Raw genomic sequence first — 142,551 nt, 5'->3', positions numbered from 1 at the left:
ACCTGAGAGCCGTATCCTTATTTCCCCTGAGGAGGCAGTCGGTGTAACCCAGACCGAGCCTTGGCGGCACTAAATGGAGAAGAGATAGGGGCGAGTTATCTGTAGAGACTGCTGAGCGCACACACACCGAGCTGAGCAGAGGTTCATATCCCTAATGTGACCTACTTTTCGTTATGCTACCCGGTGTTATGATAGCTTCTTATCGCCTATGTGTGCGACGATGGAACATATGAAGGAAACTATACATCCTGCAGGTGTCGCCCTGAATGCAGATCAATAGAGGCAGAACAAAGCGGCACGCAGGTTTCAAGACCGGCTGTGGGAGGGAAACGTGAAAAATTGTGCAGCGATATTCAAGGGTGGAGATTCGTTTTAGAGGTGACAAATTCAAAACAGATATCTGTAAAGTTCAATACTGGAGCTTGAAATGCTGGCCTTGCAGAGTGAAACAAATGCTCGACAGCATGAGGCTCCGCTACAGCGTAGGATACATACGCCATGTTGGTGAAACTATAAAGAAACACCAACCTGATGACTTATTGGTCGAAAATGGACAAAAACCTTTAGAATAACTCTGATTCTTACAGTGCTGTGTATTGTCAACGTAAAGAAAGTATATAGAGATTGAAAATATCATGTCACATTTTACCTCTGACCTCTTGTTCAAGGTCAAAGTATTCAAAATTTTACTCTTTTTTTACTGGTTAGGTTCCAGTATGGCTAACTGCTGTCTGTAGCCTAGTATGCAGACTTTGCAATGGCGCAATGTAAACCAGTTGATTAAGTTCCATATACATATCCATAAATATGTCTTTCACGTTTAAAACTGTATTTAAAATCTGACTGCCTTTGTTTGGATTGGCAACACTTATTAAATGATACTAAAATTATATTATAGTTGATAGTAAAAAACTATCAACTATAATATCATGTTATAGTTTTTTAAAGTTTTGACTTTTTTACGTACACCACATAAACAATTTATTAAATAACAGTTTGAATACATGTACATCAAATACTTTTTTTCACTTGATATTTAATACTAAACATTTAAATGAATTTTGCTAAACAATGAAATGACCGCTACACATGTACTACACGTAAAAAAGCTTGCACTTTGCACTTGTTAATACTGTGGTACGAACTTCTTTAGTATTTTTATGCAGGTTTTAAAAAGAGCTAAATCCAAATGAATAAATAAAAAATCCAATACTGCTTCCTCAAATGTAAACACCAGCCTGTGAGTGGGGTGCCTTCGCAGAGGTTAGTAGCTTTAATTGGCCGAGAAATGCCAATTATTGAATCAATAAAAAAATAATTGAACTGCTTAAAACACTAAATAACTATACATGGGCTGCTTTTTTAATTACATCCATTACCACCAACAGTGGATTTAATCACAAGAAAACAACAAGACATATTCAACCTTTGATGGTCAGCTTTGAATTGAACTTTGTAAATGACATTACAATGTGGTAGACCAGCGGTCCCCAACCCCCGGGCCACAGACCGGTCCGTGAGTCGTTTGGTACCGAGTTGAGGCTCAGGTGTGAAATGTATGGTCTTTTAGGGTTTTTATCGGTTTTTATCGTTAACTTGGTTTCCCTGGGTCTTTTCCCGTGTGCTATGAATAAATCTTCTTTTCTTTGGTAGCGGTACTGGTTTTATTCTGTTGTATTTATCTGCGGACATGAACCAGTCCGTGGCGCAAAAAAGGTTGGGGACTGCTGTGGTAGACATTCGTGCTCACCTGAAAAGAAACAATTAAAATACAACTGAAGCTTGAAGTAAAATCATAAAAACATTAAAAGTGAGAGTATGGAACGAATTAGATTGATGTTATAATGTGGAAATTTAAGAGAAATGCATCCATCACCCAGTACAACCCATTCTTTTTACTTTTTTTGAACATTTGCCACATATTTCACAAACTTGAGTTCTTGCTTTTGTGTGTGTGTGTGTGTGAGTGTGTGTGTGTGAGACCTGGCCACTGATATCATTTGCTATATTAATAATCTGAGAAAAATTATAAATGGATTTGTCAGCCTACCAAAACACAGGGAGAGATTCAGCCTTTGCCGTGTTCTCCACCAGCAAACATAAGAAAGAGCCGTCATACTGGCCCTCATATAATATACTAAACACATCCACGTCTGGATATGCTCAGCTTCTTTTGTAATGCTAGAGCTGTATAACATCACACAGTACCATATGGAACACATCACACATCCAAAGCCAGATTTTAAGTTTCTCTGAATTATGTCCCAACATAATTTCCGGTTAATCTCTCCCCTCATATTACATCCTGTAATGACTTTGATCACAGAACCATCTTCTAATTATTTCAGAATGATATATTAAAATTTCCTGGATCGTCGACCAGTTTCGAAGCATGAAATAAACCCTCAGCCTCGACCCCGATCACAAGGACACATGCCCATATATGACTTGCTGTAGACAGTCATAACTTGCACTTGCCAAACTATGATGGGGAAAAACACTGCATTAAGATATACATCAGAGCACAGACTAAACACAGCCTAACGATTTATCATGTAAATATTATGGCACAGCTGGAGCAAGGCTAATTCCTTTATGAGGAACTGGGAAGTTGTGGCACAGCGGTGCATAAATCAACACTGGACAATCATTCTGCTTCCCCTGCATAGCGTAAGTCTATATGAAAATCTAATACAGCTCGAAATTCTGATAGCCATCAAATAGACGGGAAATTAGATGTATGAGTTTGGTTCCAAACTAAGCAAAAGCTGCGAGGAAAAAAAGAAAGAAAGAAAGAAAACAAATGGGCCAAACAGGCCCGTTTGTTTGGTCATCTTAGAGTCATTTGAGCTCTGCTAGTGCGCCTGCAGTCCGTAGGACAGAAAAATGAAAACACGAGCGCAGAGATGCAGATATGCAGTAGACGTTCAGCACAGACGCAAACTAGCTCACAAACCAACACAGCGGCTGGAGTATGATGAATGATGTTTGAGCTCGGGAGGTTGCACTTCATTAGGGAGGAGGACAAATTTTGTGCCAAGCTCAGTGGACTGTTTATCCTTCCCGGTCTCAGACGAGCCCAGCGGAGACAGTGGGAAACAATGCCCAGTGTCAGTCACAGGGGTGCATAACACATCCAGAAGCTCGTCACTGTATTGTATGTCACCCACACGGGTCCGTGAAAGTTAGATGGTCAGCACGGTGATGATGGATTACCTATAAGGACTGGAAGTCAAGCTGGGTCTCGTGTTTCCTCCTGTGTCCCGTGTTTATTATTACACGCTGTGTGGAGTCATCTGTCAGCAGACCTGCCTCGGGCAGTGTTACAGATACAGGGAGCTAGCACCGGCAGTGTTTGACTAATCAGATGCATCGGGGATTATGGTGATTATTATTGCTGTGCATGGAGCAAATATAGCTGCTGCTTATGCAGCTCTGTGCCACAAGTTGGCATGGGACCAGCACAAATATAAAGTCTTGCTCATTCCCTTATCATACAGTACGTATCCCAGATTGTTTGGAAGGCACAAGGACGCCTGCATTTAGCATGTAGACTGATTATAAATGACTATATGTGTCCTTGCTCCTCTAGCATCCTCTAGTTTCTTTGAGGGTGCTGTGATGGATCAGAATGAAGGCTCACTCACACTTGCATTTAACACCAGGGAAATAGATGGATCCTACTTGAACTACTTGAACTGTCACGCTTAGTGAATTCAAATATGGGGCGCACTATAAATCCATGACTTTTTAAGTGGTGTAGGTGCCTTGACATGCAGGTGGGATGTGGTTAGTTAGGTTTAGGTTCTGTAATTTTCTGGATTTAAATATGAGCACATTCAAATCTAAACACATAAAACTTAACAAAGGTCAGAAGGTAAACAAACTGTCTAGCAGGAAAATACAGAGAGGCTCAAAGGTTTGTGTGACAGGGCCTGTTGTTTAAAATTTAAAATCTACCATCTTCCCTGGAAATGAGGTCCAATGACCTACCAATGATCTTTCTAGCTGAAATATCTCAATATAACTGGGTAGATTCATGTGGGCAAAAGAAAGTAAACTTCCCTTTCTGTGAGAAGTGTAACAGAGCCTTGTCTCCTTGGGCTTTGCTTGCTTGCTAGGTGGTTTGGCAGCACATTATACTTCTGTTCCCCCCGTAGCAGCCACAACACAAATTATGCGTATAGTGAAACAGGTTTTTTCCGAGCCAGTGTTGCTGTGGAGCACAGTATCATTGAGAGAACAACAATGGCATGCAAAGTGGAAGTGCTTGTTCCCCTGACAGTGAACTGAAAAATGAAACATTTGCTCCATTGTTTGGTTTTCTCCACACAAAGAAGGAGGAGGAGGGGGCAGTGAAATGAAATGTTGGGAAGCACAGCCAACACGGTGTCTCTTGTCGCTTTAATGTCAACTGGCGAAAAGCATCTCAGGCCACTGTGGTTGGTGGATGATTACCACCGACTCTCAGTAAACACTCTGTGTTACAGGGTGTTCTGGGATTGATGGCTGATGTTTTCAGTGACCTCTTGCTGACGTTCAGAGTTGCCAAATGTTGAAAATGTTGTTCAGGTTTGAACTTGTTATTTTTCTGCATGAACAAAGTAATTTATCAATGGCTACACGTCTATACAGATGCATGTTTTTACTCTAGGTACTCACGCACTCTTGTCTGTGTGTGCGTGTGCATGCTGTGTTTGTGTGCAGCTCTCAATTCAAATGATGACCGAAGACATATTGGCCTTGGAGGCAGAGCAGCGATCACGCCCCAGCAGCTTGTCCGAATGGGAGGTCACAGGAAGTGTGTGTTATATTTAAGGACCTGTCAGCTGCTTTCCTGGTGACACCTCCTGCGGCAATGGTGTCACCGCACCTAATGAGTCCTCTGGCCTCCTGGGACGTTTTCACAGGGTTTAGTCCAAATAGCGGAAATGACTTGGCTGAGACCCTCTTCCCCTGTACCTTGCGAGGGCAAACAGGAGGCTGCACAGACTCAGCAAATCTTTCAAACACTCACGACAGAAAATGTGAATTCCCCCATGTTAGAATAATGGTCTCTGTGAAAGTGAGGTGACTTTGTGAATGTCTCGAAAAGTTTTGCACTTCCTGCCAAGAGCTATCAGCAGATCTTGTAATAGGAGTTCTCAAACCTTCCGTTGTTTTAGATGTGAAGTATATAAGCTGCAACATTTGTAGAGCTGTAATGTTCACAAAATCTGTGAACACACAAACAGACAGTGTAAAGACCTGTGAAAATACATAAAACTACCTAAAAAGGCTTTAGTTATATTAGTTTCTTGCACATTTCCATGTTCCTGGCTGCACTCCAGAGAATCTATAGAGACTCTTCTGCTGTTTGAGATTCACACAGCAACTATCCTGCTCTTATTAACTGAAAGAAACTCTTGTAATTACATTTGTACATTTTATAATGACTGATAACTTTTTGTCTGTGGTTTTGCCTGTAGTGATGAGGCCTTAGAGAATTATCATTCAGCTCTGGTGTCCTCCTCAGAGTGTTTACAGCTTCACTTAGCAAACTGTTTTGATCTTACAGCCCCAGTAAACTTTTCTAAGTTCTGTGTCAAAGGTCTTGTAAGCCAGCCAGAAAATAGAAACGGATACTATCAGGTTATTGATGTTATCAAAACAGATCAACAACACCATGAAAGTGAATATGTGACTTGCATTTGGGAACTCGACAAATGCAGGGTAATGTTACAGCATGACTACTGGATGTTTAACTAGGCAACTGTGAACAAACAAGTTAGATTTCATATTTCATAATTACTTCCTGCAGTGCTATTTACAACAGGGTGGCTGCATAAAGGTTGGTGCTAACCACGATACATTTATCAAAAAACTAGAAGAAGTTGGACACAAACTTGAAACAAAGTTTTCAAGTCATGCCTGAAGACTACAGCGAACAACTTTCAAAGTCGCAGCTTTTACTTTGAAGGCGACGGTCTCCATTTCAGGTTTGTGTCTCACTTTTCACCGTTTCAGTTGTTATGTTTCATGCAAACTATGAATATGGCAATCTGCTAGTGACCAAAGCAATCGCAGGTTTTTGAATACAAATTTTCCCTAGTGACCAGTGGTTGCCAGATGGTCACAGACTGGTCTATAGGTCTCTGGAGTCTTATTTACTTGGCCCGTCACTTGGCCTGTGGTTAACATTTTTGTGACCCACACACTTTTTCACACCTTGACTCGTGTGATTAGGTAGAGGAGCCATAGGGAGTCCATGACCCGCTTGGGGGGACATTCCTATAGGGCTTAAAATCTGAGACTTTCCACGAGTTGCTCTTAGAACTGAAGAAGCTCCTCAGATGAGAAGTGAAACGTCTTCAAGAAACTTAAAGAAGTCCAAGCGCTTTACTATCCAAGCTCCTTAGACTATGATGACCTGGATGACTGAGAACCTTCACAGACATTTTGCCTCTTGAACTCTTTCAACGTCACGGTATCTGGTCTCTTCTTGCTTTTACGGCGGCTCCATAAATCGTGCATGCTGCACTGAAAGGACGCTTGACAGTGAGTCCAGTATGTCTGGCACAACAGGCTTTTTCTGCACAAAGTCTTTAAAATCTCATGTTCTGCCATAAGATGAACAGTAATCAAAGTGAATGCTCTGTAATTGTGCTCTGTATATAAACATGAATCACTGTCTGGATGAATAAGTCTGAATGTCTGGAAGTGTACGCTATTTTTACACGTAGAGGAGGAAATGGGTTTTTAAAAGAAATATCCTTCAGAATAAAGGTCACATTAGATTAGTTTACAATAAAGAAAAATGCACCAGCAAAAACAGACTCAGCTGCTGATTTTCTACACCAATGTCACCAGGACATATTCTTTCACAATTATCATCCATAGAAGAGATTCTCACTGAGATTAATTGCTTTTATTTGACAAGTCAGAGAAACGGCAGCTACAGCGGGGACGCGTATCTCAAAAAGCACAAGTTGCGGCAGCAACGCCACAGCTCCCCCGCTAATGTCGGCCTTTCATCTACCATCTTTGCTGACAGGAATATTTCACCACCTCGGCGGGTAGACTTAAACATAAAAGTAATGACTGGAGCAGTAATTACCTGATGCAATCTGAATCCAGAGCTGTTTTCATTGCATCCCGCATGGTGCATGTTCACCAATACCGCCATGATGTTTTTGTTTCGCTCGGACGAGATGAAAAAGGGGGAGCGTTCAGATACGATCAAAGGGAAAACAACGCAGGTCATTTAGTGTGATATTCTCATTGACTGGTCTTGTTTTAGAATCACTAAACCCAGACCGAGAGGTCGTTTCAGTTCAGGATGACCAGAACTGTTGTTTTTCAACCGGGACTGTGAGAAGATGCCAGATTGTTGAGGCGGGTCACTCGAGGTCTACAGATCCTCAGCAATATTAGTGTTCTTGAAGGTCTCTGTTTGTCTCCGCTGATGCTTGAAATATAGAGTTGTCCTTTAGTGACATTCTTATCTGGCCATTTGAAAAAGGAACGCAAATGATATCAAATGACATTTCATTTTCTCCTTTTGTCTTGTCTGTCACTTTGAAAAAGTAGCATGCGCTGACAGAGTGACCTTAATGGCTGCCCCGTCAAGTCGAAAAACAAATGAAATGAAACGGCAACAGAAGGCAGGAGGAATTACAGTTAATAATTCTTTAGATGAGCTGGTGTTGAAAGACACAAACAAGCTGAGATGTGACTAATGACTCGCTGGTGGTCTGTGCTCGGTCTAAAAAAGCTGAGCGCAGAAGTTTAGTTTCTCTGATGCCCAAGCGTCTCACAGGAGTGATGAATGGTTTCTGTCTGGATAATGTATGTTGAGGGGTTGTTGTCAGAAGTGGGATCTGCTAGAATGACGTCATCCAATAAACAGTAAATTAGGGTTTGGCGGGGAAAGGTCCAGTGTTTCTACAAACGTTGCAACATCTGGCTTCTTCTTGAATTAAAAGCAGCATGTGTGCGTATGTGCTGACATCTGTGTGCCCTGCAAGAGGTCCATGGCTTAAAATCAGCTTTGTATTTTGCTTTATGTCATAACAATAATGTGGTGATTTACTTGAAGTGCAGAAATGCAGAACCAATGGGATATTTAGACCCCAAAAGACAGTGCAGTGGGGAAGGAGGTGGCTTCTCCTATATTCATAAGATATCGATACATATTTAAAAAAAAAAACACACATGTTAGCTTAAATAAACCATATCCAGTAATAATTTTTATACCTCATTGTCTGCAACAGCCATACAGACATGATGTTTTCATATTGTAACTATGGCGATCCAACCATCCCATTGTAATGATGGAAATATCTCCCCGAGGAAATGCATTCATATTTGGCACAATCCTCCACTTGGGCTCAAGGATGAACTCATCAAACATCAAAGTCACAGTAACAAAAATGTTTTTTTCATTAATCGTGAATTCATTATTCTAATTATAACAGTATTTCACACAAATGTCCAATAGGTTAACACTCGAGACAAATTACCACAAAGAAGTGGGACATAGTGTACGGTATATTATACGTTGTTCTCGGTTAGTGTTTTACCCGAGACCATTATGAAAGATCATCAAGAAAGTGTTTGAATTAATACTCTTCTGTACCAAAAACGCCCTCCCTGAAGGGCAAATGTACTAACGTGTTGGTCTGGTGCAAAGTGAGTTTTGGCGTAAATAGAGAGGAATGACTGAGAAATCAGAAATAATTTTCTTGTTACTAAAAGCAATTCTGAAGTAAGATTTCACCAACTTGTTTGTTTAAGATACAGCAGCCGTGGCAGTTGTTTGACTCCACATTGCAACGTTTTCTCAAAATTTTATTCTCAAAATAGTATTTTTAGTTTAATATCAAGATTTTGACTTTATTCTCAAAATGAAACAATAAAGTTTGGGGTTTTTTATTAATTCACAAGCATTTTTGCCCTGTTTAGTAAATCTAGCCGTAAGAGTTCAAATTTACTCTACCAGGTTGTAAAAGGCTTAGTTCATGGTGAGACATTAGGACGGAAATAGAAAATAGAAACTTTTGCCAGCGTCTAGCAGTGCGGTGTTTGAGGTGCAGACCCAAAAGGAGACACGGGAGAGAAAACAAAGTATAATAAAAAGCAAGCCGTTTATTAAGGCTGGTATCAAAAACAGAAAACCAGCCAAGGCGAGCTGGGGGAAAACGAAAGTAAAACCTAAAGTGGGGTAAACTAAAACTAAACATAAAAACAATGACATGGAACATGAACATCAACCTGAACAGGAGCAATCCTGAGATTTCAAGTAGCATGGCATGATGAGATGAGCTCACACAAATGAACCAGACACCACAGGGGAAGCAAAACTAAACACACCAAACATGGAAACATCAGACCCTTCAAAATAAAACTGAAAAAAATAATGGAACATAAACATGACAACACAAGCTTGACAAAGTGGACACAGACATGAAACACATGACAGGCCTGGGATACACGGAACACAAGGAGAGACACATGGAAACAGATAAGGAAGAAGAAAGCACCGAACTAAAAGCAGAACACAGAGGACAGGAAAAGACTCATAAATAAGGAGACAGAAGAAACATAAACTAGACTAAAACCCAACTAAGACAAACTAATAATAATACTAGAACTTAACATTATGTCAATATATAAAAAGCAATCACAAAATAACTCAAAAATGCTGGGTCACAGAGCCAGCCCCTGACATGAGGTGAACATTCTTCCTCTTCTTACTTTGATTTTTTTTTTCAACTGGTTTAAGAATTTGGGGAACTCTTTACCAGAAAGTAAAACTGCACACCACTTTGAAGTGGGACTATGTTACTAAATCCATTCGACAAAATGAGGAGTACACATGTGTAATTACACTGCAATCTATTTTTGCTTTCTTTTACAATAATTACCTTTTTGATGATTTTTGCTTTGTGTTGTGTTAAACCACCACCGTCAACCACCACCCCTCACTGGGCCGACACACAAACAAGCACAAAGTGTTAAAGACTGTTGTGCTGCTTGTTTTTTTGTTAAGCATTAAAAACCAGTGTAGCCAACTGACGTAAAATAAAATGATGCTTCAGGTGTGTTCTCCTCTTCTTCTTCTTCTTCTTCGCATTTTCTGCAATCACCAAACGTCACTGTTAAGTACAACATTTATCTGTAAGTTCCTAAACATGCTTTTCAGTGATCAGCAGCTCACTTCCAGCTTAAACAATGGTCATTTAAAGCTTTACCACCAGCATCCACGCACAAAGATTTGTGATGTTTCTTCACTCACATGACTCTAGTTTTAACCAAAAATGGCTCATGCCCAGGTTATTTAGAATTGGGCTGCATTTCTGACAGAAATCGACTGCCGTTTGATATTAACTTTAAGCAGACCATCACTCCGAGCAATTACACGCCTGCCAGGCGATTATGGACCTCACACTAAACATTCACTGCCTAAGTTCAGTGCCAGCGTAGGTAATGTAGGACGGGGGGTGGGCGATTCCACCACTGACATCCAAGTAACATTAGCCTTTTTATCAACTGCATCATTACTCATTGTATTAAAGCTGCACATAGCCAAGTGCATTTTTACTTCTTGGTTTGCAAACTCAAAGGAGTACCCTTGTTATCTAGGGCGAGTTAGCAGCCATTTTCTGCGGTTCACATTCAGCATTGTTTACACTGATAAAATCTGCCCACAGACCGCCAAACTACTTCACACTGCCTTTGTGTTACTTCATGCTGGTGCCCCTTGGACCGCACATGCATACGTAGACTCACATGGTGTGGAAACAATACCAGCCGGGGTTAGTAATTATTGGATTTGACCTGTGAAATGACCAAAAATAATCAAACTGCTTCAGACCTGCTGTGCAGTTTATGCTCATACGTCGGAGTAATATCAGCTATTTTATCGGGCAGCAAGAAACCTACTAAATGTCATGTTTATGTTATTTTGATACAGCAAAACAAGATTAATGAAGCCATATAATGTCTGCTTAAATTAATAGGACTAATAGAGGAGCAACATAAGCAGGCTTTTAAGACCATTGTTTAATCTTAAAGAAGCTAAAGTGTGACTTTATGTACACACACACACATACTTCTTTTCATATCTTAGTCATGACATATATAGATATATATATATATATATATATATATATATATATATATATATATATATATATATATACAGTTAAGCCCAAAATTATTCATACCCCTGGCAAATTTTGACTTAAAGTTACTTTTATTCAACTAGCAAGTTATTTTTTGACTGGAAATGACACAGGCGTCTCACAAAAGATAATAAGATGATGTACAAGACGCATCATTGTGGAAAAAAATATTTCTCAGCTTTTATTTACATTTGAGCAAAAGTATCATGTCCAGAATTATTCATACCCTTTACAAACTGTCACAGTCTCTGGGAAAATCCAAAGTTCCATACCATTCCAAATAGTCAAAGCTGTTCTAAAGCATCCCAATTACCCTGATTAATTGGAAATAGCTGTTTTAATCAACTCAACAGGTGAAAAAAGCAGCAGCTCTCTGCAGGTGGTCTGTGGACATTCATGGCTAAGACAAAGGAACTCAGTGAGGACCTGCAGCTGTGCATTGTGGCTGCTCACAAGTGAGGAATGGGCTACAAGGCCATATCCAAATGTTTTCAAGTTCCAGTGGCCACAGTGCAAAGTATTATTAAAAATACAAGATGTTCCGCACTGTGGAAAATCTCAGAGGACGTTGTCGGAGGCCAAAAGTGACACCTGTGCTGGCCAGGAGAATAGTGAGAGAGGTGAAAAAGAATCCAAGGATCACCACCAAGGCCATTCTGGTGAATCTGGGCTCTGCTGGTGGCAATGTCTCAAGGCAGACAGTCCAACGGACACTGTTGGGTTCCACGGATGCAGACCAAGGAAAACGCCACTTCTCCAGTCACTTCTAAGGCATGCAAAAGCTCATTTGGCCTTTGCAAATGCTCATCTGGACAAAGAAGAAGGTTTCTGGTCTTCAGTGTTATGGTCAGATGAAACAAAAATTGAATTATTTGGTCACAATGATGTTGGCATCATTGTGATCATTTTAACATAAAATGGAGAAGCCTTCAACCCAAAGAACACCATCCCCACTGTCAAACATGGTGGTGGGAACCTAATGCTTTGGGGTGTTTTTAGCCAATGGACCAGGGAACCTAATCACAGTAAACAGCACCATGAAAAAGAGCAATACATGAAGATTCTCAACAACAACATCAGGCAGTCTGCAGAAAAACTTGGCCTTGGGAACCAGTGGACATTTTAGCATGACAATAACCCAAAACATACAGCAAACATGGTGAAGAAATGGTTAGCAGACAACACCAGTAACGTTTTGCAGTGGCCTAGCCAGAGTCCTGACTTGAATCCAATTGAGAATCTGTGGAGGGAGCTAAAGATCAGGGTGATGGCAAGAAGACCCTCCAACCTGAAAGATTTGGAGCTCATTGCTAAAGATGAATGGGCAAAAATGCCTGTGGAGACATGCAGAAAGCTGGTCTGCAATTATAGGAAGCGTTTGATTGCTGTAATAGCCAATAAAGGCTTTTTTCTATTGATTATTGAGAAGGGTATGAATAATTCTGGACATGATACTTTTTGCTAAAATATAAATAAAACCTGAGAAATATTTTTTTTCCACAATGATGCCTCTTGTACATCGTCTTATTATCTTTGGGGAGACACCTGTGTCATTTCTGCTCAAAAAGAACTTGCATATTGAACAAAAGTAACTTTAAGTCAATATTTGGCAGGGGTATGAATAATTATGGGCTTAACTGTATATATATATATATATATATATATATATATATATATATATATATATATATATATATACATATATATATATTTATGCAGGAGGAACAAAAACAACATAGTAAAAGGCAGACTCATTGTGTACAGCAAGATGGTGTATATACATCAATGCGGTGCTATAACTTCAACTGTCTCCCAAGCACATAACTTGGATTAAAATTATAGGAAACAAATAACCCATCTTGGAGTTTATTAGAGACAAGCAGACACCCCGAATGATTTGGCTATGGAAACAAATCAAGTGATCGATGTGCATTTTGTTTGTATGAATATAAACCAGCACACGCTGGCGGGCCAGTCAGACAGCTTTGGATTAAAGTTAGAGAATGCATGCTGTGCACTCATTATCTACGTTGCAAGACATATTCGCAAGCACAAATGAAGTGACACCTGCACGCACACACAAACACCCACAAATCAGGAGAATGACAGATGCACTACTAGTGTATGGCACACTGGAAAAATAGAGAGGGAGTTCAAGCATGAGCCTTTTATTGGGTTCATTAGATTGCACCTCATGGCAGGGGTTCCAAAAATAAATATTCATAAATTAATTAAAAGGTTTTTAACTACAAGATGTTTTTAAGTAAATGTTTTGGTGTCACACTTTATTTCACTGGACCATTTTAAAAGTAAGGAAACCTTGTCTAAAAGTAAAAGCAAGACAAAATGTAACAATCTACCAGTGCAAAGATTACAAAATGAAGCTGTGCCACTGGAATTTATATAAAAACTTTCTTTTTCTTTTCTTTTTGTGTGTATATTATAAGGAAGTTGAGGTTGCTTCTGTGCTGTGTCTGCAGTTCAGCTCTACCCTTTCCCACATCTCTGGATGCTGGATGCTTTTCCGTTGGACTAGACCATCCACAAACATGCACACACCAAAAAGCCCCAAGGAGTCCAAGTTTAGGCTGTCGATGGTGCAAGTGCTGATGTCCCAAAATTGCAGCAGAGATTACTAAGCACCACAGACGAACTGTAATTCACAGGATGGATTCACCCACTTTTTCTCTCCTCAAATCCTATATTAAGTTTATTTTTAGGGTTGCCAGAGAACAGTCCTGGGATTTACTTAAAATAGTACTGTTGCATTCACAGCGTTTGGCTATGATGGAATAAAACCATTGGTTCAGCTAGTAGATTTTCCCAGAATACAAATGTAACGAGTATAAGTGCTAAACCTGCAACCTGCAATGTTCTTGTTCGAGAGAATCTGAATGTGTTGTTTGTTTGTTTTTTAAAAAAGGCTCTTAATTGGTGGCTAAACATAAAACCTATTTGACAACTGTTTTTTTTTTTTTTTTTTGCAACTTGCATAAATGTGAAGATGAGCTTAGATCAGTTTTAGAAACGGGCAGTGACGAGAGAAGATGCTCCCAGAATGACAAGTGCAAACTTCAGAATGCAAAGACGGGCCTAGCAACTGGGTTCAACAATACTCAGGTAGGCTGTTGCATTTAAATGACGCTCAGCTGTTACTAAAGGGCCCAAAATGTGCCAAGAAAACATCCCCCACACCGTTAAACCACCAGCAGCAACCTAAAACATTGATACAAGGTAGGTTGGACAATGCTTTCATGTTCTTTATTCCTAATTCCTAATTTCAGCAGAAATCGAGACTTTTCAGACCAGTTTTTCTGCTCTTCTAATGTCCAATTTTGGTGAGGCTGAGGGAACTGCCTTGCTTTTCTGTTCAGGACAGGAGTTACAGGAGTAACTTGCTGGTCTTCCGCTGCTGTAGCCCATCTGCCTCAAGGTTTGATGTGCTGTGGTTTTAGACATGCTCTTCGACACAGCTTGGTTGTAACGAGTGGTTATTTGAGTCGATGTTGCCTTCCTATCAGCTCGATGCGGTCTGGCTATTCTCCTCTGACATCTGACATCAATAAGACATTTTCTCAAAGAAAACTGCCGCTCACTGGATATTTTCACTTTTTGGACTATTCTCTGTAAACCCTACATGAAGCTGTGTGGGAAAATCCCAGATCAGCAGTTCCTGAAATATTCAGAGCAGCCTATCTGGTGGCAACAACCACACCATGTTCAAAGCCATTTCAATGACCTTAATGCTTGAGTTCATTTTGAGTTGATGCCAGTTGATTGGCTGATGAGATATTTGCAATAAATTAAATTACAAAATAATTAAAAATGAATAGAAGTGGTATATAATTAGCCTGAAATGGCTTTATAAAAGCTCTGGCATAGCTACGGCTTTGAAATCGAGTCTTATGCTGTGCAGGAAAAACACTTCAAGCCTAAACACTCATTCCTGCAGAGTCAGCCCTCACAAGATGGCGTAACTCTCTTGGACTGTTGCCTCCTTCCTGAGACATGTGACATGAAAACCTAGATGATCGCAGTGATTAAGGAGCGCTCAAAAGATTTAGTTACTCTTTTCCATCAACCTCTGACAGAACTACAGTCATGGATAGGTGGAGAGCACAAACACCAGACTGTGAGGAAGTCCAGCAGCTGGGCTCTGACTTCTCTGGCAAGCACAACTGAATTAACCTTCAGTCTACTTTTGCACACAGAGATGGATCACCAGAAAAAGCTCCTGACTTAAAAGCCTGATATAATTTTTTTCTTTCTTTTACGGTTCTGTCCAATTAATTTTTGGAATTCATTACAGCTACTAGGATTTGTGTTTTAGAGACTGCTTAATAAAGTCTGTATCCTTCATGAAATTACTCTATTTGTTTTTTACATCGGCTCACCTGCCAATTCTCCATCTTGGCGTCTTGTCCATCATCCTGTCCTACCAGTTTGCCAATCTGTCCGTCTGTCTGTTAGCCTGTCATGATCACAAACAGCTGTACAAACACAATGCCGTGCAATCATGGGACTCTAAAGGGATTGCACTGGACCGATTAGCATCCATAATGAATTTTCTTCCCTAAGTCAGGATTTGAGCCATGGCTGTGATGAAGCATGGCGCACATTGGTGTAATCATCTTGGGAAATTGGCAAAGTCCCAACACACATCTAAAATGACACAACCACAAACAGGAAACAGAGGGAGAGCTGAAAAGGAGCAGGAACAAACGTGGTTTAGTAGAAGAGAACAGGACCTGCTGGAAGGGAATGAGTAAGCTCTGCTGACAATCCAAACAAGTCGCCATTTGTCTACGCTTTAGACCACACATTGTGATCCAGGCTTCACACACATTCACAAACCAGGTATGTGGCGTACAAAGGTGAGGCAAGTTTAACTCAGACACATTAGAACCTCTCAGGATTTTTCCTGTCAAAAGTAATCAAAAGTCAATGAATCCCGACAGCGGAAGCTGTTACCAAACAGTATCTGTTAAAAGAGTATCTGTTCTATATTCTCACTGCTGCTCCCAGTTGCTGCTCGATAACTATATGCAGATAACTATATACAGATAACTATACAGAGTTATTTGATGCCCTGCTGAATTTGTAACTTCCAAACAAATGAATGGGGCCTGTACATGTACATCTTTTGAGAGTGCTTTGGTCTTAACGATGGTGGAAGAAACTGCTTCTTTGGACAGGTGTGCTGCTATGAGTTGACATCAGGAGTATCTGTGATTGATTGATTTTAACCTGATTCTTATCTGTTTTCTTGCTCTCACAACCAGTCGTACCAGATAACTGCCCCTCCCTGAGCATGGTTCATCCTTTTAACTGGGAGTTTTTCCTTCCCACTGTTGTTGTGCTTGCTTAAAGGGAGTCATCTGATTGTTGGGTTTTTGTGTGCATTATAACAATTTATTGCTCAAAAATTTATTGTGCAATTTATTTCGTTTTTTCAGGAAAGAAAATCACGAAAGTCATAATTTCACACGAACTCATGTATCAAATACAAGTTTCGACTGAATCTGTGAACACAAACATCAGCACATTATGTAATCATGTTGACACACTGACCCAAGAAAATTACGTCTAATGAAAGCTAGCTTTCTGCAGGCTTTCCGTGGATAACATCAAACTCAACACAATGCTGTATTTAACAAGAGAATACTGGAAGGACTTTAACGCTGTCATTATTTATAATGGCTATTCAGCTTTCTACAGAAGCCCATCTAATTGGACCTTTCCTCGTGACCCTACTTGAGACTGAGCACCAGCACTTGAGCACCATCCTGATAATGATCAGTCAAAAATGTTAAAGGCGATGCTGGATGGCACTCTCTGGCTGTTTACTTAATTTTTTTTTTTTGGCCACCTGAAATAAAAAATAGGCTTGTTCCAGATGCTTCTCTGTGGCCTGTTTTGATAGATGAAGCAGAGTCAGAGGAAAGCAGGGTATGTCAACAAGCATGAACTAGAGTGCAAAAAGCTGTAGTGTTAAACTGAACCTTTCCTTTTCAAACCACTGTTAATGACAAGTGATGGAGCGTAGATGTTTTCAGGGGAGCTAATGTCATTCCTAAATTCCCATCAGCATCATTATCCTGGAAACGTGTATGTTAGCATTACCCCTTGAGGATGCGTAGACAGCCTCCAGCTTTTAAAACTGAAGCCAGTACAAAAGTCTTTGAAATGTGCACACTTCTAATGGCTGAAGAAAAGACTTCACTGCTGATCGGATTTTTTTGTACTTTAGTAAATATTCATTGTCCTGACCTTCATTAACAAATTATGTTTTGTGGAAAATACATGATAGACATTATTATTATTTTTATTATCAGTGAGTCACAGCCCATCGATCAGGTTACAGATTAAATAGCAGTGAACTTGGTTTTTGGATGCTATTCATGTTTCAGTTTTAGAAATATAACTCCAGGACTGGATCTGTGTTTCAGATTCAGTAACACTGTGTGATTCATTTAAAATCCTCGTAATTTTTTTTAATGTTGCCACTAGAGTTATTATAGCTAACAACTACCATTGCTTCACTCTTCTGTTCTAATTCATTTTCCAAACAACAAGTTGGCACAAGGTGGCAGTGGCCAATGGGCCAAGTCCCAGGATTCAAAATCGTAGTCTACAAGCAACATCATGGTGCCTAGAGCTATCTTTCATATACAGTTAGTCTGAATCTCCTAAGATGAGCTACAAACATTGCTGTAGGGCTCAGAAATTTCTGCATAAAATGTTTGCATAGGGTTTTGCCCATACAGTCCTTCTTGTGAGAAGCAGAGTATGCTCTACATACTGATTTCATAGGAATTAAAAGACTAAGTAGCAGCCAGGTGCAGCTAATCAAAGGCACTTGACTTATTGATAACCAGCACGTGTGAGCACCTCTATAAAATGTTTTATCAGTTTGCTGGTCTGGAGCATTCATGTATGTCCAAAAAAAACTGACCCCAAGATCAGACTGTCTAATCCTCAGAGAAATGCAAAAGACCCGAGAGCTACATCTCAGGTGCTACACAGGCTCAGTTACTTTGGTAAATTTATAAGTTTGTGACAGTGCGATTAGAAAAAGACTAGAAGAGTTGCCAGCAGAAAGCCTTTTCTCTCTAAAAACAACACAGCAGCATGGATAAGGTTTGCAAAGTTGCACTTGAACAAACTGATTTCTGAAGCAATGTCCTTTAGACAAACAAGACCAAAGAGGAATTTTGGTCTAATGTATAGTGTGACGACCCGCTGCACCCTGCCTTCCTTTTGGGGTACTTGTATCTTGTTTGCAGGCATTGGCGAGACGGAGTTCATGTTCACAAATAGTGACACTAGCAACACCTGGGACCAGTGTGCCAGGGCTCCATAAAAAGCCTTTAGAGCCTAGTTGTGCGCTGACTCATTCCCCCAAGACACCCTGTTGCATTTACTGACTACACAAACACCATAGTTTGTGCTTTTGACAATAGGTTTCTTTTTTCTGTTTTATTTACTTAACCATTTAATGCATGAATTATGACAACCTCAATCAGGATTATTAGAAGTATTTTTATTCATCTTTAGGCATAAAAAGATGAATAAAAATACTTAAGAAAAATAAATCCTGATTGAGGTTGTCATAATTCATGCATGAAAGGGTTAAGTAACAATGGTTACAATGAAACACATCATACATCTATAGTAATATAGACCAGTGGATGGCAGTGGTTTAGGTGCAAGTATACCATCAGCACTGACACAAATACAAGAAAACAGCCTTTGAATAGCTGTCCACTGTAGCGACCACTATGCATGAAAGGGTTAAAATAAAACAGTTTGGAAGACATTCCTATGCATCTCTGGGTCTTTGTCATGGCCGTGCGGCCTGGTTTGTGACAATAGCAGTATATTTTTTAAAAACCAAACACATTATATCAGAAAAATTAGCTCCTATCAAGTGCCAAGCACGGTGGTGGAAGGGTTATGATTTGGGCTTATTTTGCAGCCACAGGTCCAGGGCACCTTTCAGTCGAAACTCAATGACTCCTCTATGGACTCCTCTAAACACATATATATGAAGCCTTGGCTGAAACAGGTTAATGCAATAAGCACTGGTCCCAAATCCCAGTCAAAGTCCAAACCTCAGTGAGGTTAAAATGCTGTGACAGGACTGTGCGAACCCCAATGAACTGAAGCACAGTTGTAAAGAAGAGTGGGTCAAAATTCCTCCACTGCAATGTGAGAGTCTCATAAAGTCAAATAAAAAATGCTTACTTCAACTTATTGCTGCTGAACGTGGTTCTAGAAACAAATCATGGGGTGTACTTAATTTTTTACAGCAGTCCTGCAAAAACTGTATCTGTGTCTGTTTGTAAACGAGGTCCATTCTTTAAAACAGATGGGAACCTTTCTCTCAGCAAACATAAGTCAGACACTAAACAGTGTATATGCTGGGGGCTATTTTTAGTCTTGGATTAATTCACATTTACTGTTAAGTATTTCCAGGAGCAGGAAGGTGTTTGTGGCATTCATTCAAAATAAACTGATGAAGATAATAGAGCCATATGACACAGAGTACAACAGTGTAGTTCACTGATGTGTTTTTAATAGTTTTTGGATGATAAAGGAGCTCTATGGCACACAAGAATAAACTGTAGCGGGGTCTGGCTTCATAAACAACACTGTAGGATCTGTTCACTGTTGGTTTTGGGCTTTTAATGGGATTTGTTGATGGCATCTGGTTTTAGTGAGCTCGTGATGACTCCCATAAACACGCTCTCTGAACTCCCCTATTTATTTTCAGCACCATTCAGCATAATTAACACTGACAACCACTGATTACCTATTGTTCACAAAACCCATATTCGGCTTTAATTAATCTCGCCAACAAATAAATTGCAGAAATTTCAGTTCACCGAACACGTAATTTGCTGCCAGAGGTGCATTCGTCCCCTGTGACCTGAGAGGAGGGATATACGGTGAATAGCTGTTATTCCTTCTTTGTTATGAGGAAAATAGAGCTGAACGTGGGAAGTAGCCAGATCACAGGTTACTGATGTTCTTTGTGATCATCGCATTACTGTAGAAAAAAAAATGAATCTCTGACTTGTCGCTCTTTTAAAATTTGAAACTGATTATATTTTTACTGCACTTGTTCGTCCTCGATGCTCAGTCTTCCTGCAGACTTCTTATATGTGCTATTTTTTCTCAGCAGCAGCTATGGAAATGTTCTTCATTGTCATGTAAATTGTGACAAATCCTAGCAATGCACACAATGCCCGTAGCTCCCCTATGGCCGAAGCAACGGTGTCGAGGCAGACATCCTGCTCCCGCTGAGTCCAGGCATCTCGTATGACATGTTATCTAATCCTGACAGCAGTGTTTTCCTTTATGATGCCGATAAACACCTGCATGTCACTCATGTGCAACTGTCAAAGCTCAAGAAAGAAAAATACAACAACGGGAAGTTTTGGCAGCTCCACAACGATCATCCCCATCCTGGAAACTACAAGTGAAACCTGAAGAAGAATAAAAGTGTGAACTATTCTAAAATGATGGCAGATGTAACAGCACAGCGAAGGCGGTAAAAAAATAAAATGATCACCTCAGAAACAAAAGCGATGCTTTATGTTTCCATGACGGTATTTATACATAATCACAAAGATATTTGCATTCAATGTACTTTATGTAATAAGTGGATAAATTATTTGCTCACATTAGGCAGCGGTGGGATCACATTTAAATTCTGCTGTAAGACTAAAACGCATAATTAGAATTAATGTAGCCAAATAATATAGCCCCTTTTACTTTCGTTTAGCGGTGTTATGTCGAGGGAATTGTGACTCCAGCAAAGAGATTAAGTGAAGTATTTCTCGATTCGCTCGTTGCCCGGGGCTTGTTGTGTTACTGCTGAATATGTGCATCATTTTAATAACAATAATGCGCTTTTTTTTTCAAATGTTTAAGATTTGTGTTTAGAGGGGAAAATATTCAGATTCCACAGATGTTGGATGTTAAGATATTTGTCTGTGAAGAGGCTCATTTCTAATACATGTGTCTTTCTCTAGTGTAACATCCCAATTATTAACAAGTAAAAAACAATTTTCTAATTACTGTAAGAATTTCTATTTTAGTCACTGTCTTGGAATGACTCTGGTTTGTTAAAGTCCATTTATAAGCTCTAGGGTGGTGGACCTGTGGTGAACAGCAGAAAATGACTGCTTGCTTTTTAGGGCTATAACCTGGAATATATGTAAAGTCACAAATGTTCAGGTAACTGTAATGCATTACAGCTTTCTAATTTCGGATATTTGATTTGCCTGTTTAAAATGCTGTGTGGTGCAGCATTGCCTCACAGCAAGAAGGTCTTGAGTTCAATTCCACCATCAGACACATGCTCCTCGTGTTTACGTGGGTTCTCCCCAGGTACTTCCACTTCCTCCTACAGTCCAAAGACATGCAGTTAGTGTGAATTATTTTCTGTCTCTATGTGTCAGCCCTGCGCCAGACTGGCGACCTGTCCAGGGTGTACCCTGCCTCTCACCCTAAGACAGCTGGGATAGGCTCCAGCCCTCCCGCGACCCTGACAAGGATAAGTGCAAGAGAATGGATAGATGGATGGAAAATGTTTGCATTTTTTTTAGTGCTGTCAGCGTTAATCTCGTTAAAATGCGCGGATCGCCCCATGCGTGGGGGTGGACGGGGCTAACGCGTTAACGAGCTAACGGTGCTAACGCATTGATGCCATGCTGGCCCCACGCACAGGGCGATCCGCGCTAACTCGCTAACCGAGATTTGCGGCGTTAATGCGGTTATAGCGTTAACACCATTTTAACGAGGTTAACGCTGACAGCACTAATTTTTTTATGTCTTTGTTGATATTCTCTGCCACACATTTCAGTCCTGATACATGCTAGCCTTACTGTTGGTGCAATTAGCTTGACTTTAAACTGTAATTGGACACATATGTCATTAGTGACATCGGTTCTGATGGATAGAAGTTAATCCACAAGCTCTAGCAAAGTATGTTGTGCAATTTTCAGCAAACTATCTACGTAGCACATCAAAGGAAGTGAAACAAAATGTGGGATCAATAATATATAAACAACCTCAGATTTGCATGTTTAACTCGCAGAGATCCTTAAATGCTAAATATCATAGTGAGTGTTATTTTCAACCAGGGTCAGTTGTGCTTTTTTAATATCACACTCCTTTTCCACTTCCACAGATTAGTGAATACTTCTGGCCTAAATCTGTTAAAAATGCACAGCATGGAGTTTTGATTAGGAAGTACTCTACAGTGAGCTTTAGTACACATGCCTGTGGACACAGGTTAAGGTTCAGGTCACCTGACAGGAAACTCTTTGCCAAGCATGATGCCCCTGTAAGATTTTTTTATTTTTGATACTTTTTTTAGCTTTGAACTTAATTTAAATCACCTTTAATGTATACCTTTCACTCAGTAGTAATAAAATAATGTAAAAAAATAGTTGCTTAGCTGGTTCCAGATTATATTCATGTAATTAATTATCCCTCCTTTTCTGTTTATCCAATTCAGCATTAGGAGCTAGACTCTATCCAGGGTCAGCCCTGAGACAGATTAGCGACCTGTCCAGGAGGACGTAACTTGCATCTCACAGCTAGGTAATTAATTATATTACCTGATATTTCTGTCTAGTATTTAGAACATTTGCTTAGCAAAGCCAGAGGCTGCTGGTTAAATTCAAGCTGATGGGACAAGTCGCCTTTGGGGCAACTGGCATAAAGCTGTGTCAAATCAAACATGCAGAGCTACCTGCTGTGGTGACCCCTTGTGACAAGGAAGCAATCGAAAGTAGCTCCTTACTCCATCCATCCATGAGGATCAGGGGTGTGAGCCTATCCCAGCTGCCATAGGGTGAGAGGCGGGGTACCAGTGTGTCATAGGGATAACACAGAAAGACAGACAACCATTCACCTATCAGCAATTAATAAACACCAATTAACCTAATCTCACTAACTACATGTCTGCATGGGAGGAAGCTGCATGGAGAAAACATGCAAACCTCTCACAGAAAGTTCCTGGTGGATTTGAACCTCTTACTGTGAGGCAACAGAGCTAACCACTGTGTCACCATACTACCCAATTAGCTCTCTGCTGTTGTCTATAAATCACTGTAGTTTATTTCATCACCGATGAAATCCTCTGTCTAGACATTCTGAACATGAGGTCCTGCGAAAACTATTAACTGAAATCTATGTGGTGGAAAACCCCTTTTAATTATACATCTGAATCATTTTGCTGTTTATTACATTAGCCACTCTGCACAGAATCATCAGCTAACCACCCAAAAATGTAAATTTAAAGAAGTCAGTCAGTCTCAGATACACAGAGCATCAGTGACACAAACACTGCCTCAGTGTTTATGTTTAGGCTAAATAGTCACTTGTTTAGCGCTGCCTGCTCCTCCTAATCCCCTGTTTGTTCTTTTTCCTCTTACATTTGCATCCATTTGAATCACTCACAGTGTAATATATTTCTGTGTCACATCCCAACACCGCTGTAAGAAATGGAGGAATCTGCTGGAGCCGTGTGGCTCCCTGTTAAAGCAAAGGCAGTATTGAGTAATGCGCGGTTACTCTATGATTTCATGCAGTATGAAACAATTCCCATGACTGGAGTTTAATTTTTATTGCGGGCACCATGCAAAACATCTAACACGCAGTGCTGACAGATGAACTGAAATGAAAGACGCCTTTAGTCCACAGTCGCTGCTCACTGTTGGTAATAGTGTGTATTTCATGCTAAACTTTCCATTATCTGCTTCCTCTCCACTGGAACGTACTTCTCACCAGTGTTCATATCCAACTTCAGATGCCAACAGGATGACTCTATCACACAGCAGTAATTTGGGACCAGTGCTACTCTTGCAGCTTTCCCCTTTTTGTTTAAGATGACACATGCATCACCTTACAATACAGTTTTCTATAATGCAGCTATAACCACTACAATTTTTTCTTGCATGACTTAACACACATTCTGCACCTGTCCTTATAATAGTGTTTGGCACTGGCGTCCCTTCAGCCGAATCCCTTTTCCATTGCAGTCACCCATCTGCTCTGTCCTGTTTCTGTGTTTGCAGTCCACATCCTGTACGAACTAATGAGCCTGAGATGCAGATTCCATCGTCTGTTACGATCTGCCACCAGAGCACGAGAAGAAGAAAAAATGTTAGCCACTGTAGGCAAAAACAGGGCATCCGCTGTGCACATTTATCAGTTTGATGTCAGCTGTGGAACAAACAGAAGTCAATTTCATCAGGGCCTGATGTCTTTGTGGTGCAGCTGATATGTCTACTGACATAATGGAGGAATTCTAGTGGTGATGGGATGACTCAGTGCAGTGTTAACAAACCAGGGAGTGACTTTCAGGAAAAGTAGTATTTTTTTGTAATTTAATCCCTTCTTTGTGTTTTGTTTCTTTTTGTTCTTTAGAGGGACAGTAACATAACAAAAGAGTGTACAGCGGTTTAAATCTTTATTTGTACTTTATGTAATCTCCCACAACAGAAAGCATCTCAACAACATAGATCACTTGGATAAATCTCAGCGACACAAAAGCTAAAAGAAGGCAAGAAAGTAGAGACTCTGAGGAGCGATACGTGCTGCTGTGACAGTTAAAAGTTGTGTTCATTTACACTGAAGCCTCTAGCAACTCTTGGATGGGTGTTTTTCTTAACTTACCTCTTTGTGGCCCGGGGTGTCACAAACAGGGAGTCTGACCTGCAGGGTGAATGTGCTCCTGTGAGTGTGGCTTGTGTGAAAGCTGTGCTGTGAGCAGAGGGAAGCTTTAGTAAGTAACATCCACATGACATGATGGATTCAGATGAGTCCAGGCAGAGTTAAGAGCAGGTAACTGGTGAATTAGCTTCTTACTCGTAAATCCAGAGAGAACGAAAAGGGGAAGTTGCCTGTTGAAGTTCAGGCTTTGGCTGCTGTGCTGGGATTGGCATTCACTCAGTTTAAACATTAATCTGCAGTGCAGTCTTGCCTAGCTTAGCATTAGCATGCTTATGATGGAAATGGTTGCAAAGAGCTAAAGTTGTGTTAACAGCATAACACAGTTGTTTTTGTCCTAAATGCAGTTTCCACTTTACCGTCGTGCTCTCATCCTTTTGTGTAATAAAAATAAAGTCCGTATCTCCACTCCTGAAAAGCTGTAGCCTGCTCTACCATTTTCCTCCTCATGCACACAAGCTGAAATCAGCTGATTGTAGCCAAGTACACAGGAAGAATAAAAGCATGTTTGATAGTTTTTTTATTGAAGAGCCTCTGTAATGCAAGCAACGACATAACCGTAACTGTAATGTAATTACTGTATTTAGTATGGTGACAAGTTACATTACTGTGTTACTGAAAGATGCGATTACACCCAACACCGGTCCTTAAATACAGATGAATATTTTACATGTGTTGGCTGAAGATGGTAACAGGAGACGCTGCCAGCAAGTGGAGACCGTGGCAAACCCAAAGCACCTTTACCTGGACAGCAGTGTGAGTAAAGCACAAAGAAAGGCTCTGCCCTGCACAGGACTAAGACAGACTAAGGTCAGTCAAAGGCCATTCTGCTTAAACTCAGCTCAAACAAATCAACAGAGCTAAAACACAGACTTTAGTGTTGATTCTACATTAAATTCTGCCATTTCCACCTTATCGACAATCAAAGGTGATCGTGGTTCTTTGAGCTCCTATGCAAAGGATAAACTTTAATATAGGGATGTAATATGTGAATTTCAAATTAATATTCAGAAAAAACAGGTGAAAGACGATGGTTGTCTCTGTTAGATGGGGTCTCCTTTCTTCATCCCGTGGCAAGAGTGCCAACTGACATCCACCATCACTGAGGATGGTCCTCTCTATAATAGTAAATGTTCCAGTAACGAGAGCAAACATCTCTGAGCGAAAGCTTTGTTCATTAGCCTCTTTTCTCATCTTCATATGTGTCTCTCTTCATATGTGCAGCACAGATCCAGCTCTTGTTAATTCTGTAATATGCTAATATATGTAACTATTACCGTTCATTCACAGTGAGCTTAAGTTTGAAATGATCTTCTCGCAACATTAAGCAAATCTCTTCCATGTGTCCGAGCGCATAGGTCCAACCAATCCTTCCACTGCGGCTTGTGAAACTCGAGTTATTTCTAGTCCTGCTGAATTACATAAAAGAGCTTTAAGCAATGCTGCGAAAAGTTTGAACGTTGTGGTCGACTCGAATATGAAAGACAATATGGGGAAACACATTGCTCAGGAAATGAACACTTGGTTACCTGATGGTATTATAGCAGCGAGAATCGAGTTTGTAAACCGTGTCCTCGAGACATCTGCTACCTTCAGGCTGCAGGTGGGAGGCAACCTGCCAGTGTTAAACCATGTGTGAGAGCGAGAGTTTAACACACCTGCCTCTTTCTTATGTATGTCTCTTCTGTTCTAATGGTAATATTTCTATTTGAAATATGTCTGCATCGTTCGTGGGACTTCATGGCCTCATTTTCATGCACTGTACCCAGGACTCTGTCTGCTAAAAACTGAGTGGTGGTCTGAATGAAACTATAATAACAGGGACAATGTTAGAGTGGTGCATTTTCCTGAAAAAAATGTTACTGAATTTGTGCACAAAGCTTTGTCTCCATGTTCCAAATGCTTTTTGTCTTCTCTATCTCGCATCTCCACTCCAACAAGGCAAGGAGAAGCCCCAGTAGGAAAGGCCCAACAAGGGCTCTTTAGACTCAGTGACAAGGGTGAGGGTTAAGTCCTTCTTTGGTATAATTAAGAAATACTGTATGTTATAAAGTGCAGACTCTTCAAAGTGCAGACGCGTTTTTGTGTAATTAGATCGAGTTATCCATGCAGATTCCATGTCTCACCAGTCCAGACAAAATATCATGACAGTGTAGTGCAAATTGCAAGCTTGCATGTGCTCTGGAGCCCTGAAACTGGCATCTGTGATTGACACCAGGCTGATGGGGTGAAGCTAACACCAATGTTTTCGCTGGTTTGTAGTGGCAGCTGAGGCGATTACTGTCTAAGTGTGCTACATGTGTACAATTCTCTGCTGGCTGTCTCTGTGACACTGTGTCAGCCTTGTGCGTAAATGTACAGATATTTTTTTAAGATCAATGGCAAAAAAAATAAACTTTAGTCCAACTCATTGATTGTCTAGTTATGAGGAAGAGGAGGGCTAATAAAGGGCAAACTACCTTCTCTAATAGCCCAGTAATAGGCAGTTATTACCCTGTTTGAGTCTTTCATTGACAGTACTGAGGCTAGAGCTGTAATCAGTCCATAAGGCAGTGTGGAGCCCTGGCACATGGAGCAACAGTGGAAAAAGATGGAGGGAGGAAAAAGACAGCTGAGGCTCAGGCTGATGCCAGATGCCAACAACGCATAGGCTTTAAGAGGAAGTTAATTCATTCCCAGAGGATGTATCACGTAACATCAGCACACACTGCTGTAAACCACTGATAGCTCAGTGGGACGGATACAGAACGGCCCATAAAATGTCGGGGAATTTAGGCTTCACCACCTGCAGTCCTTCAAGGCATCAGATTGATGCCATAATGCTGAGCTGTCCCGTTCAATTTAAAAACGCTGCAACGGGACGGCGAGCTCGAGCCTGGACTCGGCGCTCAGAGGATTAAGGCAGGAGGCCTGGCAACACAATTAGATCTCTGACTGGATCACCGCTCTTTACGTGTAAGCCGTCAGGGCGGACAGATTAAAAATATCCGTGCGTACAGAGGACCTGGTTTGAGCCTCCGTTTGAGGTGGAGAAATCCAATGAATCCAAATCAAACAAAGCATGTGGCGCTCCAGGTGTGTGCTGTGTATACAGGTGTGTGCGGGTTTGGTGAATAAAAACCAAAAAGAAACAAAAAAGACACTGATGGACTAACGTGACTGATCTAGATATGAGACAAAATATTCCAATAGAGTGTCCAGTGTCAAAATATCCCACTGCATTTTATTCCAGGACCGTCTGCTCCGGTTTGGAAGCGTGGGAAAGCAAAGCCTTTGTCTGAATCAGGCCAGACGAGTCAAAGGGCCTGCGAGGCTTGTTTCTGTGTGTGTGTGTGTGTGTGTGTGTGTGTGTGTGTGTGTGTGTGTGTGTGTGTGTGTGTGTGTGTGTGTGTCTTTTGCAGCTGTAGCATCACATACAGTCAAGCCTGGATATCCAGTGATGTCATCCAGAGTTATAAAAACAAGAGCTGTGTTCCAAACTACTGTGTGTGTGTGTGTGTGTGTGTGTGTGTGTGTGTGTGTGTGTGTGTGTGTGTGTGTGTGTGTGTGTGTGCTCATTATAAAGCTCTGTAGATGAGCTCATACTGTAGCTTTCTACCTGCTGTCACCGTGGACTTGTAAAGAGCCCGCTGACTGAAGCCTCTCAGTAACAAAAGCTCTCTGATTCCTGTGTGAAACCTCTCATAAAACATCAATACTTCATTAAGACAATCCTGTGCCGCTGCTTGATTGCTAATGGCTGGTATAACAGGAAATGAGTTCCAGCTGATTCGGCTTTGCTGCAGTTGTAAATGAGAAATACCGTGCAAACGTGGCCTAAATTAGTTTTACACTGCTTTACACACACACACACACACACACATACATACACACAAAATAGACAATTTTCTCTCAAAGTTAAGTCAAAACCACCAAAGTATAACTGGCACCAGCGATCATCTGTTATATATACAACAGAACGCTGCTTTTGATTTTCAGTGTAACTTATTTGAAATGATGTAAAGATGGCAAATTTATTACTATTGCGTAGATGTACATGTCATTTTTCTGTAGCCCCGCTTTCAGTGGGTGGCTTGTCTCTTCTTCAGCTCTATTAGCCGCAGATTTGATGGGAGCCTTTCCACCCAGCTGGAATTTAAGCTCTTCTCACAGATGTTCAGTTGTATTAATTTCAACACTCAAATGAGTCAGAACAGTCCAGTGTTTTCTTCTCGACTGTGTTTTTTGTGCTTTTGGATGCAGTTTGGGGCTCATTATCCATTTGGAAGAGCTGGTGACTGACACAATGCTTTCTAACACTGAGACTGGCTTGGAAATCTTCAGATTTCACAATCCCCAAAGTACTACATTCTGTCAGTATTCAGTAGATTGTGTGAGGTTTTCCTGGTTTTTCTTTGAGCATACTTTAATCCTGAAAGTGAGTTATAGTGTTGACTAGGAATCGACTTGGAGGTCAGCTCATGGTTCTTCTCCAGTCATTTTGATTTTTCTGTCCACTACAGGGTCAATTTTGCCCTTTTGCAGCTACATCCATTGACCAGAGCTATGGATTTTGAGCTACCAAATAAAAAGCTGTGGCCGTACAGTAAGTACAAGCTGCTGCCTGGATATGGTTTTGCAGCTTCAACTTGACCATGATCGACCTTTTTTTTACTCTCTCTCTTTAGACAGCTTTCTTTTTTAGTGTTTCTTCAGTAGGTCTCTTGCTCTGCAGATGGACTCCAACTTCAGTGTCTTCGACTGCTGCTGGCAACAATCGCCGGCAGTCTAATCAATCATTGGGTCTTCCTCGTTCTGCTCTGCAACACGTGAACTAGTATCCCACCTCCTGTAGACTGGATGGATTGGGCGTCCAACCCTGAGAGGAGCTCCTGGAGAGCAGAGCAAAGGCTACCGGCACCAGCTGCAGTCCAAAAACAGTGGAGCTGGAGTGTGTCCAACTCAGCTGGAGATTTCTGCTGAATGCCAGTGGCAGTTATTTGTCACCACTTCTAAAGGTTATTTATTATTTTTTTCTAGAGTATAAGTATAGAAAAGCAGAAATTTGTGTCTTTTCACAGCTTTGTTGGTAAGCCTAAGGTATGTAGATACTCATAGCAATATAACCGAATAAATGAAAGTCACATTAATGTCTCCATAAAGCATTTCAATTGTGTTTTGTGTGACTTTGGAGCTTTTTTCTATTTGCTGCTGCTTGACCTCTCAGCCTGATCATCATCATTAAACTCATTCCTTTATAGTGTTCTTTTTAAACGTGAAAAATCAAAGCTGACTTCAAGAAAAGGTTTGAATTCACTTTATTACTCCTTATTTTGACTGTAGATAGATGACTGCTTCTGCAAGCCTCATTAAAACACTAAACTATGATTATTCTTTTTTTTTGAGTTACAATGAGTGTGTGTCTCACACACAGATGCACACATTCACACGGATTAATACACACAGATATAACAAAAGAACATCCAGATCAGTGTGCTTGTAAAATCTGAAGCACAAGTCAGGGTTTATTTTGTGCCTGAGGGGAAACCCTAGCAGTCCAAGAGGTGAGAAATGACATAACACACACACACTTCACTCACACTGTTATCTCTTCCTCCCAGAATCAAGAGCGTGGATTGTTGCATACAAATGAGAGGAAATGATTAAGACAGAGATAGCTTAATTTAGTGTGTGTGTGTGTGTGTGTGTGTGTGTGTGTGTGTGTGTGTGTGTGTGTGTGTGTGTGTGTGTGTGAGAGAGAGAGAGAGAGAGAGAGAGTTGTAGAGTCCAATCAAGAGATCTAGCAGGTGTCAGTATTCAGGGAAAATATGAAAGCTGACAAACCTCTTATTGATCTGTATGGAAAGACTTGCATATCAATATGGATTTTTTTGTGGTAAATGTAATCATCACCTTACAAAAACACACATACACACACATTGCTGTGATCTCAGTCATGAGCACTCGTATAGCCAAATTAGAGGTGTTCTGGGGGCTGGTTGGTGAAGCAGGACGAGCACGGCATAGATCATCCACTCTGTTACTTTTCAAGAGTTAGGAACACATCAGTGACATTACAGCATCATTCAGAAACAGGTCTTAGGTGTCCATGGTGCTGTGCGATAATGCAGATTTTGGTATCCAGCTGATATGAAGTAAACACACACACAGACAGTATTTTGATACTGATACCAATAGTTTTGACCTATAAAGGCAGCTTAAGTAGGGGAGAGTAGTGTTGCATGATTTATGAGATGAATCATCATCAATTTTCAAATTCTGAACACATTTTAATGAACACTAAATCACTTTGATTTTTACTTTCCACAGTAATTAGTTAACACAACAAAACACACCCTTCAGCTTTTCATGTATTTTAAAACAGAGTTTTCTGGAGACTGGAATGTAAATGTGCCGGTCTCTACAGCACTTTGGGTCAACTTCTGTTGTTTAAATGTGCTACAGGCTACATATAAATAATAAAAAGGTTCAAACATTTTTCATAGAGCATGTTTGAGCTGTATTTTTCATCTCCAAAAACATAATTCAGTGGGCTACATACTGAACTTAGAGGACAGAAACAAAGTATCCATCCTATCACGCTAGTATTGAGTCCATACCAATACCATTGTTATCCATGCTATTGAAATTTTGATTGATATCCCCACCTCTACCATTCACACAGGAAGTGTTTCCTGTGATGTGGCGACCAGAGACCATAGAAAGTTAGAAAAGGAGAAATAACCACTGGTGACAGCGACCTGGGAGGGTCCCGAGTCAAACTTTCCTTAAGTTTCACTGTGAGTAAACAATGCAGTTGATTTGCAAATGGCAGGGTGGTAAACACATTAAAAGGCTACCAGGCAACCAGACCCTGGAAGGCCCAACAAAGACAAACTAATGCATTACAGCACTTGGAAGTGCATCATGGGTCCAGAAGTATCTCAACCATCGTGTTCTCTGTGCAGGTCTTTGTTGCTTCAACATTTTAAAACCGAAATCCTTTAAACGAAGACTTGGAGAACATCGTGGCTTTATGTTCTTGAATCAAACATTTCTAAATGTGCAAAATGCTTGATTATTGGGGTGGAGGGGCGTTATCATGATCTTGATATATATGCTATCGGTTTATATTTATGTTTCCTTCTCCTCAACTGAGTGCATGTGCGTGTTTGTTTGATGAAATGAGACAGGCTGATTCCAGTCACTGGTGAGTTTAATGAAGTTGCTGTCTTTGGATCAGCAGCCACTTAAAAACTTCCAGCTGACATTCACCGTCTCCTCACCGCTTCTGCATCCAGCAAGAGTTTTATGTAAGTAGCATGACTGGAAATAACTACGAGTTTGAGAGTTGAGATTGTGCTACCTGTGCAGTTTGCTGTGAGCTACTTAAAAAAGTTATTTGTAAATGGTAGATGAGATATATTGATTATGCTGGGCATTTTATTTCAGATTATTACGAATGAGAAGCTCTTATCTGTTTTTGAACATCGAGGTTAGAGACAAACACATATTGTCATTTGTTTGCCTTGTTGGGGGAGAATAGGGTTCATTGGAAGCTTTTGTTTGTTGTTTTGGGCATGACTCATCTCTGACGCAAATAAACTGCTGCTCAATATCTTGAATTGTTGTCTGCTGCTGTTCTCCTCTTGGGAGTGGGAAGAGTAACATAACAAAGCATGTTATATTACGTGGGCCGTAACAATGTGACACACTCACTGCGTAATCTTTCAGTCAAGTCAAGCTGTTAACTGCTGATTTTTGTTTTTGTCCTTTATATTCAGATTTTCAATGGAATTTGATACATAAAAAAATCAACACAAAGCAGGAAAATACGCTCATGTGAAAACTCTGTGCAGCTGTGAAAAACTAAGTACAGCGTTACCGTTTCCATAGCGGTAAGTAACAGTGAGAGAAGCAGCCAGGTGCTGCAAATCAAATACACTTGATTAACTGATCATCAGCAAGTGTGAGCTCCTCTGCAAAAGCAGAGCTTTTAGCGTTTTGCTGGTTTGGAGCATTCAAGTGTGCGTTAACACAATGAACACAATCTTCCCAGAAGAGGACTTCCCAGAAAATTCACCCAAAGGTCAGACCGTGCAATACTCAGAGAAATGTCAAATAACAAAGAGCTACAAACAGACACCCCAAGCCTCGGTTAGCACGTTAAAGTTCGCAGCAGTATAGTTAGAAAAAAGGCCGAACAAATACAGAGCATCTGGAAAGTATTCACGTCTACATTTTTCATGTTACAGGCTTATTCCAAAACAGTTTAAATTAATTTCTTACCTCAAAATTCTACATATAATAGCCCCATAGAGACAAAGTGAAAAATGTGCTTTAAATTCTTGCAAATTTATTAAAAATGTAAAAAGAAAAAAACAATGCTCAATACTGTGGCACGCTCAGGTGGAAGAGGAGATGGAGATGGTGGCCCATTGGCAGACGCACGCCAAGTTGTAGAAACATCTCACAGTGGAAACAGGATGCACCCAAGTTTAGTGTCATGACAACGGCTGTGAATACTTATGTGCACGTCATATATTTGCTTTTTATTTTTAATGCATTTGCATGAATTTAAAGCAAACTATTTTCACTTTGCCATTTTGGGTTAATGTGTGTAGAATTCTGAGGTGAAAATGAATGTAATGTAACATATGTGTAAATGTGAAATAAGGAAAGCACTGATGAAGTATGTGGCTCATTGAGAAGGACTGCCAGAAGAAAGCATCTTCTCTCTGCAAAGAATGTCTTAGCACAGGTTAGGTGAACAGACCAGATTTTTGGAACATATCTGGGCAGATAAGTTTGGCACAACACCTTGTTCGGCAAAAAAATAAAGAATAGCAAATCAGTTCCTCAACCGGATTAAAATGCTGTAGCATAAACAAATCTGCAAACCTCAATGAAATGAAGTAACGTTGTAAAGAAGCCAAAGTTCTTCCTTAAATACGTGAGAGACTGATAAAGTCATGCAATGGCAATGATTTAAACACTGTCAGCAAGCAGATAACGACTTGTTGGTTTGGACAGTGTGGGATGGCGGACGTCGGCTCAATCCAGTTTATTTCTTTCACCTAACTTTTTTTTAAGGCAGAAAATCCAAATCATGAAATCCAAAGTGCGGCAAATACTGTCAAGAACGAGGAAGACAAGCGGAGAGTGAGTCATAATGTTCTAGCTGAATATCAGCACTCAGGGTTTTTTTATGGTATACCCATCACTGAAACGTCATCAATCATTTCAAGTATGATTTCAGTGCAGTTTCTATTCAGCTTTTGTTATCCTCCTCTGGACAATTAATGCACCTGCTTTCACCGAGATAAAAGCCGTGCAAGAGGCTTATCTCAGAGAAGAATAATTACGCCAGAGTCTCTGCCTGAAAATATAAAAACAGGAAAGAAATTCTGGTATTGCACATCTTGCTTTGTTTGTCCTGGCTTTTAAACATTTGTCCTGTCCTCTCTGCATAATATAACCAGTACTGGTATTGTATCCTAACTTATTCAACCATTATTCTCTGTTTACAACCTATTGACATTTTAACCTTTAGACACAGTTTGTTTTTTCCCCTCAGATTGGTTCTTACGTAAGACATGTTTCTAATCATTAAGCGACTACAATATACGAGTGATTATCAGCTCTGACAAAGAGAAAGCAATTTTGGGAATGTGAGAAAGAGAGAATGGCTCATATCAAAGCAGAGACAGTCCCGAGATGACAAATGAAAATCCGGTGAGCGTTGTCGGCTCTGCTTTGACACTCTGTGATGATGACAAATTGATTCATAAATCAAACCTGGTTTCCAACAATGTCTTCAGCGGTCAATCTAATAGAAGTATTTTCATTTTCAGCTGACTTTCAGCATGTCTCAGCAGGACACTTTATTTTCACCCCCATGTGGAAGCTATTCGTCTAAAAAGGAAGAACGATAATGATTTTTATCTCTGGAAGAAAGCTGTCATGTCATGAATTAAGATGTGGACCTATAACCAGAATGTGAAGACTGGGGTGGTCAAACAACTTTGTGTGGAATTGAGTTCACACTGTGTGGATTAAACTCCAGATTGTTCACCAAGACCCTGCACTGGTTCAAAATGATCAAATTTATGTGTGCTGCTGACTACTTAATACCAAAGTAGTTATAAGTAATGACATCGCTCACTGGTTACTGTGGACTTTGTATGTTCACTTCATGTCTGCATGGGTACTTCAGCTTCCTCCCACAGTGCAAACACATCCACATTAGGTTAATTGGTGATACTAAATTGACAATAGTAATACATTTAAGTGTGAATGCTCATCTGTCTCTCTGCATTAGCCCTGTAATAGATTGTGGAACTGTCAAGGGTGTATCCCAGCTGTCACCCTATGACAGCCGGGATAGGCTGCAGCTCTAAATTGGACAAGCAGAAGAAGACGGATGGATATTTGTCTACAATGATATATTTTTTTCAAAAAACTGAATAGGAGCTGCTAAATCTGACCAATGGATCATGTCACTCTTATTAATTACAGGCTATGTGTTGCTGATTTAGGGCAGTGGTTTCCATATAGCCTATAATTTAATCAACAACGCTAATTGTAGGTTAGAACAAAGACTCCCCGACGGAAGAGTAACCTTCCCAGCCTGATCATTGCTACGCATTCAGTCATTTCATTTATACCAGTGTGAACACAAAACAATCCTCTTTAGGGAAAGCTTCAGTTTCCATTGTAAATTACTGTTATTAAGAACCCCAAATCCCACCCCATTCCTATCACATCTCATTTTAATATATTGAACGGTGTGGCTTTGACGATGCCAGATCTAAAGAACAGATTATAGGCTATGCATTTGTCCAGTTTAATTTTTTACACCAATCTCAAGGCTCTTTATATTATAAGGTAAAGACCATACAGTATCAGAAGGAGAACCCTAATAACAAAATTATCCCCTGTAAGCAAACACTTGGTAATGGTGGGGAGGAAGAACTCCCTTTTAAGAGTGAGAGACCTCTGGCAGAACCAGGTTCAAGTGAAGCTGCTACCTGTTGCAGCCATTTGGGGGTTGAGGGGAAAAAGAAGAGAGACAAGACGAGACCTTTGCCATTTCTAGTTCAAGGGTCTTCACGTAGCCCAGCTTGGGTATAAAAAATAGAGGGTCCATCAGGTTTTGTCTGGTCCCCACTACCAGTACTCAACAAGCTTGGATCTAAAGTTACACGATCTGCTGCTGGCTCTGTTTTATTTTACTGTAAGTAGAAAGTAAAGCAAGCACTACAAAATCAAATCAGAAGAAATCACACAGACAGTTTCCAATGGATTTTATCAAAAAGGGCAAGAGGAACGACTGCTTTTCCAGTCTTATAAGAAGCTAGTTGATGTTGCTTCAGCAGTGACAAGTTGTTTCAGAGGCTAAGTGGCTGACAGTTTTTTCAAGTAGCAGAATTCCCTGTGGTGGCCTCTCTCATGTCTTGTCATTCCTCTCCTACTTCCTGCCCACCCATCCTCTCAATTTCTCCCTTTCCTCCCCCCTTTCCTCTCCCTGTCTTTCCCCTCCTGTATCTTCTTCTCGTTTTCTGTCCACATCGTCTTTCCTCGCGCTTTCATCACGTTCCAGGGGGTTTAATTTGCCAGAGTCTACATGGGGAACGAGCTCTTCAGCTAAGGAGCAGAGGAGTTGTGGAGTGCAGCGAGTGAATTGTAAATGGGTGGATGGATAGAGACTGAATAATTAAAAGAAGCTAAGGCAGACGGGAGTGCTTTTGAGCAATCTGACAGCTCTCAAGTTCAGTTCATTTTATAGTAAGTGTGATTCAGGGATTCAGGTTGGTATAACCTGCCATACGTAAATGCTTGAGTGAATTTCCATACATATGCATTACTGTGTGCACTCAAACATCCATGTCTAATTATTGTCCAGGCGTGAATAGGCAGGCAGATTCTCCCCGTTTGTTTTCCTCCTGCGTTCCTGCAGCTAAATCTGATAGACACAGACAAAACTGCCTGCTCGCTTGATGTATTCAAATGGCTTTGGTGAATTGAATGAATAATAGATGGTGATTGTATGGGGGGGTGTCTTCAGTATGATAGGGATTGGTGACAGGAAATGGGGCTGTCTAAAGCAATAACATCAAAGCTCATTTTGACTGGACAGTAGTTATGAAAAAAAGAAAAGAAAAATGGTAAAAGACTTGTAGCTGTCAACATGCCAGCCTGTCTCACTGTTACCTGTATTAATGAAAGGCTGAACAGCTCTGTAACTGTCTCTTTATGGCAAATTTAAGGCAACAACACGCTTAAATAATAGATATAAAATTAAATTAATATCCTGAGGTTAGAAATTGTTTAAAGTTAAAGAAAAGGATTTATAAAAGGAGTTGCCGTACTATAACAATGTTTGACAGTGCACACAGAAACGTCTGACAGAACCAGGGTGAGGGGAGGGAGACGGGACAAAAGACACTTTGAACCCTCAGGTTTGGGACTGTGGTCTTCTCCACAATGGTGGTCTTTGTTTTTAAGGATTAATATCAATATCTACTACAAAAAACACAGAAAAAACAGTTATTTTAAAGAGGACGAGAGGTGATGAGGAAGAGGTGAATTTGCAGTGCTTGACAAAGTTAGACCACCACCCAATATAAGGTTCATGCCACAACTGGTTTAAATGATGTATTATCAAAATGATTTATTTATGTTTCTGTAATAGTTAATCCACCGGTGTGCACAAGCTGTTTAATTTTTAATGATAAAATATTTTCAAATTTTTACTATTTTTTTTTTTTAAAAAAGCAGGAAAATTGTATTTAATTAAATAGCACATATTTTTTAATTAAGATGCCAATTTTTGTAAACAGAAAAATTAGTTTTATTGGTTGGATGTCATGCTTGAATAATTTGACTTCTCAGATGAGTTCAGATGGTAACTTTGTGTGTGCACTGTTTGTACGTGCAGGGTGAGAACATTGCTATGCATATATTTGTGAATGATGGCCAATGACTGCATGCATGGGAGTCGTTATTGGCTCAAATGGTATAAAATTAAACTTTTAGTTGAAGATGATGCACAACTTCTATACTTTTCATTGTATCTAGCAGCACAGCAGAGGTAACCCCAAGATCAGCCAGCTGTGAAGTATGCTGACATCATAAGGACAAAGACACAAAGAGAAAAGCAGTATTTATGGTTTCTGTGCAGACAATAAAGACATATGTAGTAATCAAACAGAAAATGGGCGACACGCCCCACGCTCTGCCAAGAACCTGCTTTCCCTCCACTACACCAAAATGCTCTCAGCAACACATCCTGTGCTGCAGGAAGTTTTCTGACGTCACATGATTGAATTCAGTTTGATCATATTGCAACCTGCAAGTTTGAACTTTACTGGGAAAAGTCACCAGAACCTGCTGTTATTTTCTTTTTTCTGTGTGTGCGTGTGTGTTTGGGTTGTGTCACAAGATACAGCAGTGATGATGATAGGGTAATCAGGTTGCTGATGTGGCTGCCTGCTTGCAGAATAGGTCAGAGACATCAATCATAGAAACGTTCACAATGCAGGCCTGCCGGGAGACCATTGGCGCTGTGTGTTTATGTGCGCACGTCTCAGAGCGACAGGCGCAGATGTTTTTGTGTACGCCTTTTGCATTCACTCATACTGGGTGGGGCTCGCTGTCTAATTACAGAAATTTGTGTTTGTCCAGTTGAAAAACGTATTCACGATGCACCAAAGAGCAGCATCACACATGCAGATAGCTGAACCAGAACTGTAGCATCATATGTTAAAACTCAACACTGGACAGTCTGAGGAAAATAAACAACAAGAAGCATTCATGGGGCACAAACCAAGGCAGCTCACTCACTGTATTTACAGCAGTATTTACTTTAAGGGAATAATTTTGTATTTTGTATATATTTTCTTTACTTTATCTTCCTTTAAGAGGTTTGTAGTGCAGTGTGCTTGTAACAGTCCAATTCAACTACAATACAAACAATGGCAGTAAGAATCATAGTCTTAAATAGCTCTAATATAGCATCATTATCACTTTGACCTTCAGATCAATCTACTGTCCATAAAGTACAGGTCACAGGTCAGATGTCACATGATATTTAAAATCTTTACGCAGCACTTTCTATTTGTTGACAATACACAGCACGCTTGTAAGAATCGTAGTTTCTAAGTTATGAGGCTTTTTGTCAGTTTTCAACCAATAAATCATGAAGTTGACCTTGAAGACCTCGGTGAATATAAGCCACTCTACACCTCGAAGTCTGATCAGAATCACTGAGTGATTGTGTTTACAGCCTGAATGGCAGGCATGCACAGATACTGTACTAAAACATAACCTCCTTGGCACAGTTCAAAAATATCAGTTAATATTAATCTGACACTGATGTAAGCCAGCAAGATGAATCCACCATATTTGTCCCTAGTTTGATGCTCTCACATGCTCACATTGTAATTCTGTAGCTGTGGGCACTTTCACTTCTGCTTGTTCAAAGGTTGAAAGCTCTTTGCATCAAATTTCTAACAAGTGGTTAACAACACCCAAAGCATAACCTTGGTACTTCTGGTGCCTAAATCTAATCAAACACAAGTATTTTTAAAATCTATTCGTCCACTTTCTGCTACTTAACCAGGTCCTAGTCATGGTTTCAGCAGTCCTAACAAACAGCCTCAGACTTCCCTCTCTCTGGCATTCCCGAGCCAGCTGGACCACAGCGTGATTATATTTAAGTTCAGGACTTTTTGGGTGGGCAGAGATGTTAATCTGAGCAGTAAGAAGAAATGTGGACGAATTTCAGTAGTTTTGACTGAAAACTGGTGTATCTCCGGCATGTTATTGAAAAAGGAGCATTTCTATGGATTGAATTGTGGTTTGACCTGTTAGCTGTTGGAATGCATGCTTATTACTTACCAAGGAAATTTGTCTATGATGTGGATTGTTAATCGATCCAGCCTCTGAACCTCTTACTGGCCATGCAGCTGAATACTTTCTCCAACATATTCAAGTTCCACTGCCACAAGGACAGCCACAGAAAATCTTCCCCACCTCTTACCGCATTCGTTTTACATTTAACCTCCTTATATCATATTAGATGTTGATTCATGGAAGTCTTCACTTTTTTTTAATTTTCTATGTTATTGGCTGCTGCACTACAGTCACTTCCCAAGCAATGTTCCCTCTAATTTTTCATGTGTCTGAGCAAACACAAAAACTCCCTGAGCGATCTCCTGGACCCCTGTGAGCAACATTAGACGTGTGCACTGTGGTCACGCCAGCATTGAATCCATCCAAGTTACATGGTTTATTAAAATAATCAAATTACAGCATTTACATTTATATTAGAATACTTTTAATTAAGTGCTTTAGCCCACTTACAATGAAAATTTAAAAAAATCTTGTTCATGACCTGTGTAGTATGTTAACACTATTGGAAGTAAAAAATAACTTTAACTCCAATTTGGAAAACACAACTTTTTTTTATAAGGCTCTGACTTGTATTATGAGTCTGTGGTCTGGGAGAGAGTCCTGTAACTCTGTCTGCAAAATACAGTATATAATGAGCAATGTTGGGCAATTAATTATATAGTTACTTCTTCAAAAAAGTAACTGAGTTTTGGAAACAACAAATTTTTTGCAGCTATTTACCTAAAAATGCAGCCACGGCGGTTTTTTAAATAAACATTTCAAACTATTTAGAGAACAATCAGCTGTTCTGCATCAAATTTGATGCCACACAAATTATTTGTGCCACTCCAAAAAATAATTTCTGTCCACTATGAGATAAAGGAGAACAACAGCCTGATACCTGCAGGCCTGACAACAGGAGATGTGTCACTCCTGTAACACCTGTAACATTCAGCAGTCGCCTCATTGTTCTGACACACACAACAAAACTATTGACTACACTACACACTAACTACACAAGACAACACACTAACTTTAGACTCCAAACACGCTAAACGTCGCAAATCTCTCACATCTCAAAACACAGCTGTAACTCCTAAAACTTCCCCCTTCCTAAACAACTAAATGCCATATTGCCATATCATTTTTGATTGGTTTTGTCTTTCTCACAGGTGGAGAGTGCTTTCAAGCGCTTTCCTTATAAAACGCCGTTTTCACCGTTTCTTCCCGCAGTAAATATAAACAGCGATAGTATTCAGGAAAAAACAAACACTGCATATATTTTTTATCATAACTCAGGTTTTACGTGGCCTATCTACACAATTTAAAAACTGGTACAAAGTCCACACTTTTTCTGTCAGTTGTTCCGTCTGTCCTGCTCACATCTCCAATGGTTGTACACGTTGTCATTAACGTGGCTTTGCTAGCTAAAACACCGGTGTCGGCACATAAGGACGCTGTCACAGCCTGTCAACGACGTTGATTAACTGCCTATATACGAATGTGAATCGCATCATTGGCTGGAGCAGCCGGTCACGGGTCACTTACTGACTCACACTGCAAAACAGAATTGTTAACATATTTATTTTAATTTCAATTCAGGTTAGATTTTTTTTGTGCGCAACACAGAGACCGTGCCAGCAGTGCGCGATTGTGCACGCGCGCAGCTTAGAGGGAACATTGTTCCCAAGTATATTTCTTATCTCTTATCCCTTTGATAGACTGCGATGATCAGTGGAGACGTGGTTAGTGCAATCGCCTCATATTAAAAAGGTCCTGGGTTCAAATGCAGTCTGGGGAGTTTGCTTCTTCTCCCCATGTCTGTGTGGAATTTCTCTGGGTATTCGAGCAGTAGGTGTGAATGGTTGTCTCCCTGCCTCTCACCTTATGTCAGATGGGGCAGGTTGAAGGGATTAACATGAAGGGTGTCATCCAGCAAGAGTATGCCCTCAGCTTGCTTGGTAAATTGCCAGATTACAATCAATTACGTCAGTCGTTGACTTTGCTCAAATTTTATGCCACGAGCTTGACTTTTTTTTTCCTTTAATGAAGCCCTTAGCATCATTGGAGTGGTGGAAGAACAGGGACGCTTTATTCAGCCTCGTTATCTGTTTGAACACAGATTTAATATGGCAGTTTATATTCAATATGTTAAAGCAGGATTTAAAGGCAAGCATGCATGGTCCGCTGATAATGAATCCTCCAACACTGAGGACCTCTGTCCTCTCTTACCAAGTCATGCATGATTTTTGCTGAGCTCTGTCTCATAGCTTCCAGCTTGTTTCAAAGGTTCAGGGCTATATGAGCTCAAAGAGCCTCTATGCTAAATCAGTGCTTACACATCTAGTCCCAGTGATGCCAACAGGGAATCAGCAGCCTGTGTTATCTGCATTTGATTTCCTCTCATGGCGCTATTGCTTTTGTAAGCATAAGGTAATAATTAGTTTATGGTTATTGCACCTCATATGAATAGGATGAGCTCAGCCTGTCAGTTTGTCATATTGCAGCCAATGTAAATGGCATTATGCTGAGCAGTGCTGTTTGAATCTATTTAAACCATATTTATTGGAAAGATTTTCCTTTCTTCTGAAGCCTCACACATGAGTTGTTTTGTGACCACATGGTGGAAATGTAATGTATGCCATGGATACTTATTCTTGCTTTTATACTGATCTGAACAAAGTTGATTAAGCATAACTTAACCAGGAGTGTGTACCTGGAAACACAGGGCTACTGTAACCCTAACAATATGGTGAACTGTATAGTATATAAGCCAGACACAGGGTTCCAAAATTATAACAAGTTTAAAAGTCAGCATTTGACCACCTTTATTCTTCATCACAGTCTGAACTCTTAGGCAGCTTTATTGTAATTTCTTTAAGTAGTCTTCAGGAATAGTTCTCCAGGCTTCTTAAAGAACATTTAAAGCTCTTCTTTGGATTATGGCTGCGTTTTGTTCTGTTCTCTGTCAAGATGATCCCCCTCTGCTTCGGTAGTGTTAAGGTTCATCCTCTGGGGAGGCCAATCCATGACTGATAGTCCTTAAAATTGTCCCACTTTGTTTTCCACTTACTTTTTTACGTTTTTGCATTGATAATTCCATCTCCAACAACAACGAGTGAAATGTGGCCTCAAACCATGACTGCAACGCCACCATGTTTTACTTGTCCTGCAAACACTCAGTGTTGTTTTCTCTTGGCCTCCTCCATGTATGATGATGATGATTTGAAGTGAAGCCTTTAATCCCTTTTTCACTGAAACTCTTCCACTAAGATGAGGCTACAGTGAAAGAGAAACTAAAGGGCCAGATGTATCTATTGGGTCCTACGTGAGGTCCTTGAAGGATTTTTTCCTGTTTTTTTATGGACATGACTTTCAGATACTTTTTAGGGCTTTTCAGATTTCCCACTTGGCTAAAGAAAATAAACTGGTCAGGTACATGGGCTGGACTGTAAATGATTGAAAAAGCAGCTAATGTACAAAGAAAAACACTGATAGACCTTCAGAAAGCCTGGATGACTATTACTCAAGATTATTTTAAAAATAGAAGAAAGTCTGGCTGCTTGGAAATAAAATACACAAAAATGAAGTGTGGCTCAAGACTTTTGCACATTACTGTAAAAATTAAAAAAGAATATGTGAAATCAACAAAATACACAGCATAAATGCCCGTCACGCTCCAAGAACTGTATAAAGACTCCTCACTAATTAGATCTGGGATCCTCAATCTTCATTTACTGTCCTTGTTTCCTTCCAAACCTTTTACTGCTGTTGTCTTTGGTCTTCACCCTCGACCTGCAGATAATTAAATGTGCTTCCTCTTAGGCTGTTACAGGCATCACAAGCTTCATGATACTTTACTAGTAATGTGTTAGAAAGAGGGCTTGGCTCAGTATTTCAGACTTGACCTATAAAGTAGACCTCCTACGTGCATCTGGAGACTGAGAGCTGTCATGACACCCTGACTGTGGACAGCATTATTTTTAATAACCTTCAATCTAAAGATTTTTTTAATAAGCCTTAGAGTCAAGAGTCTTGTTTGCAACTTCAGGGAGGATATACAGCAGTGCTCAAGAGTCAACAGACTCACAACAACATATTAAAATTATTATTTTAAGCTAGCTTCACCAATAGGTGATTATTTTAATTTGTTATTGGAAGCAATTATCCCTCTGCTCTAACACCACCACCTCAAATCTATTATCTATTTTGTGTTTACATGCAGACATCGAGTTATATCAAAATATTGCTGCAACTATTTAGCAATTAAAGCTATTTACAGAGATAGACAAACAGCTATGTTGCCAGGAAAGGCTGCTAATGACATGTAAAGTTAAACAGATCAAAGATTTGGAGTCGATTCCAAGTGTTGAAGTAATAACTAAATAAATAAACTATTATTATATGTTGGTTCAGTGAAGGAGGCCACCAATATGCAAAAAATAAATAAGCAAATGAGGAGTGGCCAAATCAACAATCCAGTACATTCCTAAAAAGAATGAATGGACTGGCCAGTTCAGCAACACTAGAGAAAGACCAGAGAAGAGAAATGAAGATCACAAAATCCTTTCCTTGGTTAACAAAAACAACCTTACAACATCTAATCAAGTCAAGAACAGTCTCAAGGAGATAGGAGCATCATTATCAAAGTCTACAATCAAGACTTGTCTTCCTGAATGGAAATACAGAGGGGTTACAACAGTGTAAATCTCTGCTTCCACTGAAGAATAGGAAGACCAGATTGACTGGAAAACAGCTCATGATCATCTGTCAGAGTGAATACAGTATTATGACATAGGCACCTATTGCTGTCAGTGCAGCCATCGTGGTCTCCAGTGTTTATTGATGATGAGACTGCTGATAGAAGCGGCAGGATGAATTGTGGAGTGTACCAGGCTATGCTCTCTGCTCGGATTCAGCCCAACGCTGCAAAAGTGATCACACAGAGCTTCAGTGAAAATGGATAGTGACCCAAAGCAAAGTGCAAAAGCTACCCAAGAATTTCTCACAGCAAAAAAGTAGAATATTCTTCAACAGCCAAGTCGGTCACTTAATCTCAGTCCAATAGAGCAAACTGAAGGCAGAGAGACCCACAAACAAGCTGCGGTAAAGTTCTAGCAGAACTTCTTGAGGGAGGAAACAGCATTTGGTGAGGACCATGTATAAAAATGCTAAACACGTAATGCGATACTTGGAATATGGAATATGGGATACCTTAAATTAACTGAAAGTCTGCAGTTAAACACACCTTGGTTGCAATTATCCAAAAACCTATGGACCTAACAGTAAAATTTTAGATTAACTTTCAGCATTAATAATGTAGTGTCCCATTCAAACAAACCTCTTATTAAATAAGAGTATGATCAGAGCTCAATAAGCCAAACTACACTGGCTTATTTAGTATGCGTGGAACTGTGAACATGCAAATTAAAGCCCGCTTCCACTCTCAGCTGCTTGCTTGCAGGCTGCAACTCTCCCTGTATAAGTTCTTTTGCTTTATGGCGTTAGACAAAGCACCAGTAAATATTGCAGAAGTTTGAGTTTACGTAGATATTGTTTAGTTTGTACATCAAGCGGTTCTGAATACAGAGATGGTGCTGAGCCGCCTGGTCACATCCAATATCCACACAGCCTGGATATAATACAAGTTTTTGCAGTTTTCCTACTGATTGCCATTCATACTACACTAAAGTAATTAACCTCCAGATTTCTGTCTTTTAAACATTTACTTCTTACAATTTAAGCCCAAAGAGTCGGTTTTAGGGTTTTTTTTACTCATACTTGAAAGCAAGGTTGGCTTTCTGTAGCAAAACAACGCTAGTGACCTTCTCTAGCTCAATATGTGTTTTTGAAAACACTTCAAGTAAGTGCTCCACAGCTTAGCGAAGAAATAAAGCCCTAAAATAGCAAAGCTATGTATTTCTTAAAACCCCAAGGTTAGGCCGTGAGGAGTGCTGGGTCTTTATCCTGCTTTCACAGTAAACAAACATCTTTAATTAATTCAGGCTTGAACTGCTATTTTCATGCAACACATGGTGACACTAATCATAAATGATAATAGTAACTGCTCCCGCTAATCCTTCCATACATTTGTAATTAACTGGGGGAAAGTTTATCTTCATGAGTACAGGGACGACTTGAATTATTCTTAGGGAACAGAAAAAAGAAACATTTTCTGCAGTGTCAAGAATTTGTAGCTCCGTGACACACACATGCGCGCAGAGACACACACTCACACAAACACATGCACAGACACACAGAGCTGAACAGTCAGAAAAGGGACAGTTGTGTAGGCAGGGTGGCAGATTAATTTGTGGAGTGGATGGTGTTGTGTGTGTGTGTCAGGGGTTGGAAAGAGAGTGATAGAACAACAGACAAACAGACTGACAGTGCCCTGTGCCAATGGAGGAGTCGGCTATGTGCAGCAGCAGCTCAGTGCTGTAGAGCTTCTGTTGATGCTGTACTCCAGACTTTTCCACTCAAGAGAAACACGGCTGTAAAGAAACAATATAGAGCGGATGATCGATACACTAGCAAATGCTGACACAGTGGATGGACTCGTCTATCAACTTTCTTGCTGTCATTTCTCTTCATCTTGCGCTCCCTTTCTTTGACAGTCTGTTTTAGTTGATGGGAAAATGGACACATAAGTCCATCCACTGCCTACAGGCCAGGAGCTTTCAACAAAGCTGATAAACCAGTGCTTGGCTGATGTAATGGGACATGACTGCATAAATAGAAATGACAGAACAAGAACACAACCAAAAATAAGCGATGTGCAGTGACACAGTGTTGCAATTTCCATCTCTGTCTTTTCTAGTCACATTTAGGGTTCACAAGTACAAGTCTGCTGTGTGTACATGGAGCTACGGTTACAAGGGATATAAAGGCATCTGTTTTTTTTAATGTTAAGTGTATTATCACAACATTCACTAACTCTGTTTCTGAAATACTTCTGTTAGAGCTAAAATATAGTGAAATGGCTCCTGACAGCTTGCCTTGATAACTGAATAAGATAAAACATATAGTTTATTACAGCATAGGCAAAACGGTTGTTTTTACATAAAATATTCATGTAGATGTGTAACGTTAGCGATGCTGGAAAAACTTAATAATATCCCCCATCTGAAACAAGAACTTAATGCAAATAAGATCAGTGATCACTTCTTAAATTAGGTAGATTTAAGAAGGTATTACTGTAGGTAGACCCTACAGTAACACATACAGAGGAAAACCCAACAATCATATGACCCCCTATGAGCAAGCACTTTGGCAACAGTGGGAAAGAAAAACTCCCTTTTAACAGGAAGAAACCTCCAGCAGAACCAGGCTCAGGGAGGGGCGGGGCCATCTGCTGCGACCGGTTGGGGTGAGAGAAGGAAGACAGGATAAAGACATGCTGTGGAAGAGAGACAGAGACTAATGACAAGTATGATTCAGAGAGGTTTGTTAACACATAGTGAGTGAGAAAAGTGACTGAAGAAGAAATACTCAATGCATCATGGGAATCCCCCAGCAGCCTGCACCTATTGCAGGTTCTATGGTTCCATATAAGAGGGGCCTGAAAGCTGAAGGCTCTGCCTCCCATTCTACTTTTAAATACTCTAGGAACAACAAGTAAGCCTGCAGTGTGAGAGTGAAGTGCTCTAATGGGGTGCAGGAGTACAATACTACTAGGTCATTAAGATAAGATGGGGCCTGATTATTTAAGACCTTGTATGTGAGGAGCAGGATTTTGAATACAATTCTGGATTTAACAGGAAGCCAATGAAGGGAAGCCAATATATGTTCTCTCTTTCTAGTCCCCGTCAGTACTCTTGCTGCAGCATTTTGCATCAACTGAAGGCTTTTCAGGGAGTTTTTAAGACATCCTGATAATAATGAATTACAGTAGTCCAGCCTAGAAGTAATAAATGCATGGACAAGTTTTTCAGGGTCACTCGGAAACAGGATACTTCTAATTTTAGAGATATCCCCTACACCATTACACCACCATGCTCTCATACTGTTTATGGCAAATTCTGACCCCACCATCCAAATGTTGCCGCAGAATTCAAGACTCATCAGACAACCTAATGCTTTTTCAATCTTCTGTTGTCTCATTTTGGCAAGCACCGTGTGAACTGTAGCTTGAGTTTTTTGTTCTTAGCTTAAAAGAGGCTCAGTCGGTGTGGTCCCCTGCTCCTGTGGTCCATCTGCTTTAAGGTTCAACAAAGAAATGCGCTTCTGCATACACTGAATGTAACGAGTGGTTATCCGAGTTACTGCTGCTTTTCTATCAGCTCAAAGCAGTCTGGCCATTCTCTTTTGACCTCTGGCATCAACAAGTAATTTTCACCTAGAGAGCTGCTGCTCACTGGATTTTTTCCCTCTATTTCAGACTATTCTCTGTAAACCCTAGAGATGGCCATGGGGGGAAATCCCAGTAGATCAGCAGTTTCTGAAATCCTCAGACCTCACTCTGTCTGGCACTAATAACCATGCCAACTTCAAAGTCACTTAAATCACCTTTCTCCTTCCACTGTGATGCTTGGTTTAAACTTCAGCAGACAGTCTTGTCTACATGTCTAAACTGCTGAAATGTGATTTATTAATTAGATGTTTGTATTAACTTACCCAACAAAATCTCCAGCGAGTATATTTTTATACTGATGTGGCTTAACATGCACCGCCCCTTTTAACTAAACAGAAAATATACTAAAACAGACACACATTCTAGGGGTGTCCAAATTCATGGGCTGCATCCTCCTGAGGACCCGGCCTTCGTGGTCTACGTTGGCCGGGTCCTCAGAAGGTCGGGTAGGCCGGAAGTGAGCGGCTGTGAAATTGGACGCTCTAGCCTTCTGATTTGCGTCACCAGCTGTCTCGGTGCAGTTTAATAAACTCGGCCGTCTGCTCCTTGCTATCTAAAATATAACAGGACACTGGAGTAAATTCTCCACCATCTCACACTTCTGTTTAATCAGTTTTCTGTTTGACGTTTATTCAGCTGTGTGAAAACTATAACTTTAATCTCAGCCAAACCGATTTACTCATGAACAAATAAAACACTGAAAAAAGCCAAACAAAAACATTTTAAAGTTATCTAAGTGACTTATATATCATGTTTAACCTCAGTAGCGAAAGACCGCGGGGGGTTTGAAAACGATGTGCCGGGAGTTCGCTGTTATCACCCCAGCTAGCTATCGAGCTGGTGGGTAACAGACGTCTCAGAAAACGTCGGAGCACTTTTGTAAATATGTGATGTCTTGATAAACCGAGCAGATATTGGAAGTTTACACAGCTACATTCTTGCCTGAAAATATCTTAAAAGTTTATTTTGTGACCCAGAAAAAGTAATAAATTGAAACTAAGTAGCTGCCGCCATTGTTGGAAACTGGAATTGGCTGGGCCGCCCTATGAATTCTGAGATATGGTGGGCCACGAAGGATACACCCGACCCATTCTTCAAATGGGGCGAAAAGTAGGACGCATTTGTCGGCTGCATTTGGAGGCCTCTACGAATTTGGACAGCCTTCATCGGGTCGCTGTAACGTAATTGGTCTACAAATGCGAACTCAGGAAGATGCAGCCTATGAATTTGGACACCTCCATTAGCACTATATCCACACCCTGACACTATGTAGCTAGTTAGCTCTGGCTATGTACCAGTTAGTCAAGTAACTGTGCTTGTTTTCTTATTAAAACTATTATTCTGAACTTTTAATTTGGGTTTGTTGACCATGCCTGATTTGTTTTGGGGGTAAAACCTTGAGGCCAACTCTTTCTTTCAGTCCCTCCTTAGCTAATGCTAAGTTCAATTCAATTCAATTCAATTTTATTTATATAGCGCCAAATCACAACAAAAGTCGCCTCAAGGCGCTTTATATTGTACAGTAGATCGCACAATAATAAATACAGAGAAAAACCCAACAATCATATGACCCCTATGAGCAAGCACTTTGGCGACAGTGGGAAGGAAAAACTCCCTTTAACAGGAAGAAACCTCCGCAGAACCAGGCTCAGGGAGGCGGCCATCTGCTGCGACCGGTTGGGGTGAAAGAAGAAAAACAGGATAAAGACATGCTGTGGAAGAGAGACAGAGATTAATAACAGATATGATTCGATGCAGAGAGGTCTATTAGCACATAGTGAGTGAGAAAGGTGACTGGAAGGAAAAACTCAATGCATCATGGGAATCCCGGCAGCTCACGTCTATTGCAGCATAACTAAGGGAGGATTCAGGGTCACCTGGTCCAGCCCTAACTATATGCTTTAGCAAAAAGGAAAGTTTTAAGCCTAATCTTGAAAGTAGAGATAGTGTCTGTCTCCCAAATCCAAACTGGAAGTTGGTTCCACAGAAGAGGGGCCTGAAAACTGAAGGCTCTGCCTCCCATTCTTGGCATTTAACTGTAGATACTGGGCTATTGCCTTGACTTGACAACCAGGAGATTAATCAGCAATCCCTTTTTTGAATTCTTTCTCCACTAGTCCTCCACATAAGAATTTATATTAGAGTTTTCGCCTAAACTGACCTCTAAACAACATCTTTAGCTTATATATGTGTACAGCATAAGAGAATTGAAGTAGCAATAGCCATATAAGACCCTGGTATACCCTTTAAGTCACTCCCTTGTGACTTAAGAAGATAATACCTCTGTGGATCTGCAGTCAGAGTCAATGAAAAACCCTGCATCACAATGATTATCAGTGCAGCTTTTGAACCATCTCTGATAAATGCATGTGTGGTGTACAAATCAGAACCATTTCCCTTGAAAAGCGATGAGACGCATTTGAATAAAAGACAAATGCAAAGAGAAAGGAAACTGAATAGCTCCCTTGTTGTCATCAAAGTCAGAGAAGCAACTCAAAGCAAAGCTACATAATTCTCATGAAAGAGCTCGAGCTGTAGGGACACGTCTTTCTAAGGCTCCACGGATAAAAAGCTTGCCGTATAATTGGGGATAATCAAATTCTCTGGAGTTCTGGCTGTGTGTTGGTGGCCTCACTGTTTGTAAAGATTACAGTCCTTCGTCATCGCGCTGTCATCATTAATAATCGCAGTGATGTTGTTTCCACCTCTGCACAGTCTGCTGCTACAGCATCCTCTCATCACGCGTTTTCACAACCAACAATCTGGGTCTTTGGCATGGATCAGATTAGTTAGTTTGAAAAGATACCTGCTGTCAGTGATCCGAAAGAGCCACTCGCCTTTGGCTCTCAGAAAACTGTAGCTGCTGTTATCACACAGCCTCAGTCTGGACTCTGACTCTATATAGCTGGCCACCAAATACCCTTCTTTTTTCTCTTTCTCTAGTGGATGTGGCAGCAGAAAATTGCAGCTATAGCAAAGTTGGCCAGTGACATAAATCACTGGGACGAGGCACCATTGATAAGACCGTTCTATCTGAAAGTTAGGGAGCAAACAGCTCCACTGATGAGACAGTGGAAGGATGGGGATTATGGCTAAAAAAACCAAAAGTACGGTACTGGACTTAATTCTAAGTTAACACATCACCTTCTCTCAGTGATAACATCCTCAGTGCTGACTGATTACATGTTTTTGTTGCATCTTTGTCCTTCCTTTGCTGCACTTTTTCTTCCAGAAAAAAAGAGCTTGAAAGGGTGAAAGGTCAGTCCTAAGGAAGAAGGCACGCTGGTTAAATTTCAATTTTCAGCAAGCAGAAGGGGATTGCAGAGGCAGCCGCAGAATGGTCGTGTCTTTAGGGAACTGTGGGGCAATGAGATTCCTACTGAAGCCATTTAGAGTTGTATCAGGACTAGCCAATCACTGTGGCCACTGTGGAGCACTGAGGACCATCCATCACAGCGAAGGGAGCAGGGCCTGGGATGCCTCTGTCACTAGATAATGCATAGTGAGGAGGAGAGAGGGGAAAATGTCTCAAGAGGAGGGTGAATGTCCTCCACTGTCCTTAAAGGATGAGTCTTATTTCAGCCTGATGTAGTCTTTTACTGTAGGCGGGACCTGGATGGTGAAGCCAAGACAGAGACAAATTGGAAAACAGTCCATAAAAAAGGGGCAAAAGAAAGAACTTTAACAGATACCTCAAACCTTCCCACACTTGAGCAGTCGTGTTTTTCTTGAGGACTCAGCCAAACACCAGCAGCACCAGCAAGGCCCAATCAGTGAGAGCCAGAAGGCTCAGTGTCCACCATCATCACCCAGGCTGGAACAGGTCCCAACACCCAACCACTGGAACACTGGATTTGATTAATGCCCTCACTACTCCGACTGTTAGCGTCTGAGTGAAATGGAAAATCTGGGGATGAAAACAACCAGGACAAAAAAGAAGTAAATGAGCAAAGAATGGGTGCTTAGAAGAATTGTTTTCTCATGGGGATTTCCCAGCAGCAGCAGCAGCAGCAGCTGTCTTTAAACTGAAAGAGAGACCTGGCAGTGGGATGAGAGGTTACGTCCCATCTCTGCCAGAAAGAATTGTCTCGACAGAAAAAATATCCACCACAGAGATTAGAGTGATAATATTTCAGCTGAAATGGGGCTCTGCAGCAGCCAATCTGAGTGCCAGCGAGAGATCAGAGAGAAAGGGAGAAAGAAGCACATGATGGGGGTGGTTTTTTTTATGAGTCCAATATGAGCTCGATCAAGTCTATTATATTACCTAACAGTCAGAGTATATTTTATTTTATTATTGGCAATAACATCTTCCCCTATATAATATGATAAAAGCAGAAAAAAATCTAAGCCCTCTTTAATAAAAGTGTCTCTCAGGTAGGTGTCTCTTTTGTGTTTGCAAAGGGAGATACCATAGAAAAAAATAGATAATATAAAATAATATAACAGAGAAATTGGTACTTGTGTCCATGCCTAGAAATCTAAATAAAATCCAAAACCAAACTGCTTAAAATCTTAACATAGAACAGCTAAGAGTCAATACAAAATACTAAATATGCATTTTTATTTAATTATTTATATGCTAGTGATCATCATAGCATATTAGGTATAAAAGAAATATGGAAAACATTTCTTTAGGATTGGTACTTGTGATAAATATTAAAGGCTTTAAACCTAGGCTAAAGTTTTGGAAGAGATGTAAAGGTTGGCCTGTGTTAAACATCTGTGTCCAACTTGGCCCTGGTAAGTGTTCAAAAGTGGAATAAGCCTTTCTCCAACTTTCAGAGGGAACATCATCAACATCAATCTCCAAACTGGAAGATCTGATTTTGATAGTGGAAATAGCCAGGTGAAATTTCCAGCCAAGAAAAATACCAGGTTCAGCTGCCTTTTCAAATTTAATAAAATATACTTTTCAGTTTTTCTTTTTCAATCAAGCAACAAGCAGCAGATCATAGAAGAGGATTTGCATTGTTAAAAATGTTTTGCCATCAGTTACTCGTATTTTATTGGTGCTGATATGCTCTCCACACCTATTGTTGGTGAAAATATTACCATTAATCATTATATCTGAACAATCCCTCTCACCTCTGAACAGTCGGCACAAAAACCAATGCCTTCATAGCTGCTTGTGTTGTGCAGTTTCTGTTTTTGTGTTGCCTGGGCAGTAAGCATAGATTGCATAATAAATATTCAGGTAGCAGCCATGATGCCACCATTAGTTTATAATTTACCTTGTTGAAGCCTCAAGTTTTTGGCTTTCACCTTTTTTTGGCACCAGAAAGGATTATATTTGGAAGAGCAGGCGGACTGCTAATTGCTACTGCCATATAAATATAACAGTGCTTGAATTTCACTTATCAGAAAATCTTGAGCACAAACTTCTTACATGGTCTGTAAAAATAAAATGAACTTCACAGCAATCCACATCATTTATCAGATTTAGCATTAAAAGTGCTCCAGAAAGTACAAACAATACAGACACAGTATTGTTTGTATTGTGTTGCTAGCTGAAGCCTAGCAGAGCGCTAGCTTATAAAGATGCCTGTCTTGATACCCACAAAAAGCTACCAGGCCTTAATGCATATTTTAAATGTGTGACTTAAAGTTTTAATACAATTTAAACAAACAAAAAAAGAAAATAAACAAATCAACTCTACACATGAGAAGGGAATTAGCTACCCACCTTAGCTAGCTAAGGGCTAAAACTGTTTTATCTTCCAGGCCATAAACATATAGAGCCTATGAAAACTGATTTACTTTAGGGTTCAGCACAAAATGGCCATTCAGAACTGCAAATTTCAGAAACTAGTAGTATAGCATAAAATGTATTAATTGCATTATAGCATTAATTTTCTGTTACTACTTTTTTGGGGGAGACACAGATGTTAATTTGCGATGTGCTAGCTTAGTGGCTGGAGGCTAGCGACAGCAGTTGCCTACTCCAGACAGGATGTATCTACTAAAAACTCCAAATGTGTTGTCTTAGTAGGCTAGTATGGACTCCGACAGGAGTAGATCAGCTTTGAGTAAAAAGGCTGAAATCAGGTGCTTTTAAAACAACAGTTTTTAAAACTTTTTTTGTTACTACACATATTAAATACAAAAAATGTGACATGCAAGTAGAGAAAAGTGTCATTTGATGCAGTGGGTTGATGAACAAAAGCAATGTAATGACTATAGTCACAAAGTGTCACTGATTATATGTAACTAAATAAAAATTTAAAAAAACTAAATAAACATATCTACTCTGGCTAGCTACCGTCAGTGCATGTCGGGAAAATTCAAACACTGAGGTCACATCGGCTGCGTAGTTGGTAATTTGTTTGGACAGTTGCATTGTCAAACAGCAAATTATAGAAAATTGCTTTGGGGAGCGTTTGATTCTTTTTTCCCATAACTCTACTCGACAGTCCACCTGGACTGCTGTTTGAAATAACGTAGCTCTGATTCAGGTCATTCCACTGAACATGCACTGAAATATTTAAAGCACATGCTGAAAATTACGCTGCATGTTTTCCCCTTCGTAAGGGCACCAGAGACATTAACTGCCTGGTGTTCCTATCTAGTAGTCACCCAAAATGACTTCATCTCTTTCATTTTGGGACCATTTCTACAGTTAACATCTGCCTGTGACTTTCATTTCCATTACTTGTTTGAGTGTCTGGATACCAGTCATCTTGCTTTAAAACAGCAGCATTATCTTGTACATGGGGATGTTTCTACATTCGTATGATTTATTATTACATAGGAAAGATGGACTTTACTAGCCATGGCTGTGAAAGGGATTACAGCACTTCCCGATTGTCCTCCCAGCCAAAGCCTATGTACTTCTACTGAACACACATAGTCTGTATGTGCCACATATTAAAATAAGAAAAAATGTGCAGCACTCGCTTTGGGTTGTGACTCCAGGTGATGGTGACTGTGCTGAATCTTATTTTACTTGTCCTAAAAATTTTCCTTGCCCTATTTCTCTCTTTTGTTAGGTGACTGAGTTGATCTGTAATTTTCCGTGCCCTGGGGAACTTTCAGTCTGTCATGTTTCACCACCAAACTGGATGCACTCCTTGGGCAATTGTAAGGGTGAGGAGTTCATGCACTGGTAATGAATGATCCTTTGGCTTTTTTACTCAGTACAGTAATGACTGCCTAGCCCAGAAAAGTGAAATAAAACAGCATTTCTTGCCTGGCAGTATATATACTGTGTAGGATTTCCATGCACCTGACTAGTCCTGAAAGACGCTCTACCTCAGCTGACCCTCAGAGTGGGATGGAAAGGAAAAGTCATTTAGTGTTGCGGCGCTCCTCAGGATGACTCACTCCTCCTCTGCCAGAACCAGATGAGAGGGGAACTTCCCTCCTTTCTTCCTTCAGCAGCTCATGTCTGTCCACTCTTTCCTCAGTGTTGACGTTTCCACAGCACGATGAACGCCTGGGTTATATTTATGTCCTGCTTCTTTTCCTTCTCCCAGCAGTGTGTCAGACACATTTAAATTAAAAAAAGGGACGGGTATAAAATGAAGCAAGAGGGTAAAAATAATGGGGGGAAAGTAATCTGGAGGGAAATTGTATTTCCAGCACTGTACGGCTGCAGGATTATTTTATCGTTGGATGTGCCTCGGTGCTACAACGCTGCTTCCAAGCACCTGTCTCATATTGGAGAGTGACGCTCTGCCTCCCAGTGTTTTACACTCCATCATTCCTGTGGCAAGCAAAGTGCTGGCAGAGACTTTTACAGCTATCTGTTCCATCTCCTGAGCTGGCACGGCACCTAAACACATCCTCTCCAATGCATATACTGCTACATTTAAACCACCTTTCTACTACATCTGAGCCTAGCAGACAGCTGTGTTTGTGACTATCATGCCGGGTGCGAAAACATCATCTGTTCAACAGTGTCTTGATATATGCTGAATTATGAAAACACTTCATTTCCTTGGTTTGATTCATGTAACATCCTTTCTTTGCAAGGCTGCGGTTCAGCAGAGAGAAGGATGGTTAAATCATTTGCTCATGAGACAGGACATCAGTCCCACCCAGAGTTCTGGCCTCACATCTTTGGGTGTTTACAATCTCTATAAAATACTTCAACATACTCCTTTGTCATGTAGGTGCCTGGTTTCGGGAGAAAAAATAACGAAAATAAAAAAGTGATCGGCGCAAAGAGGCAAAGGAAAGACGAGATCTGGAAATGCAATGATACTGGTGAAAAGAAATCACATAGCATGAAATGAGCAGAGAGGACCATACGGCTGATTTTGCTGTGCACAGTAAAATCTGGCTGTAGGAAATTCTGGCTAGAAATTGAAATTTTCTTTTCAAACCACTGGATTGATCGTTGTTGGTGGTAGTGTTAGGGGGTGGGACAGATGCATGTTGTTTTGTCAGGTACGCATCTGTCACGGTGTGCAGCTGCTGGCCTTAGCTAATAGATAAATTGCAAGCTTTGCAGCATACTCAGTCATTTTATCCTTGTGATTTTAAACTGGAGTCAGACAACAGACATTAAACAATTACAAATTCTCATTCTCTGATCTCACTCAAATACTAAAGCATTAAACATGAAGCTTGTGAGAACATCGTATTACAGACAAGTTAGCTTACTGTGTTTTTTTGGTTACTATGCTGATACACAAACCTCTGCAAAGTTTACTCTCAACTCTTTATTTGTCCATTTAAAAAAAAAAATCAGCTATAATGGCAAGGGATGAAATAAAATGAAGTAAGAGCCGGTGTCTCCTTCCTCCCACCTCTAACAGATGGCCGCTCCTCCCCAAGGCTGCTGCTGCTGGAGGTTTCTTCCTGTTAAAAAGGAGTTTATCCTTCCTACTTTCACCCAGTGCTTACTCACAGGTGGCCTTCTGATTGTAGGGATTTCTCTATATTATTTTAGGGTCTTAATCTTGCAACATAAAGCACCTTGATGTGACCTTTGTTGTGATTTCATTAGTAAAACTAAATTGAACTGAATTAAACTTCTTCGGCATGATGTCAACTAGTCTGGATTTGACGCGAAGTAACTGTTCAGTACATTTGCTCTTACTAAAGCTAACAGTTATATATGTGTGAGTCCACAGTTACAAATACATGGGGCTACTTGTTTTTTTTTTCTTTTTACAGGTAGTCTTGTTCATATAAACCAATGCAAAATACAATAGCTCGATCTTTTCACCTTTTAACAGTAAAAAATGTGATTGTTTGACCAATACGAATTTGGTCAGATGAGAGGATATCAATCCCTACTACAACCTAATGCTAAACAAAAAAATGGAACAATATAGTATTGACTTGACCTGTAGGCTTATGATACTTATCCAAGTCCAGGTTGTGAGGGGCAGGAGTTTAAGCAGAGATGCCTCCTTTCCGAAAGGCGAAATCTCTCACTACACAAATATTTCCTTTTCTTTCTCATACTGATGGTAGTTGTACCTGAAGCTCTCGCCTGGCCTTGGAAGTCATCTATCACTTCAGACAATGCCCTTCTTTTAATAGCTTTTACCTTGTCTGGCTTGATGTGCTGAGCCGTCATTCTTGATTTGACTCTGGTAACAATGTCACTCATGTCATCAATGGCTTTGTCTGCATATTTTTCATCAAGGTATACCAGAATCTACAAACTACGGCCTTATTATTCACGCTTAGACTCTGGGACATCGGTGTGCTTCAACGCTGGCACCACATGTAGGTGATTCTGTCCAAAGCCATGTCTTGACAAATAGTCTGTTGTTGTTCCAGCACTCTTGCCACTTCTTTTGGGATGAGCCCGATGTTGCTGGTCACTCTGTAACAAGCTGGCATTTGGGGAGATACGGTTGTTCCTGAGGTGCCATCGGGTCTCTTTCTTTTTTTTTCAACCAGTGTTAAAAAAAGCTGCCATCACTCCCACAGATGCCAGCAGACCGATGCTTCCACCCTTCAGTGCCGCGCTAGAAAAATAAAAATAAATAAGCCAATAAAGGAAGATGGTATGTTCAATCGTCGCAGTTAAGACACAAGCTTTACAAAATCCTTTTATTTCATTCTCTACAGTCCATTAAAAATGACACTTAAAAATAATTTAATGTGTTTTTTAACACTTCGTTTTTTAATCTATTTCAGTTTTTACCAGTTTGTATATTTTATTGCTGAAATTTACACTCCAAGAGCTCGCAAATGTGTCACGTTCTGTTTGTCTTCATTGTGTAACTGTGTGTGAAAATTGTATTATTATTGTAACTAATCCAGCCCAAGTATCTGTCAGTGGATGACTTTAAAGCTACTGAAAGCCAAAGCTACTCACCAGTCGCTACAGTGTTTTGGCCACCGCTTGCACTCAGCTATAAGGCCAGCTGTTAAGTGAAGTGGCTTTCACTGTACTCGCCCTGCTGTCAGTGGTGATGCATACTTGATTGTTTTCATTCAGACCCCTTTAGTCCAGTGCATCAGTCAAACCTCGTGCAATCAGTTCTGCCTGTGTGGTCCTCTGGAAAATGTGCTTTTTCCCACCATCTATGAACGCAGTACTCACATGTGCAGAGATTTTGGAGGAATGACCAATGACAGGTCTTTTCTATGGATTCAATGCAGCCAGAATAAAGTTGCCGGTCAGCAGGAGGTCAGCCACAATAAGAGGGTTTTCGAGGGGTTGCCAGACTTTTCAGCTATGCACTGTTTGGGTGTTCATCGTGCATTTGTGCAAGCACTCGTATTGCACGAGTGCTTGCACAAATGTACACAAGGTGGTACAGTTCAGCAATTAACATCCAGTCATGCTCAGTGGTATGTACAGTCCTGAGCAGACTCTACGTGATTCTGATTTTATACGAAGATTACAAGAAGAAAAAACAACACACATCTCTGAAAGGTGGGTTCACTGTTGGATGAACCCCCGCCCCCTTCAGCAGCTTCATGAAGAACAGTGACCAAAGTGTCATCATAGTGTTGGATATTTTGGACGACAGCCCATATTTAATGACTGAAACGTATCTGTGCATGAGTGTGAAGTCTAGAAAAAAAGCTAAAGCCCAACATTTCTTCAGGTGACTGAAAATGTTGTAAACCAACAGTGTCGGCAAGAACAGGGTGGGAGACAGTTGCACTTGTCGGAAAGACAAGTGCACATTTGAGAGTTCAGTCGCGCTGGTCTGCGGTGATGTGGAATTAAAGTTATATGCTCACTTGAGTCGTCCTTCCCTAGATCCCTATGTTCCTGACAAGTGGACAAGCACATGTGTGGCATACACTGAGAGATTGCTCCACATCTGAACCTCCACTGTGAGCAGATGCATCTGCTCTGGGGTCATTTTGCTGCTAGTATAGTTTATGTCCGCTAATCCTGTTATAGGGCAGGGTCACTGCAAATCAATACAAAATTGTGTTGAATCATTGCCTTTATCCCCCGATGAAATATTTCTGTCCTCATGGGAGTCACTGAATGGTCTGATAAGTGTGAAAATGATGTAAACAACATCGCTATGGCCTTCACGGTCACCACATCCCGACCCAGTTAAACACCGATTGGAGAATTCGGAGCAAATTGTTAGACGGCACGTTCCGACACCATCATCAATACGCCATATGAGAGAGGGAATTTTTTTTCTTTCTTTTTTGTTTTTTTGTTTTGGATGACTGGTGTTACAAAACTAATATCCCGAGCCATAATAATATAAAACTATCTGTTCCGATATTTCAAATCTGAGGCTCGGACGCAGCTCCTGTCTGTTTACAGGACGGCGCTGCAGCCATCGGGTTACGCTGGCGCAGTCAATGAGCTGTTAGGACATGAGTCACTGTCTGATGCTTCAGGACTTGCTGCATATTGATCACAGCTCCTAGTTTAGTAGACAAACACAGACACAAAGCCAGAGCAGGCTTGCTATCAAATTTCCATTTCCACTCTAACATGATGGTGCCTATTGATTGCGCTCGTCTCTATGGCTGCTAATAAATACCTTGTTGCTTCAGCTCCTGCAGTTTTCCCTGAGCTTGCATTTCTCCAGTATGGATCCCCAGCGCTGCGTAAATCCCCCATTTGCTCTTGGTCAGACCACTTGCCATTACTTTCTAGTAATGATGGAACATATAGGAGGAGTTAAGATCTTCGGATAATGGTGTTGAGGTCAATAGATGGATAATGATAATAGACGACTTTAAGAAGAGCAGAGCTGTCGGCTTGGTAGGGAGAAAAATCAGGAAATGAATAGTTTTGGTGTGTGTGTGTGTGTGTGTTTGTGTGTGTGTGTGTGTGGGTGGGTGTGTGTGTGTGGGTGTGGGTGTGTGTGTGTGTGTGTGTGTGTGTGTGTGTGTGTGGGTGTGTGTGTGTGTGTGTGTGTGTGTGCATGAACACATATGTGACCATGCTTATCTTCCCTGTCAGTATTTACAGTGTTCTATACACAGACATTTCCTTCGTTTCCTCTCTTAACCATGCAACAGGTCTTCACTCATTCAGATTGTTGTGACACTCAGCAGCAGCATCCAGGCAACAGAGTCGAGGCTGAGCTGCTCACTTCTCTGTCCTCTCCGTTAGCCTCTCCACGGTCCCTTTGATGAGGCAGCAGCATCAGTGAGGTCACATCAGTCGTGATGATCAGACCAGAGTAACAGAGACCATAATATTCCTATTCTGACGGAAATGGGAAGCAGACATTTTTCTCTAGTTAGCTGTAGCAGCAAAATAAATATTTCAGGTATTTGATGGGATGCTGTGACATTTTCTGACATTTATTTGTGATCTTAAGCTATCCAGCAAATGCATCTTGCTGCAGTAAACCAAGACACAGATAAATGTTAATGCATCACAGGGCATTACTGTGCCATTAGGATGGATTGAATTACTGTTATTTTTTATTATTGTTTTTTATACATGTTTCAAAGTATGTTGCTTTTTTTAAAATTAGGCAGTTACATCATATGTCACATATGTTAAATGTTATGTGTCTGAGAAAGGTATACTGATGGTTGGGGCAAAGACTGAGCTCTCAGTTGCTATGTTGGTGATGCAGTCCTGCATGGTAACGCCTTGAGGACCGGTTGACAGGAGAACTGCAGTGGTAGCATTACTGCACCAGGCTATGGAGGGAGTTGGCTGCACCAGCACCTGACCTGTCAGGTGGAGGAAAAGGTGCTTGATCGTGAATTTGATTAAACATTTTCCACAGATTCTGGATTTTCAGACACATGATCAGTCTGTCACTTATGGCACTGAATCAAAACAAGGAGTTTAGGAGTTTCTAACCCTTTTCTAAAGCTCACCAGAGCAACGTCAATGTATTAGGTCACTGTGTCAAAGATAAGCCCCCAGGGCCAGAATCAACCCACCTAAGACTCCAGTCCGGCCCACTGGATGGCTTTGGAAGATCTGATGTAGATTTGGTGTAGTGGGTCATACTGCAAAGTAACTAAGTGATAGATAAATAATGAAATAGTATTTGTACTTTGTTACCTCCCACCTATGTCCATGACCAGCTGGCCACAATAAAAATCTCCGTCCACTAAGCATCATTTCACCAGCTGTGACACTTCATATCAATATTTAACACAGCCCAAAAAGCTACAGTAAAGAGTCGGCTTTGATGACAGATTTTTTCTGCTTTCCTGCTGAACATTGCATCACTTTTAAAAACTATATTTGCTAATATCTGTAACGGGAAGGAGGCATCTCTTTCCACTTACTGAGATCAACATTAGACTTTCTGAGTTTGATGAATATGTAAACCTTTCTGTAACACATCTATAGCATCATGGGCCACAGTTTCTAAGCTTTGTGAATGTTGCAGTGGCAAGTTTGTGTCCAGAGCCTGTAGTCACGATAATCTGTCTTGATATTTACAACGGCTGGTGCTCACTTGTTTTTACCACCATGGCTACCAAGAGACAAATGGAGAAACATGCCCAGCAAATGACTTAACTTTTCAAACACTCCAGTGTTGTGCATGTTAGGTTAATTTATGACTCTACACTGGCCATATATCTGAATGTGAGTGGCTCTGTTATCCAGAATGGATCCCAAAGTCAGCTGGGATAGGCTCCATCTCGCCCACAAACCCTCGCCCCATGGATATCCATCTAGTTCTTGCACTGCTACACTTATAAGTGAAGATTAATTTGTCGAGCATTTTCTGAGATTTCTTTTTATTTATGTTCCTTAACAAGACCTTGAACACAGTGGATGGACTGTCCTTGTGCATTTGAAGGAGTTGGTATTTGTGAGCTCATGAGTGAAAATAGTGGTAAAACTGATTTATAGCTTTTGAAGGTTACTCAGACACATTGAGCTTGGCCAAGGTAGTAACCAGAGAAAAGAGAGCAGAGGAAGAAACAATGACATTTCTCCAAGTAGCCTGTCCATCTACTACCCTGATATTAGACTGAAAGAGGAAATGAAACAGGGAAGAAAGAGAGTGTGGGAAGAAAGAGAGAGCTGATTCATAAAGAAACATAAATAGACAGAATCAGAAGGAAAACTGTGTGAAAGCGCAGACAAAGCAGATGGAGTCCTGTCTTCCTTCAGAAAACAAGCCGTGAGTTCTGCTGAGCTCACACACCAAGGGCTTTTGTCCCCTGGCATTTACCCATAAGCACTGCGGCTGGACACCCGTCCCATCCTGTCCCAGAAAAGACGCATCGCCCGACATGGCTGAGGTGGAGGGGCAGGTGCTGCGTCCCAGCAGGAGGACGGTGGGGAGGGACAATGTATGCAATTCCTGTCTGGCACACAGTCAGGCTCTCACGGGAACAGGAAAAAGAGAGAGAAAGAGAGTGTGTGTGTGTGTGTGTGTGTGTGTGTGTGTGTGTGTGTGTGTGTGTGTGTGTGTGTGTGTGTGTGTGCACATGCCACTATTTGGACTCCCTGCCTCTCTGAAAGTAAAAATCTGGTGAGGCAGCAGGCATAGGTGGAAAAAAAAACTGCATTGTACTTGGAAGTGATATAAGGTCAGCAGTACTGTATGTGCACACACACTCACAGACACACACGCATATACACACATCTTAAATGCCTTTCAGCAGGTCTGCTGTAAAAGTCAAGTGATCAATTTGGGCCACATTATCTCCAAATTCCCTCTCTGCCTTGCATGAAACACATTGATCCAAAAATTCTGCAGACTTGCTTATTTGAAATCATAAAATCCATTAAAATTATATTCAGATTTTTGGTCAGCATACGTTTCTATGCCTGTCTGGTTTTCCTCCAGTATTATTCTGCACTCCACAGGCATGGGGGTAAGGTCAAATGGAGACTTTAAACTGCCTGTGGGTGTATATAAATGTGATATGTGGTAGCCCAGCTGCAGGATTTCTGGGCTCCAGGAAAAGTGGGTACACAAAATGTGCTCGTGCGTAGTGTTCATAATACACAGTATGCACACACGTCGAGGTTAAGTGTCCTAAAATCCTTAGAAATTAGTCGTCTATGTTTCAGTCTTTTATTTATTTATTTATCTATTTTCATTAAATTCTGTCGGTAAGCATTCCTCAAAGACAGACACTCTTTGTCTCATCTTTGCTCAGAAAACAGAGTTTGAAATGATCCTCTGTGGTGCTGTGGGCTAAGTAGGAGCCAAAGTGTGGGCGTAGGGTGGAGGACGTGCAGTGGAAGAAGATCTAATTTGTCCCAAGAGTGAGGGGAAGAGGAAGCTTTGACTAAGGGTGTTGCAGGGAAACCCTTTACCTTTCCCAGCTTTATAAGCAGAGGTTTTGGCATTTTGCTGGTCTCAAGCTTGTGTTCAGGTTTGTGCTAACACAATGCCCCAGTCTTCCCAGAAGTGGGTAGACATGTGCTGCTCTCTGCTGCTCTGCAACACCCATGTAAGCTTTCGCATTTGTCACTAACCATAGTTATTTTTTATGACAGACCATCGCTCACAGGAAGGGATGTGTTTACAGCTTTTGTTTCATTTGAAATAAACAGACAAAAAATACATCTGGCAGTTATCATGAGACAATAAACAGCAACAATAAAACCACCTACACTACCCCAAACTACATCTTCAGAAATTCCCAAAAGGCGTTGATTTAATCGTTCGACTAAGGTTTCGTTTGAGAGGAGCATTACAAGCAAGCACAATGAGATCAGCCTGAGAAATGAAACAGACAGATTACTAAGTTTAAAGGACAACACTAACGTTTCAGTCTTTCTCTCCTTTATAATTTTGCTGTTGCCGTCTGCCGTTTGCCCACCTCCAGCCTCCAATGCGAGTGTCAAACACTGCAGTTCCTTAAATGGCCACTTGAGGGGAGCCAATCAAATTTCATCCATCCATCCTCTTCCGCTTTTCTGTATCAGGGTTGTGGGGAAGCTGGAGCTTATCCCAGCTACCATACAGTAAGTCCGGGGTGGGAGGGGCTTAAAGAAAACTTTAAGAATCCTTGAAGAAATATATGAAATTACATGTAAGGTATGTACACAAATCTACACAGCTTGATTTCACTTCCAGTTTCATATCCTGTTCATTTAATATAGTTTTCCTGACAAAAATAAATAAATAAAATATAATGAAATGAAATAAAAACAGTTTTGCTGACATACGTGTCTGTGTGATATGCACAAGGTTCCAAAAGTACAGCCTTTTTGTCACTTTTAAATACAAGGTTTGTTTGTCTTTTGCTGGAAACATAAGACATACTCAGCTGAGGTCAGCTTGTATTTGCTATTTTAACATATTACTGTTACATTACTTATCATTTCCAGTATTCCAGGCCCATGCAGACTGTCCTACATTGCTCACAAATAGCACACACTTGCATACACACACGTGCACAGATTACAACTGATATTTGTAGCCTAGATATGAAGATAGTTGGTTCTATAGCTCTTATCCAGAGGAAGTGGTGCTCTGCAGGGAGGCAGCTGGAGGCCAAAATGCAGCCTGGTGCTCAGAGAGGAAAGGGAGGATATAATCAGTGTCTCCATCTGTGGAGGATGGCATAAGACAAGACGGGAGACACGCCTTTCATTAACCTTCACCTTCCTCTGCTTGTTCTCACATGTGCATGCCCGTGTTTGCGTTTGTGTGATTAGATGCCAGATAAAACACGGTCAGAGTGGTGCTGTAAAACTTACAGAGAATAAAATGGATGGAAACCAAGCCACAACGTCCAAGGCTGAAAAGTGTATTCCTGTGTTAAAATGTCACTTCCTTGTTTACAACCTGGTCCAAAAACCAGCTTTGATAGTTTGTTATTATTTTCTCTCTTCATCGGGACCCTTTTTAATAACTCATCCAACCATCATTTGTTAAGACTCATCTGTTAAGGCTTAAAAAGAGAGTGGAGGTGGCTTTGATTGACATGCGTGCCACCCAATGTTGGGTAGTAATGAACTACTCATACATGTGTGTACACATTACTGGTGCTGACACAGGGGCGCTGTATGCTTCTTCTCCACTAATTCAATTCACTGACTGCATCTCTTGACTGTGTGGGCACTGTTGGTTTCTTTTGGGGCATTTTTGATGGAATTATCCAAACAATGTTTGACATGAGGCACAGACCATCAAAGAAGTATGTGTCTCTATTTTTTATTCTGTTAGGCCTCAGTCACACAGACCTAGGGACAGCTTTGAGATCCCTTGGCAACCTACAATCACCAGGTACTGGCTGTCATTGGGTGAAATCACCGACAAAGCTGTACAGCAACAAAAAACTCCATGTGACTGCCTGATTGGTCACTGGTAGTTTGCAGGGAATATGTCTGTAAACATTCGACATGTACTCACCGCGTGGTAGGGGAACTTGTGCAGTGCAAACCAGTTTGTGTTGCACATTTCACAGTTTCAGTACTGTTTAGTGAACAGGTGTTTTTTCCACACCAACTTTCCAAAGCAATCAAAGCATTTCCAAGCAGATTTTTTAATAAACAGCTACACAGCTGTGATCAGTTTCACTAGCAACTCCTGGCAACCTCCAGCAACAACTTTTCCACTTTTCAACTGGTTTACAGGACAGTCACTGACCAGTCTGCGTGAATGGAGCTTTAGCAATCAATTTCACAACAACTACCAGCAACCGGTCAGGGTAGACATATTTTTCCACAGCGACTGGTCGTTGCTGAATAGTCACAGACGAGTCTCTAAGCTTGTATGACTGAGATCTTACTTAGTGTTGTCATGCAAACAGGCTCCAAAAAGTGACCTGCACCCAAAATACCAATGATAAACTTCAAAATGCAGATCAGGAAACTCAGCTGTATGTGACACATCACCTCGTCTGTACAATTTTAAAGTGGGAGCTGTATTTTTGACCCTAAGTCAAGTCAAGATTTAATATTATATACTTGTGCATGAGTTTACCTTTGCACCATTTATGGTGTCACTGAGTCCTAAGACAAAGAAGAAAACTTTAACATAGTGGGATAACACAGAGAGGAAAACACACATAATTGCTTTTTACTGGAAGATATATGGACTGTAACTATTTCTTGGCAAACAGGGGCCAGTGGCTTCCTGGAGTCTCTGCTGGCGTCTTGGCAACCTCATGGTGACAAGAAAACTCCAGGAAGCTGTAGCCTTCAGCATGTTACAGTTATTAAATATAAGAATGGTAAAACTCTAACTGGCATCTGAAAAGTCAACTTTTCTTCTTTTTTGCTGTCCTTTAATTCACTCATTTATTGATTCACCGTAATTGGATTCGGTAGTGCGGACGTTTACAATGTAGTTCAACTAATCCACCAGTTGTTTGCCGCTGTAAAGTCCACACTGACAAGAAACATCAGAGTTTCATCTGAACGTATGTGTCACTGTCACTGTAACTAATGCAGAAAGTGTTGACCCAGGGAGTAATACTTTTCAGCAACAGTTGACCTTTGTCAGGCTCAAAGTGTTATGATGAGGAGACCTGTAGCTTAACGCCGACTGACAGCCTTGTCATGTAAGATTTGATTGGTGCCAAGGGGTGTGTGAGACAGTGATGTAAAAAAAGAGAAAAAAAAGATATGGGGCTGTTAACATTCATGAGAAATGATCACGGTGTCAAAGGGAGAGCATCCACTTGTCATTTCTCAGACCGCTCTGTTCGGTTCCACTCACCATCTTTCTTCCATCCATCTTTCTGATGTGAATCTATCTTGTTTTCTTCCTTCCTTCCCTTCATTCTCTCCATTCTGCCAATCCTTCCTCCTCCCTTTCTGTTCTTTCCTTTACTTCCCCTTGTTTACTTCCTCCCTTTCCAACCCTCCTCTTATTCTCTTATCCTTTCCATCTTTTCCTTACTTTTAAACTGTCCAGCTTACAACCAATTCAAGCACCATAATCTACCTTTAATGGTAAATGGTAAATGGACTGGTTTCTACTCTACCTGACCTCTCAAAGCACTTTGAGTGTGTAATCAGCCAGATACACACACATAAAACAAATACTTTTATTGAAGCTCTGGATCCATAAATATCAATTATCACGTTGTCATTGCTGGATATTGATAAAAGACCTGAGGAGCTCAGACATTTCTGTGTAATCAGTCTTTGACTGAAGATGCCACTCTTGATTAACTCCAGAGCATGTGAGTGTTGGGAGAATCCAAATACAACAATGCAAATAGATATCGATGCACGAGATGTTAGAGACTGATGTGAAATGGTTTTAGCACATTGCTGTTTATTAAGCACCCGTCCACACAGCTTCCTCTGTTCACTGGACAACTGCTGAATGCACCTGAGCTGCTGGTCCAGCCCCACGGTTGTGACAGTGAGAAACATGTGACTGTGAGCTTTAATGGGCAGTCTAAAATCTCAGGCCTGTCACTTTGTGCCTTCATTCAGATTAATGTGCACACCGACCGGCTGGGCATTAAGCCCCACAGGCCCTCTCAATGACACACTTCAGTGCTCTGTGGCTCACTGCTGTACACCTGGAAACACATACCAATATCCTGCACGGAGGCTTGTCATGGTCACTCAGAAGGATGTGCACTCAGAACACAAACACTCACTTCACCGAGAAAAGCCCAAGAAAGGTTTATTTCAACTCCAATTCTTTATAATAAATAAATAACTGAATAAAATCCAATGATGGCATCACTGTGCCTGTTTTACAGAAGGTCTTATGTGTTATGTTTTCCACTTACTCTTCAGAGTAATTTAAATAAATTTGTCACTGGGGCAAAAATCAGATGCCACTTCTAAGCTTTGGTAACAAAGAAGAAGAAAAACTGTACTCAAAGAACGACAACATATTAAAAAAAAAGGTTTCTTGATGTTAATGAAGAATAATACATTTTTCCTGTGAAGTGTATACATTCATTCTAAAATTAAAGTTACTCATCGCCCCCCAAAATACCTCATCTATAAGAATCAGATGTTAATTATTATTTCCCTGGGATTTAGGATTTGACAGTAAATTAGTGACTCTTTATTTTCTTGGGGCAAGTTCTGTAGTGGCACCAGATGTTGCTGTCTTTAAAATGCTCATAAGTCATGCTGGTGTCTATCTTTTTTTTTTCTTGGAGCTTGGAGTAATTCTCAACAGCATCTGGCTAATTCTAATGAAAATTGTTTCATCATCTGTTGGAGAGAGGAGGCAAGAGGAGATACAAAGTGTTGCTCTGCCCCCATTTGGTAGCAGACAGAAAGGCAGGAGAGCATATCCAGGACTGCGAGCTTATAAAGCACCAACACTCAGTAACTAGATACTTAAAGATAAATTTCGTACTACTCCCAAGGTACGCTAAACACTGACATATAATTTAGATGTAGGCGATTAAACCCTCCGCTCCCAGGCAGATTGCATAGTACAGGCGGCAGAGGAATGCTCCAAAAGCACTTATTACAGTGGAATTAAAACCACTTTCCTGCTTGTAAATTCAACAATATATTATACAGAGTGTGCACTCACTACAGAGACGGTGTGTCATACTGTGCAAAGGTATATGTGAACTGTGAAGACCTAAACACTGCACTGCAACTAATATCTGCTGATGCAGCATTCATTTTCCAAAAGCACTGTGCAGTGAATAAAGAGACAAAGAAAGTCAAACTTTGTCAAAGCAAAACAGGAAAACTACCCGTGAGTATATGCACCGAAATTTGAACCCTGCATACAGGCAGAAATTAAAACTTTCTCAACCTGTACCGATACATTAGGTGGTGGACTAATGAGGCTATGGAGAATCTGGAGGCATGTCTGGTCTGCACTGACTGGGAAGTTTGGATGAGTATACAGATGCTAGATATTTCTATTTATCATTTTAATAATGCGCTTTTAATAACTGCATTTATTTCTCAATATTTATTTTTACTTTGGCATCAAACTGGCTGAGCCTTTCAAAATAAGAGACTTCTGGGCTGTTGAAATCCTAGCAATGGTAGTATTTGGCATTAGTGAATGCTAGCTAAACACAGACAGTTTACCTAGCAGTGACTCCTGCAGCATTCACTACCAAAACTGGGTTTGGGGGGAGTTTAATCATGCGTTAGATCCTGAGTGTCCAAATACACCTATAGTTGACATGTGGGCATTTTGGAAAACAAAGATGCAGAATAGAATAGAATAGGCCTTTACTGTCACTGTACATGTACAATGACATGGTGCCGGAATAAAATATAAATAGCAGACAGCAGGAATCAGTGGCAAACAAGAGAAATATATACAAAACCAAGAGAAAGGCGCACATTAGCGAACATTAGCATATTATGTTAGTCGAGTGGCTCCATTAGCAGGTCATGCTGACTACTGATACTCACTTAACCAAGTACAAGCCTAAAGCCCCTCACTTCACCTACATTTCACACCTAGCCAACAGCCTGAACAGCTTCTACTATTGCTTCGACAAGCAGTGGAACAGACCTGTTATCCCCCCCACCCCACACCTCTCTCCATACTTGAGACTGAGATAAACCCTGTCAAAGCACCTGGACCAGATTTGGTGTTTCCATCCACCTTAAAGCAGCTGTGCTGATCAGCTGTCTCCACAATTCACTGACATGTGCAACACCTGACTGGAGACATGTCATTTGACAGCCTGCTTCAAGGCCTCTAACAATATTCCTGTTTCCAAAAAAAACAGGCTCACAAGCCTTAATGGCTACAGACGCATCTCTTTGACCTCTGTAGTTATGGAAATAACTGAAAGCTTGAAAGCTTTGTGCTGTCCCATCTCCAATCAAGCACAGCTCGGAGCTGATTGTGAACAGGATGAAGCAAACCTCACAGGACCTCGTCTTCCTGCATAACTCTCCAGTGGACACCGTGAAGTCCTTCCACTTCCTGAAAAATATGACCCAGGGACCTACTTCCTGCAGCAGCCACAGAAGTTCAAGCTACCAAAGTCAGTGATGGTGAAGTTCCACTCCTCCATTATGTCCTCACCTCCTCATCAGTGTCTGGTACACTGCTGCCAAAAAATGTGTAAAGAAAGACCATATGTAAATGTATGTACATTTTTTGTATTACCAGTGTTGGGAAGGTTACTTTTAAAATGTATTCCACTACAGATTACAGAATACATGGCCCAAAATCTAGTGTGTAACATATTCCGTTAAGTTACTCAATGTGAGTAAGGTATTCTGAATACTTTGGATTACTTGATATATTGTCATGCTTTTTACAACTACATTAATGTACTTTTGCTGTGTGATTTACTATTATTATTAGTATTATTATTATTATTATTACTGAAGGCTACTCGCCACTGAGCTAACAGTGTTAGCTGAGATTAGTTCATAGACTGCAGACTGTTAGACTTGATGGATAGCATTAACAACCTGCTAGCTGCAAATAATCATGTGCAGTTCTGAAAGCAATACCAACTAGATTTTTAAATCTTAATATAAAATGAGTAACAGTAGGCTGGGCATTAGGTAAGGCTGCACCTTTTGCAGTGATCTGGTATAGAAAACTATTACTTTATCAGTAATATGTTTTTATTCTGCCTGCTTTCAGAACTGCACATGATTATTTGCAGCTAGCAGGTTGTAATGCAGCCTTCATTAATAGTAATACATCACACAGCAATAGTACTGAAGTGGCAAATAACCCAGGTTGCTACCACAACTAAAACAAGGTAGTTGCTGAATGCAGGGAGCGGGACCACACCTCCATACACATCCCTTCCGGTTCTGTCTATGTATGACACGCCCCTTCTAGAAATGCTGTCAAACCTAAAATAAGGGTGTGGTCCCAGCTAGTCAATGTTAACTATATCTTTATACAGCAAAGTGCTTTTGCTGCTGTGCTAACATCAGAAATCTCACTCATAGAACCGTTTTTTTTCACATTTGGCATTTCTGTTTTTATGTTCAGTCTGTAGGTGCGCTTGAAGTCTAGCAGTTTTTTTAAGGACATTCCCTTCAATATAAGCAAAGCTGATCTGAGTCTTGTTGTGTTAACATTAACACTGAATACCATAATGACTGTTCTTTTACTTCCTTTGCTTGAATTTACAGTGGAACGTGCACTGCATGATCGTCTGTTCTTTCTCGTATGTGGGCAAACTAAATTTATATATGTTCAAGAATATTTCTCCTCCCCAGCACTGCTGTACCTAATGACTTTTTTGATGATTTGAGGCATTGATTGCTTATATCACAATGCATTTAATTCTTAAGGCAAACACATTTGAAATATTTAAGTGACTGGCTCTCAAAAATATATGTACGTGGCTGCCTCTGCTGTATGTACTCTGTCTGCACCCTCTCTCTGAAGAATTGTATATTTCTATTAATTTTCCATGTCATCAGACAAATCAGTAACACAACATCTCTACTACTTCAGACAGTGGAATAAGTTCTTTTTCAGTAACTTGAAGCAGTCTTTTAAACAGCCTCGTTCGCCGGAACAAATTGTTGCCTTATTGTCTCCTACTTCTTTGAATGGAGGCCCCTCACGTAGTAGCCAAACAGTGCTTGATTTTTATGGCATTGTTAAAGGAGTAATCATGATGACATTTCTCACAGTGATTATTCTCTGAACTGGCCTCCCTCAGTTAGGCCTTCTTATAATTTCCAGACCCCCTTTTGAGACCTGTTCTGTATTACACCAATTAGCACAGTGAGTCATATGTCACTGGACACTGAGCAACTCAGTCGCTTCCACTCTGTGCTATAAATTTATTTCTAGCTGTTTCACTGACAAGGTATGCTGTCACTGTGCTGCTGACTGACAGGAGTAAATGTGTGTTTGTGTTCGTGTGTTGGATGTTTCAGCCTGGCATTTTATTGTGCTATTAAACGTTATTAAACATCCTTTTTTTGTTGTATTTTACTATGTTTTAAGGATAATGCCCTTGAATTGAAAAAAATACAATGTTAAGGGCCCAACCCTCTTGGTTTAATGGAAAAGGAGCAGGAACCAATCTCCCTTTATAAATGGACAGCAGAGGGCATGAAAAAGTCATCTACTGCTTCCTGAACTCCAAATCCTCTCGTGTACCTCAAACGAAGTCGATGGTCCTTCAGACCGCTCAGAGATACATTGCACAAAGCCCGTGACTGAGTCAAGCCACCATCTGCATCACGCTGGCATTTTGTGGGTCGTTCCTCAGCGTGACAACAGGCATAGAAAAGCATAATATGAGCTGAGTGGGTGGGTGATAGTGGTGCAATTCTACTCTTAATGACAACTGAGAGTGTGTATGTTTCATTGTGATAAGGGCTAAATGAAAACAGGAAAGCATGAAAGAAAATGACAATGACAATAAAGTGAGATCTATGGGTGAAAATAACCATATTTTTGCAGCTTCCAAAAAGGTGCCGCAGTGACTATGAAATCAGCTTAATGCATTTAGGATGGCCCCAGTGTTCCGATGAGCAGGTCCCTATTAGGAAGGTAATTGGTTTGGCGGATTACTCAAAAAGTTATGGACTGATTTGCATGAAAATTTACCAGAGGTCGGCCTTGGCCCAACTTCGATGTGATTAACTTTGGAAAAAATATTGATTCAGATCTGGACTGAGTTTTTGTGAGATAAAACTAAATTGGACATTTTGCATGATGTCTTCACACACTGTAAAAAAATGTGGAGGAAATCTTTTTTTAAAATTGAGTATGTGGAAATAGAAATGTGAAGAAGTTCACTCCTCTGAGTTTATCCTTCTTGCATCCCAACAGGAAGTTACAAGAAGCCTAAACACATCTGTCTTTAGCATGGCCTCGAATAACACAGAGACTTTATGTTTGGGTTAAAGTTAAAGATAGGTTCGCTCTCTTAAACCAGGTTGGTGGCTGCTGAATCAGAGGAATTCTGGTTATAGCTGAGGCAGATTCTTATTACTGCAACAAAAATATAATGGAACGACTCAGTTAGTATGACTGTACAAGACATTTGCAGTGGATTTAATGTGTTTTAGGTTTCATAGTACTGCCATCTGTAGGCCAGGTGAGGAAGCACATCTATTTCAGCTTTAATTCAATTTTTCGCCAAATCACAACAACAGTCACCTCAAGGTGCTTTATAATGTAAGGTAGACTCCACAATAATAGATACAGAGAAAAACAAAACAATCATATGACCTCCTATGAGCAAGCACTTTGGCGACAGTGGGAAGGAAAAACTCCCTTTTAACAGGAAGAAAACTCTGGCAGAATACCCTCTGCCGTGTTGGGGTGAGAGGAGGAAGAAATGACAGAAGAAGTTTTGTCCTTCCAGCATTAGTTTCTTCCAGCAGTGATAAATGCTCAGTGACTAGTTTCACTGTCCTAAGAGTTCTGCACTGTGGCAAGAAAAGAAAGTAAGCTCAAGTGAGTCTGTACTGAGTCAGAACGCAGTGAATCAGAGAGAAGAAACAGACTGTAACTGAGCCACAGCTCAGCACACCGAAAAATGATTAAATTACACTTGTTATTACTGAGTGTAGGTTTGAAGTATTTCAAAGTATTGTGCTTTGCTGAAGTAATTAATTAGTAGGTCAGGAACACTACCTGAACCATCTAAATACACACACAATTATTCAAACCCATGTGGAAAGAGTGATTTCTGAGTAACCTAATGACTGGTTCTGCCAGCTTTGGCAGGAAGAACTGCAATCAAACATTTGTGATCTTAGGCAGTGAGACTTTTCACATCTCTGTGGATTGTTGTTTCAATTGTTTTAACTGAAACACACTGGAGGAATTTTGAACATGAATGACCTGCTTAAGGTCTTACCAAAGCATCTCAATCGATACTTGGGTCCAGACTTTGACTAAATCCCTCCAATACCTTTAGCTTTTTTTGTTTTGTTTTTTTCAGCCATTCATCCCATGTTTGAAATTATATTCCTGCTGCTGTTAGAGAGCAGAGTCATCCAGGTCCAGCCCCAGATCATCACACTACCACCACCATGTTTGACTGTTGCTGTGTTAGTTTTACCCTGATGTGACGGGACTCAAACCTTCCAAAAAGTTGTCTTATCAGAATATTTTGAGGGTCATCAAGATGTTTTTTAGCAAATGTTAGATGATGTGTTCAGTTTGGTCAGCAGTGGTTTTCTCCTTGGAAGTCTTTCCTATTGTTGAATCATGGACTGTCTTTAACTTAGGCAAGTGAAGCCTGCAGTTCTTTAGATATTGTTCTGGGTTATTTGTGACCTCCTAGATGAATCGTCAGTGTCCTCTTGGAGTAATTTTGGCAGGTCAGTCACTGTTCCAAGTTTTCTCATTCAGTGGATAATGGCTCTCACTGTGATTCAGGAGCCTTATTATTGGCTCTGTAACCCTGTTCAGACTGATAGATATCGGTGACTTTGTTTCTCAGCTGTTTCTTTAGATCGTGGCATGGTGCGCTCCATTTAGAGATCGTTTCTCCTACTTTGCTTTGTCTGACAGGTTCTGTTTAAGTGATTTGTTGATTCTATTGAAACAAAACTCAGCTTTCCAAAAAATGTGAATAATCACAGTTAATGTTTAATTTAAAGAGAGAGGAAGTTTTTCACACAATGACAGGTAGGTTTGGGTGGCTTTTCCCTCTTTGTCTAATATCAAAGTTTGATCTGTAACATGTGTGAAAAATATGCAAAAACACCTAAGAAATCAGGAAGGGAAAAGAAAAATACTTTTTCACAGCACTGTAGTTCTGAAGTATGAACCATTATAATTATGGTTATCTGTAACATTTGGCTCTAAATGTGAAAGAAAAAGACTTGAGAGTGGCACAGTTACAAACCAGCGCCATCATACACTTACAATCATTTCCAGTTTTTGCTTTGAAGTGTCTTTTCAGTCTTGCTGTGACTGACGTAAGCTGTTAAACAGTGGACCTCTCATCATGTTGAAAGCTTAGCTAACTTAGCTAACATACTGTGAAAGAATATGAAAGAATTCCTCATAGCCCGAGTGAAGACAACAGCATCACGATCACTGCTTTATTTTGCTGAATGCTATGAATAGTTTGACCCTGCAGCCAACATGCAAGCTGCAGTGCTGCTGCCATTGGCCATCTGCAGGTATCTGTTTAGAGAGATTAGTAAAAGTGCTGATGATGCGAGAGCTGTGCCTTGCACTCCTGACTTCACACTAAACAACAACTCCCAGGCTAAATTAGGCACACACACTTAGCCCAAAGAAGCTCTCAACAACTTTTAGTTTTGTTTTTAGCTCTAAAAATGTTTCCCAGGTCCACACGTAAGCCATCTCCAAACTGGCTATGGACATGAGCTGATTACCTGCACTGAGACCGCGGCGAGACTGGAGTTGGTTGTATGAGAAGCGGATCAGCCTGTTTGATTCCCTCCTGCCCTGCTTCAGACAGCAAAGTACTACAGTGAGTAAATGAGAGCAGCGGGCATGACGCACTCAAGACCACATTTTAACTGAAAGGACACAGTATGACTTTAACCTCTCAGTGAGCTGGTATATATCTAGTTGGGTCATTCAAACCCTTTGTTCGATCACTGTCTTCCATCCTCTCACAGTGATACATTCAACGGGTATGGCAGTTTTTTAAAGTGTATCATGACTTGAGAGTGTGTCACTTACAATAAGAAGAATGGCAGTGTGCTCCCCAGACATTCACACTCATGCATGCTGTTTAAGCAGCCCTCCCTGCTTTAGTGGTCACCCCTAAGCCAATTGAGGGATGGGCTGACATGTCACCGCTGATGGTGGGGGCTATGCTCGGTGCAAGAGTATTAGTCCTGCTAAATACAGTAATGCAATTAGGGCCAATTTGGTTATGAGGACACGCTGAATTAAAACAGGTGGAGAAGAAAAGGTAGGCGGAGTGAAGAGGAGATCAGGCTAGTTGAGGGATCGTTTTGATCCTTGCCTCCCGCCACACTCCCCTCATACAAGCAGCAGGCAGTACAGCTGATGCACTTTTAGGTTTTTAGACATGTTTGCAAAGCTAAAGGGTCTCTTTAGCGGCCCGCAGGTGCCAGAGGGCTCTGGGACTACTAGCAAAGCCCCTGACCCAGCTCCAACTCCACCTCCGCCTCCAGCCAAGGTAGGTGTTCAGCCTGTATATTCAGTTATTAGACTAACTATAATAAATTGTTATTGTCAACCAGATTTTTGACTGGTTACAGACATGAGCAGTGGCCTCTTGTCTGCCTCTATCATTCAACCAGCTGCTCTGTACCCTGGCAGCAAAACAGAAAAAAAATCAAATCAAATTGTTTCACTACCTCATTGAAATCACTCATTACCCAAACGGGCGCTTTGAAATTTGTTTCATCATGAACGCAGCCTGTTTTTAAAAGTGTCCATCAGAGGAGGCGGTCATTTGTCAAATGCTGAATTCACCATTCTTTAAAACTGCCACTGAAATTAAAATGTCATTCTTAATGGCCACTGTTTGACTAATGGAGCCAGGCGTCAGGTTTTGTGAAGAAAAAAAAATGTTGATTTGTCGTGTAGGAGGAGAAGCCAGCTGAGAAGGAGAATGAAGACACGAAAGTGGACAAACCACGGGGTGAGTCATTGTAACGGCTGAAAAGTTTACTGTGTTCCTTTTTTTTGTCCCATCCTGGGAAATTAAAACAAGACTGACTGTTAATATGTTGGGAACATGAGAACATATGGATTATTTTACATTTAGCTTCATTTTGATTTTCCTCTTTATTTGTCAGGGACTGTGTACAAAAACTATTTATCTAACATGACAAAGGGTTCGTTGTACCAGATTTAGCTGTTAGCTAATGTCCATCCACAGTCCCTGCACAGGTCATCGAGCAAACAGAAAGAAACACACACATCATCATTTAAAAAAAAAAAATCTACTAATGCAAATGCAGCTGAGAAGTCAATGTAATAGGCCAAACACCTACATCTAAATCCACCAGTATCCATTACATTCACACGTAAATACAACACTTGTTTATTCCATTACAAGGGAAATAAATATCATTGGTAACTAATGTAACGTTTTACTGTGTAATAAGCTGCTTCACAAATGTATTTGCTATTTAGATACTGCAGTGAAACACAGTGTTACTGAAACACCTCCACACTTCAGTCAGCCTGGGAGTATTGATATGTTTATTCTTGTTATTTGTATAAAGCTGTAGAGCATTATGAGGATTCAGATACATCATAGTTATAAAGCACAAACTGTCAAACGAGTGAAAAAAAGTGACCAAAATAAGAGAAAGCCTTTGTACAAACGTCCAATATGAAACGTTCAGCCTTGGACGACTTTTCTTGTGCCTGCTGACCGTCTCCATTTTAGTTGAGTTTCCCCGACTGCTGAGCTCGACAAGAAATTGAATTTCACTGATTTGTTGATTGTGTTGCTGAAAGTTTGAATGGCATTTTGGAGCCGGAGCGAATAACATCAGGTTTGTCTCCATCATCCATCCAGGTTCTGTTACCTCATTCTGCTGATGCTACGGTTGCCTAATGTGTCTGAAAGCCGGACAGAAACACGGCCAGCTAATAATCAATCCCTCAAATGTCATATTCAGCGTCTTGTCTCTCTCTTTTACAGATGTTACAGGTATTTTTAATAGATGATGAACTAAATAAAAATGGTTTCACATAACCAGTGCAGCAAAGATGGCAAAAAAAGGATGAACAAATTTACAGTTCGTAGTTGCTTCACAGATGGATGAAAAGCAGTTATAAGACTAAAGGGACTATAAGGACAAGACTTAATAAAATGATGAAGAAATTAGCAATTAAAAGAAATAAATGGGAAAACACAAACGATTATAAATATAAAATTTAATCTAATGTATTGTTATGGTTATATTTCTAAATGTGTAATATTTTTATAAAGATGTCTAAAAGAAATGCTTTAAAGGAAAACAAACAATGCAAAATAAATAATTAGGTAAGGTCAAACATTTTTTATTCTTCTTCCAGGAGGCGAGGACCATTTATAACAATCTTGAAAAGCCAAAATAAATTTAAGATTTTTTTCCCCTTTTCTTAGAATCAGCTCCATCACCGGCACCACCCCCAGCCCCTGAACCAGCACCATCAGTGGCCCCGACACCAGCTACGGCCCCAGCTCCAGCCCCAGCTACGGCCCCAGCTCCAGCCCCAGCCCCAGCTCCAGCCCCAGCCTCGGCTCCAGCTCCGGCTCCTCCACCAAACCCTGATCAAGCTGGAGCTGAGGGGTAAGACCTGCGCTTGCAGTGTTGTTTCTTCTACCTAATTTTTTCCAGGCACATTTCATTTGAAAGCGGGTGCACCGACAGTCAAAAGTGTTTACAGAGAGTAGTTACAGTGTGTTTATCCTCAGAATATCAGCCCAGCCTCCAAACTCCACTTTAGCTCACTGCAAACACACACCTGCCAAGTGACACCACAAACCTGTATCAAAGTAATCACCCAATGGACGCTAATTAATCGGATTCCCTGGCAAGAGGGCGGAGAGGGAGGGAGGGCGCCCTCGGAGATAAGCGCAGCATGTGAGATCTTTACCCGCTGGAGCAACATGCATATTAAAAGAGGGATGGCCTGAAAGTGGATTAAAAGATTTTCGGTTCTTTAGGTTTTAAGGAGCTCACCAGAGCTGCTTCTGGTCCCTCAATAAACACTATGAAGGCGACACGTAGAGGCAGCAACGGCTGATCCTCACAGTTCTAAACACAGGTTGGATTTCAATGAGAATATGATATATATGATACAACAATGGTGGCAAGAGCTAGAGACTCCAGGTGGAGGACGGTAGTGTGTGTGTGTGTGTGTGTGTGTGTGTGTGTGTGTGTGTGTGTGTGTGTGTGTGGTGGTGGTGGTGGTGGTGGGGTCAGTGTCAGCCAGCAGCTTAAGTAATGTGTGGAATAAATAGTGTCAGAGCTCAGAGGGGATCCTGAGGTACTGTGAGGTAGACTGGGATGACCCCGAGTGCTGTTTTCACAACACCGTCTATAACTCACCTCATGGCATCTTTCACAATGTGTGCAGATTTCTGTGATATTTGAAAACTACATGTTTTACTGCCAGTGCTACACAAAACCTGAAGTTTACTCTGTGTGCTTCTAATACAAGCTGCCCAAGTCTAGTATGTGTCCTTCTACTTTTATGAGGCATATTAGGGCGATGAAATGCTGCATCGCCTTTAGGGTTGATTAAGTCTGCAAAGGCTTCCTACCAGAACCGGTGTCACCACGGGGTTGGCTCACTTTCTTTAACTTTATTTCATTTAGTTTCCACAAACCAGTGTGTAAAGGAAAAAGTCCTGACAGTCCTGACAGGGGCAGCACTCCAACCCAGCACAGTGCACCATTTACACACTAAAAACAATGAAAGAAACAATGGAGAAACAACCTGACAATTAATTGTGAAAATGTACTGACTTTAATTTGACTGCAGGGCCTGATCTCAGCATGTTGGATGTGTCAGTTGAAACATGGTGTATTGTTCTGTCAAAGGCACTACAGAATTTTATCCACTAGAGGGAGAGCATCCATCATCCACACAGCTCAGGCTGAAGTGGAAGGCTGCTATTGGCCTAGCCTGGCCTGACCTCTAGATCCATCCTGACCCTGACTCTGGCCCAAAGTGCCCTAACCTTAACCACAAACAGGTGAAGCTGGACTCCGTCCATTTGGCTCTGCAGTGAGCACCACTTGGCTGGTTGCATTTATCCGTGTAATGTGATCCTTCTTATGTCACAAGTTATTTCTCTCCATGATTCACTCTTTTTAGCGTTTCAAATCACAGGTACTGCGCTGGGTCCTGAGTGAAAAGGGAACGATTGTAAACTGAAATAAACACTGAGGGTTGTCGCAATGCACTGAATCAAATATTTCTAAATTTATATTACCTTAAATGCGTATTATAGTTTATATCTGTCCAGATGAGACAATTTAAAAGAACCTTCATCGACAGCACTCCAGTGAGTCATCGGGCACTGATTTGCAAGTGTAAACAGGAAGGGTTGCTTGCTTGTAGAAAATATTGAGGCAGAAGGACATCAATGATAAAAAGATCTCTTTTTTTCAGACCAACAATGAGTCAGAACAGTAACATTGTAAGGCAGTCATGGCACCTTAAATCCATAAATTGGGAGTGAATTTCAAGTAAGAAAACTAGAGTAGCCATTCATGAGAACACCATGGGAGTGGAAAATGTAGGACCCACACAAGAAGGATGAAATCCCAAAAGTTATGTGAGTTTTGTCCCGTGTTCCTTACATTGTGAACACGTTTTTCCTTCCCACTGTCGCCAAGTGCTTGCTCATAGGGGTTGATTGTTGGGGTTTTCTCTATATTATTGTAGGGTTGCTAAAATATAAAGTACCTTAACACAACTGTTGTTCTGATCTGTTGTTACACAAATAAAACTGAACTAAAAGTATGTGAGCGTGGCTAGTTTGGGCTAAACTTGGATTGCAGATATAGGACCAGAAAACCTCTTAATGCATGATAAAGTAAAGTTCCAGATTTTTCAGAGTACAGTCTTACTTCTAGGCAGCTTTAAATGCTGGAGTAGAACAGGTGTTGAATCATTAATGCCGAGTGGAGTCTCTGATTATTACACAACTTTTCCTGATTTGTTCCTTTTTTTAATTGGTTAAAATTCCTCATTCACATCAGGAATTTTTAGGAGTTTTTATGATTTTTCTATCCTCGTTCCATCAGAAACTCACTCACTGCCAATAACCAGCACGACTTTCTTATTTTGCTTCCTCAGAGAGGAGGGGGTCCCCCCTCCACCTCCCCCCATAGTCATCAACAAGTACTCAGATGAGCACCTCAGAGCCATAATCACAAAGATGAGAGAAAGAAAGCAGCTCTTCAAGGAGAAAGTGATTGATCAGTATGCTTCATCCCCTGAGATAACCCCTCCTGTCAGTGAGTGTCAACACAAAACCATTCAGTGCTGCAGATTTTCTAATATTTCTAATATCTGTGGATGTTATTGTTCTCATGGGGCAGTAAGGAAACTAATTCTTAATATTTAACTGCCGCTCACTCAGCCCCTTTATCCTTTCAGCGCCACTGCTACGCAAAGACGACTATAACAGAGTCATAGAGGAAAGGAAACAACAGGCAGAGGAGGCGCGGATAAAGAAGGAGGAGGCGGACAAGAAGAAAAAAGAGGAGCAGGAGAAGAAGAAAAAGGAGGATGAGCAAAAGAAAGCAGAACAAAAGGCGGCAGAGGCCGAAAAGCAGGAGGAGAAGAAGAGTATAACAACCAGGATATCCGAGGCAATGTGGTCAGTGGTGGACACCGTGCTGAAGCCACTCGAGGACCGGATGGACTCTGTGTTTGGGCAAACCATAGACCCTTTCACGGACCGTCGCTACATTGCATGGCTAAGCTTGGTGACTGTGGCCTTTAACTACAACACGTGGTTCATCACGGCCCGCCTGTGCTTCCCCTACCACACTGAGATCTCCATCCCTTACTGGTTCACCCTGGATGTGTTGGCTGACATCATCTACCTGGCAGACTCTGTCGTCTTCCAGCCCCGCAAACAGTTCGTCAAAGGAGGAGACATCATTGTAAGTGGGAAATGATCCTGACTGCTGACAGAGGATAACACTGGCCTGAATGACAAAGTCACTTTTATTCCCTTGCAGAAAGACAGAGTGATGACAAAGAAGCACTACAGAGATTCAGAGAGATTCCTGGTATGATCACTTGAATCCCTTGAGCTTTGAAGTTAAGTATTTAACTAGAGTCAGCAGGCTTACAGCTGTCTGTCTCTTTCACAGGCGGACGTGGTGTCAGCCTTGCCATTTGACTTGTTGTACATCCAATTTGGATTCAAATCTGCCTTCAGACTCAATCGTCTACTGAAGGTAAATCTACTTAAATAATGTTTAGATGAATGAGACAATAAACAACGCCTATTAAATGTCTATGGCTCTCATCTGGCTCACATTTCCTCACCTATTTTCAAGATGGACACGTTTTTTGAGTTCAGTGATCGTCTAGAGAGCATCATGGCCAAGGCTTACATCTGGAGGTAAGACCATCCATCCATCCATCCATCTGATCCATCCATCCTCCATCCATCCTCCATCCATCCATCCATCCATCCATCCATCCATCCATCCATCCATCCATCCATCCAGTATACAACGAAATTACCTGAGATAGCAAAAATGTCCAAATGTGGCCATATTAATAACTCTATTTATACCCCACTCTTAGAGTGATTCGCACCATTGGCTATCTGCTCTTCATGCTCCACCTTAATGCCTGCTTCTACTACGTGGCCTCAGAATATCAGGGCATTGGTAAAACCAAATGGGTCTACTCCGGCCTAGGCAGCGCGTAAGTACAGCACTTCTATACAGCCACTTGTGTTTGAGTTGGAGGGATTTTCTCATCTTTTTTTCTGCCATCTCTTGATGTGGACCTAGCATGCTCATACTGTATTCTCAGACTCTGCTAGAGTAGCTTTTGCACAAGTCACAGTTACAACAAACTGTTTTTTCTTCCCTCCCTCTAAGCAACTTTCTAATGATTGGCTAATGGTTTGAAAACAGGGGCTAGGAGAACATCTGTACTCACAAATGACCATATTAAACATGTTCAGACATGATACAGAAAGGTGGAAAATGAGCACACAAGAGGATAATGTTAGAAATGCATAACAAAAAGTTATAGCAAAGAAACACAATTACCTAAAAAAAAGTTTCTGGTTTATTGCACAGAGTTATGAGTTCCAGCTCACAAAGCATCCAGTCAAATTCTTTCATATGTCCCATGTTTGCTGCTGATGCTGCGGCTGCAGTTACCTCAGCTGCTTCTTCTATGCCGAGAAGTCCCTGCTACTGATCGCCGAGTTACCAACTCCTGACTCCGCATTCGGGCTGATCTTTCAGATGACCAACTACCTTTTCGGGGCATTCTTTATGTCCACCATTCTTGGCCAGGTAGCTTCTTTCTCGTAGCATTTTTGTTATTTTACTTTCTCTTTTCTTTTAATATTTTTTCCCCTTGGGAAGCTAAAGCAATTGCAGCAAGACATCAAGGGAATCGCTCAGACGTGCCCAGAACTCACCACTGCCATTTTATCCAAAACAAAGAAAAAAACACCATTTTCCCCCCACACGACCCCAAAACATCCAATAAGGTTTATGACACCCTTCTCTGACACCCCCCCAACCCTCTCCACAGGTACCTGCGTTGTTACTACTTTGCTGTCCGCAGTCTGATCAACATCGGGGGTCTAAGTGAACCCGAAACCGTCTTTGAGATTACCTTTCAGATGACTAACTTTTTCACGGGCGTCTTTGTGTTCTCCAGTTTGATTGGACAGGTAACACAAAGGCCATTCTGCCCCATAGCATGAGTCACAGCCCCCAGCATCCTCACTTCATCTGGAGTCCTGATTAGCATCCTTTTAGCATCGTTAACTACAAGTAGTAGTAGTAGTAGAAGTAAATGATCGTCTCTTTTTCTCCCCCACTTGTCCTGTTTATGTAGATAGATGAATAAACCTGTCCTCTCCTGGACATAGTAGTCATAATACCAAGCAAATACTCCAGTATCCATTACTCTGTCTGTAGTATTTCACTGGTTCCCTGTGAAGTCTTGACTGTCAAAAACAACAAAAGCACATTCATTCTACTGTCTAAGTGAGAGGAGTGTTTATTCAGTTTAAACAAAGGATTTCTTCTTATCATCATAATGTGTCAGATGAGAGATGTCATTGGTGCAGCGACAGCAGCACAGACTTACTTCCGTTCTTCCATGGACAACACTGTGGAGTACATGGTGACCAATAACATCCCGTCTTTGGTACAGAACCGAGTCCGCACCTGGTACACCTACACCTGGGACGCTCAGGGCATGCTGGGTCAGTAGACACTGGATAAAATCTTCATTTCAGTCTTTACGAGTGTGTGAGAAAAGCTTAAATTATAGGACACCACTCAGACGTCAGTCCTACTATTGTGCCAGCTGTAGAATGATTTGACACTGAATTAAGACCTAATTTTTCACCTCCATGTTTTCAGATGAGTCCGAGCTGCTAGATAAGATGCCTCTAGTGATGAGAACAGCCATTGCTGTGGACATCAACCTGGCGACCTTCCAGAAGATTGATCTTTTCAAGGTGAACACTCATTAAAAAAATAAATATATACCCCAGACAGTAACTGGGAGACTGGGAGATGGTTGGTCATTTAAATATCTTCATATGTTTCCACAGGGCTGTGACCAGCAGATGTTAGTGGACATGTTGCTGAGGCTCAAGTCAATCATTTATCTGCCCGGAGACTTTGTCGTGAAGAAGGTGTGTTAATTCTTACACAATCACCATCAACTTCAAATGTGATTGAAACACAAAAATTATTTCATTTTTTTTTTAAAGTTTATCATCATGTTAAGGCAACAATTGACGGACATTAAATACAAAAAAGTAAAAAATGTGCTGCAGAAGATAAACTAATGTTGTGTAATCAAACTTAGCAACAAGGAAATACTCATTTTAGCCCTGATTCCTGATGCCCTGATGATGACGAGCATACGGACTGTGAAGAGGCAGAGGAAAACACACTTATTTCATTGTGATGACAGATTTTTGCATCTGTTACAACTGCACATCCTCCTGTGTCAAGTACATTTTTAGCTAACTTATTTTTTTGCCACTTTAATGTCAAAAATATCCAAGCTTTGTTTCTCTAAAATTCATAATTATGATACTTTAAAACCTCAGACAGTGTTGCATATTTAACTTTTAAATTTGGAAAAATGACTTTATAATCTTATAAACTAGTTCATTGTCAGGGTCTGCGCTGGCAGACCGTGTGGTGAGAGTAGGAGGACCCAAATGCAGACACTTGGAGCAAAACTATAATTTAACAAAGGGCGAGCCGTTTATTTGTGGCTGGGTAAAGGTATAAAACAAAAGGCAGATGAACACTAAGGCAAAACTAACTAGAACTAAACTGGGAGAAACTGTATGCTAAACAAAAGAGACAAAGAATAAAACCTTGAACATGGAAAAACATGGAAACATGGATGCATGACAGACTACCTGACAAAGAATAAACGAAAGCTCACAGACAGGAGGTGATCAGGGGAAGTGGAAACACACGGGGAAACAGCTGATACAAATGAACATGACGCCACAGGGGAAGCAAAACTAAACACATTGAACATGGAACATGAGACTGTCAAAATAAAACAGGAAGCACACAGACTAAGACACACTGACTTGACATGGTGATAGTTAAGAAGCAGACGAGAGAGGGAGCAAGGGAACATGGATAAACATGGCAGACAGAGGAGACATGGAAAGAGCACAAGGAGGGGGAACAAGGGAACGGAAAAGGGACACGTGCACATGAACACAAACACAGAGGGAGGGACACAGAGGACAGAGACACAAGGGGAACCTAAATGGACAAGGAGATTACACAGGGGAGGCAACAGGAGACAAAGATATCGCTGAAACACACAAAGGGCGAGGGAGACTTAAACAGGGGGGACTTGACGCACACTGACCAACATAGTGGAACGACACAGACATGGGAGGAACCCAGACAGACGAGAGCTAAATAGGCAAACAGAAGTCAATGTCAACAGAACTGACTGAAGCCTAAACTGCACAAACAAGAACATCATAAAACAAAAAAGGAATGAAACTCAAAATGCTGGGTCAAAGGAAACAGCCCATGACAGTGATTTTTTTTACTAGGTTAATACATTTTTTTCCCCAAAATTTACAACTTTAATATCAAAGAATGTCCATGTTCTTGTAGGTCTGAATTTATGACTTTAATCTCAGAATTTCTGTGTAAATAAAAGGCCACCACAGGCTTCTTTTAAAGCTAAAATGCCCTTTATAAACACATACTCAAAAACATCCCTGCAGTAATTTATTTGTGTAAATTATTTGCAGGGTGACATCGGTAAAGAGATGTACATCATCAAAGGTGGAGCGGTGCAGGTGGTGGGAGGACCCGACAACAGCATCGTGTTTGTCACACTAAAAGCTGGTTGTGTTTTTGGGGAAATCAGGTGAGTTCAGATACATGTGCACAAATATATACTACTAATTAATCAACATCAGAGGCGATTAATCATCACAGTCAGTAAACTTACATTTAGAAATATTCAAAGAGAAAATGTTTTCTCTTTCTGTTTCTTAGTCTCTTGCAGTCCTCCAAAGACGGAGGGAACAGGCGCACAGCTAATGTCAAAGCATACGGCTTCGCTAACCTCTTTGTCCTGGAGAAGAAAGACCTGTTTGATATTCTGGTTCATTACCCGGAGTCACAGAAAGTGTTGGCCAGGAAGGGCAGGTGAGTCAAAGGATTTGACTCAAAAGTCCTTTAAAAATGTTTGCTGCTGATTTCACAAATTAACCCTCCTATTGTGTGCACCCCCACCCCCCTTACCTTAGTGTTCCGGTCACAATTGACCAGTTAGTTTTCACAGCTCTTAAATTAACATAAGAAACATTTTTCACCACCAAATTCAGTTCAGTGGGTCGTTCAATGGGTCGTTCAATGGGTCGTTCAGTGGGTCGTTCAGTGGGTCGTTCAGTGAGTCGTTCAGTGGGTCGTTCAGTGGTCATTTTGTGGGACATTCAGTGGGTTGTTCAGTCGTAAAAGTGTTTCATTTTGTCATTCAGTGGGCCATTCAGGGGGTCAGAGGCCAAAGGGGGGTGGGGGGGTGGTGAGTTTTTTAAATCTATAAATCAGTCAGATTTGACCCAAACACGACAGGAAAATTCTTAAAATTCTGAACTTGGTGGTTTATTTACTGGAAACCAGTGATACAATGATCTGTGAGGGGGGGAGTATGTGAACGTCTACAAGTAGCAGCAATTTTTAAAATAAAATTCCAGTCAGGTAGTTTTACACACAAGGAAAACATTCACATGTTAGTGGGTGGACCTATTTTTTTTTAAGGCCTGATCTTTAAAACAACACGTTTGAGGACATTCAAAAGAAAGGGAAAAGAAAAGTGTTATGTGGACGTCAGAAAAAGGGTTGTTGGCGATGTTCATCCAGCTGGGATACCTTAGAACAGTGAGATCCTCCATCCTGTCAGTGTGACGTTTAAGTACACATGTAATCCCCGAGATATGAAGTTTCCACATGATAATAATAAATGCTGCTGTTGTAAACAAACCTCTGTACCTCTGTAGGAAACTAATGAAGGCCAAAGGTCCAGCAGCAGCTAAAGCTGAAGAAGAGAAGAAAAAAGGACTGGCGCTGTTCGGACCCAAACCCCCCACACCCAAACTGCTGCGCGCTTTCGGCGGGACCATTAACAGAAAGTTTATCGACAAAGTGAAGGTAACTACAGCGTTCTGTCCTAATAAATGCACCCCAAGTGATTATTGCATGAAAGTCATTGTGCGAATTCTCAGTTTGTATTTGTCTCCTTCTATTGTTTCCCCAGACTTCCAGTAATGACTAAGGAGCATGGAAAGTTTTTTTTTAATAACTCCTCTTTTGGAGTGAAGAAAATGTATCTCTCATGGAAATGAACTCGTTTCTGTTGAAAGCACCTTTCAGATATTAGTTTTACTGCTCTGTGCGATAAGGTCATTCTGTCTATTTAATAATAAGAGCAAGCCAAGACCATCTGTGTACCTCAACTACTGCCCCTAGCGGACACTGCTATGTATATACTTCGTTCATATGGTTTTTATACAGTATAATTGTTTTTTTTCCCCACTGTACAGTACGAGTGGAAGCCTCCCTGAGATTATCCGTCAGTGAGAAGCATGGTGACAATAATGTTGACAGTTTATATTATTTGACTGAGTTTTAATAAATAAATATGTTTGAACTGCAGTCAGTGTATTTCTCTGTTAGCTTTGTGTTTGTGAGAGCAGGAGTTCAGATCCAGGCTAATCCTCACCTGCCAGACAGTGACAGTACGAGGGCCGATTAACTCAGCTGCCTCTGTTTTTGTGAGCTCCACAGACGAAAATAAACCAAGCATTACACCAGCTACTTTCATCACGTAGGGCTGATGGTTACTGCGGTGAATTTAATGTCATCCCATGATACAGGATATTCAGAAACTGATTATACTGTTTTTAGCATAAAGGTGAGACTATGTCTTTTTTTTTTCATTTAAAACAAATTCCCTCCATACATTTTTTTCACCCAGTTCTGGGTTGTAAGGTGAAGCCTGTCCCTGCTGTCATAGACGGTCAATAGACAGGGTATTATACCCACCTGCCCTGTCCTTCAGCTTACGTTGATCAGGTATATTTTTTTATATAAATTTGCTAACACATTAAAAAAATAGCACTGGTGCTCTTTGGTAAAAGTCTTTTTTCTGGGCTGTGCTCACAGCTCCAGGAGAACCATTATTTCTGCTGGCAGTGATTGTCGGCTCAGCTCGTTGAGCTGCTGTTGGCTCCTGGAGAAAGGGGAGTGCCTAGAGGGACTTACTGATTCCTAGAATTTTATTTGCTTCAGTCTGCTGTTCAGGTTTGAGGTAAAGACTCCACAACAAGGAGTTCAGGCACTCTTTCAAAGCCCTAACGTCTAAAAAAAAAGAAGTTTGCAGGAGAAGCAGTGGAAAGGTCAGACTGTTTTCTGTCTGGCCATGTTCAGCAGGTTAAAGAAGCTGATCGGGGCTCCTGAGCCTCATCCTGCTCAAGCCGCCGCCACTCCGGCTTCTGCCCCGGCTCCACCGGCTACGGTAAGACCTTAAATCTCCCTTTATTTTAATTTGACAAACACTGTGTTCATCCAGTGAACACACCATTCAAATTAAACATTAATCAGGTTCATTGGCTTCTGCAAGCTTGTCAGACTGAGTTGTATTAAAATACACAACAGGAGGTGAAAACCTCTGAGGCAGCTTGACACTAATATGGACAGGAGCTGTCACTGGTTCTTCTTCAAAAGGTAGGCTGGTGCTGCACAGGTGGATACTATACTGGCAGGCTAATCACTGCTATTTGTTCTCTTCCCTCTGCCTGTGTTTTTAATTTAAAGCAGGAAAAACCGCCAGAAAAGAAAGAAGAAAAAGAAGATCAGCCCACGAAAGAGGAGGAAAAGAAAGAGAAGGAAAAGAAAGAGGAGGAAAAGAAAGAAGAAGAAAAGAAAGAGGAGGAGAAGAAAGAAGAAGAAAAGAAAGAGGAGGAGAAGAAAGAAGAAGAAAAGAAAGAGGAGGAGAAGAAAGAAGAAGCGCCAAAAACAGGTGAGATGCATGTTTATCTGAGCTGAGTTCCACATTCAGTTACATTGTTATTAGGTTGATGGTCAAGTGTTTTGAAGTGAATGTTTTTTGGTCAGTATGTACCATCGTCCACAGATGTGAGAGCTGTTGTTTCGCTCTGCCACACTCTCTCACCTTGCTGTAGATTCACTAAATGTGTCTTTTAGTGGATTGTTAGACTGTCCATCTGCTCCCTGTTTCTCTGTGAATCACAGACAAAGGGATTGGTGTCATCTGGCTGATCCTGTATCACAAACAGTGAGCACTTTCTTGGGAAGGTTTAGGTTCCCACTGCTGTACTAAAGTATGCAATAAGAAACAGCCTTTCTTCATGCTGTGGTGATCTTTGCCTCGTGTACCAGTGGTTTAAAATACGAACAGCATCCCTCGGGATGTGTAAGAATAGAGCGCTGAATGTCAAATAAGCATGCGGTACACGGTGCTGCTCTGGTTGTTGAACTTTGCACTTGAATTGTTTTTTAAATATATTTCTACAGAATATAATCTGTAGGTTTTCAGTGGGGGTTCTGTAACAGTCATAGAAATGAAAAACTAAAGAATGCTGTTATATTTTTCTTCCAGCTCCAGCACCTGCGCAGGCACCTGCTCCTCCCGCTCCCACTGCTGCTCCTGCTGCTGCTCCTGCTGCTGCTCCTGCTGCTGCCAATCCAGAGGACGTTGAAGGGTTAGAATTCATCATGCTTGTACTCCTTTTTTGGCTAATTTAAGGGCATTAACAATTATTACGTTATTAGTTTTATAATTACAGCCATTTTTATACATAACCCTCCAAAGTTAGAAGCACAAATGTAATTGAACAATTGACTGGCAAGCAGTTTCATGGCCAGATGAGGCCAGCTCCGTTATTTTGTGACATATTGAGCAGATCAAATATCTGGAGTTAATTCCAAGTGTTGAGCTTTGGTAACTGTTCACTGGGACTCGCAACTCTCAAGGTCCAGAGAGATGATGATGCAAGTGAAGGTGGCATTACGCTGAAAAACCTAAATGAAGCGGTCAGAGAGAGAAAGTACAACTTAGGAGCAGTCAGTTCAACAATCTGGTTCATTTTTAGCAATCAGGTATGCGCCGGCCAGCTTAACAGTATCAAAGACTACTAGAGAAGTCTATTAAAGTGGATCGCAGAATTGTTTCCATGGTTAAGAAAACCCCTTCATAGAAGGTTTCTATCAAAGTCAGGAACACTCTGGGGGAGGTTGGAGTATCAGAGGGTTTACAAAAAGGGGCAACCACTGGTTACACACAAGGACAAGAAGGTTACAGTAGACTTTGCCAGAAAACATCTGAAAAGAATCTGCACAGTTCTGAAAAAATGGACAGATAAAACCTGATGTGAAGCAGAATGATAGGAAGAGAAAAGTGTGGCGAAGGAAACAAGCAACTCGTGTACAGCTACCAGTGGAACTGGGCTGCTAATGTTTATTTGTGATGAGGCTGCTGATAGAAGTAGCAGGATGAAGTGTTCAGAGCTATACTCTCTGCACTGATTCCACTTCACAGTGCAAATGGATAATGGCCCACAGCACACTGCAAAAGACACCCAAGAGTTTCTCAAGGTAAAGAAATGAGCTGTTCTTCAACTCCCAAGCGAGTCCCCTGATTTCACCCCAGCAGAGCATGCTTTTCAGTTCTTAAGTACAAACCTGAATACAGAGAGAGCCACAAACAAGCACCAGCTGCCTTAAAAGCCTGGCAGAGCAACTCGAGGGAGAAAACAAGGTATTTGACGACATCCAGACCAGTCACTGGCTTTAAATGATTTTGATCCGAGCCTGAGAAGCAAAACTATTTTAAAATTATGTTTAACTGCTTACATCCAAGCATCTGAAAATAGGGGACTACATAAAAAATTTGCTATAACTCCTAAAGAGTTAATGTTAAACCCCGTGAATTAAAGTTGAAAGTAAATCAATCACATATTGAGTGTTTTAAAGCTGGTTTCATTCTCCAAATACTAATGGACATAACTGTAGCTGTTCCCTGTTGAAACCTCTAACATCATGGGCGTGTCTGTTAGTTTTCACAGCAACCAGTTGCCTACATGTGAGGCATTTAGGGGGCATCTGTAGAACAACCTGGGTTACATTCTCCCTTTATGGGCACTGCACCAGGACACATTAACTGTACTAAGAATAACTTGGCCCTCCTTTAGCTCTGCTTTTTTCATGAACTCTGAGCTGCTTGAGGACCGGAATAGTTACAGGTATATCTAACAGGTATCTAACAGTAAAAACTGATGACTCCACAGAGTCACCCCCCTCCCACTCTCTCAGTTGTGCATACAATGAGATAGGTCTCAGGAGACCTTCTACACTTGCTGTAGAAGATGTGATAACACTGTGGCTTGCAGCATGTGACACCTAAAAGCAGGAAAGGAGATTAGGAGCTTATAGTGGTATTTGTGACTGAGATTGATCTGGCTGTGTTCTCATGCAAGCTGGAGTCACTTCAATAGAATTTAAAGGGAATGTTGAGGGAATATATTCATGTCATGGAAATGTAACAAATGCCTATTTAACAAGTGGAAAAGCAGCGCTGCTGTCGTCTCTCCCGGTGTGTTCCTAAAGCTATGAGTTGTGTGTTTTATTCTAATTTATTCTGTTTTTAGTGAAGAAGCTCCTCCTCCACCTGTTGTCTACTCCCGCTACACAGACGACACCATCCGATATTTAGCCAAGAGGTTAAAAGAACGCACAGAGATACTCAAAGAGAAGGCCATAGACCCTTACGCCACATCTCCAGAAGTCACACCACCTGTCAGTAAGTGTGGTCAAAAACAAGCCGGCATGCTTAGAGAGAAAAACAACAACATGCAAACTAATGTCTTAAATCATTGTATGCTTCTTTTGCCTTTTAGCACCTATTCTGAGAAAGGATGACTACATCCGACTGAAAGAAGAGGAGCGCGTAGCCAAGGAAGAAGCGGAAAAGAAGAAGGCGGAAGAAGCGGCCAAAAAGGCAGAAGAGAAGAAGAAAAAAGATGAGGAGAAAAGGTTGGAGGCCGAGAAGAAAGCCGAGGAGGAGCGACTGGCAGAGGAGGCCAAGAGGAAAGAAAGGATCCTCCCAGAAATCAGCTGCTCCTGCTTTGACGTCCTCTTCCATCCAGTGGAGGAAAAAATGGATGTCTTCTTGGGGACCACCATTGATCCTTTCACAGGTAGGCATCACAGCTAAGCTCAATGAATTTCTTGGATTTACCTTTAAATACTTGACAGACATTTCTGTCATTCTCTCTCCAGATCGTCGGTACATTTCCTGGTTGAGCTTCGTGGCATTGGCGTACAATTACAACGTCTGGTTTTGCTCAGCCAGGCTGGCTTTCCCTTACCACGGTGAAACTGCCAACCGCTACTGGATATTCCTCGACATTCTTAGCGACATTGTAAATGTAATAGACATCGTTGTTTGGCAGCCTCGCCTTCAGTTTGTCAAAGCTGGAGACATCATTGTAAGTGACAAACCACTCAATCACATGTACCTGATAACATTTTAATAGTGTAATTGACTTTCACACCTCTGTTGCTTGCAGAAAGACAGAGCTTTGACTAAGGTGCATTATCGAAAATCACAACGATTTAAGGTGAGAACATGTGTCCAGTGGTGGAAAGTAACTAAATACATTTACTTAAGTACTCCAGTTAAGTACAGTTTTGTTCAACAACTGAAAAATAACACAATTAACATAATTTCAGGAATTGTGGTACTTGCTTATTTCAGCAAGATAAAGCCAAACTACACATATTCCAAATCCAAGACTCCATAAATGAGTGGAGGTGCTGAGCTGGCCTGCCTTAATGTCCAAAACAACAAGCACTGGCACTGGCATGAAATTAGCATATATTATAAATAAATAAATAAAATCCTATTTATTAAATGGTTTGAATTAAATTAAACACTTTATAACACTAAAGGCGACTAAAGATGTAATTCCGCTGTAATTAAATGGAATTTTAATGTATTTTATTTGGTATTACGTTGTAATTAAATGTACCTACAAATACTGACAGGTAAACACACTAGAACAAGAAAGTTAAAACTAAAGTGTTTGCAGGAAATAAAGAAATAATTATAGTGTAAGTAAATGTAAGTACTGCATAAGCAGTTTTAAGTAGTGTCCAATTTCATGGTAATTTTGCAGAAAAACAGTTTTTCCACATCATACAAACGCTGTACTTTTTGGGGCGTGGGTCGTATTATAGAGTGGATTAATCTTACCTTTTTACATCTTTATTTGATATTCATTATGTTGTTGTGCACGATCGATGTTCTGTTTTTCAAGTGTCCTTTTATCTTACTAATATACGTGTGATAAAGACTGTAAAGTGCACTTGCAATGTAAGAATGGGAAATGTTTGTGTTTGTGCAATATTACTAAGAAATTACATAATACGTAAAAATAACTTACAGAATATTTTATGTCTCCTTTCCTGTAAAATACCTGAAGTCATACAAAACTTACAATTACTGATTTAAGCATTTCTTAAAATGACTCACACGGTACTTACACTTAAGTACAATCTAGTCATTCCATTGTTTTCTCTACAAACCTGACTTGTTACCACTTTATTCTAAGTATTTGAAGGTAAATATAGTTATATTGCAATTTTAAGCAAAAGACAGTGAAATTCCTTTTAATTACTGGGGAATTACACCCCCTTTTCTTGCAGACCGTAATATAAAGTGGTACAATCTTAAATATATAGATTTGGATAGATGGTGACACTGCATTTGTTTTTTATCCACATTTTTGCAGTTAGCAGTTTAAATTGTTATATTTTCTTTATTCTTCTTTCATATCTGTGAGCTTTGCAGCAAAATCCAAAGTTTAACAAATGTTTGTATTCTGCTCCATGTAGACTGATATAATCAGCATCCTCCCCTTCGACCTTCTCTGCCTGTACTTTGAGTTCTCCTCGTTATACCGACTGAACCGCTTCATCAGGGTAGGCATGACGATGCTAACTTCTTTTTATTGTACTTTTTTTCCATTACATTTTCTGATAAGTTCCTTTACTTTCCCCCCTTTGTGTTCTAGATTGATTCCTTCTTTGAGTTCAGTGATCGACTTGAGAGTGTCATGGCCAAAGCTTACATCTGGAGGTGACTGCTCGTGAATCGCATGATGTCACTGTTTTGTATCTTTAGCGTCACCATTTCTGTCTTTTCCGACACAGAGTTGCCCGCACCACAGGCTACCTGCTCTACATGCTTCACCTCAACGCCTGTGCTTACTACGTTGCCTCAGTGCACCAGGGTCTTGCCACAACTACATGGGTGTATGACGGGAATGGCACAGCGTATGTTCACCAGTTTGTGACCTGAAGTTCTACACTGTACTCTGGAGTTCACCATGGAACTGAAACATGTCATTTCATAATCAAATATATCACTTTTCCTTATAATGAAACAATTTAAAACTCAGAGAGAGTTCTGTGTAAAGAATAAAAAACAACAAAAAGCAAAAAGCAGGGGTATTTAAAGGCAAGCTTAACAAGGCCAAGGCAAGCTGTATCTATGTAGCGATGTTGTGAATATTATGGCACGGTGTTGTGACTTGGTGTTTCCAAAACCAAATCTATTTCATTATTTAATGACACATATGCCAATGTTATTTTGCTTGCTGGTATGCAGTATGCAGATGAAGATGATTATTTACCGTGCTGCGTGTGCTTGGGGAAATCAGCAGCGCCCTCTGTTGTAACCTAACGTGCACAGCATGCTCCATGATTTTTGTAAGAGTGACTCCTGAACAAAGACCAGCTCTGCTTTATCCTTTTTTTTTTTAATATTATTTGAGAATTGTGTGGCGTGCTCTGGCATTCACCTTAGCTTGGAGATACAAATCTAAATGATGTCCATTAATTAACTGCAGATTGATTCAACTCTCTGATATTAATAATTATTTTCAGCTTTAGCAAATCAAATGCAGTGCTCCTGAGGAAGTTTAACCATACTGATGCTGACAGAGGGACTTGCTCTTGATAACTTTTTGTTCGATGAGTGACGTCGGCTGACTTACACAGAGAAGTCCTGACTGACATCGCTCACTTTTGAATTCAGTTTAAAGACCTCGTATTGTTCTGTTTTAATACTCCTGTATTTAAAAATGTTTATATTTCATCTTCATCTGTGGTAACGCCTCTCTTTAACCCTTTCATGCATAGTGGTCACTACAGTGTACAGCTATTCAAAGGCTGTTCTTGTAGTTGTGTCAGTGTTGATGGTATACTTGCACATAAACAGTGGACACTGATGTGTCACTACATACTCTGCCACCCACTGGTCAGCCAGTTGTCCACCTCAGTGGACATGTAAAAAACTACATGTTTAAAAAAATGAAGCTCAAACATCTTTTTTCATACCTAAAGATGAATAAAAATACTAATGAAAAAAATCCTGATTGAAGTTGTCATAATTCATGCATGAAAGGGTTAAAGTTCTGGGTGGACTGTCTCTTAGGACCATGTTAGAGCTTTACACAGTATAAAGGCGTACCATGCTCCTGTTGATCCCAGTAAACTAAAAGATTTACGACATGCCGTCTGTAGCTGTGGATAACGCCTGTCTTTCCCCTCCTGTCCCTGCGCAGGTACCTGCGTTGCTACTACTTTGCAGTTCGCAGTCTCATCAACATCGGGGGTTTACCGGAACCTGTAACCACCTTCGAGATTTCCTTTCAGATGGCTAACTTCTTTATTGGTGTCTTTGTGTTCTCAAGTTTGATCGGACAGGTAGGAGGATATTCTTCAATGTGATCACCATTCATCTTTTTTTTAATATCCCACCTGTTAATATCTATTACTTCTCTGTGACACTTTACATTTCTGCCTTTCTTTCTTTCAGATGAGAGATGTCATAGGAGCAGCTACAGCAGCTCAGACATACTTCCGGGCGTCAATGGACGGATGTGTTGCCTATATGAACACCTATACGATCCCCAAGCTAGTCCAGAACAGAGTCCGCACCTGGTACAACTACACCTGGGCAGCTCAGGGAATGCTGGGTGAGAAATTTATACCTGTCAGTGTCCTCGCCAGAAGAAGTTGATGAGTTTAAATGAGGAACAGGGAATATTCATCCACACAAATACATTTCTACATAAAAAACAAACAAACAAACAAAAGAAAACGAGTCGTGGCCACTGGGCCTGGTTCTGCTGGAGGTTTCTTCCTGTTAAAAGGAAGATTTTACTTCCCACTGTCACCAAGGGCTTGCTCATGGGGCGTCGTTTGATTGTTAAGCGTTTTCTCTGTATTATTGTGAGGTCTTTACCTTACAATATAAAGTGTCTTGACACAACTGCTGTTGTGATTTGGTGCTATATATCAAAATGCAACTGAAATGAATTAAAGTTACAGCTGAGGTAATGAAAAAGACTCAGCCATTCCTTAAGGATTCAAGCTTGACTAATAATGAGCCGTAAAAATCCACAGACTAAAAATCTGGAATGCGCTTACATGGAATCACACCGTCTGTCCTTCTCAGATGAGTCCGAGCTCCTGGACAAGATGCCTCTGGTGATGAGAATTGCCATTGCTGTGGATGTCAACCTTGCCACATTCCAGAAGATTGCATTGTTCCAGGTGAGGCTGCTTAAGCTTTAGCGCTCTAGTGCTATAGAAAGTGTTAGAGAAAGGGCGTGTGAGTGGACAGATGATGAACTGTAGCATTTTTGGACCAAAACCTTTGAAATCAAAGTTGTGCTGGCTGCTGTCATCTTTCAGAGATGAGTAAAGCAGAGCTGCTGTGATTCAGTGAAAGTCAGTACTCACTACACTCTGTCCTTCAGGGCTGTGACCAGCAGATGTTAGTGGACATGTTACTGCGGCTCAAGTCAATCATTTATCTACCCGGAGACTTTGTTGTGAAGAAGGTTGGTGTATACATATGTGTATACATGTATATAGGTAACGACATGGCTACAAAGTAGCAAGCAACATATTTTTGAACTGTGCTGATCATCATGAAGCAACAAGGTGACCTGAGCTGAGTGTCACTGCGCTGTTCTGCCCTCTGCAGGGTGACATCGGTAAAGAGATGTACATCATCAAAAGCGGGGCGGTGCAGGTGGTGGGAGGACCCGACAACAGCATCGTGTTTGTGACGCTGAAGGCCGGCTCTGTGTTTGGGGAAATCAGGTAAGTCTGCAGCATCAGGAAGGACAGCTGGTGCTGTGAAACCTTTGTTACAATGATGACAAATTAACTTTGGGTGAACATAATCTAAGGAGGAAAAAAGATCCAGCAGTCTTCATCACGTCTTTAATGCTGCTTTTGTGAAGTTGTGTACGTTGCTCGGTAGTTGTGTTGCATTATTTTGGTATGGACTGCCATAGTAGGCCATATTATTTTTTGTCTGCGTACCCAACCACAGTTTACTACAGTCGGCTAAAGATGGAGGAAACAGGCGCACCGCCAATGTAAAAGCTCACGGCTTCGCAAACCTTTTTGTGCTGGAGAAGAAAGACCTGTTTGATATCCTCGTCCACTACCCGGAGTCTGAGAAGGTGCTGGCCAGGAAGGGCAGGTGAGCCGCTTATTAGTGCTTCAGGAACCGTTTTTTCATTCAAATTTAAAAGTAAAAGTATCATATACCCTGCAAACCTCCATCCAAATCATTAAGTTAAATGAAATTTAAATATGCATCCTTTTAAGAACTGTGTGTGTGTTTTGTTACTGTGAAGGAAGCTAGTCAAAGCCAAAGGAGCTGTACCTGCTAAAGGTAATGAGGAGAAGCAGAAAGGACTGGCTCTGTTTGGACCAAAGCCACCAACACCCAAGCTACTCAGAGCCTTTGCCAATTTGAAAAAACTCAAGGTAAACGTGATGTGGGGAAGTGTGTTCTGCTGTAGGCTGTTTAAAAGCATTGATGGCTAAAGTATTTGTGATGTTGGGTCCTGTCTTCACTTTGTCTTCTTGTCCACAGAAAATGGAAGAGGAGACGAAATAGGAAGTGGATGTGGAGTGTTATTGAGAGTCACAATTTTAAAGTTGGTATCTTCTACTTTTCTCTTGCTACCAAAAGACCCATAATGGGACCGGTCTGCAGCGACCAGAAGAGCTGTTGTGATTCAAAGGTTTATGTGTCCTGATACTCTTCAGTCCAATTGATCATAGCAATTTGGAAACAGCAAAGTGCTATGATCGGAAAGCAATAATAATCTCTCCTAAACTCTTTGCGGATTCATCAATAGACACAGAACAGTCTGTGACAACAGAAGAGAACAACTGCTTAAAATTTGTGTCATTCAAATGATCGACTTTTCATAATAAAAAAATAAAAAAAAAAAGGCAAAAATTGTTCAGTCTCATTATTAGGTGTTCTGGGTGGTGTGATGCTCTTCCATCCCTTAGATCACAGGTGTCAAACTCCAGGCCTCGAGGGCCGCTGTCCTTCTTGTTTTCCAACTAACCTGCCCTTATAGCTTCTTACTGGCAAAGCACACCTGATCCAGGTAATCAGCAGCAGGTAGTTCAGGGATATCTCAAAACAAGCAGGATACTGGCCCTCGAGGACTGGAGTTTGACACCCCTGCCTTAGACTGGAATTCTCTCTGTGCAAAGAGCACCACCTACTGGCTGAGTGACCTCAGGGTTTAAACAGTAAACTGAGCTGCTGGAACTTGTAGTCTATTTGAATTTTGACCAAGAGGTGTAACCAAGAGTATCAAATATCAATATAGAAATGGTTCTTTGTTACTGGGTAGTCTGGTTTTAGCCCGTGTTTGTTGGATGTCCACAAACATCACTGACACTGTAAATAACCAAAGTATCTGATATATTGATTAAAGTTGTCTTTCCTCTTGACACAAAATCCAAAAGCATGAACATTTACTAAACTTTTACTCTTTTTTGTTGAGGAAAAATAATATCGCAAAATACAGGATGATCCGTGTAATAAAAGTACACTGTGCTGTTTGTTTAATCAGAATAAGTCGAGCTCATTCATCAAATCCTCAGAGACCCCTGAAAAAAAAAAAAAAAAAACCCAAAAGAAAGGAGACGTTTTAGAGGCAACCATGATTTATTAATAATACCTGAGCACCATAAAGCTCTGACAGACACTGTAAATCCACTGCAAAATTAAAATTCACATAAAGCTACTGAAACATATTTAAAAACAAGATACAATCCATCCACCAACTACACCTGCTTTATCCTTTACAGAGCTGTGGAGGGAGGTTAGGAAGAGATTAGCTACGTGATGTTTAACAGTTAATAAATTTAGGCACAAAATTAAGTCCACGTGTATGTATAACAGGCTAAAAACTGAAGTGAAAAATCAGGCACGTACACTTCTGCTTCCGTCTCTCATGCACGAAACTGTAAGTAGACATTTTCTCCCAAGATGCAGACATTAATGAAAACTAAGACGACCGCGTTTGGCCTGTTGCTTGGTTTTGGATTAAAAACAGTTCAGAGCCAACTCCTCTGAGATGCTGCACATTCAGAGTATGTTGTCAGCATGTCTCAAGTCCTTTGTGAGTCTCTTTCAAAGGCAGTCAGCAGGATACTTGGCCTGTGTTGTCCGGGATATTGCACTGGGAGTCTTTATCTCCCCAACAGAGATGGAACTTTAACTCTGGAGCTTCCAGAAGATTATCTGTCGGTCCTCTCCACCTGTGATCACTGTGGTGCACAGCTCGCTCATCCACATGGCTGTGACAGCACCTGTGTGTACACGGATCCATGTATAATATTCTTTAGCCTATATTGTTATTAATTGATACATTTTATTCTAATGCATGTACATTTTAAGATTTTACTACATTAGTGGCACAAACATATTAGCTAAATTAGCATCCGCCGACATCTTCTGAATCAAATATTACAGATTTAGTGGAAATCAGTGAGCTTTGGGGACAAGGGTGTAAAACATAAGGCCCGGGGGCCAGAATCGACCAGCGAAGACTCCAATCTGGCCCACCATTTTCTGTTATTTACTAACAACTTTATGTTATGATTAAAGGTCATTCAGGACAATGAATTAGCAGAAGTTCCTGGTAATGTGTCAATTCATTCCTGCTAATTCGTTCAACTGGCAGTAAATAAATCACAAATGTAGCAGATTTTCTGGTTTTACAGCCAATAAACAAATTAGCAGCAGCAGAAGTTTGAAAATGGGGGTAAAAACCCCACCCAATGATTACTGAAGATGAGCTCTACCTGAGTGTGCAGGGATCCTCTTGGTAACTGTGTTGGTAAGAAGGTCCCACAGGAGGAGGTCACCAGACCGACCCCCACACAGCACCCAGTTTCCATCCCAGCAGAAACACCTGCACACACAAACATGCTGCTAAAAGCTTTGAGCATAGCACAAAGAAACAAGTGAAATACAAAGTTCTGGATTGCTAGGAAAATGGGAAATTATTAGCACAATTGTTAGCAGAAGTCTAACTCAGGTGAAGCATGTCAGTATCTACATTTAATGTTGGCTGTCAGATTTCTAAATACACCAAAAGGAAAAAAGAATTCATAAGAAATGAATGAAATGAATGCATGAATCCTGTGTAAGCACAGAACAAATTAAGACTTTTAGTTATATCCAGCTTTTAGTCTCTCACCTCTGCTCCTCCTCAGCTTTCACAGAGGAGATCACCATTCCCGTCTGGACGTCGATAACCTTCATGCAGGAGTCGGCTCCAACACTGAGAACGTGTCGGCTATCTGAGAACGCAAAATCGCTATAATCAGGATTTCTAAGCTCACACACATATACAGTTACAGGTCTTTGAATAATACATATGAGTCTGGGAGTTGTAATTTCTCAACAGAAATTCTTCCTGCTCAGCAATAAAGGTTTGTTTGATGGATACAGAAGAATCAAGCAGCCAGCAGACGCTTCAAAGAGAACTTAAGAAGTGCTCTCCACATGCACTTTAACTGTACTGAGCCAAATATTAAGCTTAAGGGAATTATTTACTCATAGCTTTCACAAGCAGATCTGAGTCTATCACCGAAAATGTTCAACAAAATTCAAAGTTCCACGTTCACACAAACCAGGACTGAAGGCCGTGTGGTGGATGGTCCCACTGTGGCAGTGGATCTGCTGCAGAGTCCTGTAGTTGCTGGTGTCCCAGATGGTGACGGTCCCATCTTTACATCCAGACACCAGCAAAGTCCCAGCTGGGTTCAGACCGACCGTGTTCACCTGAATTTGAATGTTAGAGAGCAAACATGTTTTTATTAAATATGTTTTTAACGCTGCTAAAACGTCTCAGTGTTTGACAAATATGAACATTTTATTTTTAAGAGTTTTTCCAACAATAACACATGCACACAGCCTTACTTGTTTAAAAACAGAGTGATTAGTCAGAGTGGCGTAAACACTGATTATGATACATTTAAATCCACATGCAGTTTTAAGACACTTATGAAACCTGTGGCTCTGGTTTTGTCACTCACCCCAGCATCATGTTCCAACTCATCCAGCAAATTAAACTGGGATCTCTTGTGAGTGGAAAAGCTGTCAGAAGTGCACTCCCACACCTGTGAAGGTCACACAGAAAACAACGCAAGGTTCATCCTCTCTCTGTCATGGAGTCCTTTGCATACATCTGCTGGCACTGAAACAAGTCGGCTTCTTTTCAGAACGAGCACCCAGGTTTAGCTTTTCGTAAAAGTCGTCATGCAGCCTGACCAGGCCAGACATCACAGCACGAGTGCGAGCTACATGAAGATGCAATAACAGTATTCTCATTCCTGTCCAGGGAAAGCTTTCAGGATATCATTTTACCGTTTATGTAAGTCTGATGTGTCTACGATGTTGCCTCCTTATTTATTAGTAAAGGGACCTCGTGTGTTATACATCATGTGATGTACTGTCCAATCTGGTCCATATGACAAATACTGCATAGCTCTCTCCCTTCAGTAAATTCATTAATCCATCACTGTAACATGTCACATGTCTGAAAAAGGTTATAGAGACAAAACTTTACCTTAACAGTGGAATCCCAGGACGCTGTGTAGAGTCTGTTTTCAAACCAGCACATTTTACTGACAGCGTCATCGTGACCCATCAGCGTATCCTGCCGCCTGCCATACGGGATGGAGTAGAAATAACTAGGAGAGAGGAGCGTGCAGGTCAGCGAGAAGCCGTCAAAACTCTCTGAAAACCACGTTAAATATAATGAATAAACAGTCCGTACACATTGTTGTCCCACGAAGAGCACACCACGGTTTTACTGTCCGCCAGTACCAAACACGACGACAAGGGCTGAAAAACAGTCGAGCAGTTTACTGTTTACAGAGAAATGGAACAGATTAGGAGAAGAGATCCAAGGAAGGAGATGCTGAACGGGCGAGCGTACCATGTTACAGAACGACATGCTTCTCTGGAACTCTTTCAGCTCTTTGGAAAACATTTTAAGTGTCGAGTCTGGAATAAAGAGCGAGACGAGTGAGTCTGAAACAAAACTCCACTGACAGAACAGAGCAAACCGTAATCCATCATTCTCTTAATCCTTTTAACTCAACGGCTTTTTAATTAAAGAGAAAACAAAATGAGTTTTCAATTAGATCTGAGTAGTCTCATTTCTTCTCAGTCTAGACATTTTCCAAACCTTGAGATGTGGAGAAAACAGCGGATCCATCTCGAGACACAGCAATGCCCGTCACAGCTCTGCACATACAGCAGAAAGAAAGTTACTTAAAAACACATAAATATACATGTATATATATATTTTAAAAAACACACACATGAAATGAAGAATTTATTTAGAATAACACAGCAGTCTGTTATTGAAGGAAGTAGTCCTGAAAGTAGTATTAAGTTTCTGAAGGGGTGTGGAGCTCCTGCAGCTGCCTGCAACCTGCTTTCTTTGAATTCACTTCCTCATTTTTGAGGCAAGGCTTTCACTTTTGCTGTATGTGGTTACATTTGTACTAACTGTTCTAACTGCAGCCCACCGAGCAGCTCCTGACTCACTCTTTATGGATCTTGTGGCTGGAAACGGGCTTCAGACTTTCCATGTTTGCCCAGGCCAACTTCCTGCTCTCCTCGGTGAGATCTTCGAAAGACGAGTCCTCGCCCTGAGAGGCTGCAAAACAACGCAGGGATCCGGCCTGCATGTTAACTTATTATGGTTATGAAAAACATTTTATATATTAAAACACATTAAAATACAGTTAAAATAGCCGAAAGTGCATAAATGAAACTCTTTCTTATTTTCTTCAGTAAAACCAGAAAAAAACAGAGTAGTAAAATAATAATTCATCTTTTTGTGACACTTTTTAATCTTGTGTTTGTGTTGATTGGCTTCACTCACTGAAACATGCACCATCCTTCCAGAGAAGAGTAGTGAAGCACATAACTGTGTGGGCTTTAGAAACACTGCTCAACTCTCACAGCTGCCGTTGCATCGTGTTATTAGCTACTTAAGCCTGAACAATGAAAGAGAAACCTCTGCAGCTGCAAGGCTCTCACACACTTCCCACCTGCGTGCTGTGCGATGTTACCTGGAGATAGTTCAGCGTCGGGTGAGTTGATGCTCGAGCTTCGGGTAATGTTCTGAAACCTCGGGGTGATCCTCTGAGGGTGAGGGCTGGTGAACAGCTGTGTGGGCGTCTGGCCAAACTCCAGGATCTGTGTCAGCATGGCGATTCTCTGATCGGTGTCCTCAATTCTTGCCACACAGACAGAAGGGAAACGTTAGGCCAATGAGGCAGGACGAACATTTGGAAATATTCTCGTTGGATTTTCTTCTCTGTACCTGTCACAGTCGATCCCGCCCTCATAGGTCAGTGGGTGAAACACTTAGAAAGGAAACCGATGAGATGAATATTAATTGTTGGCATGTTTTCATGCCTCTTGTACTGAGAGTAGCTGTTGGTTAATTACCGTTGTGAGCCGCCACAGCTTCACTGCCCCTCTGCTTGAAGCCAAACACCAAGTCAATCCACTCATGAAGGTGTTCTGACACATACTGACTCTCCAGGGCGTCTTTGTGCTTCTGAAGAAAATCACTGGAATCTGGAGGAAGAAACAGCTAACCTTACTTCTGCACGTGACTCCTAATATTACAGAGACACACACACAGCCGGTCGACAGGAAGTTCACCTGTGGCCCATGGTGGAAGAACGACATCACCAACTAAACTTCCATTCTGCCGTCTGCCCAAATCCAGACTCATTCTGTTTTCCAGGAAGCTGGGGTCTGTCCCATAAAACTCTGGGATCAACTGCAAACGTACGAGGAAAAGCAACATGTCAAGAAAGACATTCCTCTACAGAAACAGCATCAACACCAGATAACAGACGAACAGCTTCACCTCCTTGAAGTCAGTAGCTCCCTCCAAGCAGTTTTTCCACGTCTCACCTATGCTGTAAGAAACCACAACACGTCACCAAACACGACTTCAAAGCGTGAAATACAACATTCACATCTTCACCAGAAAACACTGTGTACGTGTTCAAACTTGTTTCCACAGTATTCACAACATGCAAACTCTGTTTGCATGTTGTTCCTGTACAACAGTGCATGTAAATGTCAGCATCTGTTTGCCCTGTGATCGGCTGGACACCTGTCCAGGATCCATTCCTCCCACAAGATTAAACTGGATCAGTGTACACACCTAAATGTACATCTGTGTGTCAAACTTCTTTGATTAGCACTATTTTAGTCAGAGTTAGGATGAGCTTAACTTCTCAACTCTGTTTACATTTACCTGCCTGGGGTAAAGCTAGTTAAAAGTAGCTTGTATGTAAACCTGCGCCAATGTCAGCTGGTAATTCTCAGTGTTGTTCTCACATGAAATAAATGTTTTGTACATCGTCCTTTAGAAATGCATAAATAATTATTAATCAGGAAAACGTAATTGCCCCATAAATCTAATAACTGGTTAGCACGTTTGGCAACAAGAACAGCAATCAAGCTTTTGTGACAACTGGCAACGAGTCTTTCACTGTGGAGGAACTTCGGTTTGCTCTTCTTTGCAGAATTGTTTTAATTCAGCCACATTGTTTTTGAGCACGAAGGTCACGCTGAAGCATCTCAAACAATGTTTGAGAGGGGGACTTGTTGGTGTGTTTCAGATCACAATCCTGCTGCATAACCCAAGTGCTCTTGAGCTTCAGGGCACAAACTGATGACTGGACATTCTCCTTCACAGTTTCTGGTGGAGAGCTGAAGTCATGGTTACAGCAAATCATCCAGATCATCACACTACCACCACCGTGTCTGACTGTTGCTATGGTGTTGTCTTTATGAAATACTGTGTAAGTTTTAGACCGGATGTAATGAGACTCAAACCTTTCAAAAAGTTAAGCTTTTGTCTTGGAGTAAAGTCTTGGAGATAATCACAATGTAATTTTTCAAAAACCAAACAAAGAAACAAGAATAAACCCCTCTAAACCTGTGACGTTGATCCATCACAGCTGATTTAAATGGCTAAATGACCTCCTCAACATGTCTTGAAGTTCTCCAGAGGCCTGGTAATGAAATAATCATTTGACTCAGGTGTGTTGACCCAGGGTGAGATCTAAAACCTGCAGGACACCGGCCCTTGAGACCTGGAGTTGCCCACCCTGATCTAAAACATTTAAGTTTGACAAATATGCAAACAACTAAGAAATCAGCCAGTGGGCAAATACCTTTTCACGCCACTGTAGGTTACCATTATAACGTTTAAAAGGAAAAAAAGATGTACCTATTGAACATTCGGTCAGCGTGGTCATAGCGGCCATTCTGGAGACACAGCATGTGCTCTGGAGCTGCAGTTAGAGGACAGCAAATGAATTTAAAAGACAGAATCTGAAAGATCAGAAATCAATAAAAATGACTACAGCTAAATATCAACAGATTTTAAACTGAATGTGAGAGAAATTAAGTCAACATTGCTGTAGTGTTAAATGTTACTGTTACTTCAAAAAGCAGAATTATGTGTCGTCAAAATGTCAGTGTGTAGTTTCTGAAGGCCGTGAGTCACAATGTGAGTCACAGTTACTGTGACAATCGTGCATTTGACTGATCTTTAAACTTCTGCTTGACTTGCACAAGCATCATCACAAACTATCAAGATGAAGACTGAAAATGCTGTGCTGTGCTTTTAACTGTAGTGTTATATTTGACTGTTGTGTCACCAGCAGGCTAAACCTCAGTGTTACAAAACATACAAAAATAACATCTGCTGGTTCCACACGTCTTGTAGATGATAAGTAATGTTAACTGTGAGACATACCAACTCTGACCAGGTAAAAAAGGACGTAGCCTGGAGATGAGTAATGGCTGCCGTACATGAAGCTAGGTTCGGGCATGCCTCTGTAGCGAGCCTGTGGACAAGAGAGCTCTGTGGTTAATAAGGAACTTGTTACCAACAACAAACACAGTACAATCAGGAAGTAGTCTCACCAGGAGCCTGTCCAGTCGCTCTTTGTTCAGGGCTCCCACAGGTTTGCTCAAGTCTCTGAATGTGGCAGCATTTGTCATGTCTGAGAAACAAAGTGAAGTCCTGACAGTGAGAAACTACAGCATCTTTACAAAGATGCGAGACCCAAAATCTCAGCCACCATCACTCTGACTGACAGGAGAAAGCGGCAAAGGTCTGCGGACCCACCTAACCGCGGGCTGGTATAGTCAGCGATGACCCAGGGGAAGACGGGGTACTGCGAGAGGTCGTTGCAGCTGCGGTCAGCCAGGTTGTTGAGGTGGAGGAGATACTGGTAGTTGCTGAGATGACCACGCTGCCACTGCAACATGTAGCTCTCTGCTGTGTGCTCTGTCATGTGGTTTTCTGAGCAAGAAAGACGAAAACAGCACAGTCACGTGGTTCAGTTAATCACCAAGAATGAAGCTTCAGCGGCACTGCTTTATAAAGACAACAGCAGTTTTTACATATGTTGCTTCTGCGTAGTCGCATAGAGACCATTTAATCAGGTTTATTTGCAGCTTTGGACTATTTAGTGATCACTTGATGGATGTAGCTGAGGGTTAACAGTAGCACACTTAAAAAAAAAAAAAAAAAAAAGTGTTTGCTCCTAAATCCTTGAACATTTAGATCTCACTTATATCCAGTATTGTTTAAACACATGTCTGCGAGTGCACTGCTGCACACCTTCATGTGCAATCATTGATCAGTGAAACGCAAACAGGGATTCACTTGTTAATCATTTTCACACTGTGTTGAGGAAAACATTTTCTGCAGATGCTCTTTTCAACACGCAGCACAGACTGTGTCTGTCTGTACGGGTCTCCATCTTTACTGCTGGTCGGTTAACTTTCATTCATTCAATTTGTTCAATAAATCTCAACAAAACAAGTGAGTCACGATTCTGATAATTTACTGACAGAACTGCTGCATGACTGAATGAAAATTTAGGTATTTAGTTCCAGTGCATCATCGGCGTATCACAAATGGAAGCAGCATGGTACACTGATGTATTGAAGATTGTCCAAGACAGACACGTTGTTACTTCTGGAAAACTCCACTTGGTTTAGATTTATTGGGTTCACAATAGGGACGAGAATTGATACGAGTTTAGCAATTCTGATTGCTTATCCATTCTCATTGGCTCTGCTTTGAGGGTCACCCCCATCTCCACGCAGCATATCAAAGACATTTGTGCAAATTGCATGTTGTGTGGTCAAATTTTTGTGCATGTAGGAGTCCAACACACCAACACAAATCCGTATCCTAATGGGGACACATTCGATCTTTCTTAGGATTTAGGTATGAACACAAAGCCGACAACACGAAGCAAAAGAAGAAAAAGATCCTAAAGAGATTTTAAAGCAATTTGTTGTGTATTCTTGGCAGAAACAGCTCAGGAGTGCAGCACATGTGTGGAAACAGCACCAGCGGAGGCCACCAATTCAGGCTTCTAGAGCAAAATATATTTTAAAGAAGTGAAAAAATAAATCAGACATTTATTAATAGGTTTGTATCGTCTCACCCAGGAAAGTTGCGATGTAGTAGTAGATTTCATCTCTGTCGGCTGTGTTGTAAAACTTCAGGTATATGTCTGAACAGAAGTCATTCTCAGAACAGAATACCTCCAGACCCTGAGCAGGGAGACCGAACACATGAACCCATGTGCTCATCCAAATAAACTGCAGTGACTTTAAATATTACAAGGCAAATGACTAAAAGTGAACTTTCAGAAAGATACTGAAGCTACCTTTAGTAGCACTTGCGACTCACCAGGGGTCTAAGACCATGCCGTCTTTTGTAGATTCTCCTGACATTGTGCAGCTCTATCTGAATCACATTTTCCTGAAGGGAGAGGACGTGCACACAATTACAATTCATGTGTTTGTGAAACATTACTGGTGTTCAGCATCTGAACAAACAGCCACACCAACACCATTCCTACTGCCTGCTTGGTCATCTCACCGGATATCCATTGAGAGGCTGGAAGTAGAGGTTTTTATCTGTTACGCAGACATGGCCTGGATTGCACACCAGAGGCATGACCATCTCCACTGTGCACTCCATGTGAGGGTTTTCAGCAACACTCTGAAAGCTTCACAGCACATTAACATCACAGTCCTGTCTAGCTGCACGCTCTAATACATCTAAGCCTTATATAATAATCACTATAATGAATTTAAGTCATGCATAACACAAATCCAATGAGGCCTAAAAATAAAGTTAGGAAAAAGCATATAAACACTCATCTGATTGACATCTACATACCAGTTTTTGTCAAATGAAGACCTCGCCATTCGGGATTGTAGATTGGCAGCAATCTAGAAATAAAGGAAATGTGGATTTGGTCTTTGGTTATGCAATTTACTTAAAATTTTAAACTAATTAATGGTTGTAAAGAGGAAGGAGTAAGTGGGGACAAATACAGGAAGTGCAACAGACTTTCACTGTTTCATTGCATTTGTTTTTCATCGTTTCCTCATCTTCAGGGTTTCGAGGAATGGTCTACAAATGTGAGATGGACCACACTGTTGGGGCTTGAAGTCACTACAAACTGGACCTTTATTTAGATTTAATCTATTTTTTAATTATTTATGATGTGGATTTTTGTCAGTGTGTGAAGTGGGGCATTGCTTTCGAGGCTTACTGTGGACTGAGAGTAATGATCGACTTACCATTGCAGTCTGGTCTCCAAGTTTTTCCAGACAGGAGGCCCTGTGGAGCTGCAAAATTTAACAGATTTTGAAGGGAATGAAAGCAGCACACAACGCACACGTGACACAAAACTCCCCCCACCCCACAGTATTTTGTTCTGTACCAGCGACATACCTGAAGTAACGTCTGGACAACATCCTCTGTTTTACTCCAGACTTCTAACTGAAAGGTCAGTGTCTTTTCTTCCTGTGATCGGACAAGTTTATTCAAAAACAGAACAGAGTTTCTTTTGAATAAAAGGACACATTGGTTTCAGAACCTTGTCCTAAAAAATGTACTTCAGTGTTTTTAGACAATCATTACAGAATTTTACACTGGCTATTATATAGCATAGCGGACTCACCCTTTCATTTCTATAAGGCGCGATAACGTTGCTTTCTTTGATGTATATCACCTGAAAATGAAAGAGTGGATTTACGTAGACAAAACAAAAGACAATGAAAGTAAAGAGGATCAACCAGAAAAATAAAACACCGTATATTACTGAGAAAAAGCCGCGAGGACTGGTGCCTCTCTGAAGAACAATAGGTTTACAAAAATAACCCCATAACTCACCTGCTTGCAGAGAATAGATATGGCTGATTGTCTGGGTCTGTGAGCACATGCACAAATCAGATAGTAAATAATAAGAATCATGACATCAAAACTATAATTACTTTTAAGATTAATAATACAGAATAATCAGCATTAGCATGTGCCACATCCAAAGCAGTAGTGCACACGTTTTTGTTTTTCAAAATCACATGAAGCCCAATCATTTGCAGATGCTACTTACAACATTGCTTTTCATGTACAGCTGGGCTACATTTGCACACCAAGTAACCAAACCGGTTTGTCAAACTGAGTAAAGACGAGCATGTGATTTGCACATGCAACGCCTAAGATATTACTGTGCTCACTCGTTAAAAGGGTTCTTCTCTTCCTCCACAAACTCAATCTTCTTGCAATCTCGCAGAGGAATCTGAAGGCAGAGCAATTATGATTAAAGACGTGGTGGCGTTACTACAAAATCCATGAAAAGCACACAAACACTGTACGATACAAAAGTCTGTTAGTACTTCTCCATTATATCCAGCCTGCCTACATAATGGTAACTGTATCTCCCAGCAAAGACAGGCCTCATCACACCAACGTATATTTTTTAATGTTAAAATTCACAATTTAAAATTTAGCTAGCAGCATTCCCACAATGTTTATTGGTTGTAGTTTTATTTTTGGTTTTTTTTTAAGAATGTTATAAAAACAAACCTTTATAATCGATTCTGCAAGCTCCTCTGGATCAAATATGATCGATTTGGAACAAATCTTGAACGAACCTCGGATTTTTCTGGAAAGAAAACAGCTGATGTTAGCTTGTTAACTAATAGCTAGCCCCAAAAAAAAACAACAAACAAACAAACAACAACAACAACCCCCCCCCCAAAAAAAACCACACACACACACACACACACACACACACACACACACACAAACCCGGTAAAACAAACAACAGTAAATATCTTGCACAAAAAAGTCAATAGACATTTATAAAAAATAAATTAATTAATCTTGAAACGTTAGGAGAATAAAATGCTAATCACAGGCTAGCAACCTCTATCAATTTTCCTTCCCAGATTTCCACAACCACTGTGTTTCAATCAGGGGGAAAAAACAGAACCGGAAATGAGTCCAAACAACAGATTACTTTTTCTTTGAACTGATCGGTCTCAAGGTTACAGAGCAGAGCTACAGTGTAAAGTCGTCCCACATGGCAATAAACGTTTGGCCTAAACAATAAAACTTGGCTCACATCCAGCCCACACCGTACTTCTAGATCACATATTTGCCAAATATTAACCAAATGCAAATAGCTGCATGGCACAAATGTTGTCCAAATGGCCTGTAGGACAGAAATCTTCAAAACGAGACAAAGAAAGCAAAGGTGGTGTTTTTTGTATTTACTGTTCTCTCCTTTTTCGGTAGGTAGGTAACAGGACATGATTATCACTGAGAAGTTCACAATGTTTGTTAAAAAAAAAAAAAAAGTTTACACAAGCCTTCATTACAGAACTAAATGGTGTTTGAACAGTTGCTCCTCAGAAGGCAGAGCAACTACCATCAACCCTAAAAGCTTTAAACAAACATGAGTACATGATAGCACCAATAAAAACAGACAGAAGCATTTCAAAGTGTAAGACTTCTTTTGCTTTTTGTAATTGTAGAGGAAAGTGATGGCACAGTTTGTACTCAAGCTTATAAAGTATTTCCATGGTGCAGCGATTTAAGGTGTTAGATGCTGATGAAGCGTTGCCGTTAATTATCCAACTTACCTCTGCTTTTTTAAAGTGCTTGTCACATAGTACGCGGTGTGCTGTTCAAAATAATATTCCTCCAAATCCAGCAGCAAGAGAGAAAACCTGGAAAGGAGCAAACAGCTGCTTGAGAAAACATCAGCGCAAAGGTGGAGTTAGACTGTAAATTGGAGAATTTGGCTCTTTAACACAAAAGTGTGACTCCAGGCAATGATGCACCCTGTTAAAAAACTGTCTTTGGTGTACTTTTTAAACATTTAGAATCTTAGAATCAGCAAGTTTCTGCAGATTCTGGTCAGTGCTGATGCATCATGTGCACAGCTTTCCTTATAGTTGTGTTCTGTCAGGATTACACACATTAAATAACCTAAAAAAATGTAAATAAAGTCACTTTTTAGGCTAGAATTGTGACCACTAAGAGAGAGAGAGCACCTCGTAGTTGATTATTCAGCTGTGAGCAATGTTGCAGCTTACATGTGTAATATTTCTGCTTACTGCTGCACTGACAATCAATACGTGAAACCGCTGTGAGCAGTAATGTGGATTTAGAAACCGTGGCATGCACTTCCTTTACTCAACTTGCATTAAAAGGAGTTAACTGCTGACATATTTAAGAAGCTATTTCATGCCAGAGCAATGTTTTAGCTTATATACATATATATATATTCCAACTGATATTTCACAACAAAACCAATAAAGACATTTCAAAAACATCAGCTTGGTAATCGGACCTACAGGAACTAGAAACAGTCAGTCCAGTGCAGTTCACATACGCAGCTTTAACAAACCCAACAAAGGGTATTGAAAGGTTTTATGTGGAACTGCTGCTTGTTGAAATCAAAGTTATCAGATTAGGCAGAAGGATGTGTCACTAAAAAAGGAAGTGATTTGCTTAAATTCACTGGCCACTTTGTTAGGTACACCTGTTAACTGCTCATTAACACAAATATCTAATTAACAAATCCCACTTCAGTAATTTGGTGGACGAGGACATGGTCACGACTATCTGCTAAAGTTCAAACTGCGCATTGCAATGGGAGAAAAAGGCGATTTAAGCGACTTTGAGCATTGCATGATTGTTGGTGCCAAATGACCTCATCTACTCTCCTGGCATCTCCCCCAATCTAGAAACATCTGCGGGGTTTACAGATAATGGTCTGAAAATGACAAACTATCGAGTGAGCAGCAGTTCTCTGGCTGAAAATGCCTTGTTGATGCCAGAGGTCAGGGGAGAATGGTCAGACTGCTCTGAGCTGATGTGAAGGCAACAATAATGCAAATGACTGCTCATTACAACCAAGGTGTGCAGAAGAGCATCTCTGAACACACAGAATGCCACACCTTGAAGCAGAAGACCACACTGGGTGCCACTCCTGTCAACTAAGAACCGGAAACTGAGGCTACAATTTACACAAGCGCTGCAAGATCTCCAAAGCATGGATGAATGCTTGTCTGCTTGTATGAATAGTTTAGTCTGCTGCTGGTGGTGCAATGGTTTGGGGGGATATTTCCTTGGCACACTTTGGTCTCCTTAGTGCCACTGAGCATGGTTTAAATTGCCACATCCTACCTGACTTTTGTTAAGTACAGAAGAAGAATGCTTTCTATGTTAACCAGACTGTCAAAAGAAAGTTGGATCCTGACTGATGTGATTGATTGTATTCATTTCCCTGAACGACCATAACACATTAGAAGCAGAGGCCTGTGGTAGCTTGAGTTCCAAAACTCCAGTATCAGACAGGCTCTAATGAGTAGAGTCACCAGTACGTACAAAGCACTTCCTCACACTCGCTGAAGAAACTGTTCATCCTGTATTGTTCAGAGGTGACCTCATCGTTTTCCTGCCCAGCATGCCGTGTATCAAAGTGCACTGTGGAAATTCAATGCCCTGCTCTAGACTGGGACCACGCAGGAGATCGTTTCAAAGCTTTTAAGAGCTCACTCTGGTGGTCAGTTTGAAGCATAGATCATGTGCTAAGGTCTGCCGCTTCCATTAGGCTGCTCAGAATTGGAGGGCTGCTGGAAAAAGCAGCTGCTTTAGTTTAAAGGTCTGTCACAGTCTTTTATATCCTCCGCACTCTCACTTAAGCGTCAGTGTGTTTTTCTGTCCTCTAGACACGGGACCTTCTGGGTAAAAGTAACCGGTCTGCACCGCAGACCAGAGCCCACTTCAATAATAAGACCGCATCCCCCAGCTGACAGTGGAGCTCTGCCTCATTAGCTAAGCAGCCCTGCCTCACGCTGCAATGACACGCGGCCACAGTCGGGAAAAACAGCCCGCTGCTGCCGCTCAGCTCCCAACAAAACCTCGCAGGGACGTAAGCACCTGCTAACAGAAGGTGGAAGAACACCAACCTTTCTTTAGTTCGTTCCTGCGCCCGAAAAAACGCCATGACCGCACAGCATCCCTGTTCAGAAACTGAATACCGACAAGCCACAACAGCCCGAGCTCTGTAAACACGGAAACTTGGTGGAAACCACGTGACCCACTCCAAGACAGACGGTGAGCGGTCTGCACAGAGCAGCGGAGAGAGACGTCACTCTGCTGGCACGTTCAAGGACCAACACTGCGTCTGCATTAGTGCCGTACAAATAAAATTGAATGTTTGTTTTGTCGGTGCAAATATTTTGTAATTTTAACCACAAACAGAGTAATTTAACTTTCACTGCTATAATAATATTGCGAGTGGGATTTTTCATGATTTTTTTATTTGAATCAGAAAAACAAACAAACAAATGCACTTGAAAATTGGTTAAAAGTTCAATTAGTGAGTTACAGTTATTTTTAATGTGCGCAGACCTCACAAGCATTTTGAGAAATAGGAATACAGCAGCTCCTCCGAAGCCCCAGATTTAATGTTGAGGAAATGAGGACAATATAATAATATTTCAGGGAGAGGCCAGTGCCACCACAGCCCCTCTTCCTTTTTCCCACGGCCCTGAAAGCTGAAGACTGTAAGAGACAGCGTCAGTGCAGCAGCTGGATTTTTACTATGGCCAAGGAGCCCAAAATACTCTACAATGCAACTAGGTTAGGTACGTTATTAGGCCCAGATTAGGTTTGGGACGTGGTTTCAAAAGCTTAAAAAAAAAAACCTTAATGGAGAGCAGTTTCTTCTTCCACCAACTGACGTATTATACACACACAAAACCGCTAAAAAAAGAGCACAGCACATCACCAGAGACTGTAATCGTCCAGGTCACACAACTGTGCCCCCCCCCACCACCCCCCCAGCGTGTTTGCACTGAGTAGGAGATGCTCTGTATCTCATTGTACAACTGTATAGTGACAATAAAGGCATTCTATTCTCAAACCAAAACAATCAACATACAGCATGCATCGTCTTTCCTGCCACAATCAGACCGATTGCAAAATAAGTAAGATACACACAAAATAGAATTTATCCCAAATCCAAATGCAACAAATTTACAATGATTAAAAAAGGACAGAATAAATAAACAATAGTATCTTATCAGTGTACATGTGGTGGTACACTTGCTGTGTGTGAGGCACACAGACAGCGCAGTGAACGATCTGTCCATGCATAGACGATCTCGGTGTGCCTGGGTCTTGACGCGTCATGTGTGGGCACAGTGAGGGAAGTTTCCGATCCTGAGAGGTCTTCAGTTTGAAAAAGGAGCCGGTGTATTAAAAGCGTTATTATTTTTGTTGGTACTTCTCATCATGTCCCAGCTGCAGCGTGTCTGCAGACCATCATGCAGTGGAGGAGACACGTCACCGGCCTCGCTTTTAGCCTTGTTTTCGTTGTGTCATATTTCACGAACAAGGTGGGTACTAGCGAGGATACAAGTCAAAAATATTAGTTTGAAAAGGAGGTTACTGATTTAGAGATTCCTCGGAGATGCTTTGAGTAATTCCAGGTGAATCCATCCAGACAAATCAGCTGTGTAAAGGGTAATATTAGCGCTTGGTATCAGCGAGTAGAAATAAGTGCAGGAAGTGTACATAAGCAAAGTGTGAATAGGATCCACAGTTATGCCGAATTGAAAACTCGATTATATCACATAGTTAGAGTCGTGTTGTATCTCATACAGATTTATAGAGACAGCTGTACAAACCTAATTGACAGACTTTTAAATGGGGTTTGGCGGGAGTAATGAAGCATCTCTAGGGAAATGATTAATACCACACTGCCTGCATATGAAATGAGTTCACTATCTTCTCTTTTTTTGTAGTTTGTCCTGTCAGTGTTAAACTTCACTTATCCAACCTTATTTCAAGGGTGAGTAACTGAAAATAAATATTGAATGTGTATCTAGTGAAGTGACTCTTCTTTGAGGAGAATACATTTCAATAAATCTAAAACAGTAAAAGGAATTATTCATTAGTTTAATTATGCACCCTGTTGTGTGATACCTGAATAACCTCATGTTTGTTCTCACTAACACGACCAAACTACATATTTCCAGATGGCAGACATTTATTGGAGCTATCCTGCTTATAGTGTCTGGAAAGCTGGGATGGGTGGAAATAAACCGCATCACCAGGTACTGTCACCGCACTGCTCTCTGCAGGGTTTGATATTATACTGCCGCGTGGGAGATTTCCACACAATCCATGTGCTCTAATATTGCATTACAGATCTGCGGCTCTGTCCTGGTTTCCAGGCTCCCTCCTATTTGTGGGGAACATTTACGCTGGTTCCCGGGCATTATCACGTTTAGTAAGTGTGCAGTTCACTTAATATCGCTGCAGCATTCACTTTGCATTCATGTGCTGGTTTTTCTTGCTACTGTGACAATCTTGTTATAAGTGTGTCTCCTCCACGCAGGACATTCCCTTCTTCTTCACTCTTCAGAACTGCTCTCATGCCGTTAGTTACATGATCTTCAAGGTCATCCGCAGAGAGGTAAGTGCGCTCACCACCTGTGTAAACTGATATGTTCAGTCATGTGCTTCACAGTCCTGCTCCTAATCATGTTCATTGGAAGCAAATGGCAGAAAATCAGCATGTGTGCTCTCTCTGTTTTTTGTTTTTTAGCAGAAGACACAGTGGCTAAAATTTATCAGGTATAGATGTTTTTTATTATTTTTTTAAAAAGAGATTCACACATTTCACTCAACGGCCCGACTGTAAATGTCCCTCCTTCTCTTCCAGCCTATGCTTCATGCTGCTTTCAGCCATCAACCTTCCCTTTTATGACCCTCAGGTAATTAACAGTCCTGGCTCCCTTTTTGCCGGTGCCGTAGATCAAGTTAGTTAGCATGTGTCTTTGCCTTGCAGGTTGACCACAGCAGTTACCTGTGGGCCGTTTGCCATCTCGCCTGTGTTGGTAAGTCTAATATCAAAAGACGATAAACAAAAGCAAACACTTAACTGTGAGAAGAATGATGAAGATGTCTGAGCCTTGAGTGATAAGGCCGAGAGTTTGAGGCGATGTTGTGTGTGAGCTGAGAGTCGTTTTTGCCCTAAGGCCTAAATCTTTTAATGGCAGTAAATGACTGCAACAACAGCAGGAATTGAAACAACAGCACTGTTTTGCAGGTGCATACAGGGTCTTTCAAGTTCACCACAAGTCCGTCAGCCTGAGGTGAGTGAAAGCCTTTGATGGGCGCACATGAGCGTGTTCCTAATCTAGCATGCGGTGCAGTTTCTCAGCTTCAGCTTGCTCTGCTGCACATCAGAGGCTGAAGACACTGCTTTTGTGATTTGATTGCAGTGATCTTGAGCAGCAGTGCATTAACTACCTGTTCAGGTAAGATTCAAGTTTAAATTGTTTGATCTGAGCCTGAACCTTCAATCTTCTAACGTGAGAGTATTTTTTACTTAAACTATGTGTAAAGATTTGTGATAAACCCAAGTGTTGATGCATTAGACATGATCCAAAAAAGCTTATTAGTTTCCTTATTTAACTGAAATTCATAAGTCTTAAAATTAAGGGTCAATATACGAGATAGTGATGTCTAAGTTATTCAGTCGGATTCATTTCAAACCTTTAACCTTTCACATTAAGCAGATTTAGATATTATCAGTGCCTAATTATAGCTTCCCCCCTTTGAACAACAGTGTGCTGCTGCTGGCTGTTGCTGCTCACCCGACAGGTACGACTGACCTCGCACCGATTCTGCAAATATTCTCATGAAAACCTGTTATTGCTCATTTCCAGCTCCTCTTCTACTTCTTTAGGAGCCAGCACAGCAGACCCTCCACCTCTGTCACACCACCCCTCTGCATGTCCTCTTTCACTACATCCATGGATCTCCTCTGAGGTCTTCCTCTTTTCCTCCTGCCTGGGATCTCCACCTTAAAAACTCCTTTGTCCAATTTGTCCACTGTCTCTTCTCTCCAAACCGCTCAACCTGAGCCGTCACTCTGCTGTGCTAGTTTAACTTCTTCAACCTCCACTTCCAGCTCTGCCTCCTGTCTTTCTGTTACTACCACTGTCTCCAGCTCATTTTCATATATACATATATATATCATGAGTTAGTGGATAAAATCCTCACGTCCTCTAGGCACAACTTCTGAAGCATTGAGAGCAGTCTGAACCCTCTGATTTACATGCACAGGGATCACTGATATGCTGACCTCATTATTTGAAACTTTGACCGTCCAACTGTGCAACAGAATTGAAGTCATAGAAAGCAACAGGTATGACGTGTAAATTTATGCCTCTTGTCCCTGTGCAGGTGACCTCACGGGTGCCTTGGAGTTCCCCTCCCTGCAGTCACACACATTTCACTGCGGCTGCTGTGCCAGGTGAAACCATCAGTTTCTGTGAAATAACGGCATATTCACTGTGTTTATGTACAAGGACTCCTGTTCCAGTTCTTTATAAGGTTAAATCGGACAAAGGAAGGTTTGTGTCCTTCTTACTGGTTGTGTGTCTCACTTCACAGCGCTCTGCTGGGCTTTTTGCTGCGGTTGGCTACAGTCAAATTAAAAAGCGGACTGTCCTTTGAGCACTTTGGGGTCTGGATCTTTTTATCTAAGGTGACTTAACTCTCTTTTTAAAATCATCTTCAGATTTATTAAACTCATGTAACACAGTTCATCACACACACACACACACACACGTGTTGATTGTAAAAGTCAAACTGATCCGATTTACTTGTTGGATTATGTCCTGTCAGGTTACTGCCATGCTCCTGTCTCCATTTATTTTCTCTGTGAACTCTAATGCTTCGTCTCTTTTGTGGTAGGTACCGAACTTTTCTGTTCCCAGTTTGTTTTCAGCTCATTTCAGCACAGAAGCAAAAACAAATGGTCATTTTCCATGCTTCAGATTTCTGCTTCTGTCTTATTTGTTCTAACATGTTGTTTGTGAACATTTGTACGTGAATTCTTGTCAGTTATGGTTTTAAAAAGCTGCAGGTTTATGTCCAACTTTTGATGCTTTTTGTTTTCCAGTCTAATACACGTTAAGCTCGTGACGCTGGACTTTTTGACGAAAGCCCTGATCTGTTTTTGATTGCAGTGTGGTCGTCAGTCACGTCGGAGAGGCTCTGCTGATCTATTCTGAGAGGGATTCTCAAGTGTGACGAATTCCAGCAGTTTAGACGAGTTCACCTCAAAGGACTTTTTCTTTATTAACTGGGAATGCAGATTCTATTTTTCTACATTCATTTTATAATTTTGTCTACTATCTGATCTCCTGACCAAATAAAAGTTTGGTACACACTGTCCTTACTGAATTGAAGGTTTGCATATTATTATTTTTGCTTTGCTGTTTCATTCAAATGTCTTTATATTCCACCAAAACCAGCATCAGTCTCCAAAACTCACTTATTTGTCGTTTGTAGAAGAACTGTGACAATCCCAACACTCCATAGCTACACAGTTATTTATTCATCCAAACTATCCGCACAAAAAACATTTAAAAAACTAAACACAACTCAAAAAGACTGAAGGGGAGAAAGGAAACAACGTCAACCTTCTTCACAGCATCAGTTCTTTTACAGATGGACATTTTTCTTTCTCCTCTTTGTTTCGCTTCGGTGAAAATAAAGCATTTAATGGCTGCCTCCTCCGTAAGCGCGCCTCAGGATTTTTCTCTTCTTTGATGTAACCTAGGACAGGGGACACGTCTTAGTGTTAAAGACGGTACAATCCTCTCTTGTGCACTGAAAACCACAACAGGATGAAGAATGGTCCTGCTGAGAAATGGCTTCAAATGTTTCTCCCTTACTGCTTTAATCTACAGTGGATAACTGTTAAATTACCTCTCTCAATGCACGTTTGTGTTGATGGGAATCCAACTTCCCAGAAGTTTTCAGGTGTGCATGGAGGAACGTACAGGAAACGATGCCTTGAGCAAGCAGACAGCTTCTTCTGTTTTTCCTCCTCTGGCAGATGAGCGTAATACTGCAGGTAAACAATTATTTAAAAATAGGATCAGTGTCAGCAGTGTGTCAGTTTTATTAAACTCGGTACTCAGAATACTTACAATTTCACATTCCTTGCAGGTAGTGCCCTGCAGTTTTCTTCTCTCATCCTTTTTGCGAACGACTGCTACATGTGCAAACGCTGGGTGTCTAATCCAGAGACAGATCTAAGTTATGGCAAACTGACAATGTCTGACCAGCAAACATGATTGCAGCTCATCTTCAGGTAAACACCTGAAAAGGTTGATCAGTTTCTTACCGTGCTTTAGACTGGCATGCACTGTCTTCAGGAGGATCTTCTCCTTATTTGGAGAATTAAAAAACAAACAAAAAACAGGGTTTACCTTACGAATAGATATCTGAAAATACTAATCTAGACAAGATTGCACACATTTTCTTTTAATCTAAAAGCTCACCAATGGCCTCCTCTTCTTCATCATCATCAGCACTGTCACAGGGCTGGCTCTGGCCTAGATGTGAAATGTTGCAAGATTTGTACTCCCCGTAAGCCGTTGTGTCGAACATCATATCCAAGCTATCATTTGCTTTTTCACCGAGTCCTTGAAGTAGGGACATTTGAGATTACTAACAGTTTTAATCAGCATATTTTAAATATTTTAGAAAAAAAGTGCTGCAGTTTATATTCACCGAACACACCGTCTCGGTCCTTCTCTCCTTGACGCTGAAGTAAGCTGTGACTGACCCAGGTGCAGTCTGTATCTGCCATCTCCACATGATGCTGCTGCTCATCCATTTCCTGGAACACACACAAAACCTGTGTTAGAGAGACTTACAACGATGTGTCCAGATGAATAGATTTCATTTTATTTAAAATGATGAACGCTCACATTAAATAGAGACACAGTTTGAAATAATGAGTGTGTTTAAAGGGAGGGTGAAGGTTGTTCAGCAGAACAGATCACGTGACTATACCTCGTCTCCTTTCCACTCGCTGTCGTACATGGACAGAGCGAGCACGGGATCGACGCTCCATGTAGGCTCCACTGTGTGCTTCCTTTCAGCTGGAACACACAGCCACATTCAAGTTAACTGAATGTTGTTGAGAAACATTTCAAATTGTACAACAATCAGAAATATCCGCATGTCCTTCAAATGACTTTGTTGAAGAGAAATCACCGTCTTTAGCTTCACGCTGGCCTTGTGAAGCATTCAGATCCTGCAGAGGGGTTCTTTTTTTCCCATCTGCATCCAGTTTAACCTTCATTTTTGGCTTCTTGAAAGCAGCACTGCTACAAGAAGCGCTTGGCTTTTGGCTGGTGCTCATATTATGTCCTGGCTGTACCTGTGTAATATAAAAAGCACTTTGAAACTCTATATTTCTGTCTTACATTTAATTAAACAGCCTGGACAGTAAACTTGGTTAAAATTTGAAAATGATGTTAACTGCCTTCTCTTGCCTTGCGATCTAGTAGCTCCTTGATGCTTGGATTGCTCACATATATGGCAGTCTGGTTGATCTGTTCAAGCTGTAGGTGTTTGCCTTCCTCCTGGTTGTCCGGGTCTTCTTGAAGTCCTCGTCGACTGCGTTTCTGTACCTCTGGATTTCCCTCCTTCACCCGTTTTGCCCTGCAAACACTGCCGCCTTCTGCAAACCGTTTGATGCGTGGGAGAAGAGATGGGGACCCTGTGGATGTTGAGTCTGGACTGTGCATCAGTGTGGATGAAGAGGAGGAGAAGCAAGGCCTTGAAGAGGGGGAAACAAGTATAACTGTAGCACCGAACTGTTATTTTCTTTCTCTTTTCCACATGGAGGTGTCTGCCACAGCAGAAGATGATGTCTCAATGCTTACTTTAAACGAACGTCCTGCTTCCAGAGAGTGCTGAAGCTTCTTTGCTGGCTTGGGGCTTTCCTGAGATTCTAAGGTGAGAAAGAGAGAGCTAATCTGTTTGATCACACCTAAGATTCGTTTTTATTAAAGCGTGATCATATTACATTTTTATTAGATCATCATTTGTGTCAAATCCTACTTATACACACCATCTGCTGCTTTTCAATAAGTTCAAGGCCACAAGTTTCTGCAATTGCTGCCTCTTCTTCATCTTCAGTCACATCGTCTGAAAGGGGAAACAGACATGTTAACAGCAACACCTTTACAGCGCTCATGATCACATCTACGGAAGACCAATAATGGATGAAGTCATACTTGAGATCTGCGATGCGTCCATTTCACAGGTGTTAGGGACGAGCACTTCTGCTCTTCCAGGATTCTGTGTGGCACCGTCAGGATCTTTGTTTAGCTCTTAAAAAAAGAATTTAGATTAGAAAACTTGTTTGTGTCTTCAGACAGGTGATGAAAGAGGAAGGAGCTACTTTAAAGAGGACTGACCACTGAAGAGCGAACTGTTAGACTGTGGTAGAGGCACCTCTGCATAGCGCACACGCTTCATTTGGTCGTTATTTTTCTGTTTCTTCAATCTGTTTACCACAGGCAGTGAACTGGGCAAGATTGGGGAGTCTGGAATAACACCCTCTTCCTGTTCTGGGGGTGAGGCTTCCTTGGATTCAGACCTGAAAAGAAAAGCACACGTGTAGTGCTTCACTGGAAACTGAAACTTTAAAACTTACCGAACCTGTAGGAGGGAAATTTATTTTCCCAAAAGGCCACAGAAGAAACTGGGGCTGTTAGCACCAAAAAGCTTATAAACACATAAAAATAATAATACTGAGTGGCAGCTTGGGAAAATGTATTGTTCACTCCTGAAATGTCTGACCAATGTAGGCGACACACATTTTTATAGAAGTTTTAATTCAAGAGGTTTAACAAAAGTATTGTACTGTTTACAGCTATTTGCAGGAATCATAACACAGCCCCCATTTTAAATATTTAAAATCTATTTAGTAACTTTTCAGTGAAACTTTTAATATGAGGTTAAAAAAATTAATTAATTAATTAAAATCTGGGCGCAAACGGAAGAAGCCATAAAAACAAAAACCTATCGGAGCAGTAGAATAAACTTGCATTTGTAAAAAGAATAAATGCACAAACCAGGCTCGGCAACACCAAAACAGATGAAAGACTACTGAAGACACCTTAAGTACATGAGCGCAGTGGATGATTGGCTAAGAAAAACCCGTTCACAATATCTAACCAAATCAAGAACAGTCCCTGTGAGACAGACGTATCAATGTCAGGAGACACCTTCATGAGTAGACTGCGCAATGCTCAGAAACTTAAAAAAAACAACAAAAAAAAAAAACAATAAAATAAGAAAGCAGGGGTTACATCTCAGACTCCACAGGTCTCAGTGTGTAAATGTTAAAGTTCATGACAGTACAGTCAGAAAAAGATGAACAGGGATGACTCATTTTCAGGAGAAAGCTGCTTCTCTCTAAAAAGAACATGACAGTATAGCTAGCTTACGCTCATAAACAAACCACAAGACCTCTGGAACAGATGAGATCAAGTCATCCTAGAGCTCCTCTGTATACCAAAGTATTCTAAGTCATCCATCTGACAGCTAAAGCTTGACAATAACTGGCTCATGCAACAAGACAATGATCTGAATCAAACCAGCAAATCTACATTCAACAGAATGGCTGAAAAACAGAAGAGTCAGGGTGTTGTGCAATGGCCCGGTCAAAATCCAGACCTCAATGCAAGTCTGTAAAGAGTAGTCAAACTTCCTCCATGATGCGAGATACTGATAAACTTGAAAGTACTTCAAGTTATTGCTTTAACCTTTTAAAACATTTCTCATATTTTTCTTGTGAACAAAAACATGAATGAAACACAGCTTACCGAGAACTCTTCAGTTTTTGCAGCTCAGCTCGCAGCTTATCGTTTTCATCCTCCAGCAGGTTTCTTTCATTTTCTGAGGAAAAAAGGTTTGCAAAGAACATGTTTTTCTCTGTTCTTAAACAAACTGAGAATCTTAAAGAAATGTTGTTTTGTTTTTTCCCCACAGTCATTCTAGTATATTACTCGTCATATTATATAACATACTATTGTTGTGAAAGATTGCATCTGCATATGTGTATGCACATCAAGGAGGGCTATTAATGGTTGGACACTGAAATGAAAACACTCACTAAGTTTCTCGATAAGATGCAGATTCTGCTGCTGACTGTTTTTCAGGTTCTCCTCTAAGATGGAGCATCGATCACACTCTGCTGCTCGAAGCCTGGAAAGGGAAAGCACAGCTGGCAATCTTTATATTTCATACTGTTTTAATGCAAGACACTAAATGTTGTGAACTTTCAGTCTGCGGGGAATCTGAAGCATCCATGCAATGAATCAGAAAAGGCTATTCTTGTCTTTGGTATCATGTTGCTCCAGTTAATTAGAAATCCCACATCGGTGCCCAACTGCAGCTCTCCCATCCTAAGTTATAGTTAAAATGTAACAGAGGTTCAACAAGACACATCTATTCCAAACAAACAAACGAAAACATTTGCTACAAAGGGAATAACAGTGGAGTGCATTCATCTTTGGGTAATTTACCTTTCCTCCAGGAGAGCCATGTCATCCTGCAGGTTTTTATTTTGCTCCTTGAGCTGCTGGTTGCGATTGTAAAACACTTCAAGCCTCTGCGCATCTCTGTAGAGGACAAACACATCACTTTACCCTTCATAAATAATTTACTAAGACTCCAGTGTCCTTCTCCTTAAACACAAAGTGACACAACATACTCACAGGCAACGTTCCTTTTTCAGCTTGCTTACTTTTGCTTCCAATTCTAGAAACAGCAACAAGTGCAATGATGACATGTGTTGTCATTTAGCTTCTGAACTTCGGATTATAGACATGAAAGCCAGCATGAACGTGGTGAGATCAAACTGTCAGTTACCCTGAAGTGCATTTTGGTGACACTCTCCAAGCTGCCTCCACAAGTCTTGAAAGCGATCAGCTGATTTGGCTGTCCCGCTGCTCCTGTCGTTTCCAAAACTCTCTGTAAGCGCCTCTCTGCTCTCTTCCTGCCAACGCAAATCAGCAGTCTTTGTTTTCATGTTTGCCTCACAATAATAAATTCCTTCTTTCAGCTCACTTTAGTGTTTCTTAATGTTAATTCGCATTTGTCAATGTGAGCACGGGAAGTTAAATGTTTGACTACTTCAGCTTTGCTACATGGCGGCGCGCATAAACTCAGTGCTAATTAGCTAAAAAAGAAAATTACTTTCACCCCCTCAACACTCACATATTTACTACTTATTATTTATTGGCTTTTAGAACAAGCATTAATAAAACTTCAGCTCTGTCTTTTGGCTTGTTCTCCCAGTAACCACTTAGACTACAATTAAGAAATAAATGCAAAGTTTAGACTTAATGACACGACCTCATGAGAAGACAGCCGCGAACAGACTCAGACTTACACCGACACGTCTAAAGAATAAAAACTAGGATATTCTGTCAAAGAGAAAATAGTTTAACAGTACAGTACCATGTTTGAGCCATACAGTCTACGGCTTGACCATAACAAAATCCAAATTCGCGCGCCGAACTGCAACCTGGGAAATCTTCTTCTTCGTTTTCCAATTTAGGTAGGAAAGCTTTGACGCCATCCTCTGTTAAACAGCAGCCAGTGGTTTATACTGCTACTTCTCTAACCCTAAACAATTAACAACAACAACAATAATAATGATAATAGTTAAAATTTTGTTTTATGAAATTAAGTTACAGAAAGTTGTTCGACTTGACCTCAATTACCAATAAGTAACTTTAAGAATAAAATGTCTAAAATCTATAATACTATATAGAACAGAGCCATGGGGACTAGAGTACAATATCATAATCAGTACTGTGTAAAAGTCCTGAGTGTTTCTTTATATTTTGAGTTCCAGGTTTAAAATAGAAATTTTTTCCACCGACAAGGTGATTCCCAAAGAGCCATTACCTGAAAGTTTGGCATGCCATGTGGTCGTAAAAAAACAATGGTCATGCCAAATATTGCCTTTCAAACCGGTCTGAATCGTCCAACATATTATATATTTTGTTTCATGTTCTTCTTTGTTTTGTCATCATTTCTGGCTGCCCCAACACACCCAGTGAGAAGACATGCACAACACAGGTTATTCTTATATTTGTTTTTATTTTTGGTCTTTCTTTAGAATACAAAACAGCAACCAAAGTCACAAAAATAACATTTACAAAACATGTTTAACTGAGGTGACCGAGGCAACATAGAAAAGCATGTCTGAAACAGTGACATTGGTGGATTTTTAGCCTGGAGACTTGAGGTAAGACAGCGAGCGATGTCGGAAAAGGTCAAATATCTTTTACAAACCGTTTGGAATTAGTGCCTTCATTCAGTAGTGCTATTCACAAATGGAGTTTAATATCATTACGGTGCCCTAACATGTCCACGTTTAGCGGTGATTTAATGATGTAGTGCTTCAAATCTGCCTAAGAGTAAATTCATTAGAGTGACATGTAAGTCTAAAATTCTAAGCATGTTGCACTGTATGGCACCATTCAGAATGGTTTCCGTTCGAGTCCCGCTTTCACACACACACGCGCACACAGACACACTTCCTGCTCATCCACTCTTATTAAATGGGTGCAATTGACTTCTAATAACTTCCTATACTTGTTCCCCACCAAGAACACTTCTGGCTAAAATAAGTGAATACATCATATATCACCCAAGCAGGAGCAGCTTCAGACTTTTGGGGGGGAAAAAAGAAAGAAACTGAAACACCATTTGTTTAAATGAAAAAAAAAAAGAAAGTTTAACAGGCCAGAAAAAGTAAAAGTGTTGGATTGGCCACCAGTCACAGAGGCACAAACTCAAAGTCCCATCTTTTGTTCCTACAATACAAAAATGGTAAGACATTATGCAAACACTGCATCACTGAAAGAAAACGATAAAAACCACTTACCTAAACACAAAGCGGTGAAAAATAGTACAGTTTGGCCCGCGATGGACGGCGCAGGTATGTTTTTGCATGAATAAACGTTTCTTGTCTTTTTTTTCTTTCACATTTAAGACATAGTCACTGGTGATTCAGCATTGCAGATTATTACTCTTTTTTTCTAAGTTCCTTTGGATTTGTGCCTTTTATTGAATTTGCATCTGTCACAGCAGGGAGAATTGAGCTAGCATTACTTTGTAAATCTATATATACACATGCATTCAACATCATATTTAATCCCCCAAATTAAAGAAAAAAAAAAAAAAAACTATTCCAAACTCCCTTTTCACTACATAAGAATTTAAGCTATAAAAACCTGCATGAGAGTCCACATAGAGTTTGCATGGAGGCTTTGCAGTTTGACGTGAGATATGCAGCAGGTTTGTAAAGGTGCTGGCGCTGAGGGGGTGGGGGCGTGGGGGTATGGAATGCAGCCTTATTCCATTAATAGGGGTTGTGGGGATGGGCCTATTTGTCACCCCCTGCTTATCCAAATGGGACTCTATGTAGTTGGGTTTTAGATTCACATTATGCTGGAAGAAGAAGAATTGGTAGCGGACGCTGCCAGGGCGGGGCAGGTCGTCACCACGAGAGAAAAACACTGGAGTGTGAATGCATATCTACCATCTTCCGGACCTGCAGAGAGAACACCGGGTGTAAACATAAACCTTTAATCTGCACCTTTGACCAAACTTGTGATCCTTTTAAAACATACTCACGCTTCTCTCTCTTCACCACTGCGGGGGCACGTAGCTGTAGCTGGGTGTGCCAGGAGGCCGATATGTGGGCATCGTGACTGGGTGGGGAGCGACGGGCGCTGGCGATGGAGTTGTCAACAAAGTTCCTGAGAAGTGAAAGCCACAGGTATAACTACAAATCGAACACATTTGTATGCTGGATAAGAATCAATAAACCGCTGCAGCTCACCAGCTGACATGGCCATAGTGGTGCCGGCTACCATGCCCATGGCGACACCATTGTTGCGAGGAGGGATAGGCGGAGCATACATTGCTGCAGGCATCCCATTGGGCTGGACCACTGTCGTGTGATGGATGACATGAGGCGGTGGAGCATACAGAGCCTGTGTGTAGTAAGGGCCTTGTTGTTGTGAAGGTATTAGTGCCTGGTGGACAAACAACCACACGTTACAGCTCAAGCATTGAACCAGGATGAAGAGAGACGGCGTGTTATTAAGAGCGAGGACTGACCTGTGCATAAGGGTTCTGTTGGGGGTAGGTGCTCCTGACAGGGTACACAGCAGTTGGGTAGGGGTTTGGGGAGGAGGAGTATGGTGGGACGGTCCCTGTGCTGGGAGAGCAGGACATTTTGAAAGGAGCGCTTGGAGCATAGCCTGGAGAGGGAGGAAGACGGCTCACATTAGTGCCGTTTGCTTTGGGACAAAATAGCTGAAGTCTGCGTAGAAACACTGGCTGTGCAGCTCAGTAAAACAGGACCCTCATAGAAAAGAAGCACACACACTTTTTGGGGCTATTAAGAGTCTCTTTGGAACTTTTATTCTTTATTACATTATATTTATAATTAATTCAAATAAAAGAAGTCCGCTGTAACCGTTTGACTCTTTTGAAGTGCATCAGGAAGATGTGTTTCAAGACCTATCAGATAAACTCCAGCAGATTTCAGCGTTACTTTCTTCTCACCATTAGGGAAGCCTGGGTTTGCTCCTGCGTAGACGTTGGGAGTGTACACTGGAGCAGCTGCTGCGTATCCTAGAGGAAATCCAGCTGCCAAAACCAGAAACAAAACAAGAATATAACAGTATTCTCAATGCTGGGAGATATTTTCTTGTAATTATGCTTGTTTCTTAAACCACTATGCTTCAGGTTACCTGGATAACCTATACCCTTAGTGTTGGTAAAGGGGACCCCTGTTGGTGCAGGGCTGTATACTGGGTTCATTGTGGCTGTCTAATTGCAGATGCTGTAAATAAGAGAAGCACAAACAGGTTGGAACGATGCAAACATCATGCGTGGAAATCAACTGCTGATCTGTGAGCCAGCAGAGCTCTTGTGGAAAGGATGGACATGCTAATATGAAGTTTTCTGTTGTTGTCGATTGTGACCCTGTTGTTCCAGAAACAGCACAGTGATTGTGAAAAGATTCCTCAGAAGGTTTAAACAAAACCTTCAGTTCGGCTTTCAGAAATCTTAAGCATGTAAACTGGTTTGGTGTGTGTTCTTTGGAGCTTAGACTTTGACATACTGTCCATTTATTAGACTGCTGTTACTGTAGCTTCGTCACATTTCATTACATTTATATTTCATCACGTGCCAAACTACCACTGTTACCTAACGACACAGCTAAAAGGGACCACAAATAATAACCGTTCTCCCTCAGTGAAGACTGACAGCGGTCTGCATGAGATGACCTTGCAAGGTCACGGTAACAACAAAGCGAAGACCAGACTAATAAGCATTTTCTGATACTGTGTGCTGACATGCACCTATTACAGTTGTATTGGCATTACTATATATTCTGTTTGATATTAAACATAACACAGAGAAGGTGCTTGCACTATTTTTAAAAATGGTGTCAACATGGTTCCCAATGCTCTCAGCACTGTCTAAAGCAGAAAGAGAGACGAGCGCAAATAGTCTCTACACAATGTTCGTGAGCAGTTTGTGAAAGACATTTTTGGAAAATTAATACACTCAGCTAGACCTCTGATTTTGCATTTTTGATGCCATTCTGTTGTTCGGGGCAAACCTTAAATTTAACAAGGTGCTATAAACATTCCTCAGAGATGTTACTCCACATTAACATGATGCTATCTCCTCCTCTTCCTCCTACCATGGGGTCTAGATCATGAGTTGGCTGTGCTCTTGGCCTCTAGAATTCCCTCCCAGCAAATATCCATATCCCTAACTCTCTCTCGCATCAGAACATCTCTTTAAACCGTGTGTAAGGTGACCTTGAGTGTTTTGAAAGGCGTCTGAAACAAAATGCATCATTATTGTTATTACATTTTACAGCTTTCTTAGCGAATTTCCCGAAGAAACCTTGACTTTTGCTTCCCATGACGGTGGCTGGGTTGAGTTTAATGCATCTGTGCTTCCACCTAGCGGTAGCTAAAAAACGTGAGCATGAAAAACAAAAACACATAAAACCCTTCCACCTCGTTACAACGTGCTCATGAATGGACTCTGGTAAATATAAATTCACAATTACACTTACTCGGGTTGCTAATAAGCACAGTCACGCTACAAGTGAATCCAGATTTAACTCCAGTTTATTTGATAGGCTGACTCTTTATAGGAAACTGAAATTAATCAAAACTTCTAATTTTCAAAGAGAGAGAGAGGAACAACATAATTTAGCAATTCGGCTTTATTTGTGTTACTTTAACTATACTCTTTCACCCAAACACAGTGGACGACAGGGGCGAGAGAGGTGTGAAGCTATGCGTTTCTGTTTGGATTTTTTTGTTGTTTTGTTTTTTTTTTTTCCTGGAGGTTTTCTTAGACTAAAATCTAAATACGTGCTGCTCATCGGTAAGTCTTAAGGGCTGATTTCACCGTCCAAGCACAGACAGTTACATGTGCCCTCTCAAAACATGACGTTCGATACGTCGCCTGCAAAAATTAAGATGGCAACCTGAAGTAGAAGAATTTGGAAAGGTGAACGCAGCGGGGCTTTGTTACCACCAGCTAGCTTAGCTCACAAGCTTCACGATCTCCACCACCTGCAGTTAGCCTAGGCTGTTTGTCGCCGTAGGTGAGCGCTGCTTTACACGCTGATCCGCTAATCACCTGTCTGACCGCGCAAAGCCGCCGGAGTGTCCCCGGACAGCAGACAGATGGGGGACAGCTCGTCAAGCAGGCCGCATAGCACAGGAGGCAGGCAGCCAGACAGCTGTGTCCTGCGGTGCAGCCTGTCCCGTTACCAGATAACACGCACATCTTTCTGTCCCGATAACAAAAATCCACAACAACTTACTGTTAGCTGCTCTGACCGTCAGTTAGTCACCTCCTCCGGTCTTGTGGGTTAAAATGAAATAAAGCTAACTGCTGTTTTGCTCCCAGATGCTTTGCTTAACTCTTTTGAGCACCCCGCGTCACTTCCGTGGTGTCACGTGGTATACAAATAAAAAAAATAAAATAATATACTATACTTTATGTAAGACGCCGGTTTTGTTTTCTTCAACAACGTGTAAATCTCATGTTAAACAATTAAAACACCAGTAGTTCTTTTTAAATTATTATTATTAGTTTTCCGTCAAACACGATCTGAAAATAATTATCAAATCCAACCAACATGACGTAACAGGTCAGATAACGCCTTTTATTGGTAAACAACTGCATCGTCTTTTAATATGGTTCGTATTTTTTTGCGACACAATCACAACACTTTTGACGTTGCAGCGGTGGAACGTCCAGTATCGCAACACTGCAACAGTACTGTGTAGCAACCCTCCTTGAACTCATTATGTCGGCTCTGCGGTCCTTGCAGGCGGTAAAATTTATTTGACTCGAGCTCGAGCGTCGCCTCATCAAACAGCTCGTCGTCTCCGGACTCGGGAGACTTTGCTCACGTCTTAAACTGACCACTGTTTCTTCCGAAATAATTTTTGCGTTTCTGTGACAACAGGACAATTAGTGCTTCGTGCCCTTTGAGGACCTTGACGCATCGTTTCCATTCAGCCATTGAAGTGGGAAGAGTCGGGTCCGTATACTGTTGTGGTTTTAGCGCGACCTACGTGTGGGTTTTTACAGGTTGAAAAAATGTTGCTGCCGAGCTCATATTAGGAACCGTCCTGCAGTGTACGGTGAAACTACTCGCTCAGCTGGCGTCGTCGGTGAAGAGCAGGGGCATAATGTCTGGAGCGGCGGGTGGGGGAGGAGGCTCCTCCTGCTTGGGCGCAGCAGCGGCAGCCAGTTGCAGCTCCACCGGCTCTCCATATGCGGCTGCAGCCGGAGGAGGCGCAGGGGTGGCGGGGAGGCTACCAGCGAGGGTCTTGGAGCATGTTTTCTCCTACCTGGAGCTGACTGACCTGATGCGGTGTTCGCTGGTCTGCTGGCACTGGAACAATATCCTGGCGGATGAAAACAGCGAGGTGTGGCGCAGCCTCTGCAGCCGGACTCTGAGCGACGAGGCTCTGCGGTCTGACATCCTTTGTAACCTGCCCACCTACAAGGGCAAAGTAGGTTTACCAGTACACGTCCCTCTGTCCTGGGGTTACCTGTTTGGTGATGCCTTTACACAAAGTGACAGTGTAGCCATAAACATTCCTGGATGTCAGCGTAATCCAGTGCTTTTTAACGTATTCAGTGAAATATAAGACATAAATGGGCATAAAACTGAATCCTGCTTGTTGTAGTATTGTCTTTCAGTTGGTGATCACACTGAGCAGGTGTAGAGCAGATGTTTTGTTGCCATTGGGCTTATCACTGGAGTCCATATTGAGTTGACTCTCCTGCCTATTGTTGCATAATAGAACAAAACCTGTTTTAAGCAGTCTGTGTATGGAGACTGTTTATAGGAGTGTTGATGGCATGAAAGTAAGGTTTGAATGAGAACAACTTGTCTGTGTCCAATGTCAATCTAAGGACGCTCATTCCAAAGTTCCAAAAGTGTTTTTAGAAACACTAAACACTATCTGCATTCTTATGAAAAACATTTGAGCTCTACACCTCTGAATGGTGCAGTGAGCGTCCTGCAAGATAGAAAGTAGAGTAGCATGTTCTTCTTCTGTATATATGCTTCACAGAACTTTTTTTCCCCTTACAAATATTTAGATTTCCCAGCAAGTGTCTGTGATTTTGTTAACTGTAACTGTCTTCCTGTGCAGCTCAAGGCCTTTCAGCATGCTTTGAGCTCCCACGACTGCTCCCGCAACGTTTATGTGAAGAAGAACGGCTTCACTCTGCACCGCAACCCTATTGCCCAGAGCACAGACGGCGCACGGGGCAAAATCGGCTTTTCGGAAGGGAGACATGCCTGGGAAATCTGGTGGGAGGGCCCCCTGGGCACTGTGGCAGTGATAGGTATCGCTACGAAGCGGGCGCAGATGCAGTGCCAGGGCTACGTAGCCCTCTTGGGCAGCGATGACCAGAGCTGGGGCTGGAACCTGGTTGACAATAACCTGCTTCACAACGGAGAGGTCAACGGTAATTTCCCCCAGTGTAACAATGCACCTAAATATCAGGTAGGAGTCGAGATTTGAAATGACATTTTAAAAGGAAATTGTGTAAAGAGTACAAGTGAAAACATGATTATAAGTCCTGATGTGACTGTGCCTGTCCACAGATCGGGGAGAGAATACGAGTGATTCTAGACATGGATGACAAGACGTTAGCCTTTGAGAGAGGTTTTGAGTTTCTCGGAGTGGCTTTCCGTGGACTGCCCAAAACCTGCCTGTTCCCTGCTGTGTCTGCAGTATACGGCAACACTGAAGTCACCATGGTGTACCTGGGAAAACCTCTGGACGGCTAGATGCAGATCAGCCTGTGCCACCGTGAAATCATACAAGCTCCTGTCAAGTGCAGACAGACTGCTGATTCCCCCCCTATTGTAACGTTTTAAGGTTTTGGAGGGTAAGTGGTCGCATTTCTTCCAAATACAGTAACCTTATTTCCATAAGCACACAGAGAACTGTCTGCAATCTACTTCGACTCACCGAGAAAACAGAAGGTTTTTTTGTTTTGTTTTTTCAAACTGGACAAACAACAGGGGGAAAGGAATGTGCAGGGACTGTTTGTGTATCTACGTGGAGAAGTCCACTTTTACAGTTTAGCTGCTGAACTCTTTTATTCACCTTACAGGGGAAACGTAATTTAATGTCACTTGTTTCGGACTCGCGCTGAAGATTTACTTGAGATTTTGTCTGCTTGAAGGAGGCCTGAGCTACTCTAAACCAAGTGGCGAATACTTTAACGCAACATTTTTAACATGTGAAACAGTCGTTATCTTGTGAGTTAATGGACAAACACATTGTGGAATGACTTCATTACAATGAAATGAAACCTGTGAGATGTATTGTAACATTCTGGCATAGGTAAACCTCAAGGACACATGGGCCACGTCCATGGCACGTGTGTGGCAGTCCATGCATGCGCACTGTTGTGCTGCGTATGCACTGAAACATCTCCCCCTTTCAAGTACTTACTCAGTAACGGTGGAAACTAAACCTGTAACATGAAATGTGTCTTTTTAATGTGCTACTGTAGTATTACAATTTATTTATTTCCTGGTTTTATCTATGGTACTATAGATACTGTCTGATTTTAAAGCCTGAAAATAAAGTCTACAAGGTGCCACTCCTACAATAAAGACGGCTTGATGTTTGTTTGCAGGAGTGAACAGAGTGCAGGTGGTCGACCATCACCACACTGTCAGCAATTGTTGGCCTTCTTTTTTTTTAAGAGAACTTGGACAAGAGGATCTTGCTCGTGCTACCAAGCTCAGTTAGCCATGAACTGTATGATTAAGATGCACAGACTAGCATATCTGGGCTATTCCATTTAAAAAAAATGCATTTATCTCAGAATCAGCTGGGTTTTTAGTACAATAACTTATATATTTAAAGAAATTATGCTAATATTTCAGAGTTACAGGTAGAGCCATGGCAGCCATGTGAAAATTTCAGGGCTGAAAAACTGCAGCTAAATTAATTTGACACCAACTCTAAAGTCAAAGTCTTGTTTTTGTTCTGCTGAGTTTTTTTTCTGTAAGCAGCTCATGCGTTAGTCATAGTTCAATAGTGAAACTCCCTCAATTTACTGTCTATGATGTAGAATAACAGAATCAAACACTAGTGCTGGCATTTTATCCGTTTTCCAATCGCTTGAAGAAAAAGTGGATTTCGGGTACATTTTTATTCATGGTTTAGAAGATGAGCCTGGCATCAAAACATGGGAAAAGGGAAACCTTTCATATACTATTAAGTTGTTTTTAACCAACCACACATGGGGATATGAACCCAAACTTGAGTTTCTATCTAGCGACTCGTCAAAAAAACAAAATAGATCAATCATCCACAGTAACTTGTTCCAGTTACTTTGCATCACAGACATTAAACCTGAGCAGTTTGCTACTGAAATGATCATATACTGTGATACTGATGCTGAGCTATATACTTTGATGAAAGTAAAAATTTCCAAGGCTTCATTAAATGTGCTAAAGTAACTGTTTAAATAAAATCTGCTGGTTCGCACCGGAAATCCTTTTATCAGATTTCTTGGATTTTTATATGAAAGACTCAACTGCTAACAATAAACAACAATACATTTAAATTATTAAGTTTGATTGCTTTATTACCATTGGACTATTTCACAAAGTGTTGTTGCAAATCTAAAAATTTGGCTCTTCTTCTTTTTTAACAAGAGCCAGGTAATTGCCATAACAACTGTATTATTGATCTGTATGTGATACAAACTGCAAAGACAATATCCAGTATACAAGATCAACCATTATAAATACAAAACATTTTACCAGGATTAATGACTTAGTTATGCTATAAATTATTAGCAAAATAAGAAAAACAAAACATACAACCATGTGGGGGGACAAAAATTCACATGGTTATATCCATTCCTGTGGAGAACTAAGACTATCCTAACTGCTTCTACAGGAATCAGGGAGGTAAGTATTAGCCAGGTGATGCTAACCAAATGCACTCTTTTAGCTGATCATCAGTGATCAGTACGTGTGAGCAGCTCTATAAAAGCAGACGTTTTAGTGGTTTGCATGTCTGGACTATTTAGGTGTGTTAACACAATCTTCCCAGGAGTTGACCTGTCAGCCAGTTCACCTAAAGAGCAGACCGTGCAATGCTCAGTGAAATTGCAAAAAAACATAAGAGCTACATCTCAGACTGTACAGGACTCAGCTCGCATGTTAACTGTTAAAGTTCATGACAGTACAATTAGAAAAAGACTCAACATGCTTTTTGGAAGGGTTGCCAGGAAATATCCTCTTCTCTGAAAAGAACATAGCAGCATGGCTTCCAACGTTGCATCTGAACAAACCACAAGACCCGTGGAACAGTGTCCTTTGGACAGAGAAGACCAAAGTGGAGATGGTTTGCCTCTAATGCACAGCAGCACATTTGGAGAAAACCAAATGCAGCATATCAGCACAAACACCTCACACCAACTGTCAAGCACGGCGGTGGAGGGGTGAAGATTTGGGTTTATTTTGCACCCACAGGACCTGAGCACTTTGCTGTCATTGTGTCAACCATGAACACCTCAAAATGTCAAACAGTTCTAGAGTCAATTATGAAACAAGATGAGATAAAAACACAATGTCTTGAAGCACAGCAGCAAATCTACACCAGAATGGCAGCAAAAGAATAAAAAGTCCAGACCTCAACTTGATTGAAATGCTGTGGTGGGATCTCAAGAGAAGTGTGCATAAACAAATGGCCAAAAAGCCTCAATGAACTGAAGCAATGCTGTAAAGAAGAGGGGAGCAAAAGAGTGACAGTACACCAAAACAAGCTTTCCATTCAGCAACATACATAAAGCTGGGAGTTGATGGCATTTCAGTGTGTGAGTAATGTCTTAAACATGCTGATTTACTTTGAGGCACCACTTTGGTCTTGTCTGTCTAGCTAGTGAGTGAACAACATGCACATCTCAACAGAGCAAAAGGCCTCAGACAAACAGCAACATATCCAAGTGAAAGTTGGGATATATCTTTAAAGACCACAATGCACTGCTCATAACCTCAGCTGACCTCCTCTGAGAGTTTCATCCAAAATGAAACATTTCAAGCTTGACTTTTGCTTTCTTTTGTAAATGTAGAGGTGTGAAATGGTCTCTTCACATCGCTAACATAACTGACACGACTGCGATGTCGAGTTCTGTCTTCCTGCTCTCTGTCAGTATTTATTTAAAGGCAACTCTGCAATAAAAGATACATTTTACATCTCAAAAAGTGCCAACAGAAATTGTTTTGCAATGCACTAAAATCAGCTCAGCGTGACTCAGGGAAAAAGCGTCTCAGTGCTGGACAGCATCTCAGCAGTGAAGGAGAGAATTCATTGAATGATTGACTGTCTATGTAATGCCAAGGCAAAGAGACTGGCTGCTTCGCGTCTGCCAATTTGTGGCTCCTGTTTACAGCTTGCCTGTTAGAGTACCTGCTAATACTCCCCGCTTTCTGTTCTGTCCTTGAATGTCTGTTTGCCGGACTGTCTATCAAAGTCACTTTCTCCATCCTTGATACTTTTACTTTGCCCGTCTCACTGTCTGTATCCAGGGCTGCTATCCTCCCGTTCACCGTCAAACCTGCTGTATAACTGCTTAACTGGTTTTGTCCACACATATCAATCTAATAGGGAATCTGAAAAAGGATGGAGACTATATATAATTTATTTTAAATTAATTTTTGAAGCTTTATTTAGTTGCTGCCTGTTGACTGTACAACCATTAACATAATAATGAAATACTGGAATTTCAGTCACTAAAATTAATGCATAGACTTATAGGAGCATCTGTACTGCACTGCAAGCCTTTCCATTTGTCAAACATCTCCAAAACATAACAGCCAAGGTTATCATAGTTAACTAAAACTAAACTAGAAACTCAAACTAGATGTGAAAAAATGTAAACATTTGAATTAACTTAAATGTAAAAATAAAAGCTGGACTTTTGAACTAAATTAAAGTGGCAACGATTTTGTGAGAATGAAAACGTTCCCTTTAAAATCAGTTCAATAATAGAAATAAAATCCTGGTGGATGCCAGTGCCTCACTTTGATATAAATCTATGTTTCCCTTGGTTTAAGGAAAGCTGCATTTACAGGTATAACTTAGCAATATGAGGAACATCTACACCTTCTCAAAGGTTTTCTAAATCCCTCTGATGCAATGTTTGACTGGTGGGAGACTTCGACAGAGCCGAGATTTAAGGGCCCACGAAAACGCCGCTGATCCTCGAGAAGTTTCCACAAGAGGGCAGTGACGGTTTTGTGCATGCAATGCAAATATCTTCCCACCACAGAGAAAGCCTGATGATATGCAGCAAAGGCTCTCGAGAGGATAGAGGTTTCCCACATTAGTATAACGTCAACTGTTGTTGCTGCTTGTATCTGTTCTCACAACCTACAGCCTTAAACAGCGACTGAGGTGTGCTGATGTATGCTCCGTATGCTCTGAAGGCGTTAACAGGAAGACGGGAATTTTGTGAATATTTATAGAAGCTGTTTTTAATATCTAAAGAAATTAAGCAAAGAAAGAAAAGAAACCGTTAAATTTAAGACACTAAGAAAGTGTTCTAGTGTTTACATTTAAGTCTCCATCCCTTTTGTTTCGTCAAATAGCAACTACCCACATCCCCCTCCACCCCCCACCCCTCACACACACACACACACACACAGACACACACACACTCGTGGGACTTTTTACACCACCGCTAGAACCCTTTCGCAGCTCTCAAAAATAGAATGCAAATGTCAGTAGTGTGCCATGTCTTAAAATGGCTTCAGCTGCTGAAACAGACAAAAAAAAAAAAATAGTGCTATGTAGTCACACACTGCACTGCACGTGTTCACAACACTGAGCGAGTGTAGTGCAGGAGCTGCTCTCACCCAGTGCGCTTAGCTGACACACACTGCCTCACACTGCACGCTGCTACAACTGAACGTGAGCAAGGCCACATGTAAAGCTGCACCTAAAGCCACTGTAGGTCACATCGCTAACAGGTGCATACACACACCATTTCATTAGGTACGCCTGTGCAGTTGCCCATCTATGCAAATATCTTATTAGTCAATTGCAGCAGCAACTCGGTGCACGCAGGTATCCGGACACGGTCAAGACGAGCCGCCGAAGTTCAGACCGAGCATCGCCATGGAGAACAAAGGTTGTTTTAGTGACTTTGAAGCAGGTATGGTTGGTGGTGGCTGATTATCAACTGGGATTTTCCCACACAACAATCTCTAGGGTTTATAGAGTTTGCAGAGATGAAAAAGAGACAATAATCAGTGAGCAGCAGTTCTCGGACTGAAAATGCCTTCTTGATATTGGAGGTCAGAGGAGAATGGCCACACTGCTTCAAGCTGATAGGAAGGCGACAACCAGTTGTTACAACCAAGGTATGCAGAAGAGCATCTCTGAATCCACAGCACCTTTAACCTTGAAGCAGATGGGTTACAGCAGCAGAAGATCACATTGGGTGTCACTCCTCTCAGCTAAGAACAGAAAATTGAGGCTACAATTCACACGGGTTCCCCAAAATCAGACAACTTTGGGCCCCTTTCTGTCAGTTGAGCATGGTTTAACTGTCACAGCCTTTTTGAATATTGCTGCTGACCATGTCCATAACTTTGTGACCACGTCACAAAGCTCAAATCATCTCAAACTGCTTTCTTGAACACAACAGTGAGTACAGTGTACTCAAATGACCTCCACAGTCACCAGATCTCAGTTCAACCAAGCACCTTTGGGATGTGGTGGAACAGCAGATTCACATCATGGATGTGCAGACAGCAAACCTGCAGCAACAGTGTGATGCTCTCATGACTAAAACCTCAAGGGATTGTCTCCAGCTCCATAATTAATCTGCGCCATGAAGAATTAACGCTGCACTGAAGGCGACAACGCAGCACTAGCAAGCCGTACCTAATGAAATGGTCAGTGAATGTATAATAGATTTCATCTCAACTGCAGAGGCATTTCTGTAGTAAGAACAACAAGTCTTAAATCTATTTCTTCATGCATCACATGTAACGTTTAAAGGTGCCCTGTGGGGGCTTCTTGTAGTTCATAAGCAGCCACCTTATTCGATTTTACGAGTGTCAAACAAACAACAAAGTCAGCACCCACACATACTCATATGGATCAGAAAATCTTGTTGCCACCCAACCTTGCAACAGAGTCAGAAGTGAGACGTCCTGTGTGAAAACAGGAAGGAATGCCTGACCAATCAACTCTCCACAGAAGGCACCATCACTTCCTGATTCCTAATTCCCCATTCTTGCACCAACTCTTCATTACAAATAAGATACAAGCTAACAGCTGGAGTTTCACAAATGTTGAAAGTGACTTTAGTACATTTATTAGCTGGAGAATGAAAATAAAATCAGTAAAGCCAAACAGAGTACATTGCTTAGTTTCTGCAGTTATGCTCTGAGCCCTTGTGCCTTATCTGACTCAGAATCCCTATAACCCTCGAAGGTATGTTTTTATAAAGAGTGCTAAAAGTCAGTTTATGTGTGTGTGTAGATATATATACATATATTTATATATACATATATATATGTGTGTGTGTGTGTTTTGTCTGTTGCAGTGACAGGCCGAAAATAAGGCAGGAAGGGTGTGTGCGTTGAGTGGTTTCCTCTTGAGTAGCTTGGCTGATCAGAACGAGCAGAGGGTGTGAAGGGTGTGTTCTCATTGGGTTTTTGTGGTAGCAGTTGTGCTACCAGTATCAGTTGTCTGAATAATAACGCTATTCTGCTGTGAAGCTGTGAAGGAGAAAAAGGAAAAAAAAAAAAGAAGAGAAAGAAAACACTTGCGCAGTGGTGGTTAAGAGCTGTTGAGCCTGCACTCGCCTTCCTGTGGCCCCGAGCTTGAGAACCTGCCTGATTGCAGCTTGTCCATGTGACTCGGTTTCCGTTGCCTGCCTACTTCCGTGAATAGTAAAGAAGGGGCATCTGTGCTTCAGTCAGTGCAGAGGAGAGCAGCTGAACTTGACACACATGTGAACGCGCTCTGCAACAGCGAATCAACCAGCGATATGGTCAGGGGAGCAACCGTCAGTGGCTTGGCAAATCCACACCTAACCACCAGTGTAAGTAAATGAACTCTGTACTGCACGGTGTTCTCCTGCGTGAAGCAAAGCGCATCGCCTAAATGAGGAATTCCTAATTTAAGCCCATTTTGCAGTCGGTGCATTCGAGCAAGATACTTTAACGATCATCTGTTTCTGAATACGCTCTATTTTCTGAGTGTTATGTATGCATACACCCGCGCACCGCTTTGACAAACGAATGTGAGCGCAGCATAACAGTTTTCAGACCATGTTTGAGTCATTTAGATGTTGCCTGATGAATGTAAACATATAGTGCGCATAAATGCAAACGCAAAGTAAGTGTGCATGTCTTTTTAACACAGTGCACGGTCTTATTAATAAAAGAAATAGGCTGCATCAGATAGAGAAAGGAAGATTCTGCAAATATATGTTCTTCCATGAGGTTAACTTCTCTCCAATATAATCTTTCAATTATATTGAAAGCGGTGGCACAGTTACTCAATGTGAGCTACGCAGATGCAAAATAAAAATGGTAATAAATCGGTTAGACAAATGAAGAAACATAAAAAAATGTTCAAGAAAACCTTCGTGTTCTTTAGAAACCATGCATGCGTTATAATGGATAAGCCAACAATACATGCAAGCCAAAAAGGAACGCACGGCCTCCACATGCAGTGAGTCACACAGTGGTCTGATTTGAAATCTGGGAAATTTTTGCAAAATGTACAGCAGATGTTTTCAGGATAAAATATGCCATCATTTCCGACATCCCGAGACAGGCCGTAAGTCAAAGATTGAAAATCAGAGTTATTCACATATAATAAAAATGAAACCGAGTACATGACGTTGGCATAAACGGTGTAAAGATTATATTACACCTTCACATTTTAGAGTTTTATCAACTGTACTTACTATTTACAACAATTTTCATTTAGATATGAGCAGATTGAAAAAAGTGATGAGCTCCACTCTCACCTGGGACAGTTAAATATAGTCTTGTAGACTTTTACACTATCAAAGCTTTTTAAATAATTGTGAAAATGAACCTCGGCTATAAAAGTTGAATTTTTAAACTGCCTGTCCACTCTCTGACCTTCTGGCTGCTTCAGCATTTTAATGGCAAGCTGCTTTCGTCCATTGCTAGGATAGAATTTCCTTTTCAGACACAGATATACATTTTAAGACAAAGTTTATAATTACACAATTTTTTCATACAAGGTTTTTCACCATATACAAATAGTAATAACTATGGTTTAAAACAGAAGAATAAGCCCACTGTCAGGCCTATATCGAACAACCAGCTCCTGCTCACTTCAGCAAAGGGGAAAAAATCTAAAAGTATGTGACACAAACACGCTCACGCGTTTCTTCTTCTTCTGTGTTCTCAACAGTAAGGATGAGAAAATGCCAGTCCACAGGCTCACACCCATCCTTCTCTGCTTGTTGCACATGTGGAGAACGCTGACGCCAGTCTCGAGTCATCCGCAGCACCGTCGATGTCAGTTGGTAAGACGCTCTTCTTTCCTTTAGCTTTTCCCGAGCACAATGAAAATTGGTTGTAGCATGTTTTAGGAATATCGGGGAAATTTTACAATATATTACATGGAAAAGGCCAAACGATTTCATGTTTGGCTTAGTTAAAACTAAAAAGTGACTTTG

The 142,551-nt window shown here is 41.0% G+C and overlaps 8 protein-coding genes and 1 long non-coding RNA gene across 12 annotated transcripts in view; 5 read left to right on the top strand and 4 right to left on the bottom strand.

The window, feature by feature from the left end:
• Positions 1–7,335, bottom strand: part of LOC120441662 — a 19,358-nt gene extending 12,023 nt beyond the window's left edge. The window contains exon 1 of the long non-coding RNA XR_005614166.1: positions 7,097–7,335. This is a non-coding gene — a long non-coding RNA (uncharacterized LOC120441662). The remainder of the gene's footprint in view (positions 1–7,096) is intronic.
• A 69,027-nt stretch (positions 7,336–76,362) lies between these two features.
• LOC116335745 (cyclic nucleotide-gated cation channel beta-3-like) lies at positions 76,363–88,115 on the top strand. Its single transcript, XM_031759497.2, has 17 exons — positions 76,363–76,473; positions 76,887–76,941; positions 78,403–78,589; positions 81,111–81,271; positions 81,414–81,925; positions 82,004–82,054; positions 82,139–82,225; positions 82,328–82,392; positions 82,581–82,703; positions 83,553–83,694; positions 84,075–84,234; positions 84,395–84,492; positions 84,589–84,672; positions 86,284–86,402; positions 86,534–86,686; positions 87,538–87,688; positions 87,795–88,115. Exons 1-17 carry the CDS (start codon positions 76,363–76,365, stop codon positions 87,810–87,812), a joined length of 2,277 nt encoding a protein of 758 aa, XP_031615357.2. The 3' UTR covers positions 87,813–88,115.
• An 843-nt stretch (positions 88,116–88,958) lies between these two features.
• LOC116335762 (cyclic nucleotide-gated cation channel beta-3-like) lies at positions 88,959–98,883 on the top strand. Its single transcript, XM_031759518.2, has 18 exons — positions 88,959–89,054; positions 89,939–89,972; positions 90,159–90,261; positions 92,206–92,357; positions 92,455–92,754; positions 92,837–93,045; positions 93,127–93,177; positions 94,454–94,540; positions 94,633–94,697; positions 94,772–94,894; positions 96,187–96,328; positions 96,441–96,600; positions 97,083–97,180; positions 97,387–97,470; positions 97,617–97,735; positions 97,971–98,123; positions 98,281–98,413; positions 98,523–98,883. The coding sequence occupies exons 1-18, from the start codon at positions 88,959–88,961 to the stop codon at positions 98,544–98,546; spliced, it is 2,133 nt and encodes a 710-aa protein (XP_031615378.1). The 3' UTR covers positions 98,547–98,883.
• A 718-nt stretch (positions 98,884–99,601) lies between these two features.
• Positions 99,602–114,494, bottom strand: nsmaf (neutral sphingomyelinase (N-SMase) activation associated factor). The gene is made up of 31 exons (XM_031759528.2): positions 114,321–114,494; positions 111,984–112,070; positions 110,923–111,001; positions 110,574–110,635; positions 110,230–110,266; positions 110,018–110,068; positions 109,789–109,860; positions 109,635–109,682; positions 109,228–109,280; positions 108,925–109,054; positions 108,733–108,804; positions 108,485–108,593; positions 107,149–107,325; positions 106,944–107,023; positions 106,774–106,864; positions 106,243–106,306; positions 104,866–104,917; positions 104,655–104,775; positions 104,436–104,567; positions 104,308–104,350; positions 104,054–104,220; positions 103,524–103,635; positions 103,159–103,217; positions 102,907–102,974; positions 102,745–102,812; positions 102,535–102,658; positions 102,002–102,085; positions 101,597–101,747; positions 101,161–101,263; positions 100,763–100,872; positions 99,602–100,267 (listed from the first exon to the last, which is right to left on the bottom strand). The coding sequence occupies exons 1-31, from the start codon at positions 114,356–114,358 to the stop codon at positions 100,173–100,175; spliced, it is 2,739 nt and encodes a 912-aa protein (XP_031615388.1). The 5' UTR covers positions 114,359–114,494; the 3' UTR covers positions 99,602–100,172.
• A 1,021-nt stretch (positions 114,495–115,515) lies between these two features.
• LOC116335776 (transmembrane protein 241) lies at positions 115,516–119,619 on the top strand. Of its 2 annotated transcripts, none has more exons than XM_031759536.2 (15): positions 115,516–115,754; positions 116,163–116,209; positions 116,397–116,474; positions 116,569–116,650; positions 116,759–116,836; positions 116,972–116,997; positions 117,086–117,137; positions 117,212–117,260; positions 117,473–117,518; positions 117,648–117,683; positions 117,995–118,029; positions 118,615–118,684; positions 118,825–118,918; positions 119,059–119,123; positions 119,403–119,619. In XM_031759536.2, the coding sequence occupies exons 1-15, from the start codon at positions 115,683–115,685 to the stop codon at positions 119,464–119,466; spliced, it is 894 nt and encodes a 297-aa protein (XP_031615396.1). In that variant the 5' UTR covers positions 115,516–115,682; the 3' UTR covers positions 119,467–119,619. The 2 variants fall into 2 exon arrangements, with proteins under 2 accessions (XP_031615396.1, XP_031615395.1); XM_031759535.2 differs by having other exon boundaries at positions 116,969–116,997.
• Positions 119,620–119,749: 130 nt separating this feature from the next.
• rbbp8 (retinoblastoma binding protein 8) lies at positions 119,750–125,815 on the bottom strand. Of its 3 annotated transcripts, none has more exons than XM_031759543.2 (19): positions 125,710–125,815; positions 125,119–125,245; positions 124,965–125,007; positions 124,773–124,868; positions 124,361–124,452; positions 124,071–124,143; positions 122,658–122,839; positions 122,475–122,570; positions 122,309–122,385; positions 122,121–122,188; positions 121,728–122,013; positions 121,447–121,612; positions 121,243–121,331; positions 120,958–121,066; positions 120,726–120,869; positions 120,569–120,611; positions 120,372–120,459; positions 120,148–120,289; positions 119,750–119,994 (listed from the first exon to the last, which is right to left on the bottom strand). In XM_031759543.2, exons 1-19 carry the CDS (start codon positions 125,710–125,712, stop codon positions 119,864–119,866), a joined length of 2,055 nt encoding a protein of 684 aa, XP_031615403.1. In that variant the 5' UTR covers positions 125,713–125,815; the 3' UTR covers positions 119,750–119,863. The 3 variants fall into 3 exon arrangements, with proteins under 3 accessions (XP_031615403.1, XP_031615404.1, XP_031615405.1); XM_031759544.2 differs by having other exon boundaries at positions 120,569–120,608; XM_031759545.2 differs by having other exon boundaries at positions 120,967–121,066.
• Positions 125,816–126,337: 522 nt separating this feature from the next.
• LOC116335785 (myelin-associated neurite-outgrowth inhibitor-like) lies at positions 126,338–131,336 on the bottom strand. The gene is made up of 7 exons (XM_031759548.2): positions 131,135–131,336; positions 129,027–129,118; positions 128,839–128,922; positions 128,389–128,531; positions 128,108–128,303; positions 127,900–128,024; positions 126,338–127,816 (listed from the first exon to the last, which is right to left on the bottom strand). The coding sequence occupies exons 2-6, from the start codon at positions 129,094–129,096 to the stop codon at positions 127,912–127,914; spliced, it is 606 nt and encodes a 201-aa protein (XP_031615408.2). The 5' UTR covers positions 129,097–129,118; positions 131,135–131,336; the 3' UTR covers positions 126,338–127,816; positions 127,900–127,911.
• Positions 131,337–131,488: 152 nt separating this feature from the next.
• fbxo45 (F-box protein 45) lies at positions 131,489–134,463 on the top strand. The gene is made up of 3 exons (XM_031759574.2): positions 131,489–132,338; positions 132,987–133,343; positions 133,445–134,463. Exons 1-3 carry the CDS (start codon positions 132,012–132,014, stop codon positions 133,628–133,630), a joined length of 870 nt encoding a protein of 289 aa, XP_031615434.1. The 5' UTR covers positions 131,489–132,011; the 3' UTR covers positions 133,631–134,463.
• Positions 134,464–140,619: 6,156 nt separating this feature from the next.
• The window catches only part of nrros (negative regulator of reactive oxygen species), a 4,989-nt gene continuing 3,057 nt past the window's right edge, over positions 140,620–142,551 (top strand). The window contains exons 1-2 of the mRNA XM_031759557.2: positions 140,620–140,931; positions 142,284–142,398. Of these exons, the coding sequence (XP_031615417.1) occupies positions 142,297–142,398 (102 nt within the window). The 5' untranslated portion in view covers positions 140,620–140,931; positions 142,284–142,296. The remainder of the gene's footprint in view (positions 140,932–142,283; positions 142,399–142,551) is intronic.

Source organism: Oreochromis aureus, linkage group 9 (assembly GCF_013358895.1).
Source record: "Oreochromis aureus strain Israel breed Guangdong linkage group 9, ZZ_aureus, whole genome shotgun sequence".
In the NCBI taxonomy this organism is placed as follows: Eukaryota; Metazoa; Chordata; class Actinopteri; order Cichliformes; family Cichlidae; genus Oreochromis; species Oreochromis aureus.
The sequence above is the reverse complement of the archived record's forward strand: the minus strand, read 5'-3'. Positions and strand labels throughout refer to the sequence as shown.

Excerpts from the sequence above, each read along its gene's own strand:
- LOC116335745 (XM_031759497.2), top strand. The coding sequence starts at position 76,363 with ATGTTTGCAAAGCTAAAGGGTCTCTTTAGCGGCCCGCAGGTGCCAGAG. Across the intron at positions 76,474-76,886 it reads CACCTCCGCCTCCAGCCAAG|GAGGAGAAGCCAGCTGAGAA; the intron begins GTAGGTGTTCAG and ends TTTGTCGTGTAG. Across the intron at positions 84,235-84,394 it reads GGACGCTCAGGGCATGCTGG|ATGAGTCCGAGCTGCTAGAT; the intron begins GTCAGTAGACAC and ends CCATGTTTTCAG.
- LOC116335762 (XM_031759518.2), top strand. The coding sequence starts at position 88,959 with ATGTTCAGCAGGTTAAAGAAGCTGATCGGGGCTCCTGAGCCTCATCCT. Across the intron at positions 94,698-94,771 it reads GCCAAAGCTTACATCTGGAG|AGTTGCCCGCACCACAGGCT; the intron begins GTGACTGCTCGT and ends TTTCCGACACAG. Across the intron at positions 96,601-97,082 it reads GGCAGCTCAGGGAATGCTGG|ATGAGTCCGAGCTCCTGGAC; the intron begins GTGAGAAATTTA and ends TGTCCTTCTCAG.
- nsmaf (XM_031759528.2), bottom strand. The coding sequence starts at position 114,358 with ATGGCGTTTTTTCGGGCGCAGGAACGAACTAAAGAAAG. Across the intron at positions 109,055-109,227 it reads TCTTCATTTGACAAAAACTG|CTTTCAGAGTGTTGCTGAAA; the intron begins GTATGTAGATGT and ends TGTGCTGTGAAG. Across the intron at positions 106,865-106,943 it reads AGCGACTGGACAGGCTCCTG|GCTCGCTACAGAGGCATGCC; the intron begins GTGAGACTACTT and ends TCTTGTCCACAG.
- LOC116335776 (XM_031759535.2), top strand. The coding sequence starts at position 115,683 with ATGCAGTGGAGGAGACACGTCACCGGCCTCGCTTTTAGCCTTGTTTTC. Across the intron at positions 117,519-117,647 it reads CACAAGTCCGTCAGCCTGAG|TGATCTTGAGCAGCAGTGCA; the intron begins GTGAGTGAAAGC and ends ATTTGATTGCAG. Across the intron at positions 119,124-119,402 it reads AATGCTTCGTCTCTTTTGTG|TGTGGTCGTCAGTCACGTCG; the intron begins GTAGGTACCGAA and ends TTTTGATTGCAG.
- rbbp8 (XM_031759543.2), bottom strand. Across the intron at positions 124,144-124,360 it reads GCATCTTATCGAGAAACTTA|AAAATGAAAGAAACCTGCTG; the intron begins GTGAGTGTTTTC and ends TTTTTTCCTCAG. Across the intron at positions 122,014-122,120 it reads AAGCAGGACGTTCGTTTAAA|GCCTTGCTTCTCCTCCTCTT; the intron begins GTAAGCATTGAG and ends CCCCTCTTCAAG.
- LOC116335785 (XM_031759548.2), bottom strand. The coding sequence starts at position 129,096 with ATGAACCCAGTATACAGCCCTGCACCAACAGGGGTCCCCTTTACCAAC. Across the intron at positions 128,532-128,838 it reads AAACCCAGGCTTCCCTAATG|GCTATGCTCCAAGCGCTCCT; the intron begins GTGAGAAGAAAG and ends CTCCCTCTCCAG. Across the intron at positions 128,304-128,388 it reads AACAGAACCCTTATGCACAG|GCACTAATACCTTCACAACA; the intron begins GTCAGTCCTCGC and ends TTTGTCCACCAG.
- fbxo45 (XM_031759574.2), top strand. The coding sequence starts at position 132,012 with ATGTCTGGAGCGGCGGGTGGGGGAGGAGGCTCCTCCTGCTTGGGCGCA. Across the intron at positions 132,339-132,986 it reads TGCCCACCTACAAGGGCAAA|CTCAAGGCCTTTCAGCATGC; the intron begins GTAGGTTTACCA and ends CTTCCTGTGCAG. Across the intron at positions 133,344-133,444 it reads ACAATGCACCTAAATATCAG|ATCGGGGAGAGAATACGAGT; the intron begins GTAGGAGTCGAG and ends GCCTGTCCACAG.